The following is a 126,182-nucleotide window of genomic DNA, read 5'->3' on the forward strand; positions in this document are numbered from 1 at the left end:
GGCGGCAGCACGGGGAATCTGGGAATCTTGGCATCTAGGGGAGGAAAAAAAAGATTTTATGAAATCAATCAATGAATCAATCAATCAATCAATCGTAGTCTTCGACCACTTACTGTGTGCGAAGCACTTGGGGGAAGACAGAACGACAGAGTGGGCAGACCTGTCCCCCGGCCCGCAACGAGTTTATCAATCCATCCATCAATCCATGGTATTTACTGAGGGCTTCCTGTGTGCGGGACACTGTGCTAAGCGCTTGGGAGAGTACAGTACAACAGCGGTGGTTGACACGTTCCCTGCCCACAACGAGCTTACAGTCTACAGCACTGTGTTGGTTCAAGGAGGGAAGGGAAGTTTGCAGAAGACAGAGCTGTTGCTAGGTGACACTCCACACCCTTTGCCCACCTGCTTTGGAATATTTATCCTGTGGGCAGGGAACGTCTCTACCATCTCTGCTGTACTGTACTCTCCTTGGCTCTTAGTACAGTGCTCTGCGCACTGAAAGCGCTCAGGAAACGCCTTTGATTGATATCCTCTGCATGTTACGTGTCCTATATATTGTATGGGAGGCGCACACCGCATACTGTGCACGCCAAGTGTGCTGTAAACTCGGCATGAGACGTATCCCAGCGTACAGTGTAGACAACGCCTACTATGTATTCTTTGTGGGGGGAGGTACACTTTATTCTAAGCCATGCTTGAGATGTGATTATGTGTTGAACTGCACCGCATATGGTGATTAAAGTGTATGCTCTGTGCGTGTGCGTGTGTGTTTGGGCGCTCGCGTGTGTTTTAGGGCCCCAGGGGATTTTTTTTATTTTTTATTTTTCCAAGTCCCCAGCCCCGACCCCTGCCCCCAGACAGGACTGCGGCAGGGTTATTTGTCGGCCCTTTCTGAGCTCTCCCCAAGAAGGGTCCAGGGGTCTTCAGGGGTCCCCAAGGGCCCCTCTCCAAATTCTGCGCTTGCAGGGGTCTCCAGACGACGCCGTTCCCTGAGACCCTGATGTGGGGAAGGGGGTGGGGGGCGCACCCAAATGTGGGGAGGGGGGGAGATCCAGTTGCTTTTCCCCTGTGGTCTCCCCCCACCCCCTTTAATCTTCCAGAGACTGGTCCCAGGGGTGGGAGATCGGGTTGGGGGGGGGGGGGGGGGGGCCGGGGAAAGGAAACAAAGAAAAGTTTGGAGGAGGGGGCGCCTCAAAGAAGAGTTTGGAGGAGGAGGCACCTCAAAGAAGAGTTTGGAGGAGGGGGAGCCTCGGGGGTCCTCCCGTGACAGCCTGCGAGGACCCCCCCACCCCCAACCCCGGCCTCGCCGTCTCCCCCTGCCCAAGGCCCCTGGGGCCTGGCCGGCGGGGGGGGGGTGGGGATGGGAGGGTGTCGTCTAGCAGGTGTCCAGCATCACGGCTAGTCCAGCCGTCCCCACCCCCCGCCCCCTCCTCCCCGGGTCGCCCCCCGCCGTTTCCCACCAGACAGAAGCCCCCCACCCCCCCAGGCCCTCCCCCATCCTCAGCCCCTTTGGCAACCAGACCAAGAGGGAAAGAAAAGAATGGGGTTTAATAGAGTGGGTTTGTGTCACGGGGAGAGAGAGGGACTGAGTGGAGGGGAGGGAAGAGGGGAGGGGGAAGAGGGAGGGAGAGAGAGAGAGAGATAGAGCGAGAGAGAGAGACACACACACACACACACACACACACACACACACAGAGCGAGAGAGCGTGAGAGCGAGCGAGCCTCCTACCTGAAATTTCAGATTGCAAGATAGGTGGATTTTACCTGGGGGAAGGCCCGGGCCCGGGAAACCTCACCGGGCTGCGCCGGCTCTTTCTCAGCTGGTGAATGAGAAGGAGCCGAGGAGGACTGCTTGGGACGGGGGTCTCCCAAGGGCTGGGGGGGCCTTGGAGCCTGGCCGCCCCCTCCCCACCCATACAGACCTCCCCTCCGGGGCGCAGGGCCCTTTCCCTGCCCCCACCGCGCCTCCCCGGCGGGCATCTATTTATTTATTTATTTGCGACTTACTTATCGATTGCCTTATAGATCAATTTCGTGTGTTGATTCCCCCCTCCCCCCCCCCCGGGCCCCCGTCCCCTCTCCCCCGGGGGATCGCGGGCTCCAGGATGGTCGCAGCCGGAGCCCGGGGGCTGGACGGCTGTCGGGGGGCTCTCCTGGGGATTTAACTGGCGGAGACCCCCCCATCCCCATCCCCATCCCCATCCCCACCCCGGTTGCCTCTTTCTGGTCCCAGAGTTTATGGCTTAGCCCACTGTCTAGATCATGCACAGAAACTCTCGCGAGTGGGTTTTCTACGTGTTTCTCTGCTTTGGAGTCATCTATGTCAAACTGGGGTGAGTAACCGTGGGGACCGGGGGAGGGGCGGGGGGCAGGGGTCCGCCGATGGAGGAACCGGGAAGGGGGAAATTTGGGGGACACTCACACACACACACACACAAACACACACACACACTCTTACACTTTGGTTCATCCCCTCCCCGCCCCCCACCCCCCGAGGCTGGGACCGCGCCGGTGGCTTGAGCTTGTCAGCTGCAGCCCGCGTTATAGGGAGGTACAGGGGGAGGGTCACGGGACGATTTGGGGATGGAGGGACCGTCTGACCCTCTCAGACCTACTGTTGGGCCTCCTCCCCCCCCCCCCACCACCGCTACTCCCCCCAGCCGGGGACCCGGGGGGAGGGGGCGGACAATGGGAGAGCTGAAAGCGGCGGAGAGAGGAGGGAGGGGGAAAAAAGAGAGAGAGAAGGAAAGATAAAGAAAAGAAAAAGCTCTGGTTCCGAACTGCCCCGGGATTCGCGTGTGTGTGTGTGGGGTGTGTGTGTGTGAATGAGTGTGCGAGTGTGTGTATGTGTTTGTGAATGTGTGTGTGTGTGAATGAGTGTGTGCGTGAATGTGTGCCAGTGTGTGTTTATGCGTGTGTGAGTGCGTGTGTGTGAATGTGTGAGTGCGAGTGTGTGTGTGTGTGAATGAGTGAGCGAGTGTGTGTATGTGTTTGTGAATGTGTGTGTGTGTGCGTGTGTGAATGAGTATGTGATGTGTGTTTATGCGTGTGTGAATGAGTGCGTGTGTGTGAATGTGTGAGTGCGAGTGTGTGCGTGTGCGTGTGTGTGTGTGTGTGTGTGTGTGTGTGTGAGCGCAGGCCTGAAGTGTCCGGGTGTCCCTCCCATCCCCCAGACGTGTAGAAATCACCTTGGAGGCCGGTGGGTCTCGGATGGGGTGTGAGCCGGGGGTCCGGCAGCCCCCTCCCCGGGCCCCGGGGCTCCACGCGGGACGCAGCGGCCACCCCAGCGCCGCCCCGACGGCAGGACCGGCCTGGGCAGGAGGCAGGGGGCCGGGGGCAGGGGGGCCGGGGCTGGGGGGCATCAGAGCCGGCGGTGGCGGGGTCCCCCCGTCCGGGCCCGCGCCCCGTTCCCCGTTCGTTCCCCGTTGGTTCCCCGTTCCGCGGGCGCCCTGGCCCAGGCGAGTCGTATTTCCACATTCCTGAGCCCGGCCGAGTCCCTACCTGTCGAGCGCCGGCCTCTTCCTCGCCGGGGGACCCATCTGGGCACAAAAGATCCCCAAGGCCGGACCCCAACGCTGCCCGGGGGGACCGTGCGGCCGGGGGCGCGGGGAAGGGGGTGCCACCCGTGGGGGGGGACTGGGGAAGAAGGGGTGCCACCCGCGGGGGGACTGGGTGCCACCAGTTGGGAAGAAGGGGTGCCACCCGTGGGACGCGCTCCCCACACCCCACCGATCCCCCACGCAGGGAGGCACCCAGCCGGCCGAACCCCGGATAAATAATAATGATGGTATTTGTTAAGCGCTTACTACGTGCAGAGCCCTGTTCTCAGTGCTGGGGAGGTCACAAGGTGATCAGGTTGTCCCACGGGGGGCTCACGGTTTTAACCCCCATTTTACAGATGAGGGAACTGAGGCCCAGAGAAGTGAAGTGACTTGCCCAAAGTCACACAGCTGACGGTTGGCGGAGGCGGGATTTGAACCCACGACATCTGACTCCAAAGCCTGGGCTCTTGCCACTGAGCCACGCTGCTTCTCGGATCAGACAGTCCTGGGGGAGGGGGCGAAGGATAGAGAACGGGGGGCGGCGGCGCCCCCTCCCCAATCCCACCTCCGACCCCCGACTCAATCAATCAATCAACCAATCAATCGGATTTATTGAGCGCTTACTGTGTGCAAAGCACTGTACTAAGCGCTTGGGAAGTACAAGTTGGCAACATATAGAGACAGTCCCTACCCAACAGTGGGCTCACAGTCTAGGAGGACACCCGCGCCCCAGCTCCCCGGGGAGGGGGGAAGGTCGGGGTTGAGAATCACCAGGTCCCCCCCTCACCTCCGAGACGCTGGGTGGCCTTCGGAAAATCGCTTACCCTCTCTGGTCCTGCGTTTCTCCCGCTTTAAAGACAGGGTGGCGCATCCTTATACCCCCTCCCCAACTGGCCGGGAGGGAGGCCACGGGGGAGGAGGTGTTAGGCTATAAAAAATAAAGTAAAAATCAGGACCGGAATACCAGATCTCTAAGCGCCGTGGGGGGGCGAGGGGCGGGGTGGGAGGGGGCAGGTGACGCTCGGGACCCGGTACGGGGGTCCCCGAGGGTCCACGTACGTGTTGGGGGGGACCCCAATCAGGGCGGTTCCCCCACCGAAAAGCTACGGGCTTGTGTGTTGGGGGGAGAGGGCTGTGGCCCAGACTGTGAGCTCGTTGTGGGCTGGGAATGTGTCTCTTTATTATTCATTCAATCGTATTTATTGAGCGCTTACTGTGTGCAGAGCACTGTACTAAGCGCTTGGGAAGTACAAGTTGGCAACATACAGAGACGGTCCCTACCCAACAGCGGGCTCACGGTCTAGAAGTAATGATGGTATTTGTTAAGCACTTACTATGTGCCACGCACTGGTCTAAGCGCTGGTGCAGATACAAGGTGATCAGGTTGTCCCACGTGGGGCTCACAGTCTTCATCCCCAATTTACAGATGAGGTCACTGAGGCGCAGAGAAGTGAAGTGACCGGCCCAAAGTCACCCAGCTGATAAGTGGCGGGCCTGGGGTTAGAACCCACGACCTCTGAGTCCCAAGCCCGGGCTCTTTCCACTTAAGCCACGCTGCTTCTCTTCTGATTCACCGTTGTTATAGCATACTCTTTCAAGCGCTTAGCACAGTGCTTTGCACACAGTAAGCGCCCAATAAATACGATTGAATGAATGAATGACCTGGTCCCTGGCGTCCCTGCTTCCCAAGGAAAGGACACGTGCATTTCTTCTTCCCTTTATGCCCATCCTCTGCCCTGAGAAGACGAGGGGGTGGGGGAAGGAGGGACTTCAATTGAGGGCCGTCCCGGGGGCGAGGGGTCCCCGAGTTCGGGGGAGAAGGTAATGCCCCAATCTCCATCTCACCGTCAACTCTTTTTTGTGGTATTTGTTAAACGCTTACTATGCGCCGGAGACTGTACAGAACTCTGCCTTAGATACAAATTAATCAGGTTGTCCCTGTCCCACATGGGGCTCACAGTCTTAACCTCCACTGTACAGATGAGGTCACTGAGGCCCTGAGAAATGAAGTGATTTGCCCCAAGGTCACCCAGCAGACATGTGGCCGAGCCGGGATTAGAACTCAGGTCCTTCTGACTCCCCAGGCCCGGGCTCTAGCCACTAGGCCACGCTGCATCCCGTGGAAGCGGCTCTGGACGGTCCCACCTTTCCAGCTGGAACCTCACCCTTTCCCCCAAATCCAGCTGGGATCACCGCTGTTCCTCAACCTCGGGGGTGGTATGGGAAGCGGGGCCGTGAATGTTTCTGTGTGTGTTTGTGTGTGTTTGTGTGAATGTGTGCGTGTGTGCGTTTCTGTCTCAGTTTGTATTTTATTTTGTTAGTATGTTTGGTTTTGTTCTCTGTCTCCCCCTTTTAGACTGTGAGCCCACTATCGGGTAGGGACTGCCTCTATATGTTGCCAACTTGTACTTCCCAAGCGCTTAGTACAGTGCTCTGCACACAGGAAGCGCTCAATGAATACGATTGATGATGATGATGATGAGTTTGTGAGAATGCAGATCACGGTGAGTGGTGTGCGTGTGCGCGCGTTTATGTAGTGTGTGTGTGTGTGTGTGTGTATATGTGTGTGTGCGAGTGCGTATGCGTGTGTGTGTATATGTGTGTGTGCGAGTGCGTATGTGTGTGTGTGTGGGTGTGGGTGTGTGTGTGGGTGTGGGTGTTTGTTGCTCGGGCTTTCCCCGGCCCTGCAGGGGAGGGAGGAAAACTCCCCCATCCAGTTCGCTCTCCATCCGTGGCTCAGTGGAAAGAGCCCGGGTTTGCGAGTCGGAGGTCGTGGGTTCTAATCCCGCTCCGCCGCTTCATTCATTCATTCTTTCATTCATTCATTCGATCGTATTTATTAAGCGCTTACTGTGTGCAGAGCACTGTACCAAGCGCTGGGAAGTACAAGTCGGTAACCTATAGAGACGGTCCCCACCCAACAAAGGGCTCCCTTGTCATCTGTGTGACTTTGGACAAGTCACTTAACTTCTCTGGGCCTCAGTTCCCTCATCTGGAAAATGGGGATTAAGACTGTGAGCCCCACTTGGGACAACCTGATCACCTTGTATCCCTCCAGCGCTTAGAACAGTGTTTGGCACATAGTAAGCGCTTCACAAAAGCCATCATTGTTACTTTTATTATTACCTGCGCCTTCAAGCCGGCGCAGTGACCCTCCCGAGAAGGTGGGCGATTAGCCGCGGATCGGGCCTGGGCTGGAGGGTGGGGGCTCCCTGGATCCGGGGAGCAGCGGGCTGGGGGTGGGGTCTACTCCAGCCGCGACTGGGGAAACTGAGGCTAGTCAGGGGCCCGCAGGCCGATCCCAGTATGCCTGGGGGTGCGGATGGTGGGACGGGCCGAACCAGGGCAGGACAGTGGTCAGCTCGTCCGAGGAGGGAGGAGGGTCCGAGAAGGAGAAGCAAGGATGAGGAGGGAGGAGGGAAAAGGGAGGACCAGGCGGGAAGTTTCTATTTGTTCTGACGATTTTGACACCTGTTTGGTTTTGTTGTGTCTTCCCCTTCTAGACTGTGAGCCCGTTGTTGGGTAGGGTCCGTCTCTAATATGTTGCCGACTTGTACTTCCCAAGCGCTTAGTACAGTGCTCTGCACACAGTAAGCACTCAGTAAATACGACTGAATGAATGAATGAATGAGTGAAGAGGACGGGGGCATACGCAGACAGATGCACAGATATATATCTATATCTATATCATCTATATCTATATGTCTAGAGAGGCAGTGTGGCCTAGTGGATAGAGCCCGGGATTGAGAGTCTGAGGATTTGGGTTCTCATCCCGGCTCCGCCACTTGTCTGCTGTGTGACCTTGGTCAAACCACTTCACTTCTCTGGGCCTCAGTGACCTCCTCTGTAAAACGGGGATTAAGATTGTGAGTCCCACGTGGGACTACCTGATGACCTTGTGCCTACCCCAGCCCTTAGAACAGTGGCTGGCACATAGTCAGAGCTTAATAAATACCATCATTATTATATCTGGACATAGATAAATGTATCTGCAGGTGCACAATTACATCTGCCATGCCTGCGCATGTATGCGTAAATGCAGCGTGGCTCAGTGAGAAGAGCACGGTTTGGGAGTCAGAGGCCATGGGTTCTAATCCCGCCTCCGCCACTTGTTAACTGTGTAACTTTGGACAAGTCACTTAACTTCTCTGTGCCTCAGTTACCTCATCTGTAAAATGGGGATTAAAAGTGTGTGCCCCACGTAGGACAACCTACCTTGTACCCCCTGCCCCGCAATGCTTAGAACAGTGCTTGGCACACAGTAAGAGCTTAACAAATGCCATTATTATTATTATTATTATATTCACGTACACGTATGTGTGTCTACTCATTTCCCCACCATGGTAAAACACATATACACGCATACAAATGGTCTAACACAACCTCTAAACCACAGGAAACGTGTCCTGGGATATTTCGGGGGTGGGGGGGCCTGCTTTAATTATCCGAATAATTTATTTCACACTTCTCATCGCTTGGTGCCCCCTGCTTCCTCGTTTTTATTTCGTGGGGAGCGCCAGGAGGTGGATAAGCCTTTGAGCTAGGGAACGGGAGATGAGGAGCGCTCATTGAGTTTGATTGAGCGAGAGGGAGCATTTCCGTCTGGATCTGAAGATGCCATCCCCTGGCGCCCTCCTCTCACCCCCACTATAACACGACTCTTCCGCCCGACTACAATCCCTCCCGGCTACAAATAGGGTCAACTTCTGCAGAAGTCGATCCGGGTAAATGTTTCTCCCCCTACCCCTAACCCGAACCCAGGCCTCCAGGGGCAGAATCAATCAATCAATCAATGATATTTATTGGGTGCCTACTGGGTACAGAACACTGTATTAAGCGCTTGGGAGAGGACAACACAACTGCCGTCGAAACGATCCGGTTCCTTATTCCCATTAATAATAATAATAATGGCATTTATTAAGCGCTTACTATGTTCAAAGCACTGTTCTAAGCGCTGGGGAGGTTATCAGGTTGTCTCGCAAGGGGTTCACAGTCTTAATCCCCATTGTACAGATGAGGGAACTGAGGCACAGAGAAGTTAAATGACTTGCCCAAAGTCACATAGCTGACAGTTGGCACAGCCGGGATTTGAACCCCTGACCTCTGACTCCAAAGCCCGGGCTTTTCCCACTGAGCCACGCTGCTTCCGATTCGTCATCTGGCCTGAGCGTAGGTTTTAGTGAGCAAAATCGGTGGATAACTACATCGTTTCTCCCATCTGATATCTTTGGGCCTTGATTTATTATTATTATGGTATTTGTTAAGCGTTTCCTATGTGCCAGGCTCTGTACTAAGCGCTGAGGTGGATGCAAGCAAATCGGGTTGGACACCGTCGCTGCCCCACGTGGGGCTCGCAGTCTTAATCCCGATTTTACAGATGAGGTCACTGAGGTCCAGAGAAGTGAAGTGGCTTACCCAAGCAGACAAGTGGCAGAGCCTGGATTAGAACCCATGACCTTCTGATTCCCAGGCCTGTGCTCTAGCCACTGCCCCATGTTGCTTCAAAGGGCAGGAGAAAAGGATCCGGCTAGCCCGTTAGTTAAGGGACACCTGTGACTGGCCCCTCTCTTCCCTTTCCCCCCGGTGGCATTCAAAGGCGTTTCCCACCAGGGCTAGTCGGCATCGTCCAAAGCGTGGCTTCCCCCCTGTGTTCTTGTTGCTGTTGTGGTGGTTGTGGTTGTGGTTGCTTCTCTTCCTCCTCCTCCCCACTCCAGTAAGCATTCAGTAAATACCACGGATCAATTCTCCTCTTTCTCCTCTTCCTTTCTCCCGTTTCCTCCTCCTCCTCCTCCTCCTTCTCTCTCTCTCTCTCTCTCTCTGTCTCTCTTTCTCTCTCTCTCTCTGTCTCTCTTTCTCTCCTCTTCTTTTTCCTCTTCCTTCCCACCGCCTCCTAGTCCACCTGTACAATTGCAAATCTCCTGGTTACGGGTCGGATCTCCAGAGTTCTCTGACTCCAGGTAAAATCCTGGGGCTGGGGATGGGAGGCGGGAAGAGCCCACTCTTTTAGACTGTGAGCCCACTCTTTTAGACTGTGAGCCCACTGTTGGGTAGGGACTGTCTCTATATGTTACCAACTTGTACTTCCCAAGCGCTTAGTACAGTGCTCTGCACACAGTAAGCGCTCAATAAATACGATTGATTGATTGATTGATCATTGCAGATTAGGAGGCGATGTGGGGATGATGGGGATGACGGTGCTCTCACTCCCCTATAAGGCACCTGTCTGGTCCTGCGGGGCCTGGACCCTCGGAACGCTAGAATCTCATTTAAGTAGCGGGAGAATAATAATAACGGTATTCGTTAAGCTCTCACTAGGTGCCAAGCACCGTTCTATGCGCTGGAGTAGATACAAGGTTATCAGGTTGTGCCACGTGGGGCTCACAGTCTTAATCCTCATTTTACAGATGGAATAACTGAGGCACAGAGAAGTTAAGTGGCTTGCCCAAGATCACATAGCAGACAGGTGGTGAAGAGGGGATTAGAACCCACGTCCTCTGACCCCCAAGCCCGTGCTCTATCCAATAAAACAGGCTGTTTCTCTAACGCTTCTCATATTCAGGGCCCCGCTGGTGAGGGGTGGGGGGTGCCTGAGGACCCCATTATCCTCATCCTTCCTGCATCCCCGTGGTATTGATGTGTCTCTCCCCTCCTCTAGACCGTGAGCCCGTTGTGGGCAGGAATTGTCTCTGTTGCTGGATTGTACTTTCCAAGCGCTTAGTACAGTGCTCTGCTCTGCTCAGCCAGTAAGCGCTCAATAAATACGATTGATTGATTAGGCGGGGAGGGGATCTGCTCCGGTCTGTTCACCCCAACTCTCGCCGCCTTGGGGGTCCCGAGTACAGAGAAAAAGGGCCGAGGGTCGGTGTCGGGACTTGGGCTGGGAAAACGAAGGAAGGAAGGAAAAGCCCCCCTTTTCCTCATCTCCCACTCCCTTCTGCATCAACCCGACTTGCTCCCTTTGCTCTTCCCCTCCTCCCCGCCCCACAACACTTATGCACAGATCAGTCATTTTATTTATTTATATCGATGTCTGTTCCCCCCCTCCCCCGCCCAACGTCTAGACTATAAGCTTGTTGTGGCCAGGGATTGTCTCTATTGCTGTATTGTACTTCCCCAAGCGCTTAGCACAGTGCTCTGCACACAGTAAGCGCTCAATAAATACGATCGAATTGAATGGATTGAATGAATGAGATCAGGAAAGGAAATGGGATAACTGTCAGCCGGGTGGGGGGGGGGCGGGGGGGAGGGGTGTAGAGGTCTGCCCCCTCCCTCAAGGGCACGGAGCAGGCAAAGTGGTCCCCAGCAGCCCCAGCACCCCCACCCCTCTGCCGAAGGGGGAGGGGGCGGGCCCGGAGGCCGGGGGGCTGCCCACTGAGCGGGCGGGCCGGATGGTCCCTTGTGGCCCTTTAAAAAGCCCCCCGAGGGGGAGGAGGGGGCAGGGGCCGTGCGGTGCGCTGCGCTGCGCTGCGGTCCCTGAGTCAGGGAGAGGGAAGGGGAGGGAAGGGGAGGGGAAGGGAGGGGGCGGGAGGGGAGACTCGCACACCCATCCTGGCCCGCCTGACCACCCGCCTGTCCTCCTGTCTGCCCTCCTGTCTATCCTCCCGTCTGCCTGTCCCTCTGTCTGTCCTACCGTCTGTCCTCCTGCCTGTCCTCCTGTCTGTCCTCCCGCCTGATCTCCTGTCTATCCTCCCGTCTGTCTGTCCTCCTGCCTGCCCGTCCCCCTGTCTGTCCTACCGTCTGTCCCCCTGCCTGTCCTCCTGCCTGTCCTCCTGTCTGCCCTCCCGCCTGTCTGTCCTCCTGTCTATCCTCCCGTCTGTCTGTCCTCCTGTCTGCCTGTGCCCCTGACTGTCCTCCCGTCTGTCCTCCTGTCTATCCTCCCGCCTGTCCTCCTGTCTGTCCTCCCGTCTGTCTATCATCCTGCCTGTGTGTTCCCCTGTCTGCCTGTCCTCCCGCCTGTCCTCCTGTCTATCCTCCTGTCTTTCCTCCCGTCTGTCCTCTCGCCTGTCGGTCCCCCTGTCCCCCTGTCCGTCTGTCCTCCCGTCTGTCCTCCTGCCTGTGTGTTCCCCCGTCCGCCCGTCCTCCCTCCTGGCCTCCTGCCCGTGTGTTCCCCTGTCTGTCTGTCTGTCTGTCTGTCTGTCTGTCCTCCGGCCGGCCTGTCCCCCCCGCCTGTCCGCCCCCCTGTGCTCCCGTCCGCCCGTCCGCCCCGCCCGCCCCCGGGCAGGGCAGTGAGCGGCCCCGTCCTGGGGGCTCCAGGCGGGTCCCGGGGGAGCCCCCCGCCCCCACCCCCCGCCGGCTCCCCCGGGGAGACGCCCCCTGCGCTCCCCGTGCGGCCGGCGCTCAGCCATGCCCTCCCTGCCCTCCCGCCCGGCCCGGCTCCCCTCCCTCCTCCTCCTCCTGCTCCTGCTCCTCCCGCTCCTCCTGCCCAGAGGCAGCTACCTGTAAGTGACCTCCGGTGACCCGTGGGTGCCCCCCTGCCCGCCGTCCTGCCCAGCCCGGGGCGGCCGCGGGGGTGCCAGGCGGGGAGCGGGCAGGTGGGAGGCGGGCCGCCCCGTCCCGGGAGGGCCAAGCCCTTCTTTCACCCCGGACCGGCCTGGGACCGGCTCGGGGGGCGCGCGGGGGCGTCCAGGACGCTCCCACCCCCGGCATCACCCGTAGCCGCGGGGGTGGGCGTGGATGCCCGGGTGGGCGGGCTGTGGCCATGGAGGTGTCGGAGCCCTACTATGTGCCAAGCCCTGTTCTAAGCGCTGGGGAGGTTACAAGGTGACCAGGTTGTCCCACGGGGGGCTCGCACTCTTCATCCCCATTTCACAGATGAGGGAACTGAAGCACAGAGAAGTAAAGTGACCCGCCCAAAGTCACCCAGCTGACAGTTGGCAGAGCCGGGATTTGAACCCATGACCTCGGACTCCAAAGCCCGGGCTCTGTCCACTGGGCCACGCTGCTTCTATTGAGCGCTTACTGTGTGCAGAGCACTGTACTGAGCGCTTGGGAAATACAAGCTGGCAACATATAGAGACGGTCCCTACCCAACAGCGGGTTCACGGTCTAGAAAATTGATAATATTATCAATATTATTGATGATAATAATAATAGATGACTTATTAAGCGCTTACTATGTGCAAAGCACTGTTCTAAGCGCTGGGGAGGTTACGAGGTGATCAGATTCTCCCACAGGGGGCTCACAGTCTTCACCCCCATTTTACAGATGAGGGAACTGAGGCAGAGAGAAGTAAAGGGATTTGCCCAAAGTCACACAGCTGACAGTTGGCGGAGGCGGGATTTGAACCAAAGCCCGGGCTCTTTCCACTGAGCCACACTGCTTCCTCTGTGCCTGCTGACTTGTTTTGATGTGTATATCTCAGCGCTTAGAACAGGACTCAACGCTTAGAACAGGGCTTGGCACATAGTAAGAGCTTAACACATACCATCGTCATTATTATTGTTATCTCTATCTATAATTCAATTCAATTCGATTATATTGATGCCCATTTACTTGTTTTGAGGTGCCTATCTCTATCTATAATTCTATTTATTGATATTGATGCCTGCTGACTTGTTTTGATGTCTGTCTGCCCCCCCACCGCCAGACTGTAAACCCGGTGTGGGCAGGGATTATCTCTCTTTTATTGAGGAATTACACTTGCCAAGCGCTTAGGACAGTGCTGTGCACACAGTAAGCGCTCCAGAAATGCTATGGGATGAATGAATGAATGAATGAATGTGTGTGTGTGTGTGTGTATGTGGGGTGTGTGTGTGTGTTTGTGCGTCTATATCAGTGTGGGTGAGGGAGGTGTCCGGAGGGCACGCATGCATGCGCATTCATCAGCGTGGCTCAGTGGAAAGAGCCCGGGCTTGGCAGTCAGAGGTCATGGGTTCAAATCCCACCTCCGCCAAAGGTCAGCTGTGTGACTTTGCCAAAGTTACTTCACTTCTCTGGGCCTCAGTTCCCTCATCTGTAAAATGGGGATTAAGACTGTGAGCCCCACTTGGGGACAACCTGCTCATCTTGTATCCTCGCCAGCGCTTAGACAGTGTTTGGCACATAGTAAGCGCTTAACAAATGCCATCGTTATTATTATTATGTGCTTGAGCGCTTCGAGGGTGTGTAGGCGAATGGGTGCGGGCGCGAGCAGCGTTATTCCGAGGGTCCGATGTGCCCTTAGGAGCTCGGGCGAGGGTCCCCTGGGGAGGGAGGTGTCCCACTGTTGGGTAGGGACTGTCTCTATACATTGCCAACTTGTCCTTCCCAAGCGCTTAGTACAGTGCTCTGCACACAGTAAGCGCTCAATAAATACGATTGATTGATTGATATTTATTCTATTTATTTTATTTTGTTAATATGTTTTGTTTTGTTGTCTGTCTCCCCCTTCTAGACTGTGAGCCCGCTGTTGGGTAGGGACTGTCTCTATATGTTGCCAACTTGTACTTCCCAAGCGCTTAGTATAGTGCTCTGCACATAGTAAGAGCTCAATAAATATGATTGAATGCAGAGCACCGTACTAAGCACTTGGTTGGTCCAAGTCGGCAACATATGATGATGATGGTGGTATTTGTTAAGCACTTACTATATGCCAGGCAATGTTCTAAGCTCTGGGGTAGATAAAAGGTAATCAGGTTGTCCCACTTGAGGCTCACAGTCTTAATCCCCATTTTACAGATGAGGTAACTGAGGCACAGAGAAGTTAAGTGGCTTGACCAAGGTCACACAGCAGACAAGTGGCAGAGCCAGGATTAGAACCCATGTCTTTTAGACTGTGAGCCCACTGTTGGGTAGTGACTGTCTCTATATGTTGCCAACTTGTACTTCCCAAGCGCTTAGTACAGTGCTCTGCACACAGTAAGCGCTCAATAAATACGATTGATGATGATGATGATATCGGCGACATAGCGGCGACCTAGAGTGTCGGGAGTTGGAAGCCCAGCCCGAGGAGCCTTCTCCCCCTTCTAGACTGTGAGCCCACTGTTGGGTAGGGACTGTCTCTATATGTTGCCAACTTGTACTTCCCAAGCGCTTAGTACAGTGCTCTGCACACAGTAAGCGCTCAATAAATACGATTGATTGATTGATTGATTGATTGAGCTGCAGCCGGGGTCCTCGAGGAGAGGAGAGGAGAGGGGTCTGTCTGAGCTCTCCCGATGCCAGCGTGTCTCCGGGGGCATGAGTGGCAGTGGAGACGTGTGCAGTGTGGCTCAGTGGAACGATCCCGGGCTTGGGAGTCAGAGGGTATGAGTTTTAATCCCACTCCGTGGTTTGTCAGCTGTGTGACCTTGGACAAGTCACTTAACTTCTCTGGGCCTCAGTTACCTCATCTGTAAAATGGGGATGAAGACTGTGAGTCCCACGTGGGACAACCTGATCAGTCAATCAATCGTATTTATTGAGCGCTTACTGTGTGCAGAGCACTGTACTAAGCGCTTGGGAAGTACAAGTTGGCAACATATAGAGACGGTCCCTACCCAACAGTGGGCTCACAGTCTAAAAGGGGGGAGACAGAGAACAAAACCAAACATACTAACAGAATAAAATAAATAGAATAGATATGTACAAGTAAAATAAATAAATAAATAAATAGAGTAATAAATCTGTACAAACATATATACATATATACAGGTGCTGTGGGGAAGGGAAGGAGGTAAGATGGGGGGATGGAGGGGGGATGAGGGGGAGAGGAAGGAAGGGGCTCAGTCTGGGAAGGCCTCCTGGAGGAGGTGAGCTCTCAGTAGGGCCTTGAAGGGAGGAAGAGAGCTAGCTTGGCGGATGGGCAGAGGGATCATGATCTGATCACCTTGTATCCCTCCCAGCGCTTAGAACAGTGCTTTCATTCATTCAATCGTATTTATTGAGCGCTTACTGTGTGCAGAGCACTGTACTAAGCGCTTGGGAAGTTTGGCACGTAATAAGCGCTTAACAAATAGTAACATTATTATTGAACAGTGCTTGGCATGTAGTAAGCGCTTAACAAATACTAACATTACTATTATTATTATTATTATTATTAAAGAGCCCGGGCTTGGCAGTCAGAGGTCAAGGGTCCTAATCCCGCTCCGCCAGTTGTCAGCTGTGTGGCTTTGGGCAAATCACTTCACTTCTCTGGGTCTCAGTGACCTCATCTGTAAAATGGGGATGAAGACTGCGAGCCCCACGTGGGACAACCTGCTCCCCAGCGCTTAGAACAGTGCTTGGCATGTAGTAAGCTCTTAACAAATGCCATTATTATTATTATTCATCAATCGTATTTATTGAGCGCTTACTATGTGCAGAGCACTGTACTAAGCGCTTGGGAAGTACAAATTGGCAACATATAGAGACAGTCCCTACCCAACAGTGGGCTCACAGTCTAAAAGATTATTATTATTATTATTACTGAACGTCCGTGGGTCTGCGTGGGAGTCCGCGCAGGTAGAATGGGTTTTGGCGCGTCTCAGGTGAGCGTGTCGGGGCGTGGATGGGATGGATTTGGGAAGGGTCGAGGTTGGGGGGCTCGAGGGTGGGGATGGAGCGCCCTGGCACTGCCCGCTAGGCCCGCGGTTTGTCAGCTGTGTGACCTTGGACAAGTCACTTAACTTCTCTGGGCCTCAGTTACCTCATCTGTAAAATGGGGATGTAAAATAGGTCCGCCCTCCGACCCTAATGAAACGCACGTGCCCGGGCCGGGGGGAGAAGGGGGGACCGGACGGACTTGGCTGGCTCCCCCCCGCCCCACCCCCGTCCCCTAATAGGACCCCGGCCGGCAGAGCCCGCGGAAATTGCCCTGCCACCGCTTTTTCTGTCTATAATTAGCCCGGGATCTTGAAACAAAAGTTGGAGACCACAGGCCAGATGCCGCGCGGCCTGCGGCCTCCTTGCTGTGTGACATAATTACAAGGCCCGGGCGGGAGGCTCCGCAGCTCCATAATAATCCTCCCCAGCCCACGCTGGGGAGGGGCAGTGCCAGGGAAGGGGAGGGCAGGCCGGGGGACCGGCTGCGGCGGGCCACAGCTCGGAAGGAGCCCGCTGGTGGGCAGGGACCGTCTCTATCTGTTACCGATTTCAACTTCCCAAGCGCCCTGCACACAGTCAGCGCTCAATCAATACGATTGAACTGGAGAAGCAGCATGGCTCAATGGAAAGAGCCCGGGCTTTGGAGTCAGAGGTCGTGGGTTCAAATCCCTGCCCCGCCAACTGTCTGCTGTGTGACTTTGGGCAAGTCACTTCACTTCTCTGTGCCTCAGCTACCTCGTCTGTAAAATGGGGATTAAAACTGTGAGCCCCCTGTGGGGCAATCTGATCACCTTGTAACCTCCCCAGCGCTTAGAACAGGGCTTTGCACATAGTAAGCACTTAATAAATGCCATCATTGTTATTGTTAATGAATGAATGAATGAATCCCACCCCTCCAGGGGCTCTCTGGAGGTTGCGCTCCCCTCCCTCATCTTCCCCCCTCACAAGCGGGTGAGGGGAGGCATGGGGGCTTTGGGAGAGGAGGGAAGCAGTAGCGGGAGTGATGATGATGATGATACTAGTTGTTAAGCACTTACTATGTGCCAGGCACTGTACTAAGCGCTGGGGTGGATACTTGCAAATCAGGTTGGACCCAATCCCTGTCCCACATGGGGCTCACAGTCTCAACCCCCATTTTCCAGATGAGGGAACTGAGGCCCAAGGAAGTGAAGTGATTTGCCCAAGGTCACACAGCAGTCAAGAGAAGCAGCGTGGCTCAGTGGAAAGAGCCCTGGCTTCGGAGTCAGAGGTCATGGGTTCAAACCCCAGCTCCGCAATTGTCAGCTGGGTGACTTTGGGCAAGCCACTTCACTTCTCTGGGCCTCAGTTACTTCATCTGTAAAATGGGGATTAAGACTGTGAGCCCCCCCCGCTGGACAACTTGATCACCTTGTAAACTCCCCAGCGCTTAGAACAGTGCTTTGCACATAGTAAGCACTTAATAAATGCCATCATAATAATTATTATTGTAAGTGGCAGAGCTGGGATTAGAACTCATGACCTTCTGATTCCCAGGCCCATGCTCTAGCTACTAAGCCACGAGTGGAGGTGGGGAGGGGAGGGGCAACCGCCGTGTCTGGTGGAGAAACTGGAGGGAAAGTGTGCTTGAAGTGCCAACTTCGTGTGACATCTCGGGACCTTGGGCAAAGTTTGAGGGATGGGGGAAGGGAAGCCAGTCTTCACAGGGCAAGCCAGACCCAAGTGGGGTGTTGCATGACCCCTCAAAAGTCAGAGGGAAGGACGCCCTTCAAGGGGAGGGGGCAGGTGCAAGACACACGAATCAGTAGCTATTCCCCCCATACCATAGTTGGCTTGGAGAGCAACCCCCCCCACGTCCCAACTAAAGTTTTTCAGTGTGACACCCAGGGAGCAATGAGGAATGTGGGCAGAGCTGCCAAATTTTTATTTGGGGTGAGGCTTGGTGGGGGCAAGAAGGGGTGAGGCTGGAGGGGCAAGAAGGAGTGAGGATGGAGTGACAAGAAAGTGTGAGGATGGAGTGACAAGAAGGTGTGAGGATGGGAGGACAAGAAGGGGTAAGGCTAGGGGAAGAAGGGGTGAGGCTGGAGGGGCAAGAAGGAGTGAGGCTGGGGGGAGCAAGGAGGGAAGGGGCTCTGTGAGGGCGCAGGATGGGCTTGGGGAGACGTAGATTGGCTTCAGAGAGCTAGTGGGTCCCAAAACCCCGGTATGGGAGTCACTCACCCCCGCTTTGGAAACTCCGGGGTCTCTCCAGCTCCACTAAGAAGCTCGCAGATCTGTCCAGAAACCCGGGTTCAGGGAGGCCCAGAGAGGTCCCGACAGCTGGGGTGGAGACAACAGCTCTACCCCTAAGCTGGGAAATTGGGTTGAGTGGGACTCTCATTGCTGCCCGCGAGGCCGGCCCTGATAAATTCCCCCAGCCCCGGGTAGTCCAGTTCTCTCAGAAAGCAATCTGCCGGCTTCCCCACCCACCACTCCGGCCCAGATATCGGCCAAGCCCCGGGAGCCTGCAACCCCCAGACTCATTTTCCACTGATCATCCTCAGCCTGGTAAGCAGAGCGGGTCCCAGTGGGTGAAAAATCTAATCTTGTTGGCCTCTTGTTGGTACCGGGCAGCTCAGACCCCTCACATCACCAGAGGAGCCGGGAAGCCCATGGCCCCTTCCCCCAGGAAGAAGTGATCAAGTCTGGCCTAGTGTGTTGTCTAGCTAACTCCCACCCGGGGCAACTCTTAGGTGCCATTCTGGGCCTTTGTACACTTCCTTTCTTTTCCAGACAGTTACAGTTATTTTCCTCCCCATCTCGAGTAATCTGTATTCAGGATGGATCGCCTGGGAGCCAGCAATGGGGATTAATGGCTCTCTCTGGCACTCCTCCTTTCCCAGGAGGACAGGGCACTGGGGGCCTGAATGGAGATGACCAGCCCAGCCTGAAGTCTTGGGTGTGTCAGAGGTTAGGCTGGTGGGGGATTACAGGGGCAGAGGGAGTCCAGATAGGGCAGGCAGTGTAGCCTAGCAGAAGTAGCCTGGATCTTGGAAAAAAAAAAGATGGCTTCTCATCCCAGTTCTGCAGCTGGACTCCTTGGGCAAATCACTTAACCTCTCTGGTCCTCAGTTTCCTCATAATAATTATGGCATTTGTTGAGGGTTTACTATGTGCCAGGCACCGTACTAAGTGCTGCAGTAGATACAAGGTAATCAGGTTGGATACAGTCCCTGTCCCACATGATGCCTACAGTCTTAATCCCCATTTTTACAAAAGAGAGAACTGAAGCCTGCAGAAGCTAAATGGCTTGCCCAAGGTCACAGAGCAGACAAGTGGTGGAGCGGGGATTAGAACCCAGGTCCTTCTGACTCCTAGGCCCAAACTCTATCCATGGGGCCATGCTGCATCTGTGCAGTGGGGATGGTAATCACCGGCTCTCTATTTTATGGGGATGGGAGAGCAAAAACAGATCAAATGTATTGTTTATATTAGCGTCTGTCTTCCCTTCTGGACTATAGGCTCGTTATGGGCAGGGGATGTTGAATTGTACTCTCCCAAGAGCTTAGTACGGGGCTCTGCCCATAGTAAGCGCTCATTAAGTGCCGTTGATTAGTCGACTGATTGATGGCCCTGTACGAAATTACACTTTTCTTATCATTACAGTGGATTCAGCCTTCTTTTCTTCCCACCTCAGCTTCCAGGGACAGGAGTTGATGGAGGAAAGGTTGAGTAGCTTTCCTTAGGCGTTACGGTGATTATTTAGTCTGATTTAGCTGAGGAGCTGAATGTAAGGTTCTTTAGGAGTTAATGTGAATATATTTAGTTTGATTTAAGCGAGTAGCTGTGAGCAAGGTTTCTTTAGGAGTTAGGATGGATGTGTTTACTCTGATCTAGGTTTCCTCAGGAGTTAGCATGAATGTGTTTATTCAAGGGAGGGAGAGAGAAGGAAGTGAAGCGGGATATTGGGAAGGGTGCAGTCAATCAATGGTATTTACTGACTATCTAGTGTATGCTCTACTCTCCCAAGCACTTAGAACAGTGCTCTGCACATAGTAAGCGCTCAATAAATACCATTGATTGATTGTACTGAGTTCTTACTGTGTGTAGAGCACAGTAAGTTGCCTATCTTTTGCAGACCACTGTTCTGGATGCCTACTGGGTCAAAGCATTCTGCTGAGACTCTACTATATTTAGAGCACTGACTGAGTATCTGCTCTGTGAAGAGCATTGTACTTGGTGCCGGCTGTGGACAGAGCACTGTACTGAGCTCCTACTGATTGTAGGGTGCTGAACTGGGTGCCTACTTTATGCGGAGACTGAACTGGGTACTTACAGTGTATAGAGCACTGTCCTGCATGCAGAGCAGTGTACTGTGTGTTTGAAGTGCTGTCCTGGGTACCTACTGATGGGAGAGCACTCTACTGAGCACTTGGGAGAGCACATCAGAAGCACAATATAAGTTCCCTGCCCCCAAGGAGCCTACGATAATAATAATAATACTATAATAATGATAATAATAATGATATCTGTTAAGCACTTACTATGTGCCAGGCACTGTTCTAAGCACTGGGCTAGATACAAGTTGATCAGGTTGGACGCAATCCGCGTCCCGCACGGGGCGCATAGTCTTAATCCCCATTTTACAGTTGAAGTAACTGAGGCCAAAAGTAGTCTAGGTGACTTGTCCAAGGTCCCCGAGCAGACAAGTGGCGGAGCTGGGTTTAGAACCCAGGTCCTTCTGACTACCAAGCCCATTCTCTATCCACTAGGCCACGCTACTTCTTGCTACGATGTAATGGGAGAGGCAGAGGCCAAAGGAAACTTTTTCATTCTTTCTGTGATCCTGAGAGAACCCGTTCCCACCAGCTCCCCGTGGACCCCCGTCAGGAGAGATCCGTAACCTTGGTGACGATTGTGCGGCGACAGACACCAGCTGTCTCGGGCCGAGGCGTCACTTCACAAAGACGGTTCCCTCCCCGCTCTGCCAAGCCGCGCCTGCTGACTCTGGCTAGCGGCGTCGGCGTGTCCAAACACGGTCTTCTGCTCTTCCATTAGCCTACAGATTCTACCTTCTGGAAGGTGACGGATTCAAATTCCTTCCCCGGCCGCACATGGTCTATGACCATCCCCCTCAATGGAAGGGGGACCGGAGTGGCGCTTGGAAGCGCGGGCTCGGAGAGGTTAGGTGACTTGCCCGAAGGCACACAGTGAATCAGATGATTGGATGGCCTGAGTCCCTAATTTGACCACCCTGAATGGGACTTTCCAAAGATGGGATCTTTAATGGGAAGGGGGTAGCTGGCTGTTGTTTTCTCTTCCCTCAACCCCCTTCTGCCAGCCCTGCTGTCAACCAACCTTGCTTGCTTGGTAGGTGAGACAGCTTCTGCCCTCTTCACTGAGTGCCATAACAGAATGAAAGGTCATCAGGAGGTCATTTAGTCCATCCCCTGGCAATAAGCACATGAACAGGCAGAGGTGGATGAGGGGAATGAGGATAGCTGATAAGACAATAACAAGGATAATGATAACTTTAATTCTTATAGTACATTCATATACATCACCCTATTTTATCCTTCCAAATTCCCATGAGGGAATAGTCTTCTAACTGGGTGTCTCTCCCCTCTCTCCCTCACCTTTCCTGAACCCCTTCCCCCAGCTCCTTCTTGCTTGGCAAATCTTTTTAGCTAAGGCTATGGACACACGTGTGTGTGTGTTTGTGTGTATGTAAATGAGGGGTTTCCTGCCTGATTCCGTATTAGGTTCAGTGGGAATAATGGGAGGGGTGAATGTGTGGTTATGTGGATATGTGCATGAGTGAGTGAGTGAGTGAGTGAGAGTGTGTTTGTGTATATAGAGGATTGATTAGCTGGAAAATGGTTTCATTTAGGGGGCCCTGGCCCCTCTGGTTTGCCTTCAGCCTGGTGGGTCTCAGAGCAGGTCTGGTCAGAGGATGGAGAACCCTCCCCCCCTCCCGCAACAAACCCCCCTGTCCTGGGCCCCGAGCAGGGAGTGAAAGGTGACTATTTCCCACTGATCTCCCTGACCTCTCTGTCCCCAAACTGTGTCTCTCCAGTCCTACAAACTGGGCTCCATGGGGTGAGCCATGTCTTCCTTGTTCCTCAGAGGGACACGAATGGGATCCTAGACCCCCACAAGGGTCCCTCCCCCCACTCCCCAACTCCCAATGCAACCCACCAAGGAAGAGGAAGAAGAGGAGGGGGATGAGGAAATGGAGGAGGAGGAAGAGGGAGATGAGAAAGAAGAAAAGGAGAAGAGAAGGAGGAGGAGAAAAGAGGTGGAAAAGGAGGAGGAGAAAGGGAGTGGAAAAGGAGGAGGAGAAAGAGGGTGGAATAGGAGGAGGAGGAAGAGGGATGGGAGAGGAGCAGGAGGCCGAAAGAGAGGAAGAGAAAATGGAAAAGAAAGAAGTGGAGGAAGATGAGAAGGTGGAAGAGAGAATTAGGATGGGGAAGAAGGATAAGGAGGGAGGAGGAGGGATGGGAGGAGGAAGCAAAGAAGGAGGGGGCTGGGGTGCTGATTCCAGCAATTCAGCTACCTCTGTGCCCTCAGAAATATCTTGTCCCCATCTTACCTCGCCATCCTGCCAATTCCTGCACCCCTCCTGTCCGTGCCCTCTGCCTCCTTCGCGCTGTTCTCGCGGCCCTGGGGGGCTCTGGCCAGGTGGGCGACATGGTCTCCTTTCGGGGGAAACTCAGAGAAGGAAAGCAGTGCAATCAATCAGTCAATAAGAGAGCAGCCTGGCTCACCTGAAACAGGACGGGGCCTGCTCATGGAGAAGCAGCAAGCCCGGTGCTGTCTGATCCCTGGAAGGAGAAAAAAAGTTTTCCATGTGTTTCATTGGTTTGTTTTCTTAAAGCTCTGCTGGGGGAGTGGAAGGCGGGGGGAAGAGCCACCCCTTCTCTTTAGAAGTTTTAACTCTGAGAGGGGGTGGAGGGTGGGTCCCTGGGGCCGTGAGGGGTGGGGGTTAACTCCCCAAGGGCCCAGTTTGATTGCTGGTTCTGACCCAGTTCTTGGTATGACGATCATGACCTCGGGCAAACCTCGGTCCAACTGGTCCAGTCCCCTGCCCCTGTTATCCGGCCTCCCCGCTCCTCTAGACTGTAAGCTCATCCTCTAGACTGTAAGCTCATTGTGGGCAGAGGACGTGGCTGCTAACTCTATTGTACTGCACTCTCCCAAGCTCTTAGACAGTGCTCTGCACACAGTAAGTGCTCAATAAATGCCACTGAGTGATTGATTGACTGACTCTCTCCCCAAGGCTAGGAAATGTGTGCGTGTGTGTTTGGGAAGGAAGGGTGAGGGAGACATGTAGGATGAGAGCCATCCAACACCCGAAGGAGCTTTATGATACTTCCCAGAATGCTGGAGTGGGGGGGGTGGGGGTCTAGGTTGGGGAAGCAGCATGATCTAGTAGATACAGCATGGACCTAGGTCAGAAGGACCTGGGTTCTAATCCTGACTCCGTCACTTGTCCGCTGTGTGACCTTGGGCAAATCACTTCACTTCTCTGTGCCTTAGTTACCTCATCTGGGGAGCCCCATATCGGGCAGGGGCCGTGTCCAACCTGACTGCCTTGTATCTACCCCAGCCCTTAGCACAGTGCCTGGCAAATAGTAAGCACTTTAACAAATACCATTAAAAAAAATCCGGTCTGGACAAAAATCATCTGAGCATTAATAGTGAGCAGGAGTTGTTGGCTTGGGTGTGGTGTGGGACTGGCTGACGGGATTATTTTGTATTGAAATCCAGGGTGTTGGCCTAGTTTGTCTCTCTTCTTCTTCCTGGGTGACCGTGGGAGTAGCGGGAGAGAGCGTACTGTGGAGTTCAAATCGGCCTGCATCCTGTGGAGGCCAAACTACAAATCCCAGAGTTCTGAGGGTCTGTCCAGGCATTAACAGAGAACAGGAGCCATTGGGGTCAGGTCAGAGAAGGCTTGGGTGGTCTAGCCGGGAACGGATAAATCCCGGGATATGGGTCTCTTTTTCTAAAAACACCTGGAGGCCCCATCTCAGCTGTCCCCTGGGTGATTTTTTTTCCTATGGTATTCGTTATGCACTTACCGTGCGCCTGGCACTGTTCTAAGCACTGAGGTAGAGACAAGCTAATTAAGTTGAACATAGTCCGTGTTCCACATTGGGCTCACAGTCTTCATTCCCATTTAACAGATGAGGTAACAGAGGCCCGGAGAAGTGAAGCGACTTGCCCAGGGTCCCCCAGCAGACGAGTGGCAGAGCCGGGATTAGAACCCAGGTCCTTCTGACTCGCAGGCCCGTGCTCTATCCACTAGCCCTCGCTGCTTCTAATCTCCAGGAAGGGTCCCATCGGGAGCTGGGGGCCGTGAGAGGCCGTGGTTCTCCTGTGTCAGATGAAACCCGCACCCGGCTCTCGACCTGATGAAAGAGTCATTGTGATGGAGGGCCTACCAGCCAGGGCCAGCAAGGAGACAAAAACACCATTTGTCTTCCTGGGACGGGCCCCCCCAAAGGAGGGTCTTTTTGAGCCAAAGGCTGTGGGGTGTGCTGCCCCCAGGGGGAGGGTCAGGTGGCAAGCACAAGGGGAAGACTTGGAGGAAACTTTGGGGGCAGGGAGATTCATGGCAGGCCGGGAAGGGAGGGGAGGGGAGGGGAGGGGAGAGCGCCGCTGAGCCCGATGGTGGCCTTCACTGTGACTCCGGGTTCCGGGATTCCGGGGGGCGAGGCGGGAGGGTGGCCAAGAAATGAGGCTCAGTCCGTGCCCATCGGGAAAAATCAGGTGGCGGGCCTAATAATGGAGCTGGTGGAGGGCCCAATAGGCAATAGGTCTGAAAGAAGTTGGACACACTGCTAACTTGTCCCGGTTCTAATAATTCATTTTCATTCATTCATTCAATCGTATTTATTGAGCGTTTACTGTGTGCAAAGCACTGTACTAAGCGCTTGGGAAGTACTAGTTGGCAGCATATAGAGACGGTCCCTACCCAACAATGGGCTCACCATCTAGAAGGGGGAGACAGACAACAAAACAAAACATGTGGACAGGTGTCAAGTCATCAGAATAAATAGAAATAAAACTCGATGCACATAATGATAATAGGTGCATAAAATAGATACTATAGATACGATAATAGATACTATAATGGTAATAGTAATGGAGAAGCAGCGTGGCTCAGTGGAAAGAGCCCGTGCTTTGGAGTCAGAGGTCATGGGTTCAAATCTTGGCTCCGCCACTTGTCAGCTGTGTGACTTTGGGCAAGTCACTTCACTTCTCTGGGCCTCAGTTACCTCATTTGTGAAATGGGGATTAAGGCTGTGAGCCCCACGTGGGACAACCTGATCACCTTGTAACCTCCCCAGCGCTTAGAACAGTGCTTTCCACATAGCAAGCACTTAACAAATGCCATTATTATTATTATTAGTAGTAGTAGTAGTAGTAATAGTAATAATTGTGGTATTTATTAAACACTAAGCTCCAGGCACTGTACTAAGCATTGGGCTAGATACAAGATAATCAGGTTGGACACAGTCCCTCTCCCACACGGGGCTCCCTGTCGTGATCCCCATTTTTCCAGATGAGGTAGCTGAGGCACAGAGAAGTGAAGTGACTTGCCCAAAGTAATATAGAAGACAGGTGTTGGAGTCAGGATTAGAACCCAGGTCCTTCTGACTCCCAGGCCCATACTCTTTCCACTAGACCATGCTGTTTCATCGATGGTTCTCTCCATTAATCATTCAGTGGTATTTGTTGAGCGCTTCCTGGGTGCAGAGCACTGTGCTAAGCGCTTGGGAGAGTACAACACAGCAGAGTTGGTAGACAAGTTCCCTACCCAAAATGAGATTATAGTCCAGAGTCTTCCCTCTCAGAATTTGGAGGAAGAAGGGCGAAGAGGTGGAAGGGGGAAAGAGGATGGGAGGATAGGGCCACATCCTGCTATCGGACAGTACCGTGCTCCCACACTGCTTTGTTCCCATCACTGTCCACAGCCCCCTATCCTTCATGTTTCACAGAAATCTGGGGATATCAGGGAAAGGGTGGGATAGAGTAACTTTCCCACAGGCAAAGTCTCTAGTCAGTCCATCATAATTACTGAGCACTTACTATGTGCAGAGCACTGAACTAAGCAGTCGGGAGAGTACAATATAACAGACACATTCTAGGGAAAGAGATGGGGGCAGGAGAGATTGGTGGGGAGATATTGGTGGGGAGAGATATTCTGCGGGCTCAGGAAAACCTCTGCAGCCTGTCAGAGGCTTGGAATTGTTTGTAGGGCTGAGTTATGGGCTCAGGGACAGAATCATCCCTAGTTGTTCTCTCTATTCATTTGTCTTGGTTGTACTCAGGGGCTACAGGCTACACTCCAGAGAATTGTTATCCCCAACTGAGATCCTATAAACAATGAGAAAAACAGCAAGAGTTGGGGGGAGTTGGAGAGACAGAGGAAATAGGAGGGAGAAGTTGAGGGGAGGAAATGGGAGAGAGAGAGAGTAGGATTTGGCTAAATCCATGGATGATCCATGCTGGGTCACTGGGAAGAGTCAGAGGTGGAGAAGGGAGAGTCAGAGGTGTTGGATGGTCCATGTTGGGTCACTGGGGAGAGTTAAGGGTGGAGAGGAGAAAAGCAGGAGTACTGGATGGCTCACGCTGGGTCACTGGGAGAGAGCCAGGGACAGAGAGGAGAGTTACTGAGTAGATCGTGCTGGGTCACTGGGAGAGAGTGAGGGATGCAGAGAGGTGAATCAGGGGTGTTGGATGGTTTGCACTGGGTTCCTGGGGGGAGAGTCAGGGATGGAGAGGGGAGAGTCAAGGGGGTTGGGTGGCCAGTGCTGGATCACTGGGGGACAGTCAGGGATGGAGAGTTATGGGTGTTGGTTAGTTCCGCTGTAACCAGGAGGATGGGAGTCCAGTAGGACAAATATTGTGTGCTTGCTCTGAGCAACCTGTTGCCATGGAGACAGAACACTGGGCTGGCTGGACCATTGTTCTACCCCAGGATGATGTGGTCCACGATTTGAGGCTCCTGGAGAGACCAGGAGAGAGTGAATGGGGGCAGCTCATTCATTCATTCAATTCATTCAATCGTACTGGGTCCCTTAACCCGCTATGGGGGCTTTGCTAGGGAGTGGGGGCTGCTTAGGGGCTCACCGGGAACACGGTTGGGAAATGCTTTCTAGTTCAGTATTTTGGAGCAGACAACCGATGGAGATGGAATATTTGTTGAGGGATGGGGGCGGGAGTCCCATCTTACCTCCTTCCCTTCCCCACAGCACCTGTATATAGGTATATATGTTTGTACACATTTATTACTCTATTTATTTATTTATTTATTTTACCTGTACATATCTATTCTATTTATTTTATTTTGTTAGTATGTTTGGTTTTGTTCTCTGTCTCCCCCTTTTAGACTGTGAGCCCACTGTTGGGTAGGGACTGTCTCTATATGTTGCCAACTTGTACTTCCCAAGCGCTTAGTACAGTGCTCTGCACACAGTAAGTGCTCAATAAATATGATTGATTGATTGACTGATTGAGTCCCCATTAGAGCTGATTCTATTCTTGAACCTCACTCAGTGTCCTGTGGGGCCGGGAAATTCTCTCCACTCTCAGATGGCTAGGGTGTTTAGTAAGAGCACATCACTGACTATTGTTTCAGCCTCCTCGCTGACCTCCTTGAATCCTGTCTCTCCCCTCTCCTAGTCCATACTTCACTCTGCCGCCTGGATCATTTTCCTAAAAAAACTGTTCTGTCCACATCTTCTTGCTCCTCAAAAATCTCCAGTCGTTGCCCATCCACTTCTGCGTCAAACAGAAGCTCCTTACCATTGACTTTAAGGGAGTCAATCAGCTCACTTCCTCCTATCTTACCTCCCTGATTTACTGCCACCCAACCTGCACGCTCCACTCCTCTAACACCAAGCTACTCACTGTGCCTCGATCTCATCTATCTTGCCACTGACTCATTTGCTAACGTCCTTCCCCTGACGTGGAACTCCCTCCTCCTTCATATTGGACAGACCAACACTCTCCCCACCTTAAAAACTCTCCTAAAATCACATCTTCTCCAAGAGGCCTCCCCAGACTGAGCCCTTATTTCCCCATCTACCCTTCCTCCTGCATGGACTATGAATTTGGCCCTGCACCCCTTAAGCACTTCCATACTCACCTCAGCACCACAATACTCATGTAAATATTCTACTTCCCCTACCTCTCTTGTATTTTAATGTCTCTCTGCCCTGCGGACTGTAAACTTCTTGTGAGAAGGGTTTGTGTCTACCAACTTTGGTGTGTTACATTTCCTGGGCACCTAGTACAGTGCTCTGCCCACAGTAAGTGCTCAATAAATACCATTGATTGATCGATTGATTGGTGGGTACACTGTTTACCAAGTCCTGTGCTAAGCACCAGGATGGATACCGGCTGATCAGACTGGACACAGTTTCTGCCCCACATGGGGCTCATGGTTTAAGAGGGAAAGAGAACAGGGATTCTATCCCCATTTTGCAGACGAGGAAACTGAGGCTCAGAGAATGCTGTACCCCCAGCAGGCATTCAGTACAATCTAATCCTGGTTCTGCTACTTGTCTGCTGTGTGACCTTGGGCTTGTCACTTCACTTCTCTGTGCCTTAGTTACCTCATCTGTAAAATGGGGATTGAGGCTGTGAGCCCCACATGGGCAAGTTGGCACAGCTCTTGGGGCCGGGCAGCTTCCCTGTGTGGCACTCTACTGGATGGCCCCCTTGCCCTGCTCAGCCCTACACCCTCTGTTGCCAGCCCCCCACCATTCTCCCTGACCCAGCCCGGAGACCCTAGTCAGGGAAGAGGAGGGGGCCGAAAGGCTGATCATGCTGGAGGAGGAGGAAACAGAGGAGGAGGAGGGAGAGAAGGAGGAGGAGGAAAAGAAAGAGGAGGAGGAAAAGAAAGAGGAGGAGGAAAAGAAAGAAGAGGAAAGGTTGGAAGGGGGATGAGGAGATGGAGAAGTTGGAAGGAGAAGAGGAGGAGGAGGAGGAGTAGAAGAAAGAAGAGGAGGAATGGGATCAAGAGGAGGAGTTAGAAGAAGGGAAGAGGAGGAGCTGGAGGAGGAGGAAAAGGAGAATGAAGAGGAGGAAAAAGTGGAAGAGAAAAGGTGAAAGGGTAAGAAGAGGAGGTGGAGAGGTGGAGGGAGAAGAGGAGGAGGAGGCGGAAAAGGAGAAGGAACAGGAGGAAGAGGAGGAGTTAGAAGATGGGAGGAGGAGCTGGAAGAGGAGTAGGGAAAGGAGGGGGAGGAGGAAGAGGATGAAGAGGCAGAGGACTTTTCTCTGGGAGTGAAAATGCTCTGAATGCTTTTGTGGTGGCGAGTGTTTCTGGTTTTCTGAGGATTTGATGTGGGATGGGCATAACAGAACCAACAAACACAAAGTCAGACTCTAATCCCATATGGGTTTCAACTGCTCCTGGCAGATTGATCAACTGATGGAATATGTTGAGTGTCTATTGCACTTAGAATAGTGCTTTGCATATAGTAAGTGATTAACAAATGCCATCATCATTACTAATATTATTACTGCATGCAGGGTCCTGAACTCCGCACTTTGGGGAATTTGGCAGGAACAGGATGCATGATTCCTGCCCTCAGGGAACTTGCCTTTTAAGGTGGAGGAAGATGCAGATTCAGATTTATTTGCAGACAGTGGGAGCAAGGAACTGAGCAATACAGGCAGTAGAGTGGCCTGACTCATCAGGATGAAATAGCTGAATAAATAATTGAAGGATCAATACATATACCCACCTATGTAAGTGCTGAGGGCGGCTGTTGGGTTGATGTGACTGGAGTCTCAGAAATGAATCCAGAATGGTCTCCTGGAGGAGTTGGGATTTTTTGAGATCGATCGATTGAGGCTTTGGAGATGGGAAGAGGTGTAGTCTGGCAGGTTAGGTGGACGGCCTCCAGAATTTTTTCATGGCTGGAAAAAGCAGCAAGGCCCAGGCCTTGCGTATCACCCGCCCCCCTACCCTGGCACCCTGGAGTGCTTTTGAGATTCTTTCCCCTTCTCCCCAAATGCCAAATTCTCTCCGCTTAAAGCATTAAGGCCTTTTCCTCTAGTGGACACTCTCAGAGTCTGGGGGTGCTGGAAGGAAGGGATGGGGGCATGTATTTGTGTATATGCGTGTGTGTGTGTGTGTGTGTGTGTGTGTGTGCATGTGTGTGTGACACTATATGGTCTCAGACAACTTTAATAAAGGAGCGAACCGAGCGTGTTCAATTTCTGCTCCACACGAAGCCTGGCTTCTCATTCATTCTACGGCCCGATTTCTCCAGAGCACCCCCCACCCTGCTTCCTGCCACCCAAGCGATGCCCAGGGGCAGCCAGAGGTGGTGGGAGCCGCTTGTGACCCATCTGGCAGTGCCTCAGCCCGGAGCTGACGCACACGACCGCAGAGGCTGGAGGAACGGATGGATGGATGGATGGATGGACAGATGGGGGCGGGAGAAGCGGGAGGAGCGGGGGGACGGGACTGAATGTGGTGACCGACAAGGCCCCCATTTGTGGCAGTGGTTTTTTTGTGATGTGGATGCCCAGCCCCCAGAGGGACTGGACGGGTGACTCGAAAGCCACAGGACAGCTGGTCTAGAGGATCTCCAATTGTGCTGGATTTCCCCTGACCTGGTTCTGCCAACTTCTCCCCTTCCCTCTGGGATCGGACTTTCCCTCCGGAAGTCTGGGAAAAAGGCCATTGGGCCGTTGAAGCAGTATGGTCTAGTGGAAAGAGCACGGGCCTGGGAGTGAGATGACCTGGGTTCTAATTCTGGCTCCGCCACGTACCTGCTGTTTGACCTTGGTCAAGTCACTTTACTTCTGTGGGCCTCAATTTCCTAATCCGTAAAATGGGGTTTAAGATTGTGAGCCCCATCCTGGACAAGGATTATGTCCAACCTGATTACCTTGTATCCACCCCAGCACTTAGTACAGTGCTTGGCCCATAGTACATGCTTAACAGATATCATAATTATTATTATTACTGGCAACCTCCTGGGGTCTGGGTCTCTATTGTAGGTCAATTGGAGGGCCTGAGTAGCTGGAGGTCTGAGGGTGAGAAGAGGCAGTGTTGCCTAGAGGAATGAGCCCAGGAGAGGAAGTCAGGAGGCTCAGATTTGAGTCCCAGCTCTGTCTCTGGACACCTTTCTAGGTCTCAGTTTCCTCCTCTGATAAATGGGTATCTCTCTTCCTCTTAGACTGGGAACCCAGGTGCCACCTGGATGTGTCCGTTCTGATGATCTTGTATGGAGCCCAGACTTCAGCACAGTGCAGGGTGTGTAGTAAATTCTTTGTAAAATCTGTAACTAAAATAAACTGAGGACTGGAGACTGAACGAGTCAAGTGGTGTTTGGCCTAATAATAATAGCAATAATAATGATGGTTCTTGTTAAGCACTTACTATTTTCCAAGCACCGTTTTAAGCTCTGGGCTAGATATGAGTTAATCAGGTTGGATACAGTCCCTATCCCCCATGGGACTCACAGTCTTAATCCCCATTTTATGGATGAGGTAACTGAGGCCCAGAAAAGTGAAATGACTTGCCCAAGGTCACACAACAGACAAGTGGTGGAGGCAGAATTAGAACCCAGGTCCTTCTGACTACTAGGCCAGTGGTCTATCCATTAAGCCACGCTGCTTCTATCTGGGGTACTTTCTCTGGGTTTTTATGCCCGGCTGCCCCCCACTCCTTCCCGCCCCGGCCCTTCCTGGTGATAAAGGCTGCCGTTGACCCATTCGCTCCTCCCGGCCCCCGAGTTGGGGGCGGTGCCCTCCTGAACAGTGGCCAGTAGTCCAACAGAAGGGGTGTAACGATTGCACCTGTTCTAGCAGTCTCAGTGGTGATTCTGGGGGAACCGGGCAGTGGTCAGCAGGTGGGTCCTGAGAGGACCACAGGGCACAGCTCAGTGATCTGTAGGCGGGGTTCCCGCCGAGCATCCCATTGCCACGGAGACAGGATCCCGACCGGAAGGGCCGGAGGACCAATCCAGGAGTGTCCCAGCAGAGGGGTGGGGCGGACCAGGATTTCGGTCTCCCAGTCGGTTGCACTAACTGGGTCAGGGAGGAGAGACGAGTGGGAGGAGAGCTGGGAGGGATCTTGAGAGAATATCCACATCCTTCAACGTAGATCGCCTGCCTCGCCTTCCCCATTCCCGGGGCTGGGTGGGGCTGGCTATAGGCTCAGAGTCACTGTCCCTGTCTTTCACCCACACACCTTGCCTTGATTGCTGGGATGTTCCCTCTAGTGATCCCATCTTTGTCCTCGCCATGTCCCAGGGAGGTAGGAGAGGGAGGCGTTATTCTCCCCATTTTACAGCTAAGGAAACTGAGGCCAGAGAAGTTAAGAGACTCATCCAAGATCACACAGCCGGCCAGGCAAGGGGCCGAAGCTGCGATTCAAACCCAGGTGTCCTGACTCCCACTCCCAGGCTCTCTCTACTAGGGGAGCGTTGCTTATTCTCTTCATTTAGCGGGTGAGGAAAATGGGGCCCAGAGAGGTAAAGAGACTGGTCCAAGGTCACACAGCAGACTGGGTTTTCTGTCTCTGAATCCTGGGCTTTTTCCCCAGGCCACGCCATCTCTCCTAATGCAATCTCTGGATGTCTGACTCTAGAAACAGAGGGAAAGCCCCCTTCTCCCTCTCCCCCTTCCCCTCCCCCTGCCAGCCCCGGAAATGCCCTCGGAAACACTGGCAGCGGGCCCAGGGTGGGTTCTCTTCGTGACCACGACGTGCTGCGTGCTGCCAGACAACGCTTGCAGGAGAGTAACTTGACCCTTAAATATCCTCAGTGGCGAAAACACCCCTCTCGGGAGCAGAGCTCTCTAAATGGGGTGAGCGTCTCTGGAACCCTCTCTCTCTGCATCTCGGCCTCCAACTTTAATTCTTCCCAGGCTGGTCTGGCTCCTGTTCAAGTTCGGGCCTGGATGCCGGTTCAGCTGGGCCTCCCTGGGGTTTGGCGTCGGCCCTTTGATGTGTCTCTCAGCCCGAGCCTTGCTGGCACAGAGGCGGGAGGGCTCCCGGCAGATGTAAGTCGCTCCCGTGGGCGTTCCGGGGTCGACCGTGGGCATCTGGGGAGAAGTGGGCTGGTTCGCTTCTGGTCCCCACGCTGGGCAACGGATGGCGGTCTTCACTGCGGTCTCCTCTCCGGGGCTGCCCTCTCCTGAGACATTCCCTGAGTAGGGAGCTGGGTGCTTTGGGAATCTGGGAAGGCTGGGGAAGAGTCTGTCAGGGAGTTCCGGGGTGGGAGGGAGGTCACCGGGTCCAGCCCCCCGCCTCGGGGCAGGGCCCTACCCAGCCCATTCAGGAGAGACGAGACTCTCCTGTTCCTACAGGTCTTCTAGAGGAGGGTCTGCAGCCTCGGGTGGGCCCTCATTCCAGTGTGTGACATCAATAAATACGATTGATGATGACATGTCTCCATCCCTCAGGGAATCCCTGGATCTGACTTAAATCCTTCTAGCTGCCACCTAGGCTGAGAGGTTGTAAGTTCAGCCGCCCACATCAGGGGTTGGGCCGCAGTTATTGCTAAACCTGCATCACCACCAGCAGCGATCGGGCCCTTCCTAAGTGCAGGGTGCTATATTGGGCACTCCTGGGCACGGGGTGCTGTTACCGCCCCCTTCCCCCTCCAGGGCACCGGGCGCTGTACTGGGCGCCAAATGGGTGCCTGGGGAACCTAAAACAGTCCCTCCCACTAAGCCTAATGGAGGAGGGAAGCAGGGCCAAGTGGTCAAATCCTCAACAGGTAAATGAGTCACAGTCTAGATACCGGCGATAAAAAGTGTGAGCGTATAGGGAAATTTTGAACGATCAGGTGAACATGGGAGTGCTGAGGTGGCTGAGGGGAGGGTGCAACAAGGAAGGTATGGGAGACGGTGCAGAGGAGGCCTCCGTGGGGAAGGAGGCTTTGAGGACAGGAGGATGACACGTTTGGCAAAGAGGAGGCAGGTGGGGCTGGAGTCTTATCCCCGTGAGTCAGCATGGGCCTGGTGACTATCCCCTAAAGGTGGCCACCGGGCCCTGTGGTGGCTCTAGGAGGGTCCAGAAACTCCTGGGTCTCCCTTGCTGGGAGGAGCAAAGGGTCATTCATTCATTCATTCAATCGGGTTTCTTGAGCACTTACTGTGTGCACAGTGCCGTATTAAGCACTTGGGAGAGAACAGTATAACAATAATAGGAAGCAGCATAGCGTAGTGGATAGAGCCCGAGGCTGGGAGTCAGAAGGTCGTGGGTACTAGTCCCAGCTCCATAACTTGTCTGCTGTGTGACCTTGGGCAAGTCTCTTCACTTCTCTGGGCCTCAGTTAACTCATCTGCAAAATGGGGATTGAGACTGCGAGCCCCACATGGGACAGGAACTGTATCCAACCCAATTAGCTTGCATCCACCCCAGTGCTTAGTACAGTGCCTGGCACACAGGAAGCCCTTAACAAACGCAACAATTATTATTATATGATGATTAATAAATGGACACATTCAATCATTTGATCGTACTTATTGAGTGCTTACTGGGTGCAGAGCACTGTACTAAGTGCTTGGGAGAGTACAATACAATAGACACATTCCCTGCCCACAGTGAGCTAACAGTCTAGAGGACTGTAAGGTCCCTCTGGGCCTTCTGCAGGGAGGTGGGGGCGGGAGGGGAAGGGGCCGACGGATGAGTGCTCATTCCCGCCTCCGTTTGCTAGTGACCCGCCACGGGCCCGAGCCGGCACCTGGCAGAGAGCGAGGAACATTTTCCTGTTGGCAGCGGGCGAGGTTCCGTACGGAGCAGCCGGGAGCCAAACAGCAGTTCTGGCTCCCTTCCTGCCACCCGGCTGGATCGCTCTCAACAACCTTCCTCCCAAGTCTGTGGACAAGGGGGCTCTTCCAGGGAGGTCCAAGAGGCTCCTCCGGGCTTTGGAGGGACAGGGCCCTGGCAAGCAGCTTCCCGCCCAGGGCAGGGATGGCTGGGGCCAGGCAGGCTGGTGAAGTGGGGGACTTATCTGCAAGGTTGCTTGCAGGCCCGGGGAACGCTCCCCGATGGGTGGCCGTCCCCCTCCTCCCCACCCAGGGGCAGGCAGGATCAGGATGGTTAGGGTGGCAGGGGCCCGGGGAGGGGTGGGAGCAGCAGGTCAACGAGTCTACTCCCCTGCCTCCAGGTGGGACCCCGCCCAGCCCACCTGGGCGGTTGGGAAGCTCTCCTGTTTTCGGGACCTCCGGCGGAGGGGGATTTCACAACCTCCCTTGGCAACCTTTAGTTTCCTCACAGCCGACCTCAGCGCTGCAGGCAGGGCTTCGTCCTTCGACAGACGGCACAGCGAGTGCCCATGGGTGACCACAAGGGCTGAAGCAGTGTGGCTCAGTGGAAAGAGCACGGGCTTTGGAGTCAGAGGTGGTGGGTTCAAATCCCACCTCTGCCAATTGTAGTCATGTGACTTTGGGCAAGTCACTTAACTTCTCTGGGCCTCGGTTACCTCATCTGTAAAATGGGGATTAAGACTTTGAGCCCCCAGTGGGACAACCTGATCACCTTGTAAGCTCCCCAGCTCTTAGACTGTGAGCCCACTGTTGGGTAGGGACTGTCTCTATATGTTGCCAACTTGTACTTCCCAAGCGCTTAGTACAGTGCCCTGCACACAGTAAGTGCTCAATAAATATGATTGATTGATTGATTAGAACAGTGCTTTGCACATAGTAAGCGCTTAATAAATGCCATAAAAAAAGCAGCATGGCCTAGTGGAAAGAGCACAGGCCTGGAAGTCAGAGGACCTGGGTTCTAGTCCCAGCTCCTCCACTTTTCTGCTGTATGACCTTGGGCAAGTCACTTTACTTCTCTGGGCCTCAGTGCATCCGAAAAATGGGGATAAAGACTGTGGGACGGGGACTGTGTCCAACCCAATTAGCATGTATCTACCCCAGGGCTTAGTACAGTACCTGGAACATTGTAAATGCTTAACAAATACTACAATTATTATAATTATTATTACCCTAGGGCGCTGCAGGGGAACGGGCAGAGGCGGAGGGTGCAGAGCAAGGAGAAGGATGGAGAGGGAAGTTTTGGGGGGGAGCGGGCATCCCTCAGGCCCCCCCCAACAACTCTCTCTAGGACTGATTCCTACACAAATCTGCACTCTGACTCATTCTAACCATCGATCGAAGGATCGATTGACCGATTGAATACGTGCTTGGTCCCTGCAGCAAAGTAGGGGACGGGGGTGGAACTGGAAAGGACTCCCCATAGAGTGCCCCAGAACTCACCCCTCTCCCAAGCACGGGTGTTGGGGGAATCACTACCCCGTCATCACTCTCTTGGGGGTCGCGGCGGCCTGGGGGGTGGCGGGTGTGAGGGAGGGGTGGGTCCCAGCTGGGGCCTGAGGTGGGGGCAAGCCGGAACAGAGAGCGGGCTTGGGGTTAGGGGGGCATGGTGGGCTGGCAGCTGGAGCATTTAATTGGACAGATGTGGTTTGCGGCGGGGAGGAGCGGGTTGGGGGGTGGGCCAACCGGTTGGTGTTAATTGGGAAGCGGCTCCAGGTGTTCAGGAACACGGGGTGCCGCCCTGAGCGCTGTGTGGGGCCCCTGAGGGTGGCACGGGTAGGGGGGTTCGGATGGAGGGGCCGGGCCCCGGAGAAGGGGATGGCCTGATGGGCGGGGTTTAGGTGGGTGTACAAAGAGGCAGCATCATTTCATGCTTCGGGAGGTGGTTCTGTCCCCAGGACCACCCCTCACCTATCCCCTGCTGAGAAGCAGCGTGGCCTAGTGGATAGAAAAACGGGCCTGACAGTCAGACAGATCTGGGTTCCAATCCCGGCTCCGCCACTTGGCTGTTGCGTGACCTTGGGCAAGTCACTTCCTTTCCCTTCAGTTCCCTCATCTATAAAATGGAGATTAAGACCTTGAAGCCAACGAGGGACAGGAACTGTGTTCAACCCGATTAGCTTGTATCTACCCCAGTGCTGAGAACAGTGCCTGGCACATAGTAAGTGCTTAACAAATACCATGATCATCATCACCTGTGTCTCCACCAGCTGGGAAAAGGGGAGCCCAGTGGGCCCACCATCAGTCCCCGAGCACTGATGCTCTGCTCGCCCAGAGCAGCCTCACTGGGGGCGGGGGGGGAGGGGGGTAGCGTGTGCGGAGGATGGATGACAGCAGGAGACCCGAACAGTTGTTGGGTGCCCAACTGAGATGGCATGTCCCAAAAGCCAGGCAGACAGAGGAGACAGAGCAGCAGCGTGGTCTAGGAGAAAGTGCTCCCGTCTGGGAGTCAGAGGACGTGGGTTCTACTCCCAGCTCCACCATCTGCCTGCTGGGTGACCTTGGGCAAGTTACTTCACTTCTCTGTGTTTCAGTCTCCTCATCTGTACAATGGGGATTCAATACCTTTCCAGCCTGATTATTTGTATACAATCCATACTTAGTAACAATAATTGTGGCATTTATTAAGTGAGTACTATGTGCCAGGCATGATACTAAGTGCTGGGGTCGATACAAGATAATTGAGTTGGACACAGTCCCTGTCCCACAAAGGGCTCACCATCTAAGTCCCCATTTCACAGATGAGGTAACTGAGACACAGAGAAGTGAAGGTACTTGACCAAGGTCACAAGGAGGACAAGTAGCGGAGCTGGTATTAGAACTTGGGTCCTTCTAACTCCCAGGCTTGTTCTCTAGCCACTGGTTATCCCGCATGTAGTAACATCTTAACAAATACCACAATTATTGAGAATGCAGAGAGGATGGGGAGATGAAGAAGCAAAACTGAAAACAACTCCGGGTGTTGCAAACAGCAAACATGACAGCATAGTAAGGATGTGAGTGTGTGTTTGTGTGCGTGTGTGTGTGCACGAGAGTGTGTGCATAGTGAGGTCAGCACTGTGGTCTGCATGTTGGCCTTTCCAGGCAGCCACACACCTATCTTGTCTCTTGGTGCACAATGTTGCTTTTGACTTTGAAGATAAGATTGCTGATTTTGATATGATTTCAGTAAGTTCGAGGACAAGTTGATCAGTGGGAGCAGCAGTCAGGGACCAGAGAGCTTGCCCCACTTCTCATCTGTTACCCACAGGCCCCGGCTCCACTTTCCAAAGCTTCCATTCTCAGATCATCACCCCATTTCTGACAGCCGCACACCAGGCTGGTCTGGTACCACTGTGGGCTCCCAGCTGCCCGGAGCCTTGTCGTCTGGGTTTGGCTTTGTCGGGTCTCAACAGCGAGTCATTCACTCAGTTAATTCTATTTATTGAGCACTTACTGTGTGCAGACCACTGTACTAAGCACTTGGGAGAGCACAACAGAACAATAAACAGACACATTCCCTGCCCACAGTAAGCTTACAGTCTAGAGGAGGAGACAGACATGAATAGAAATAAATAAATGGCAGATACGGACATCAGTGCTGTGGGGCTGGGAGTGGGGGTGAACAAAGGGAGCAAGTCAGGGTGATGCAGAAGGGAGTGGGAGAAGAGGAAAGGAGGGCCTAGTTAGGGAAGGCCTCTTGGGGGAATTCATTCATTCATTCAATTGTATTTATTGAGCGCTTACTGTTTGCAGAGCACTGTACTAAACGCTTGGGAAGTACAAGTTGGCAACATATAGAGATGGTCCCTACCCGATAGCGGGCTCACAGTCTAGAGGATGTGCCTTCAAGAAGGCTTTGAAGATGGGGAGAATAATTGTCTTTCTGGTATGAGGAGGGAGGGTGTTTCAGGCCAGAAGCAGGACGTGGGTGAGAGGTGGGCGGTGAGGTAGATGAGATGGAGGTCCAGTGAGAAGGTTAGCATTAGAGGAGAGAAGTATGTGGGCTGGGCTGTAGTAGGAGAATAGCCAGGTGAGGTAGCCATCCTCCCTGCTGACGGTTTTCCCACTAACTCAACAGAGAGCAGCTGGTTGGGTGTTTTGCTGCTTTCTATTCTCCACACTGATGGTTTGGGGAGACCCCCATTGAAGGGGAGACGGGGTGAGCAGAGCTTTAGTGCGGGCGGGCTGAGCACTTCTTGTGGCCTCTGGCTGTGTTTAATGGGCCACTGTGCCTAGAGTGGGGCTCTGGTTGCTATGGCATTTTGGTCACCTTGGGGTTCTGGTCACCGTGGGACTCTAGTTGCCATAGGACTCTGGTTGTCATGGGGATCTGGTAGCCATGGGACTCTGGTCACCTTATGGTCACCATGGGGTGTTGGTTGTCATGGGACTCCAGTTACCATGGGGCTCTGGTGGTCATGTGGCTCTGGTCACCAATGGGCACACTCACTGCCATGAGGCTCTAGTTATCATGGGGCACTGGTTGTCCTGGGGCTCTAGCTGCCATGGAACTCCAGTCACCAAGGGGTTCAGGGCATGGGGGGCCTTGGTCAGTGAGGCGCTCTGGTCATAATGGGACTCTGGTGATCATGAGGTTCTGGCCATCATGAGGCTTTAGTCATCATGGGGCTATGGTCATCATGGCACTCTGGCCACCATGGGGCTCTGGTCATCATGCGGCTCTGGCCGCCATGGGATTCTGGTCATCCTGTGGTTCTGATCATCTTGGGGCTGGGTCACCATGAGGCTTTGGTCATCTTGGCTTTTGTTGACATGGGGCTCTGGTTGCCAAGGGACTCCAGTCACCATGGGACTCCAGTCACCATGGGGCTCTGGACAGAGCGGGACTCAGTGGGTATTCCTGGCCAAATTAAGCGCTTAGTACAGTGCTTTGCACACAGTAAGAACTCAATAAATACAATTAAAGGAATGAATTAATTAACTGACCCTTAACCCTGGGAGCCCCCAGCCCCTTCAGGCCGAGTTTTAACCAAGCCTTGGGTCGTGAAAGGGACTCGGTATCTGTCCCCAGCCTGGGGGACCCAGACTCTGAGAGTGACTCATGCCTTTATCACTCCCCGCCGGGACGCTTCCTCGGCCCTAGAAGGAGCGATTCTCAGCTGGGCAGAGGAGAGTGACTAACCCTCGTGGGCGGTTTGCTCCGAGCACCCCCGGACATGGACTTGAACCTTTATTCTAGATCATCTGGGACTTTGGGACTCCCGATCGGATCTGGGAGAGGAGGCAGGATCCCCTAGGAACTTGCTTCTCTCTCTATCTCTCTCTTTCTCTGTCTCTCTCCTTCTCTGGCAGCACAAGAGTTATCCGCCTGGTTGCCCTAAATTGCAGGAGTGGAAGCCATGAGACCATGGCTTTGCTCCTCACCTGCATTGAACCACTCTGTCTCTCAGTTTCATCATCTGTAAAATGGAAATGATACCTGTTCTCCCTCTCAAACTGCCTGCTCTGTGGGGGACAGGGACTGTTTCTGTTCTGATGATCTTGTACTTACCCCATGCTTAGCTCTGTGCTTGGCACTTACTAGGCATGAATAAACACTGTCATGGTTGTTAAGGATGGACAATCATATCTCTCTTCTCTCTCTCTCTCTATATATATATGTATATACATATATGAGTGAACGTGTGTATACATAAATAAATTAGTGCATAGTTCCCTCATCTAGTTTAATTTCTGTCTCTGCAGACTCTTAGCTCCTTGTGAGCAGGGATCACGTCTATCCCCTCTGTTGTACAGTACTTTCCCAAGTGCTTAGTAGAGTGCTCTGCACAGAGTAAGTCCGCAATAAATATCATTGATCGATTGAATGATTGATTAGGGGCTCTTGGCTGAGGATGGACTTTCTCCTTCCTTTCAATCAATCCATTCATGCATTCATTCAATCATATTTATTGAGCGCTTACTGTGTGCAGAGGACTGTACTAAGCGCTTGGGAAGTACAAGTCGGCAACATATAGAGACGGCCCCTACCCAACAACGGGCTCGCAGTCTAGAAGGGGGAGACAGACAACAAAACAAAACATGTAGACAGGTGTCAAAATCACCAGAATAAATAGAATTATAGCTAGATGCACACCATTAACAAAATAAATAGAATAGTAAATATGTACAAGTAAAATAAATAGAGTAATAAATCTGTACAAATATATATACAAGTGCTGTGGGGAAGGGCCAGGGGGATGGGGAGAAGGTGAGGAGAAAGGATTGATCAATCAATCAATCTACAGGGCACAGCATGAAATGCCAACTAAAGGCTCAGCAACCCACCCCTGAGGGCTAGGAGAGGTGTTGGGGACAAGGAGAGGAAGCCTCTCCAGGCACGGGCTTCCCCCCCTCCACAATCCAGTCAGTGTTTGAGAAGCAGAGTGGCCTAGTGGATAGAGCCCAGGCCTGGGAGGGCTTCAATCCTGGCTCTACCACTTGTCTGCTCTGTGACCTTGGGCAAGTTGCTTCACTTCTCTGGGCCCTAGTTTCCTCATCTGTAAAATGGGGATTAAGATTGTGAGCCCCATGTGGGACAGGGACTGTGTCCAACCAGATGAGTTAGTAATAATAATAATAATAATGATGATGATGATAATCGTGGTACTTTAAGTACTTACTCTGTGCCAAGCACTGTGGGACAACCTGATCACCTTGTAACCTCCATAGCGCGTAGAACAGTGCTTTGCACATAGTAAGTGCTTCATAAATGCAATTATTATTATTATTATTACCAAGTGCTGGGGTGATACAAGCAAATTCATTCAGTCGTATTCATTGAGCGCTTACTGTGTGCAGAGCACTGCACTAAGCTCTTGGGAAGTACAAGTTGGCAACATATAGAGACGGTCCTTACCCAGCAATGGACTCACAGTCTAGCCCACGTGGGGCTCACAGTCTCAATCCCCATTTTACAGATGAGGTAACTGAGGCCCAGAGAAGTGAAGTGATTTGCCCAAGGTCACGCAGCAGACAAACGGCGGAGCCGGGATTAGAACTTGTGTATCTACACCAGCGCTTAGTATGGTGCCTGGCACATAGTAAGTGCTTAACAAATACCATGGCAAAAAAAAAGTCAAGGAAGCTGAAGGACCAGCTCCTCTGGCTTGGGAAGCCTGCAGACTTGCCCACCAATCCATCCATCGATCAATCAATCAATCGTATTTATTGAGCGCTTACTGTGTGCAGAGCACCATAGTTAGTGCCATTGATCCACAAAGGAGGCCACAGATGGGTTCAGAGGGGCTGGGGCAACCGGAGTCCCAAGTGAGACCTTGGCAGCCAGCTGGTAGACCTGGAAGGACTTCCTGGAGGAGGAGGTTTTCCCGCTGGGACTGGACAGAGGGGAGGATGGAGACTTGTTGAAGAAGAGCCATCCTCTAGACTGGGAGCTCACTGAGGGCCGGGGAAGGTGTCTACCAACTCTCCTAAGTGCTTAGTACAGTGCTCTGCACACTGTAAGCATTCACTAAATACCATCGGTTGATTGATTGAAAAGAGCAAGCTCCCCCTCTAGACTGTGCTCGTCTTGGGCAGGGAACGTGTTTACCAACTCTGTTGTGGTGTACTCTCCCAAGGACTTAGCACAGTGCTCTGCACACTGTAAGCGCTCAATAAGTACAGTGGATTGAAGAGCAGGGAAGGCAATCCAGGTGGTGGGAGAAGGGGGTCAATCCCAGAGACCCCGGGAGCCCTGAAGCTGTTCTCTCTCTGTCCCTCTGTCCTTGTCTCTGTCTCCTGCTCTCTCTCTCACAAGAGTTCATGAGAAGTCAAGTTTGGCTACCTTCAGGGCATGGGGACAAGCGTCCATGTCTATTAAGGGTTTTCATTTGTTTCACAAGAAGCAGATTTTTATCTCGGCTTTATTTGCCGAAAGCATTTGATCTCCAGTCCAGCGACCCATCACTATTTTTATGGGTTTGGAATAATTTCTTGTTGCCTTTGCTCTGGGAAGGGTGGACTGTGGGGAGAAAGGAGTGGGGCAGAGGTGGGGGAAAGGGAAATGTCTACGCACGTGTATGTTTGTGTGTATATGTGTATATGTACAGGTGTGCATGCATCCGGGGGCCCCCTTCCCCCACGTCTCCACCCCCTAGGAGCTGGGCTCTTCCCCACAGTTGCCCCATCAGGGAACAGTACTTTCGTAATAATTATAGTAAGGGCATTCATTAAGCGCGTATTATATGCCAAGTGTTGGTCTTTTTTTTATGGTATTTGTTAAGTGCTTACTACATGCCTGGCACTGTTCTAAGTGCTGAGGTAGATACTAGTAGGAAGCAGCATGGCCTAGTGACAAAAGCACAGGCTTGGGAGTCCGAGGATGTGGGTTCTAATCCCAACTCCACCACTTGTCTGCTGGGTGACCTTGGGTAAGTCACTTGACTTCTCCGTGCCTCAGCTACCTCATCTGTAAAATGGAGATCAAGACTGTGAGCCCTGTGTGGGACAGGGGTTGTGTCCAACCTGATTGCCTTGCAATCTATCCTAGTGTTTAGAGCAGTGCTTGGCACATAGTAAACGCTTAACTGATACAATGATGATGATTATTATTGTTACTTGTACATATTCTATTTATTTTATTTTGTTAATATGTTTTGTTTTGTTCTCTGTCTCCCCCTTCTAGATTGTGAGCCCACTGTTGGGTAGGGACCGTCTCTATATGTTGCCAACTTGTACTTGCCAAGCGCTTAGTACAGTGCTCTGCACACAGTAAGTGCTCAATAAATACGATTGAATGAATGAATGAATGAATTATTATACCAGCTAATCAGTAAGCTCCTGCCAATTGGCTGGTTTTTAGGGATGCCCGAATTAATCGATGGTATTGTTGGAGCATCTGCTGAGTATTAGGCACTGTATTAAGTGCTTGAGAGGCTACAGCCAGAGAGGCAACATGGTTTAGTGGGAAGAGCTCAGATTTGGCGAGCCAACCACCTAGGTTCTATTCCCAGCATTCATTCATTCATTCAATCGTATTTATTGAGCGCTTACTGTGTGCAGAGCACTGTACTAAGCGCTTGGGAAGTACAAGTTGGCAATATACACTTTGCCTCTAGTGTACTGTGTGACCTGGGGCAAATTAGGTAGCCTGTCTGTGCCTTGGTTTCTTCATTCTGTAAAATGGGTTTGAGATTCCTGCTCTCTCCCCAGTGACTTGACAGGAACTTACGCTGATTATCTAGTATATAACACAGAAGCAGTGTGGTCTACTGGATAGAGCATGGGACTAGGAGTCAGAAGGACCCAGGTTCTAATTCCACCTCTGCCACCTGTCTGCTGTGTGACCTTGGGCAAGTCACTTAGCCTCTCTGAACCTCAGTGACCTCGTCTGTAAAATGGGGATTAAGACTGTGAGCTCCACAGGGGACATGGACTTTGTTCAGTCTATTTAGCTTGCATCTACCCCAGAGATTAGTACAGTGCCTAGCACATAGTAAGCGCTTAACAAATACCATTTTAAAAAGTGTCTAATTCCCACCTGTACTCTCCTCCTAGCATTTAGTACAGTACTAAGTACGACATTTAGAGGAATGACATAATAATGCACCGGAAAAGGCTTGTTGGAGGAGGTGAAATTTTAGGGGGGCTTTAGAGATGATATAATAATAATAATAATAATAATGGCATTTATTAAGCGCTTACTATGTACAAAGCACTGTTCTAAGTGCTGGGGAGGTTACAAGGTGATCAGGTTGTCCCACATGGGGCTCATAGTCTTCACCCCCATTTTACAGATGAGGGAACTGAGGCCCAGAGAAGTGAAGTGACTTGCCCAAAGTCACACAGCTGACAAATGGCAGAGGTGGGGTTTGAACCCATGACCTCTGACTCCAAAGCCCAGGCTCTTTCCACTGAGCCATGCTGCTTCTCTGCTGTCTGGGGTCTCTCGGATTTGAGGAGAGGGGAGTTCTGGGCTGGAGAAATGGCTTAACCAGAGGCCAGAGTTGGGGGCCAGAGGAGAGTGAGGTGCAGTCAGGAGGATGTAAGAGCGTGCATTATGGGGGAGTGAGAGAAGGGAGCTCAAGATGAGGGAAACTTAAACCCACTGATCAGGGGATTTTTTTTAATTGAATGATTGATTCATTCAATCATATTTATTGAGTGCTTCCTGTGTGCAAAGTGCAGTACTAAGCACTTGGGAGAGGACACTAGAACAATAAACACACACATTCCCTGCCCACAATGAGCTCATGGGGAGGAAACTGGTGAGTCGTCCATTGGAGGGCTGCGAGATGTGAGTTGAACACTCTTACTCTCGGCAGTAGCATGGCGTATCCCCGGGGAAGAGGCTGGAGGTGGGGACACCCGCGAGGAGGCTGGTATTGGAGTCGGACTGTAGAAGATCAATGCTTGGATCGGTGTTGGGGCTGTCTGAGGGGAGAGGAAGCAGCCTGTCTGAGATGATTTGGAGGAGAAGTATGGCCTAGTGGATAGAGCCTGGGCCTGAGAGCCCAACGCACCGGAGTTCTAATCCCAGCTCCGCCACTTGTCTGCTGTGTGAACTTGGGCAAATCACTTAATTTCTCTGTGCCTCAGTTACTTCACCTGTAAAAAATATGGATGAAGAGTGTGAGCCCAGTGTGGGACAGGGGCTGCGTCCCACCTGATCAACTTACATCTACTCTAGTGCTTGGAACAGTGCTTGGCACATAGTAAGTGGTTAACAAGTACCATTATTGTTATTATTGGGAGAGTTGGCAGGATTCAAGGGTGAGAGCCCAGTACATTCATTCATTCAATCGTATTTATTGAGTACAGTGTCCGAAAAAGAATCGGAGCCCAGTATGGTGAAGATGGGAGGGAGAGCTGGGCTGGGGCAGGGCGAGAGCAGAGGGGTTGTCAGCAATTTGGGAAATGCAGCTTCAGTGTCCCCAACCTGTGATTCTCTCCCCGATACGGGAGGAAAACGGGAGGATATTTTGAATGTGGACAGGTCAGTGCTGGTGGGTGGAACTTTGCAATCGCAGCTCTGCCACTTGTCTGCTGCGAAACCATTTAACTTCTCTGTGCTTCAGTTCCCTCATCTGTAAAATGGGGATTAAGACTGTGTGTTCATTCATTCATTCAATCCTATTTATCGAGCACTCACTGCATGCAAAGCATTGTACTAAGTGCTTGGGACAGTACAATAGAACAATAAACAGTTACAGTCCCTGCCCACAACGAGCTTACAGTGTAGAAGGGGAAACAGACATGAATATAAATAAATAAATGACAGATTTGGACAAAAGTGCCGTGGGGCTGGGAGGGGGTGATGAATGAAGGAAGCAAGTCAGGGCGACGCAGAAGCTAGTGGAAGAAGAGGAAAGGAGGGCTTAGTCAGGGGAGGCCTCTTGGAGGCCTATGTGGGATAGGGACTGTGTCCAACCTGATTAGCTTGTATTTACCCTAGTGCACAGTAAAGTGCCTGGCATAGTAAGCGCTTAAAAAAATAAGAACAGTGATGATGACTAGGGCACTTTTTCAGCGCTATTTACGAAAGCACTGTACTGAGAGTTTAGGAGCTAGCAGCAGTAGGAAGAAATGTTCCCTGTCCTCAAGGAATTTCCACTCTAATGAGGGAGGCAGAAGAAAACTATTTATAGAGAGTGGAAGCCAGAGGAAGGACAGGGAAAAGGCAGGAAGCCATACAGAAACATCAAGATGAAATAGCTGAACACATAATCGACTGGTGAAGCAAAGTGCCGAGAGATTAAGGCTCTAGCTTGCTGCAGTAGGAGGAAATTAGGTGTTTCATAGAGTTCCAGAAGTTTCCCCAGCCTCTAATTAATTTTCAAGCGGGTATTGTGCTTTCCCGAGGTGATTTGTCGTGCCTTATTGCATAAATACCCTAATTAGCCAAATTGCCACAGCGATAGCGCAGGCTGTAATTGTATCCAGCTATTAAGGCTGGCCCGGGAAAGGGTGGCGAATCTGTGGGCTTCTCTACCAGAGGGCTGGAAACAGCATAGTCGATCGGGAAAATGTCACAGAATCACGGTAGGCCGGGCCGGGAGACGGGAGCCGCGAGCCGTGGCCAGGGATGGACCGGCCCCGCGCGCTATGATCCGGCGAGGAGCCGGTCTGCAGCCAGAGGAGCAGGGACTGTAAGCCCACTGTTGGGTAGGGACTGTCTCTATATGTTGCCAATTTGTACTTCCCAAGAGCTTAGTACAGTGCTCTGCACATAGTAAGCGCTCAATAAATACGATTGATGATGATGATGATGACCAGGAGGCGGCCTAGAAGACGGCAGCCTTGGACGTGAGACAGCGGAAGCAGCCGCTGGTCTTGGAGAATGCTCTTCGCCTCCCAGCCTGGGTTCAGCGTGGCCTAGTATAGAGAGCCCGGCCCTGGGAGTCAGAAGGACCTGGACTCTAATTCCGGCTCTGCCGTTTGTCTGCCCTGTGACAGACACTTTACTTCTCTGGGCCTCAGTTATCTCATCTGCAAAATGGGGATTAAGGCTGCAGAGAAGCAGCATGGCTCAGTAAGGAGCATGGTCTTTGGAGTCAGAGGTCACAGCGCTTAGAACAGTGCTTTGCACATAGTAAGCGCTTAATAAATGCCATTAAAAAAAAAATCCCGGCTCCGCCAAGTGTCAGCTGTGTGACTTTGGGCAAAGTCACTTAACTTCTCTGTGCCTCAGTTACCTCATCTGTAAAATGGGGATTAAGACTGTGAGCCCCCCGTGGGACAACCTGATCACCTTGTGCTTAGAACAGTGCTTTGCACATTGTAAGTGCTGAATAAATGCCATCATCATTATTATTATTATTATACGGATTATGTCCAACCAGATTTGCTAGTATCCACCCCAGTGCTAAGTATAGTCCCTGGGACATAGTAAGCGCTTAACAATTACTATTATTATTATTATTACTTAGGCGCGCACACCCACTAAGCAGCCAGTTTGCTTCTCATCCTCCTCTCCTTCCATCTCTGCTTCCTCGGGGCTTCCCCTCCGTGCTCACCCCTCTCCCACCCCTGGTCCCAGGAACGTGGGCACCCAGTGCCCGCTCCACGGTCCGGGTTCACCGTCTGCCCACGGCAAACCCCATTCCGAGCTCCGATGCCAAAGCCGGGGCCCCTGCTTAACTTAACACGACGACACACCACCACCAAAACATAATATAATAACGGCACCCCCTCAACAAAACGACAACAGAAAGAGGGAGAGGCGATGCGCCTCAGATTTCCTTCAGGCTCGTTGTCCTATTTCTTGTAGCGCCAGAGGGGCATGGCATCAGGTTGAAGCTGCGGGGTTCTGAGAGAAAAATGTCAACTATGTGAGGCAGATAATGACCGGCCGATGGACACTGTGCTCTCTACCTGAGAACACTGAAGACCGTAAAACGGCGAGGCCAGGGAACACTGGCCTGGAAAATCAAATAAGATTTATGAGATGCCAATCAGTCAGAGCCCTGGAGCCCAGTAGGTCTTAGATGGGGGTGGGGATAATAATAATAATAATAATGATAGCATTCATTAGGTGCTTCCTATGTGCAAAGCACTGTTTTAAGCGCTGGGGAGGTTCAGGTTGTCCCACGGGGGGCTCACAATCTTAATCCCCATTTTACAGATGAGGGAACTGAGGCCCTGGGTCTCCTCTCTCTGAAGGAGGGAGGGAGTGGCCCACACCCTGCTCTCTCCAATGGCAGCCAAGCCCCCAGCCCCACGGATAGATTTCCCCATCCCTGGGAGACCTCCGGGCAGAAATTTCAGGCGGGCCTGATTTAGGGTGGACCATGATCTTTTGCCCTTTGTCCGGAGGGCCTTCCCGTGGCCTGAGACGGTCGCTCTCCTGCCCTATCCCCATTTGATACTGGGACCCGAACAGGGGCTGAGCCCTGTGTGGCCTTGCCCTGTCTTTTTCCTCAATCCATCGACCCGCTGATAGGTCTTCTGGGAAGAGCGGAGAGTGCGAGCAGGGGTGTGCTGGGAGAAGAGAGTGGAGAGATTTTTGGGAAAGCCTGTATGCCAGTGGTCTCAATGCAGAGGGGACCATGCGACCGTCGAAGGTTTTTGAGGAGCGGAGAGTTGTGTGCAGATGACATCTTAGCAGAGATTATCTGGGCATTTGAGTGAAGTATGGATTGGAGAGGGAGAGGCTGAAGGCAGGTTGATGGGCAGAGAAGCTGATGCAATCGTCAAGCCCAGATCCCACAGGAGCCTGGACCACTGTGGTGGCCCTGTAGGATGAAGATGAAGGGGCTGATGCTGGAGATGTTCTGATCTTGGAGATGTTGTGGAGGAGGAAAGAGGGGTAGGATTTGTTGGTGGGCTGAATGTGGGGTGGAGAGGGAACCGTGGTAATGCCAAGGTTGCAGGTTTCAAAGATGGAGAGGCTGGTGGAGTGGATTGAAAAGTGGCCCCTGTTTTTTCCTTCGTGTCACCTGGAGGTACCAGAAACAGGGAAACTGGAGGAACTGGGAGGACTGGAATACCCTCTCTGCCCTTGGCTGGGCCAAACCGTGCTCCTCTCTCCTTCCCCATCTCCATCTCCATCAGCCTTATCCTGTCCTCATCAATACCATAACCATCCTCAGCCCCTCAACATCGCCGCCATCATGGCTGCTAGCTTCACTACCCCAACACACCCTCACCGCCATCAACTCCAACTCCTCCCCATCTCCATGAGCCCCATCTCCACCTCATCCCCATTAACTGTGTCCCCATCCTCATCAGTAATAATGATAATAATGATGGTATTTGTTAAGCGCTTACTATGTGCCATGCACTGTTCTAAGCGCTGGGGCAGATACAAGGCAATCAGGTTGTCCCACGTGGGGCTCACGGTCTTAATCCCCATTTTACAGATGAGGTAACTGAGGCACAGAGAAGTGAAGTGACTTGCCCAAAGTCATACAGCTGACAAGCGGTGTGGCCAAGATTAGAACCCACGACCAGTTCAGCAGCGTGGCTCAGTGGAAAGAGCATGGGCTTTGGAGTCAGATGTCAGGGGTTCAAATCCCAGCTCCACCAGTTGTCAGCTGTGTGACTTTGGGCAAGTCACTTCACTTCTCTGTGCCTCAGGTACCTCATCTGTAAAATGGAGATTAAGACTGTGAGCCCCCCGTGGGACAACCTGATCACCGTGTAACCTCCCCAGCGCTTAGAACAGTGCTTTGCACATAGTAAGTGCCTAATAAATGCCATTATTATTATTATTATTCTTACCATAACCGTCATTGTCACTAACATCACTCCTCCCTCCAACAACTCTCCCTCCACCTCCACCACTTCCACCACCACAGTCACCACCCTAGGCCACTTCGTACTGAATTGGAGGCCCTGAACTCAACACCCAGAGGCCAAAGGAGCCCCAGCCCTTGCCCTTAAGAATCTTCCAATCCGGAGGTCTGCGGCAGGTTGACGGCGAGACCAAGGCACGTCACCCTGGGGTGTGTGCCCTTGCTTATGTGTCAGATACATTTTTCTGCTTAGAAAAACCTCAGGAACAACGGGCCAGCCCAAAGTGGTGTTCTGCTCTTCCCCCGAATGCCAAGGGGCTTCCCTCTGGTTCCTCGGCTTGGGGGGCCGCAGGGCCGAAAGGAGTGACGAGAGGGAGCTGGGAGAGGAAACAGAAGCCGAACTGGCAGATGGAAGGCGGATGGCGTGTGTGTGGGGGACTGGGCAGATGTTGGCAGACTTCTCTGGAGACTATTTGTGGTGGGAAAGGGGTGGAGCAGGGGCAGAGGGGGAGTGGGTGTCAGATTAGAGAGGGAGAGAGCGTTGCTTTGGGGCTGGAAAAAACCAGTCAGCCATTCGAACCGCTCCATTTGGGGTGACATCGGGGCCTGCTTCTGTCTTTCATTCAATTCGTTTACTCAGTTGCATTTATTGAGTGCTTACTGTGTGCAGAGCACTGTACTGAGCACTTGGGAGAATACAATAGAATAATAAACAGACGCGTTCCCTGCCCACAATGAGCTGACAGTGTAGAGCGGGAGGACAGACATTAATAGAAATAAATAAATGATTGATATGGACTTTAGTGGTGTGGGGCTGGGAGGGGGGATGAAAAAGGGAGCAAGTCAGGGTGATGCAGAAGGGAAGGGGAGAAGAGGTAAGTGGTGCTTAGTCAGGGAAGGCCTCTTGGAGGAGATGGGCCTTTGATAAAGCTTTGAAGGCTGGGAGAGTAATTGTCTGTCACATTTGAGGAGGGGGGGGCGTTCCAGGCCAGAGGCAAGATGTGGGTGAGAAGTTGGCAATGAGATAGATGAGATCGAGGTCTTCAATTAGCACAATTGTTGCCCGACACGTCCCTGTAGTCGGGTGGAGGTTATCGGCAGAAAAACCTTTCCAGCCTTGGGGAAGCAGAGTTCAGGACCGGCAGTAGGGAGACCTGGGTTCTAATCCCAGCTCTGCCCCCGGCCTGCTCTGTGGCCCTGGGTGATGTTACTCAACCTCTCTGGTCCTCGGTTTCCTCATCTGTAAAGTGGGGATAAGATACCCGCTCTCCCTTCCTCTTGCACTGGGAGCCCTGTGTGGGACAGGGAACTTGTTCAATCCATCAATCAATGGTATTTATTGAGTGCTTACTATGAGCAGAGCATTGTACTAAGCACTCAGGAGAGTGCAATACGATGAGTTAGCAGACACAATCCCCACCCACAATGAGATTACTATTAATCCATTAATCAATCAATGATATTTATTAATAATTGTATTTGTTAAGCTCTTACTTTGTGTCAGGCACTGTACTACGCACTGGGGTGGAGATACTGTCCCTGTCCCACCTGGAGCTCACAGTCTCAATCCCCATTTTACCTATGAGGTAACTGAGGCTCTGAGAAGGTAAGTGACTTGCCCAAGGTCACCCAGCACACGTATGGCAGAGCCAGAATTAGAATCCATGACCCTCTGGTTCCCAGGCCCAAACTCTATCCACTATACTATGCTGCTTCTCTATTTATTGAGCACTTGCTGTGTGCAGAGCACTGTTAACTGGCCAACCATTTAGCTCGTCCTCTAGACGGTGAGATCACTGTGGCCAGGAAATGTCACTGTTTATTGTTGTATTGTACTTTTCCAAGTGCTTAGTACAGTGCTCTGCACACAGTAAGCACTCAATAAATATGATTGAATGAACGAATGAATTTGGGGAAGGGGATGTCTGGTGAGGGGAGCCCTTAGGACTAGTCTGAACTTTCCCAGGAGCTCCCAATTCACACTATAGCCACCATCTAGACTGTAAGCTCAGTAAGGTAAACTCAGTTATCTCATCTGTAAAATGGGGATTAAGAGGGGGAACACCCTGTGGGACAGGGACTTGGTCCAACCTGATTAACTCATATCTACCCCAGCTCTTAGAACAGTGCTTGGCACAAAGTAAGTGCTTAACAAGTACCATAAGTATTCATTCATTCATTCAATCGTATTTTTTGAGCGCTTACTGTGTGCAGAGCACTGTACTGAGTGCTTGGGAAAGTCCAAGTCGGCAACATAGAGAGACGGCCCCTACTCAACAGTGGGCTCACAGTCTAGAAGGGGGAGACAGACAACAAAACAAAACGTATTAACAAAATAAAATAAATAGAATAAGTGTGTACAAGTAAAATAAATAAATAAATAGAGTAATAAATATGTACAAACATATATACAGGTGCTGTGGGAGGTCGGGTGGACTAGCAATAATAATAATATTCATTCATTCATTCAATTCATTCAATCATATTTATTGAGCGCTTACTGTGTGCAGAGCACTGGACTAAGCACTTGGGAAGTCCGAGTCGGCAACATAGAGAGACGGTCCCTACCCAACAGCGGACTCACAGTCTAGAAGGGGAAGACAGACAACAAAACAAAACATATTAACAAAATAAAATAAATAGAATAAATATGTACAAGTAAAATAAATAGAGTAATAAATATGTACAAACACATATACATATATACAGGTGCTGTGGGAGGTCGGGTGGAATAGTAATAATAATAATAATGATAATGATAATTACTACTACTACTACTACTAATATACTACATAATAATAATAATAATAATAATAACAATAATAATAAGTAAGCTTGCTGTGGGCAGGGAATATATCTGTTTATTGTTATACTGAGTACTGTTTATTCAGTATATTGTACTCTCTCAAGCTATTAGTTCAGTGCTTTGCACAAAGTATGTGCTCAATAAATATGACTGAATGAGTCCATGGGGAAAAGATTTTTCTCTGTTGAATGGAAAATCTCCCTGTTGCGACTATTTCTGTGTGTGCCTCCCCTACGAGTCTGGAAGCTCCCTGTGGGGAGGGAAACATGTCCTGTACTTCTCTGGTATTTCCCAAGGGCCTAGAACAGTGCAGTGCATCTAAGGGGTGCTCCAGAAAGGACACCTCCATCCTCATCCTCATCACCGCCTCCAACATCCCGGCCCCCTCCCACCATCATCATCACCACCATTCATTCATTCAACCGTATTTATTGAGCACTTACTGTGTGCAGAGCACTGCACTAAGCACTTGGGAAGTCCAAATTGGCAACATATAGACGGTCCCTACCCGACAACAGTCACAGTCTAGAAGAGGGAGACAGACAACAAAACAAAACTAGTAGACAGGTGTCAATACTGTCACCATCACCTCTACATAAAGAGCAGCTACTGGTAAATGAAACAAAAAATGAAAACAGGAGGACTTAGCAGCCTCTGTCACTGAAGCCTGCATCCTAGGTGAGCCCTCTCTGTCTGTCTTTCTCAATCAATCAATCAATCAATCAATCGTATTTATTGAGCACTTACTGTGTGCAGAGCACTGTACTAAGCGCTTGGGAAGTACAAGTTGGCAACATATAGAGACAGTCCCTACCCAACAGTGGGCTCACAGTCTAGAAGTCTTTCATCTTTCACAGTCTTTCCCAGCAAGGAGCTGGCCTGGCTTTTCAAGCATCGGCCAATGAGTTGACTTTTTCTAATGGTATTTCCAAGAAGGCACCTTTCCAAGAAGGGTGGTGTCCAATTAAACACTTAATACATGCCAAGCACTGCGCTGAGCACCACGGTAGATTATCAGCCCTGAAACATTCCCTGGGCCTGTGGGTGTGGGAGGGGGAGCGCACCAAGAGACGGAGGGCAAACAGGGATCTTATCCTCAATTCTAGAGTGCAGGAGACTGAGGTGCCCCCTGACTTCACCTCGCTACTCTCCTACTCCAACCCAGCCCACACATTTCACTCCTCTAGTGCTAACCTTCTCACTGTGCCTCCATCTCGTCTATCTCGCCGCTCACCCCGCTCCCACAGCCTGCCTCTGGCCTGGAATGCCTTCTCTCCTCAAATCTGTCAGACAATGACTGCCCCCGTCTTCAAAGCCTTATTGAAGGCACATCTCCTCCAAGAGACCTGCCCTGACTAAGCCCTCCTTCCCTCTTCTCCCACTCCCTTCTTTATCGCCCTGACTTGCTCCCTTTATTTATCCCCCCTCCCAGCCCTGCAGCACTTAGTCCCATATCTGTCATTTATTTGTTTCTATTAATGTCTGTCTCCCCCTCTCACTGTGGGCAGGGAATGTGTCTGCTTAGTGTTACAATGTACTCTCCCAAGCGCTTAGTACAGTGCTCTGAACACAGTAAGCGCTCAATAAATACGATGGAATGAATGAATGAAAGTGACTGTCCTGGGGTCACCCAGCAGGATGGTGGCCCAAGCTGGGCCAGGACCCAGGTCCTGGGCTCCGTCCCGAGGCTGTGCGGCCACAGCAGGTTGGGAAGCCGGGCCCGGCCGGCAGCGCCTTAGCTCCTGACAGACGAGACGGCGGGAATAACTGAGGATATTGATCCCCCTGGGAAAAGATCTTACAGCGCCCTGGGCTTGTCACCGTGGGGAAACCGGAGGCTTCTCTCTGTTGGTCAAATTCTCAGCCCCCAGAGGGGTCCAGGAGTGGGGCGGGGGGTTCGGGAACATTGTTTCCTAGTGGCTAGAGCCCGGGTCTGGAAGCCAGAGGGGCCTGGATTTTAATCCTGGCTCCTCCACTTGTCTGCTGGGTGAGCTTGGGCAAGTCACTTCACTTCTCTGTACCTTAGTTCCCTCATCTGTAAAATGGGAATTAAGATTGGGAGCCCTATGTTGGGACAGGGACCGTGTCCAACCCAATTACTTTGTATCTACCCCAGTGCTTAGCACAAGCCTGGCACAAAGTAAGCACTTAATAAATACCACAATTATTACTTTCATTATTATTATTAGGCCTCCTGAGGGTTCTGGCTCCATCAATCATTCAATCAATCAATCAATCAAACTGTGCTGCTTTCATTTGACATTTCATTTGACAATACCCATACAAGCGGAGAAGTAGCGTGGCTCAGTGGAAAGAGCACGGGCTTTGGAGCCAGAGGTCATGGGTTTGAACCCCAGCTCCACCCCGTGTCTGCTGTGTGACCTTGGGCAAGTCACTTAACTTCTCGGAGCCTCAGTTACCTCATCTGTAAAATGGGGATGATAACTGCGAGCCCCATGCGGGACCACCTGATCACCTTGTATCCCCCCCCAGCGCTTAGAACAGTGCTTTGCACATAGTAAGCGCTTAACAAATGCCATCATTATTATTATTATTAAATACATACTTGCCCCCTTGCCCAGACCAGGAAACCATTGCTGCTGGGGGGAGTGGAAGTCTGCCGATTTTATGAGAAAGCACAGACCTGGGAATCAGGGCACCTGGGTTCTAATCCCAGTTCCACCACTTACCTGCTGTGTGACCTTGGGCAAGTCTTCCCTCTCTAACCCTAACTCTTCCCCAGTGCCAAAGCCCAGACCATCCAACACCCCTGACTCAGTCCTCTCCATCCCTGACTCTCCTCCAGTGATCCAGCATGGATCACCCATAACCCCTGACTCTCCTCCAGACACCCGACACAGACCATCCAACACCCCTGACTCACTCCTCTCCATCCCTGACTCTCCCTCAGTGACCCACCGTGGACCATCCAACACCCCTGACTCACACTTCTCCATTCCTCACTCTCCCCTAGTGACCCAACAGGGACCATCCCACACCCCTGACTCTCCCTTCCTGACTCTCCCCCAGCAACCCAGCATGGACCATCCAACACCTTTGACTCTCCCCTTTCAGTCCCTGTCTCTCTCCCAGTGACCCAGCATGGATCATCCAACACCCTGACTCACTCCTCTCCATCTTCCTCCTCTTGGCCAGGGACTCATCCAAGCTCCCACCTCTGACTAGAAAGCTACCCAGCTTTCTGACACGACACAGCAGATAATGGGTTGGGAGGCAGGGGGAGAAGGGAGGGATTGGATCCTCTGTTGCCTCAGGCTGTTCCAGGAGACATCAGGGTCTTTGTTCCTTGTAGACAGGGAATGCATCGATCTACTCCGTATTATTGTTCTCTTCCGAGCGCTTAGTACAGTGCTCTGCACACAGTAAGCACTCAATAAGTATGATTGATTGATGGATTTCCAGACTAGTTCATTAACACCATCCCTGGGCCTCACCTGATCAGTTCAGCAGAGTGAGTGCGATCAATATATATTTGCATATTTGAATTCACAAATCAATCTCGAATAAATGTATAACTACCAGCAATGATGAAGCCCTTTTAGGTAAGGTAGCTATATAATTACTGTATTTACCAACTTCCTAGTACACTGCTGAGTGTAGGTGCTCAATAAACACCACTGATAATAATAATAATAATGACGGCATTTATTAAGCACTTACTACGTGCAAAGCACTGTTCTAAGCACTGGGGAGGTTACAAAGTGATCTGGTTGTCCCACGTGGGGCTCACAGTTTTAATCTCCATTTTACAGAGGAGGTAACTGAGGCCCAGAGAGGTTAAGTGACTTGCCCAAAGTCACACAGATGACAAGTGGTGGAGCCGGGATTTGAACCCATGACCTCTGACTCCAAAGCCCGTGCTCTTTCCACCGAGCCACGCTGCTTGATGATAATGATGATAATGTTGGGCAGGGATTGTCTCTGTTGCCAAATTGTACTTTCCAAGCGCTTAGTACAGTGCTCTGCACACAGTAAGTGCTCAATAAATACGATGGAATGAATGAATGGTGTGTGGACGGGACTTCCCATTAGATCTTGAACATCTTGGGGCAAGGACAGTGCCTTATATATCTTCTATATAGCTGTCTAGCACCCAGTACAGTGCTCTGCTCATAGTGAGCACCTAATACAGTACCCGGTACACAGTAGACACCTAGTAAAGTGCTCTGTTCACAGCAGGCTCTCAGTCAATTCTGCTGATGATGATGATTCCCCTCTAGACTGTAAACTCACTGTGGACAGGGAACGTGTCTACCAACTTTGTTGTATTATACTCTCCCAACCAGTTAGTACAGTGCTCTGCTTACAGTAAGCACTTAGTAAATACCATCGGTGGACTGACTGATGATGATGACAGTAGGAAACCCCATCCTTTTGATCCTTGAGCCAGTGTGTTTTCAGTGACTCAACTCCATTTCTCTTGATTGGCTGAGGCCTCTGGAGAGCTGAGCATTTTCCCGTTTGGCCTGAGACAGATTTTCCAAAGAGCCATGATGTCCTCGCGCAAAACTCCCATAATCCCAAGGCTTTGATCTGTCACCTGCAGTGATGCTTTCCAAATGGCAGCAGGATGGTCCAGCGCTTAGAACAGTGCTTTGCACATAGTAAGCGCTTAACAAATACCAAAATTATTATTGTGGACCACCATCAGCAGGCTTCTGAGGGGCTTAGGGATGGCCCATCCTCTGAAGGCTGGGGTTTTAGTGGGACGGTCACCATCTACAGGTTGGGGGGTTTCAGTGGGATGGCCCATCTTCTGCAGGCTGGGGGTTTCAGTGGGACAGTCCACTGTCCAAGGGTTGAGGGGGTTTCAGTAGGACGACCCACCATCTACAGCCTTGGGGATTTCAGTAGGGCAGGCGGTGGGGGGTGGATTTCAGCAGGGCATTCCATTGTCCACGGTAAGGGGCTGAGGGGGGGGCACCCTCAAATCAGGTTGTGGGCAGGGTGTGGCAACAACCGACGGATTGTGGGTGGAGCGTCACCCCGGACGGCACGTTTGGCGGCTTGGCAAGGCGACGCCGTAAGCTGAAGCTGGCTTAAGGATCGGGTTCTGGCTGTGGGGCGGATTAATTCGCCGAGGTATTTTCCCAAATTCCTTGATTTTTCCACTCAGTGTGGAAAAACACCAAAAGCTTATGCTGCGTTGCTCAGAACTGGCCCACGTTGGCTATGGGTCATCATCATCATCATCAATCGTATTTATTGAGTGCTTACTGTGTGCAGAGCACTGTACTAAGCGCTTGGGGTCGGGCTAGCCTGGTGCCCCCCACTGCCCTCTCACTCCACAGTCCTGTTGTGAGCTAGGACATTGGGACAAGGCACTGGTTTCGTGCTTCTCTGGCATTCCCACCTCCTCCCTGGAGACTGGGGGAGAGGGGAGTGGAGGAATGTGTGAATGGACCCTCGGCCGTCCATTGCAACAGGATGGATTCAAGTTGGACACTGACTGGGAAGAGCTTCTCCCCAGGCTCGGAGCCATGGGATTGTATTTCCTGGGGAGACTGATGCAGGGGACTCCTTCATCAATCAATCAACAGTATTTACTGAGCGCATGTTGTGTACAGAGCACTGTACTGTCTGGGAAAATACAGTACAAACACCATTGGTAGATAAGTTCCTTGTCCTCAGTAAGCTTCCAATCTAATTGAGGGGAGGTGCCTTCCAGGACGGTTTGGATGCAGGGGGATGGACTCGATGTGGGCCTTGTGGCCTGGTGGAAAGAGAACAGGGTTGAGAGTCAGGAAACTGGGGTTCTAATCCTGGTCCTGCCCCTGGCCCACCATGTGACCTTGTGTACGTCTCCGAATCTCTCTGGGCCTCGGTTTCCTTGTCTGTGCAATGGGGATAAGATCCTCGCCCTCCCTCCCTCTCAGACTGTGAGCCCTGGTTGGGGACAGGACCATGTACAATCTGACCCACCCAGATCTGCCTCGGTGGCACAGTGCTTGGCACGTGGAGAGCACTCGGAAAATATCAAGACCACTGCACCTCCCTTCTCCCGCTCCTCTCCCCACGGGGTGAGATTTATGAGTGTCTTCCCTGGCCCAGTGTCTTGAAAGTTGGGTTTGTTGGCACATCTATGGGGTCAGAGCAGCTGAAAGGATGGCAGGGTAGCTCCTCAAACGTGAGGATGGTCCCCTCAAAATCAGGACCCGTCGTCACCAGGCTCTCTGGTCTCCCTCTGCCGTGGGTCCGAAGGGCCCCTCCTCCCCCCGCTGGTCTGGGGGTTCAGTTAGGCCTCAGTCTTGAGGGTCCTCAAGAACCTCCTGGGCTGCTCATCCACCTCTGCATCACCAAAGGCTTTAAAGCCTTCCATCACAATACCCCCTCTACCTCACCTCACTACCCTCCTACTCATTCATTCAATCGTATTTATTGAGCGCTTACTGTGTACAGAGCACACTTCGCTCCTCCAATGCCAACCTTCTCACTGTGCCTCAGTCTCATCTATCTCATCTCTGACCCCTCACCCACATTCCACCCCTCCCTCTTCATATCTGACAGACCACGATTCTCCCCTGCTTCGAAGCCTTACTGAAGGCCCATCTCCTCCAAGAGACCTTCCCCGATTAAGCCCTCCTTTCCTCTCATCCCACTCCCTTCTGCATCGCCCTGACTTCCTCCCTTTATTTATGCCCCCTCAGCCCCACAGCACTCATGTCCGTATCCGTAATAAATTCCTTTATATTAATGTCAGTCTTCCCCTCTAGAGTGTAAGCTTGCCACGCACAGGGAACGTGTTTGTCACTTGTTGTATTGGACTCACCCAAGTGCTTAGTACAGTTCCGTGCGCACAATAAGTGTTCAATAAATCCGACTGATAGCACCCTCGGGGGGGCCCGCCATGCCCTCTGAGCCGCATCCCCAACCCTCCCCCTCAGCCCTCAGGTGCCAGACTCACTTCTGCCCATCTCTGTGTCGTCCCCTCCCCCAGAGCTCTGTCGTCTGTGGTGGCTCTAGGCGCCAACATCATCTGCAACAAGATCCCGGGCCTGGCGCCGCGGCAGAGAGCCATCTGCCAGAGTCGGCCGGATGCCATCATCGTGATCGGGGAAGGGGCGCAGATGGGCGTCGACGAGTGCCAGCACCAGTTCCGCTACGGACGCTGGAACTGCTCCGCCCTGGGAGAGAAGACCGTCTTCGGACAGGAGCTGCGCGTTGGTAAGAGGACCGCCTCCTCTCCCCCCTCCCTGCCATCCCCATCCCGGCCACCCTCCTCCCTCTTCTTCCCCTCCTACTCCTCCTCCTCTTCCTCAATCCATCGGTCTGCACACCTATCGTGTGCAGAGCACTGTACTAAGCACTTGGGAGGGTATAGGACAACTCCTCTGTCCTCCTCCTCAATCCATCAATCAGTCCTTTTTATTGAGCACTTTCTGTGTGCAGGGCACTGTACTAAGTAAGCACTTGGGAGAGAACAATAGAACTCAGATTTATCCTTCGTCCACTCTTCTCTTTCTCAATCCATCAATCACTGCTTTTCACTGAGCACTTTCTGTAGGCAGTGCACTGTACTAAGCACTTGGGAGAGCACAATACAACTCCTCCTCTTCCTCAATCAGTCAATCAATTAATGGTATTCATTGAGTGCTTATTAATGTGCAGAGCACTGTTCTAAGCACTTGGGGGAATACAATACAAGATAATTAGCTCTCCTCTTTCTCTTCCTTCTCCCTCTTCTCCTTCTCCTCCTCTTCCTCCTCCTTTTCATTCATTCATTCATTCATTCAATCGTATTCATTGAGCGCTTACTGTGTGCAGAGCACTGTACTAAGCGCTTGGGAAGTACAAGTTGGCAACATATAGAGACGGTCCCTACCCAACAGTGGGCTCACAGTCTAGAATACAATACAAGATAATTAGCTCTCTCGCCTCTTTCTCTTCCTTCTCCTTCTTCTCCTCCTCTTCCTTCTCCTCCATCAATCAATTGATGCTTCTTTATTGAACACATACCATGTGCAGAGCATTGTACAAAGTGCTTGGGAGAGTACAATACAATTCCTTCTCCTCTTTCTCCTCCTTTTCTTCCTTCTCCTCCTGCTTTTCCTCCTTCTCCTCTTCCTCTTTCTCCTCCTTTTCTTCTTTCTCCTCCTGCTTTTCCTCCTCCTCATCCTCTTCCTCCCCTCCTCCCTTTACCCATTTCTTCCTGCCCCTGTGAGCTCCCACCATCTTGGTCTAACTGTAGCCTGACCCCCTGCTGTGTCCTTTGGGATTGGACACTTGCCACAATCAGTTGATCAATGAGGTTATTTATTGGGCACCTAATTCATGCAAAAGGATGTACTTGTTGCTTATTGTGAACAGAGAATCTGTTCTAATTTCCTGTTGGGTACAGACCACCGTTCTGGGTGCCTGCTTTGTGCAGAGCACTGTATTGGATGTCTGCTGTGTCCAGAGGACTGTACTAGGCACCTACTCTGGGCAGAGCAGTCTATTGGTTGTCTGCTGTGTACAGAGGGCTGTACTGGACACTTGGTGTGTGCAAAGTATGGTGCCAAGTGCCTTCTGTGTGTAGAGCACTGTACTGGTTGCTTATTGTATGCCGAATGCTGTATTAGGTACCTACTATGGGGCGAATTCTGTACTATGTACCACACACTGGACTAGGAATAATTATAGTGATATTTGTTAAACACTTACTATGTTAAACACTTACTATGTGCCAAGCACTGTGTTCAGCGCTGGGGTAGGTAGTCATTCAATCGTATTTATTGAGTGCTTACTGTGTGCAGAGCACTGTACGAAGTGCTTGGGAAGTCCAAGTCGGCAACATATAGAGGTGGTACCGGGTTCAAATCCCGGCTCTGCCAATTGTCAGCTGTGTGACTGGGCAAGTCACTTAACTTCTCTGGGCCTCAGTTCCCCCATCTGTAAAATGGGGATTGACTGTGAGCCCCCCGTGGGACAACCTGATCACCTTGTAACCTCTCCAGCGCTTAGAACAGTGCTTTGCACCTAGTCAGTGATTAATAAATGCCATTATCATTACTATTATTATTATTACCCAACAAGATAGTCAGGTCAGACCTAGTCCCTATCCCATATTGGCCTCATAGGTGAGGGGGCAGCAAGAACAAACATCTTATCCCCATTTTACAGATGAGGAAACTGAGGCCCAGAGAAGTTAAGTGACTTTCCCAAGGTCACATAACAGGCCAGGGGAGGGGATTTCGACAAAATGGAGATTAAATCCTAGTCCCTCCTACTTAGACTGTGAGCCCCACTTGGGACAGGGAGGTTGTCCGACCTGATTGACTTGTACTTACCCCAGCACTTAGAACAGTGCTTGACACATAGTAAGTGCTTAATAAATATAATAGCAATAATAATCAATCAATCAATTGCATTTATTGAGCATTTACTATGTGCAGAGCACTGTACTAACTGCTTAGGAGAGTATAATACCCTAAAATTAGCAGGCATATTTCCTGCCCATAACTAGTTTACAGTTTAGAGGGGGAGACAGACATTAATATGAATAAATAAGTCATTTATAATATATAATTGAAAGATATGTACCGTAAGTGCTGTGGGGTTGGGGGTGGGGTGAATATCTTGTGCCTGAAGGTCATGGATAAATAATAATAATAATAATAATGATGATGATAATAATCATTCCAAGTTTGGGGTGACCTCGAGAAGAATGGGCAGGGGGCTTCTTCCTAGTCTGTGACATTTGAAGAACCCCCAGCGATGAGGCCTCGGCAAGGGTGGGGGACAGATGGAACTAGGTGCTTTCCTCCAGGGGCAGCCTGGGCAAGTGAACTTGTCTGCTAATTCTGCTGTATTGGACTCCCCCAAGAGCTTAGTCTAGTACTCTTCGCACAGTAAGTCCTCAGTAAATTTACCATTGATTGGTTGATTGTGCTGGGCAGTTGAGATGGTTTTGGCAGTGACCAGGCGTCCCCAGGCCTGAGCTGTCAGGGCCATCCATCCCAGCCCCAGAACCCCAAATCAGGAAATGGGGGTCCAGATCTTGGACAGTTTCACGCTTCAGAGAAGCAGCATGGCTCAATGGAAAGAGCACGGACTTTGGAGTCAGAGGTCATGGGTTCAAATCCCGGCTCCGCCGGTTGTCAGCTGTGTGACTTTGGGCAAGTCACTTAACTTCTCTGTGCCTCAGTGACCTCATCTGTAAAATGGGGATTAAGACTGTGGGACAACCTGATCACCTAGTAACCTCCCCAGTGCTTAGAACGGTGCTTTGCACATAGTAAGCGCTTAATAAATGCTGCTATTATTATTATTATTATTATGGCCAGCAGGCCCACAGTCCCTCAGCCCAGCATCCGCTGGGAGTTCAGGGTTCAGTCAGTCCCACCGTCAGTGGCCACTAAGGGCTTAGGGCCCACGGCCCAGCGTCCTCTGAGCTCAGGGCCAGAATGGCCCCTCAGTCCAGTTTCCCCTGGGTGTTCAGGCCTCAGATGGACCCACGGCCAGAGCCACCATGAGCTGAGAGTCTAGAACTGTTCCGTGGCCTCTGCTCACTGCGAGCCCAGGGCCAGTACGGGTCTCACGGCCAGAGGCCTCTGTGAGCCGAGGGAAGCATGAAAGGGGCAGCCCCCCAGGGATGGGGGACCGGCTCCGGGCCGGGCAGTGGCCGAGCTGTTCTTGGATGCCTCCGGCCTGGATTGTTCTCACTCCCGGGGCTCTGTGCCCAGGAGCTCGAAGCTTGACAGCACAATGGGCTGGCGGAGCCCCGGAGGCCCGAGCTGAATACCAAGTCAGTCAGCCGCAGCCAGGGAGGCTCAGAGACAGCTCCCAGCATGGCCCTGGGTCTGGACCCCCCACCTCCTGCCCCCCAACCTGGCCCTGCCAGGCCCCAGCTGCACCCAGCCCCCAGCCGACCGACCGGCCGGCCCCCACACTGGCCTCCCAAGGCTAAGGGAATGGTGTTCATTCATTCACTTATTCATTTATTCAATTGTATTTGAGTGCTTACTGTGTGCAGAGCACTGTACTAAGCATTGGGAGAGTACAGTACAACAATAAAAGGCAGATTCCCATCCACAATGAGCTTACAGTCTAGAGGGGAGACAGCCATTCATTTAAATAAATGACAGATATGGACCCTAGTGCTATGGGGCTGGGAGGCGGGTGGGGAGAGAAAACAGAGCAAGTCAGGGGGATGCAGAAGGGAGTGGGAGATGAGGAAAAGGGGGGCTTCATCTGGGAAGGCCTCTTGGAGGAGATGGGACTTAAATAATATTTACTGAGCACTTACTGTGTGCAGAGCACTGTACTAAGTGCTTAGGAAGTACAAATCGGCAACGTATAGAGATGTTCCCTGCCCAACAACGGGCTCACAGCCTAGAAGGGGGAGACAGACAACATGTGGACAGGTGTCAAGTCATCAGAACAAATAGAATTAAAGCTAAATGCACATCATTAACAAAATAAATAGAATAGTAAATATGTACAAGTAAAATAAATAGAGTAATAAGTCGGTACAAACATATATACAGGTGCTGTGGGGAGGGGAAGGAGGTAGGGCGGGGGGATGGGGAGGAAGGGAGGAAAAAGGGGGCTCAGTCTGGGAAGGCCTCCTGGAGGAGGTGAGCTCTCAGTAGGGCTTTGAAGGGAGGAATCAATCAATCAATCAATCATATTTATTGAGCGCTTACTGTGTGCAGAGCACTGTACTAAGCGCTTGGGAAGTACAAGGTGGCAACATATAGAGACAGTCCCTACCCAACAGTGCGCTCACAGTCTAGAAGGGGGAGACAGAGAACAAAACCAAACATATTAACAAAATAAAATAAATAGAATAGATATGTACAAGTAAAATAAATAAATAAATAAAGAGTAATAAATATGTACAAACATATATACATATATACAGGTGCTGTGGGGAAGGGAAGGAGGTAAGACGGGGGATGGAGAGGGGGATAAGGGGGAGAGGAAGGAAGGGGCTCAGTCTGGGAAGGCCTCCTGGAGGAATTGAGCTCTCAGTAGGGCCTTGAAGGGGGGAAGAGAGCTAGCTTGGTGGATGGGCAGAGGGAGGGCATTCCAGGCCAGGGGGAGGACGTGGGCTGGGGTTTGACTCCGGGACAGGTGAGAAGGAGGTACAGTGAGGAGGTTAGCAGCAGAGGAGCGGAGGGTGTGGGCTGGGCTGGAGAAGGAGAAAAGGGAGGTGAGGTAGGAGGGGGCAAGGTGATGAAATGCCTTGAAACCAAGAGTGAGAAGTTTTTACTTGATGCGTAGGTTGACAGGCAGCCACTGGAGATTTTTGAGGAGGGGAGTAACATGCCCAGAGCATATCTGCACAAAGATGATCCAGGCAGCATCGTGAAGTATAGACTGAAGTGGGGTCTGTGCTTCTGACCCCATTCCTGTGCTTCTGACCCCATTCCCTCTCATCTTATGAAATCTCTCGCTCCATCCCTTCTCCCCTCCTTAACTTCCATCTTCAACCGCTCACTCTCCACTGGTTCCTTCCCCTCTGCCTTCAAACATGCCCATGTCTCTCCCATCCTAAAAAAACCCTCTCTTGACCCCACCTCACCTTCTAGTTATCGTCCCATATCCCTCCTACCATTCCTTTCCAAACTCCTTGAACGAGTTGTCTACACGCGCTGCCTAGAATTCCTCAACAACAACTCTCTCCTCGACCCCCTCCAGTCTGGCTTCCGTCCCCTTCATTCCACGGAAACTGCGCTCTCAAAGGTCACCAATGACCTCCTGCTTGCCAAATCCAACGGCTCATACTCTGTCCTAATCCTCCTCGACCTCTCAGCTGCCTTTGACACTGTGGACCACCCCCTTCTCCTCAACACGTTATCTGACCTTGGCTTCACAGACTCCGTCCTCTCCTGGTTCTCCTCTTATCTCTCCGGTCGTTCTTTCTCAGTCTCTTTTGCAGGCTCCTCCTCCCCCTCCCATCCTCTTACTGTGGGGGTTCCCCAAGGTTCAGTGCTTGGTCCCCTTCTGTTCTCAATCTACACTCACTCCCTTGGTGACCTCATTCGCTCCCACGGCTTCAACTATCATCTCTACGCTGATGACACCCAGATCTACATCTCTGCCCCTGCTCTCTCCCCCTCCCTCCAGGCTCGCATCTCCTCCTGCCTTCAGGACATCTCCATCTGGATGTCCGCCCGCCACCTAAAGCTCAACATGTCGAAGACTGAGCTCCTTGTCTTCCCTCCCAAACCTTGTCCTCTCCCTAACTTTCCCATCTCTGTTGACGGCACTACCATCCTTTCCGTCTCACAAGCCCGCAACCTCGGTGTCATCCTCGACTCCGCTCTCTCATTCACCCCTCACATCCAAGCCGTCACCAAAACCTGCCGGTCTCAGCTCCGCAACATTGCCAAGATCCGCCCTTTCCTCTCCATCCAAACTGCTACCCTGCTCATTCAAGCTCTCATCCTATCCCGTCTGGACTACTGCACTAGCCTTCTCTCTGATCTCCCATCCTCGTGTCTCTCTCCACTTCAATCCATACTTCATGCTGCTGCCCGGATTATCTTTGTCCAGAAACGCTCTGGACATATTACTCCCCTCCTCAAAAACCTCCAATGGCTACCGATCAATCTGCGCATCAAGCAGAAACTCCTCACCCTGGGCTTCAAGGCTGTCCATCACCTCGCCCCCTCCTACCTCACCTCCCTTCTCTCCTTCTACTGCCCAACCCGCACCCTCCACTCCTCCACCACTAATCTCCTCACTGTACCTCGCTCTCGCCTGTCCCGCCATCGACCCCCGGCCCACGTCATCCCCCGGGCCTGGAATGCCCTCCCTCTGCCCATCCGCCAATCTAGCTCTCTTCCTCCCTTCAAGGCCCTGCTGAGAGCTCACCTCCTCCAGGAGGCCTTCCCAGACTGAGCCCCTTCTTTCCTCTCCCCTCGTCCCCCTCTCCATCCCCCCGTCTTACCTCCTTCCCTTCCCCACAGCACCTGTATATATGTATATATGGTTGTACATATTTATTACTCTATTTATTTATTTATTTATTTATTTTACTTGTACATTTCTATCCTACTTATTTTATTTTGTTGGTATGTTTGGTTCTGTTCTCTGTCTCCCCCTTTTAGACTGTGAGCCCACTGTTGGGTAGGGACTGTCTCTATGTGATGCCAATTTGTACTTCCCAAGCGCTTAGTACAGTGCTCTGCACATAGTAAGCGCTCAATAAATACGATTGATTGATTGATTGATTGAGAGACAGAAAGATGGGAGATCAGAGAGGAGGCTGATGCATACACAGTAAGCACTCAATAAATATGATTGAATGAATGAATGAATGAATGAATAAGGCTTTGAAGGGGGAGGGGGAGAGTCATTGTCTGGCAGAGTTGAGGAGGGAGGGTGCTGGAGGCCAGAGGCAGGACGGGGGCCCAGGGTTGGCAGTGAGATGGGCGAGATGGAGGCCCCGTGAGAAGGTTAGCGGCACTAGAGGAGTGGAGTGTGTGGGCTGGGTTGTTGAAGGAGAGAAGCGAGGTAAGGTAGGAGGGGGCAAAGTGATGGAGTGCGTTAAAGCCAATGGTGAAGAGTTTTTGTCTGTTATGGAGGTGGGTAGGCAACCACTTGTCTGCCGTGTAACACTGGACAAGTCACTTAGCTTCTCTGTGCTTCAGTTACTTCATCTGTCAAATGGGGATTAAGACTGTCCAACCCAATTTGCTTGTATCCCCCCAGAGCTTAGTACATTGCCTGGAACATAATCAGCACTTAAATACCACAGTTGTTACTAACTCCATGTACTCTCCCAAGCGCTCAGTACAGCACCCCCCAGCCAGTGAGCACTCAGTCCATACCTCGGCTCCGAAAGGGGAAGCACTACCTCGGAGGCCCAAATCTCGAGCCTTGGTTCACGAGCCTGACCCCCCGAGCAGTGAGGGTGATCAATGGGCAGAACTATCCAAACAACCGTGCCCTCCGAGCGCAGCCCAATCAATGTTTAATCGGCTCTGGCTGCCCCCGGGAAGCTCTGGTGGCCAGCGTGGTCTGAGGGGGCAGTGGTGACGGGACAGAGGGAGGCCGTCTCGGGCGCCGCTGAGGCTTTCCTGCCCTTCCCGTGGGGGCGGCTGGCCTGGAACACACAGCTCATCTGTTCTAATCCCAGCCCCACCACTTGTCTGCCGTATGGCCTTGGGTGAGTCATTTCACTTCTCCAGGCCTCAGTTGCCTCATCTGGAAAATGGGGATTGAGACGGTGAGCTCCATGTGGGACAGGGACTGTGTCCAACCCGATTGGCTTCTCTCCGCTCCAGCACTTAGTACAGTGCCTAACATTTAGGAAGTGCTTAACAAATATTATCATTATTATCTGTGCCATGGGGAGGAATTCCCGAAAAAGCCAAACCCCTTCCACCTGGACTATGGCTACAGGTCTTCCTGTGATCTCTCTGCAGCAGAAGCTGTTAGCTGTCTGGCCTGCTGAGAAGCAGCACGGCCTAGTGGATGGAGCCCAGGCCTGGGAGGACCTGGGTTCTAATCCCGGGTCCGCCACTTGTCAGCTGTGTGACCTTGGACAAGTCACTTCACTTCTCTGGGCCTCAGGTACCTCATCTGTAAAATGGGAATGAAGACTGTGAGCCCCGTGTGGGACAGGGACTGTGTCCAACCTAATTAGGTTGTATCCACCCAGCGCTTAGAACAGTCCTTGACACAAGGTAAGCACTTAAAAACTACCGCCATTATTATTATTGACTCCACTGCCCGGGACAGTGTTAATGAGGCTGGAGGAGAGAGTTAGGGTGTTGTCACCTCAGCTACAACCTCACAGATTGACCATCATTGTCGGAGGGTGAGGACAATCAAAACAATCAGCACTAGCATATTTATTAAATGCTTATTTTGTACCAGTCACTGTATTAATAATAATAATAATGAATAATTATGGTATTTGTTAAGCGCTTACTATGTGCCAAGCACTGTTCTAAGCACTGGGGTAGACACAAGGTAATCAGATTGTCCCACGTGGGGCTCTCAAGTCTTAATCCCCATTTTACAGATGAGGTAACTGAGGCACAGAGAAGTTTAGTGACTTGCCCAAAGTCACACAGCTGACAAGCGGCGGAGCCAGGATTAGAACCATGATCTCTGATTCCCAGGCCCGTGCTCTTTCCGGTAGGCCACCTGCTTCTCTATTAAATGCTGAGGTAAGCTCCCCTATATACTGTAAGCTTATTATGGGCAGGAGACGTGCCTGCTAATTCTATGTGCTTGGCACATAGTAAGCGCTTAACAAATACCATAATTTTTCATTATTATTATTATTACTACAGTGACTGGTACATAATAAGCATTTAATAAATATGCTAGTGCTGATTGTTTTGATTGTCTTCACCCTCCGACAATGATGGTCAATCTGTGAGGTTGTAGCTGAGGTGACAACACCCCAACTCTCTCCTCCAGTCCCATTAACACTGTCCCGGGCAGTGGAGTACTTTCCCAAGCACTTAGTACAGTGCTCTGCACAGAGTAGGTGCTCAATAAATGCCAGTGATAGATTGACTGATTAGTACAGAGTGAATCATTCATTCATTCATTCAATCATATATATTGAGCGCTTACTGTGTGCAGAGCACTATACTAAGCGCTTGGGAAATACAAGTCGGCAACATATAGAGACGGTCCCTACCCAACAATGAGCTCACAGTCTAGAAGGGGGAGACAGACAGCAAAACATTTATTACACACTTACTGTGTGCAGAGCACTGTACTAACCGCTTGGAAAGTACCATTAGGCAACAAATAGAGACAATCCCTACCCAACAATGGGCTCAGAGTCTAGAAGGAGTCCCACATGAGCTCACAGTCCTAATCCTCATTTTACAGACGAGGGAATCGAGGCCCAGAGAAGTGAAGTGACTGGCTCAAGGTCACACAGGAGACCTGTAAAAGAGCTGGGAGTAGAACCCAGGTCCTCTGACTCCCAGGCTCTTGCTCTATCCACTAGGTCGTATTGCTTTCCATCAATAACACAACTCCTTTCCTCTTGAAGCTCTTCCAGGCCACATCTCTCCTTACGTCAGCCAAAGGACAACTGGTGTAGATTTTACATCTCAAGCTGGCATCGATAGGAGCAGGGTGGCACACGGATGCCAGTGGACGCAATGAGTTCCACCAGGACAGACTCGTGTAAAGGGAGAATGTTGTCTCTTTAATCATGTTCTGTCCAAATGTGCAATGGAAACAGGAGCACAGGGCAGATTGGACTTTTAAAAAATGTGAAAGAGGCCCACCAGCAGCTAGAAACCGCAACAGTGACAACAGAAGGACCGTTAGCAAGGTTATGGATTATGGCAGAAGAGAGGACTTTCTGGAGAAAATATGTCCATAAAGTCGCTATGAATCGAAAAGCACCTGATGGCATTTGGTCATTACCGATCTTCCGGCCCTGATGCTCAGTGTGCTATATGATTTGGGGATTGTTTTGGTTTTTTTTCAGTGGGTTCTCAGCAAGTAGTTTCCCATCAGGGAGAAAGGCTTCAGACCCCAGATGACAGGAACACGAATCCTCTGGACTGTAAGCTTTTTGTGGGCAGAGAACATGTCTACAGAGCACAGGCCTGGGAGCCAGAGGAACTGGGTTCTATTGTATGAGCCCCATGTGGGACAGGGATTGTGTTCAACCCAATTACCTTCTATCTACCCCAGTGCTTAGTACAGTGCCTGGCACATAGTAAGATCTTAACCAAAGCCACAATTATTATTATTATTATCATCAATCCTATTTATTGAGCGCTTACTGTGTGCAGAGCACTGTACTAAGTGCTTGGGAAGTACAAGTTGGCAACATATAGAGACAGTCCCTACCCAACAGTGGGCTTATTATTATTATTATTATTATTATTATTATTATTATTATTACAGGGATTAAGACTGTGAGACCCATGTGGGACAGTGACTGTGTCCAACCCAAGTACCTTCTCTCTACCCCAGTGCTTAGGCCAGAGCCTGGCACACAGTAAGCACTTAACAAATACCACAATCATTATTATTATTGTTATTGTTATTAAAATGGGACTAGGACTCTGAGCCCCATGTAGGACATGGACTGTGTTCAACCTGAATAGCTTCTATCGACCCCAGAACTTAAAACAGTCTCTGGCACACAGTAAGTGCTTAACAAATGCCATTAAAAAGCCTGTTATATTGTCCTCTCCCTAGCACTTAGTACAGTGCTCTGCATGCAGTAAGTGCTCAATAAATACTACTAATTGACTGATCAAACCCATGCAGAGGAGTGGATGGTAGTGCTAGTGGCTTGTGCCATTCATTCAATCAATCAGTCAATTAATCAATGGAATTGATTGAGTATTTACTGTGTACAGAGCACTGTATTAGGGAAATACAATACAATACAATAGAGTTGGTAGAGAAGCTTACAAACCTTAAAGTGAATTTTAGGTAGGGGAAATGGTAGAATATAAGGATATGAGCATAGGTGCTTTGGGGCTGGGACAGATCTTCAAGTGCTTAAGGGGCACACAGCCAATTGAATAGTGCAGGGGGGATAGGGGAAATGAGGGCTTAATCAATCAATCAATCAATCAATCAATCGTATTTATTGAGTGCTTACTGTGTGCAGAGCACACTAAGCACTTGGGAAGTACAAGTTGGCAACATAAGTGCAAGTTGGCAACATAAAGGCTTCTTGGAAGAGATGTGATTAAAAAGATTTAGAGAAGCAGTGTGGCTCAGTGGAAAGAGCCTCGGCTTGGAAGCCAGAGGATGTGAGTTCTAAGCCCGGCACTGCCACATATCTGCTGTGTGACCTTGAGCAAGTCACTTAACTTTTCTGTGCCTCAGTTTCCTCATCTGTAAATTGGGGATAAGAGCGTGAGCCCCATGTGGGACAGGGGCTGTGTCCAACCTGATTACCTTATATCAGGTTCTTGGCACACAATAAGCATTTAAGTCCCATAATTATTATTAATTGTTATTATTATCATCTCTCCCAAGCACTCCATTCGGTGTTCTGCACCCAGTAAATGTCCCGTGAACACCACAGATTTACTGACTGACTGATTGATTTATTGGCGACAGAAGCTCAGCAGGACAGAGCTCTGGGTTCAAGTCCTCCGGACACCTGAGGGCACATAGAAAGTGATTTCTACCGTGTGCTCTGCACCCAGTGAGCGCTAAATAAATACGTCTGATGGATTGTCTGACCTCCTGGAGACTGCGGGAGACCCTCCACGCGCCTCCCCCGGCCCCCTGCCAGGGGTTTGGGGGGGGGGCAGGGGGGAGAGGCCGTACAAGGGGTGCTCAAAGTTAACTGTGGGGCGGGAGCATGTGCGGATCATCACGCTATGGAACACTGAGTTGCATCACATCATGTGGCCAAATCGAACCTGACTGGGCATAGCACAAAGCTCATCCAGCCCTTCACGTGGGGGAATGGTTTTTGGGGGGAGGGACGGGAGGAAGGACATTTGCATTTCAAATGGGAGGCAACATGGTCTAGTGGACAGAGCCACGCCTGGGAGTCAGCAGACCGGCAGCATGGCGGAGTGGGTAGAGCACGGGAGTCAGAAGGTCATGGGTTCTAATCCCGGTTCCGCCACTTGTCTGCTTGTGACCTTGGGCAAATCGCTTCACTTCCCTAGGCCTCAGTTACCTCATCTGTAAAGTGGGGATTGAGACTGTGAGCCCATATATGTTTGTACATATTTATTACTCTATTTATTTATTTTACTTGTACATATCTATTCTATTTTATTTTATTAGTATGTTTGGTTTTGTTCTCTGTCTCCCCCTTTTAGACTGTGATCCCACTGTTGGGTAGGGACTGTCTCTATATGTTGCCAACTTGTACTTCCTAAGCACTTAGTACAGTGCTCTGCACACAGTAAGCGCTCAATAAATACAATTGATTGATTGACAGGGACTGTGTCCAACCCCATTGTATCCACCCCAGTGCTTAGTTCAGTGCCTGGCATGCAGTTTAGCAAATACCACAGTTATTGTTATTATTACTAGGGAGAGGAGGAGCCAGTCAGAGGCTCTGCCTCATGGTCACACTCCCGAACGTTGGGCTTTGGAGGCTCCGGGGCTTCCGGAGGACGCGGTCGATGATTTTCTGCGCTGGTCCCCCCCTCAGGAGGATGCCCCCACCCCCCGGGTCAGAGAGCCCTTGGTTGCTCTGAATCAGAATGGAGGATTAGAACACAAGTCCTTATGACTTCCAGGCTCGTGCCCTATCCATTGGGCCACATTGCTTTCCTGACTCCTCTGAAATCAAAATTCTTTGGGACATTTTTATGTCTGTCTCTTCCTGTTGAAGTAGAAGCTCCTTGTAGGCAGGGACTTTATCACATTGTTACTCTGTACTTCCCAAGCACCTAGTACAGAAAAACACACCCAGGAGGCGCTCAGTAAATGCTACTACTACTACTAACCACATGCTTTGCACATAGTAAGCACTTAATAAATGCCATTAATAATAATAATAATAATAATTGAACGATGGGATCCCCCAGGGCTGAATGAGACTGGCCAGAAGCGGGGGAGTCCTCAGGTCTAGAGTTAAGACTTTCCGCTCCTTCGGGGAAGGTACCCTGTCTACCAACTGGACCATATTCTTTAAGCACTCAGTAGAGTGCTTTGCACACAGTAGACTGTAAGCTCCTTGAAGGCAGGGACTGTGTTTACTAACTGAAGCATATTCTCCCAAGCGCTCAGTACAGTGCCCTGCACACAGTAGACTATCACTCGTAGGGAGCAAGGACTCTGCCTGGTAACTTGTCCCTGTTCTACCAAACACTTAGTACAGTACTCTGCAGACAGTAAGCTCCTTGAGAGCAGGGGTCATCCCCACTGACTCTACCATACTCTTCCAAGAGCTTAGAACAGTGCTCTGCACACAGTAGAGGCTCAGCAAATACGATTCATAATTATGATGAAGGTTCTAGAAGTCACCTGTGTGGACACAGGTGCTTAGTATGTCACCGAGCGCTTAGCACAATGCTCTGCACATAGTAAGCACTCAATAAAAAATGCAATTGATTGACACAACCTCTATCTTTTGAAGTCTTAGGTCACTTTCTCAACCTTCCCCTCCTGGCTGGATCATTCATTAGAGAGATCGGTCACCTTGACATCACAGTGCTAGTAGTAGTAGTAGCACTTATTGAGCGCCTACTTGGTGTGTTTTTCTGTACTGGGTGCTTGGGAAGTACAGAGTAACACCGTGATAAGTTTGCTGCCTACAAGGAACTTCCACTCCAACGGGTGGAGACAGACGTAAAAATGTCCCAAAGGATTTTGATTTCAGAGGAGTCAGGAAAGCAGCATGGCCTAGTGAATAGAGCACGACCATGGGAGTCGGAAGGACCTGGGTTCTAATCCCCGCTCTGCCACGTGTCTGCTGTGTCCTTGGACAAGTCACTTCACTTCTCTGGGCCTCAGTGACCTCATCCGTAAAATGGGAGCCCCATGAGGGACAGGGACTGTGTCCAACCTGATTAACTCATACCTATCCCAGTGCTTAGTGTTTGGCACATAGTAAGTGCTTAACAAGTACCATCATTATTAAGGTACTGTGGTGCCTCAGTCTTTGGTCAGAGAAACCCATTGTCCAGAGACACCCATTGGTTGGGGTGACCATTGTCCAGAGAGGCCCACTGACCAGAAAGGCCCATGGCCAGAGACATCCATTGGCCAGAGAAGCTCACTGACCAGAGACAGCTGTTGGCTGGAGACATCAGAGTTGGTAGACATTATACCTGCCTTAAAGGAACTTACAATTTTCCGTGTGAAGAGCACTGTACTGAGCGCTTGGGAGAGGACAATAGAGTCAGTAGCCACAGTTTCTGACCTCTTGAAGTGTCCCAAAGTCCCTTCGCTTGTGCTCTAGCCACTCCGTATTTCTGGGAGGAGAACGCGGGATGTCCGCTGGATCCCGGCAACCCTGCCTCGCCAGCCCGTGACCCTCTGGACACGGGAATCGAGCTCTCTGCCGGGAGTTCTCCCTCGCCCACATCACCAAATGACAGTGAATTAGCAGAACACAATCTGCAGAGAAATGCTAAATATTTTCAGATGAAAGGCCAGTAATGTGTGGTCTGCACTTTGAGTCAATATTTTAGCAGACTGACTTCATTCCAATGTTCAGAAATCTGATATATCAATTGGCGCACAAACAGCGAAATAGAAATAGAAAATTCCACACATCCTCGTTTGGGGAGAGAGTTAGAAGAAGTAAGTCGTTTCCCCTTAGGAGGGGATTTATTGACACGCACGAGCATAATGTGGCCCTGAAAAGTGAGACTTTCCAAAGAGAAGGGAGCCCAGTTGAGTCGTTCTCCCTTATGCAATCCACTGTTGCATGAAATGATACTGGTTTATTTACTTTTCATGCCTTACCCAACGGGTGGGTGTTTGGGTGTTTGATTTTTCTAGCCCAGAAAGTTATCTGTGGATATATTCAATCAGTTCAATTTGGTACCGTTCCCGTGGGCATACCACGGTATCGGGCACCATGTGCAGAGCGCTGTGCTGAGCGCCTAATGTGTACAGAACACTATGTAACAGTAATGATAATAATAATAAAAACTGTGGTATTTGTTAAGAAGCAGCATGGCCTAGTGGATAGAGCATGGGCTTGAGAATCAGAAGGACCTGGGTTCTAATCCTGCCTCCTCCACTCATCTGCTGTGTGACCTTGGGCAAGTCACTTCACTTTTCTGGGCCACAGTTACCTCACCTGTAAAATGGGATGAAGACTGTGAGCCCCATGTAGGACAGGGACTGCCCTGATTAGATATGACCTGATTAGCGGATGGTCAGATATGACCTGATTAGCTCATATCTACTGCAGCACTTAGAACAGTGCTTGACACATAGTAAGCACTTAGCAAAGACCATCATCATTACTTACTATGTGCCAAGCACTGTTCTAAACCCTGGGTCGATACAAGGTAATCAGGTTGGATACTGCATTGAGAGCCTGTGGTGTGCAGAGAACTGAAACAAATGCCTACTGTGTGCAAAGCACTGTACCGAGTTGCCTGCTTTGTGCAGAGAACTGTACTGAGTGCCTGCTGTGTGCAGAGTGTTGCCCTGAGGATCTGCTGTGTACAGAGTGCTGTACTGAGCATTGTTTTATGCAGAGCACTGTACTGAGTGTCTGTTACATGGAGGATGCTGTATTGGCTACTCTGTGTGCAGAGTGTTTTACTAGGCAGTTGGTTGGGGGGGGTCATTCTGAAGGAATATCGGACGTGACCCCTGCCCTTGAAGAATCGGCGAGCTGATTGGAAAGCAAGCTGACGCAAGCCGATGAGTGCAGGTTCCAGCTAGACATGTCAGATCAGCCACAAATGATAAATATGAGTGGATGAGGACATCGATAGCAACTGAAGAAGCTTAAGGGTCTCAGGGGGATTAGGCAGAAATCCGGCCGCGGAGGTGGGGGGAATCAATCAGAGAAGACATCCTGGAGGAGGCAGCTCTGCTAAAGAAGGGCAGGCAATGATGGGCAGAATCGAAGGGGGACGAGGGGTTTCCAGGAGGGGGAAGGTTAGAAACTCTGGGTTAGAGAAAGGAGTGTTGACAGATGGGGAGAGGATTCGTGTGGGAGTGAGGAGGCCAGAGGCCTCTGGCTCGTGTTTTCATGTGGGTGTTGAGAGCTCCCTTCAGAGCGTGGCAGGTATTGGAGGAGAGTCCGGCCTGGGTTGGGTCTAATGTAAGGCAGGGTCAGAGGGAAGGCCGGATCTGAGGGAAGGCTGGATTTGAGGAAAAAGCCTAGATCTGAGGGAAGGCTGGGTCGGAGAGAAGGCTGGGTCGGAGGGAAGCCCAGATCTAAGTGAAGGCTGGATTGGAGGGAAGCCCAGGTCTGAGGGAAATTCGGATCTGAGGGAAGGCTGGATCTGAGGGTTGCCCAGGCCTGAGCTGGGTCTGAGGGAAGGCCAGGTCCAAGGGAAGGCCGGGTCTGAGGGAAGGCTGGGTCTGAGGGAAGGCCGGGTCTGAGGGAAGGCCAAGTCTGAGGGAAGGCCGGGTCTGAGGGTAAGCCAGATCTGAAGGGAGCCCCGTCCTCAGCTGGGTCCGAAGGAAGTCTGGGTCCAAGGGAAGGCTGGGTCTGAGGGGAGGCCGGTCCTGAGCTGGGTCTGAGGGAAAGCCGGATAAAGTTGCTTCACTTCTCCGTGCCTCAGTTCCCTCATCAATCAATCAATCGTATTTACTGAGTGCTTACTGCGTGCAGGGCACTGTACTAAGTGCTTATCTGTAAAATGAGGATTAGGACTGTGTGCTCCAAGTGGGGCATGGACTGTGTCCTACAGAATTAGCTCGTATCTACTCCAGTGCTCAGTATATAATAAGGGCTTAACAACATTTTAAAAAAATCATTGAAAAAACATCTGCTATGCTCTCAAGGCAGCTGCACTAAGGAGGATATTCAGCACTCTTTATTGGTGATGATGAAGATGATGCTGGTATGTGCTAAGCACTGTTCTAAGTGCTAGGAGAGATACAAACTAATCATGTTGGACACGGTCCCTGTCCCACATGGGACTCACAGTCTTAATCCCCCGTTTACAGGTTAGGTAATTGAGGCCCGGAGAAGTGACGTGACTTGCCCATGATCACACAGCAGACAAGTGGTGGAGCTGGGATTAGAACCCAGGTCCTTTGAGTCCCCAGACCTGTGCTCTATCCATTAGGCCACGCTGCTTCATTCTGCTGTAAACCTAGAAAGACGACTTTCTGTAGGGGTGCCAGTGGATTTGTGGGGAAATGGAAGATCTGCTCTTAGTAATAATAGTAGGCATAATAATAATAACAACATGTTATTCAGACTTAATGATGGGTTCCAGTAATGTTCTAAGTATAGGAGAAAGCATGGACATTTAGGGAAAGCATGGGCATTTTGGGCCTGATTTTTCAAGCGGGAAGATTACTATTTCCTGGTATTGTTTGGCGAAAGAAATAGGAATCTTTCTGCTTGTCTGACTGCCCGACGGACTGATCAACTATTCGATCGGTGGACCGAATGACCGACCAACTAATCAATGGACCGATAGCCCGAACGACCGATGGGTCGATCGACCAGCCTGCCGGACTGTTTGACTGGTTGAACCCCCCGGGCCGATGGACCGTCGGGACTGCCCGACCGCCTTCTGTTTGTTGGCTGTGTGACCTTGGGCAAGTCACTTCACTTCACTTCACTTCCAAACCTGGCTCTGACTCATGTCTGCTGTGTGGCCTTGGACAAGTCACTTTACTTCTCGGTGCCTCAGTTACCTCATCTGGAAAATGGGGATTAAGACTGTGAGCCTTACAGGATTAAGACTGTAAGACTGTGATGGGACAGGGGCTGCATCCAACCTGGTAGACTTGTATTTACCCCAGAGCTTAAAACGGTGCTTAGCACATAGTAAGTGCTTAACAAATACCATCATCATCATCATTGTTATTATTATCAGTCTCTGGGCCTCAGTTCCCTCATCTGTCAAATGGGGATGGAGACTGTGAGCCTCACCTGGGACAGGGACCGTGTCCAACCCAATTTGCTTGTATTCATTCATTCATTCATTCGATCGTATTTATTGAGTGCTGACTGTGTGCAGAGCACTGTACTAAGCGCTTGGGAAGTACAAGTTGGCAACATACAGAGACGGTCCCTACCCAATAACGGGCTCACAGTCTAGAAGGGGGAGACAGACGACAAAACAAAACATGTAGACAGGTGTCAAAATCATCAGAACACCCCAGCGCTTAGTACAGTGCCTGGCACATAGTAAGAACTTAACAGATACCATAATTATTATTATTATTATTATTATTATTACCAGGGAGCAGGGAGGCCGCGTTCACCTACGCCATCACGGCAGCTGGGGTGGCCCACGCCATCACGGCCGCCTGCAGCCAGGGGAACCTCAGCAACTGCGGCTGTGACCGGGAGAAGCAGGGCTACTACAACCAGGAGGAAGGATGGAAGTGGGGAGGATGCTCGGCCGACGTCCGCTACGGCATCGACTTCTCCCGGAGATTCGTGGACGCCCGCGAGATCAAGAAGAACGCCCGGAGGTTGATGAACCTGCACAACAATGAGGCCGGGAGAAAGGTAACCCGCCAGGCCCCGGAGGCCCGGGAGGACTGGGGATGACTGCTGGGAGGCCGAGGGGCTGGGAGAGAGTCAGAATTGGTTCTCTGTCCTCATCCACTGCCCTGCCCTCCTGAGTATTTATTCAGGAACCAGCGGCCTTGTTTGTTCAATTCATTCAGTTATATTTATTGAGAGCTTACTGTGTGCACTGCACTGTACTAAGTGCTTAGGAGAGTACAATGTAACAATAAACATATGTTCCCTGCCCACAACGAGCTCACTGTCTAGAAGGAGAGACAGATATTAATATAAAGTAATAAATTTGAGATACGGACATAAGTGCCTTGGGGCTGGGAGGGGGCCTCTAGCTGAGCAGATCCAAGGCCCACCTGGCTCACGATTCTGTCTCCGTGGTAACAGGATGCTCTCAGGACCATCCATTAATCAATCAGTGATATTTATTGAGGGCTTACCGTGTGCAAAGCATGGCTTTAAGCGCTTGGGAGAGTCCAATGGAACAGAACTGGCAGATGTGTTCCCTGCACATCAAGAACTGTGGGTCTAGAGGGGGAGATGGACATTAACATGAATAAATGTTATTTCTAACATATAATTTAAAGATCTGTACACATGTGCTGTGGGGTTGGGGGTGAGGCGAATATCAATTGTCCAAAGGTCACAGATCTAAGTGTATAATAATAATAATAATTATGCTATTTGTTATGCACTTACTATGTGCCGAGCACCGTTCTGAGCACTGGGGTGGATACAGGCAAATCGGGTTGAACACAGTCCCTGTCCCACGTGGAGCTCACAGTCTCAATCCCCATTTTATAGATGAGGTAACTGAAGCATAGAGAAGTGAAGTGACTTGCATAAGGTCACACAGCAGACAAAAGTCGAGGAGCTGGGATTAAACCCCCTGACCATGTGATGGGAAATTCCAATTTGGAGAGTGGATGGTGTTTTGAGGAAGGAAGGAAGGAAGGAAAGAAGGAAGGACGGACGGACGGACGGAAGGAAGGAAGGAAGGAAGGAAGGAAGGAAGGAAGGAAGGAAGGAAGGAAGGAAGGAAGGAAGGAAGGAAGGAATTGAGAAATGCTGGCTGGTTTCATGCCAACCTGAGAGCCAATTAGTAGGACCCTCGGAAAACTCTCAGCAAGGCTGGCATAGTGGCAGCTACGGTAGCTACCAAGTGCCCTCTGGGAGCACTGCACTGTGCTAAACGTGTGAGCTCCAGGCTACTGGATAACATCCGATGGAGAAGAGTAAGGAGCTCTCCAAGAAAAGGCAGATTCCATCAATGGGAAGTAGATTGGCCTAGTGGATAGAGCCGGGGCCTGGGAGTCTGAAGGACATGGGTTCTAATCCCGACTCTGCTACTTGTCTGCTGCTGACCTTGGACAAGTCACTTCACTTCTCTGGGCCACAGTTCCCTCATCTGTAAAATGGGATTAAGATTGTGCGCCCCATGCGGGACATGGACTTTGTCCAAACCTGATTAGCATATCCAATTATCTTGTATCTATCCCGGCACTTACTACCTGGCACCTAATAAGAGTTTAACAAATACCCCAACTATTATTATTATTTTTAGCTTGTATCTACCCCAGAGCTTACTACAGTGCTTAGAACAGTGCTTTGCACATAGTAAGCGCTTAACAAATGCCATCATTATTAGTACTACAGTGCCTGGCACATAGTAAATGTTTAACAAATACTGGAAAAAAAAGAAGGCCTCTTCCATGGCAGTCCCCACCCTGGCATGGGATTCGTTCCCACTGCTCTCTATATCATCTTGACTTCCATGAAGGGGCATTTATTGATCGACCTATCGATCCAGAGGCATTCACGCTCCCAGTGACTGAAGCGCTCTCTCCTTCTCCTGGGCCCACAGTTTGTGGCTTCTCCTCTGCTAGACTGGAAGCTCCTTGAGGGCAGGGACCCTGTTTCTCATTCCACCATCCTCTGCAAAGCGCTCAGTCCAGTTTTCTGCACCCATGGAGACTCGAAGCTCCGTGAGAGCGGGGATCGTGTCTATTAACTCTGTTGTCCTCTCTCAGGTGCTCAGTTCAGTGCTCTACACACCGTAAGCCCCTTGAAGGCAGGGATTGTTTACTAAGTCTACTGTCCACTCTCAAGCACTCAGTACAGTGCTCTGCACCCAGTAGACTGGAAGTTCTTTGAGGGCAGGGATCATGTCTATGGTCAAGTGCTCCACTCCCAGTTCAGACACTCAGACCACACCAGTGGTGACTAGCTGATTGTTGGGGAAAGAGTGTCGGCCGCCAGCCCTCGTGGGAAAAGGAGAAGAGAAGAGGGGGCGGGGGCAGGGGGGGGTTCATGGGAATTTGTCCCCAGTGGCCGGATTCTGGGTTTAGAAATCTGTGACATTCCATGGTGAGTCAGTCATCCAGGGATCCAGGGGCCACAGAGGCAGGGGGACTTAGTCACTCCAATTCCGAACAAAGGCCTCGGATGCCCGTGGTCCCAGCCCGGCCCCTGTCCCGGCCCGCAGCCCCCAGCCCCAGCCCCAGCCCTGATCGGATCCCGGCCTGCAGCTGGGAATGCTGCCGCTTCCGTCAGGGGTGCACATCCAAACACACACAGGCACATACATACAAACACACATTAAGATGCACAATTCACACTCAGCCACATGCACACACGCACGCACACACACACACACAAAGATGCACCATTCATACCCCCCCACATCCACTTGCACAAAAAAGATGCGCGATTCACACTCACCCACATCCAAATACGCACACACACACACACACACTAAAGTGCGCCATTCAGATTCCCCATCCATATGCACACACACTCTCACATGCACACTAAGATGTGTGATTCACACTCACCCACACCCTCATGTACGCAACACACATGCAGATTCACATACATTCAAACATGAACACCCACTCTCCTTCACACACCCACACACTCACATGTGCAGACTCAGGCTCATCCCCCCCACCCCCCACACACAAACACACACACACACACACCTGCCTAGAGTGAGACTAGCCAAGGAGCACTTTAGGAATTCTCCCTAAATCTCGGGGGGTGGCACTCTCCAGGGACTCCTTGGACCTTACAGCTCCTCTTCCCGTGTGGGCAGGGAATGTGTCTGTTTCTTGCTCTATTTTACTCTCCCAAGCACTTAGTACAGTGCTTTGCACGCAGTAAGCACTCAATCAGTGAGATTTAATGAATGAATAATAAACAGAGATGCTGCGCAAGCTCACTTACTAGGTACAGCTCAGGCACACAGGAGGCGCTCAGCAAATAGCCTTCCTAATGCTGCTATGTAGAGGCTTCTGGAGACTTGAAGCGTGTCCTTAGCCGGAGGCTGTGGACTTGTTCACCCTCTTCGATATGGGCTCCAGATCCTCACCCTTCTGGCGACTGATTGTCCCCGATCGCCGTCAGTTTCTCTAGGACGGGACAGTGGCTAGCCACTCAGACGTTTCTCCTTGCTGAGGCCCAGAAAGTTATAGCGGCTTGCCCAAGGACACACAGTAAACCAGAAGTGGAGCGGAGTATCCGAGGGTGCGTACCGGGAAGGGAGTGAGCTTTGGTTATCGATTAAGCTTAGTACAGTGCTCTGCACAACAGTAAGCACTCTATGAATGCGATTGAATGAAGTGTCCCTTCAGGACTGGGGTAATGGATCGGAGTTTTCCTGTAGACTGTAAGCTCGTTGTGGATGGGGAATGTGTCTGATACTTCTGTTGTAGCGTGCTCTCCCAAGTGTTTGGTCCAGCGTTTAGTACACACAGTAAACACTCAATAAATACCATTGATGATGATAACAGATAACTCTGTTACGTTGTAATAATACTAATAATAATGTTGGTATTTTTAAGCACTTACTATGTGCAAAGCACTGTTCTAAGCGCCGGGGGGAATAGAAGGAGATGAGGTTGTCCCTTGTGGGGCTCACAGTCTTAATCCCCAATTTACAGATGAGGGACCTGTACAGCCCTAAGCCCTTAATAAAGTACTCTGCACACAGTAAGCACCCAATAAGTATGACTGTTTGATTGTAGAGCACACCCTGTGGGTGCAGAGCACTATACTGAGAGCAGAACACTGTTCTGGACACCTATTGTGTGCAGGGCCCTTTACTGAGCACTAGGTATAAATATTTTTACATTCATCTCCTCCGTTAGAGTGGAAGCTCCTTTTGGGCAGGGAATACGACACTGAATCATTCTGTGCTTCTCAAGAACCTAGTATCGTGCACCACACTAAGTGGGCACTCAATAAATGCTACTACTACTACAAGGGAAAGCACAACAGAAGCAAAACACACTTTCCCTGCCTGCCGGGAGGTTACAGTCTAATGGGTGCAGATCAGCAGATCAATCAATCAATCAATCAATCGTATTTATTGAGCGCTTACTGTGTGCAATGCGTGCCATATAATAATTGTGGTACATGGGAAGATCTTAGTAGGTATCAAACACTGTTCTAAGAGACAAGCTAATCAGGTTGGACGCAGTCCCTGTCTCCATGGGACTCACAGTCTTCATCCCCAGTTGACAGATAAGGTAACTGAGGCAGGGAGAAGTGAAGTGACTTGCTCAAGGTCACACAGCAGACAAGGGGTGGAGCCGGGATTAGAATCCAGGTCTTTCTGACTTCCAGTCTCAGGCTCTATCTTCTAGGCCATGCTGCTTCCTTATAATAAATACGATTGAATGAATACACACAGTGGGAACAGGAGAGAGGACAAAGACATGACAGAGAGTAGTGTGAACATGTTGAGGCGAAGTAGGGGAAATCGGGGTTTGATTACACATATCCGCATCTGTGAGGAGGATGGGTGTGGGCAACCAAGGTCTAAGCCTTGGTTGCTTTGACTTGGGGGGCTGGGAATTTATCACTGAGGGCTTCCTGGAGGAGGTGGAATTCCAGGGGCTTTGAGGAAGGGAGGAGCTGCGGCCTTTGAGATTGGGCCATGGAGAGCTGGAGAAAAGCAGCGAGTCTCAGTGGATACGGCACGGGGCCTCGGAGTCAGAAGGACCTGAGTTCTAATCCCAGCTCTGCCACTGGTTGGCCGGGTGACCTTGGGCAAGTCACTTCACGTTTGTGTGCCTTAGTGACCTCATCTGGAAAATGGGGGTTAGGACTGTGAGCCCCACGGAGGACGGGGCTGGGTCCAACCTGAATAGCTTGGATCAAGGGTCAAGGTTCATATCCCGGCTCCGCCACTTGTCTGCTGTGTGACCTTAGGCAAGCCGCTTAACTTCTCTGTGCCTCAGTTACCTCATCTGTAAAATGGGAATGAAGACTGTGAGCCCCACGTGGGACAACCTGATCACCTTGTATTCCCCCAGGGCTTAGAACAGTGCTTTGCACATGGTAAGCGCTTAACAAATGCCATCATTATTATTATCATTATTATTATCTACCCCAGAGCTTAGTACAGTGCCGGACACATAGTAAGTGCTTAACAAACACCACTAAAAAAACAAAAGAGGGAGCTCCCAGCCGGAGGCTCTGTGGGACCAAGGAATCATCGCCTTCCTGGCCTCCCTTCTTCCCCCACAGGAAGTCACATTTCCTATGATTATTATTATAATAATTATTATTATGTAACAATAGTATTTGCTGAGTGCCTGCTATGTGCCAGGCACGGTACTAAGTGCTGGGATAAAATACAAGATAGGTCAGATACAGTCCCTGCTCCACATGGGGCTCACAGTCTAATCAATCAATCAATCATATTTATTGAGCGCTTACTGTGTGCAGAGCACTGTACTAAGCACTTGGGAAGTACAAGTTGGCAACACATAGAGACAGTCCCTACACAACAGTGGGCTCACAGTCTGAAAGGGGGAGACGGAGAACAAAACCAAACATACTAACAAAATAAAATAAATAGAATAGATCGGTCAATGAATCTATCGATCAATCCTATTTATTGAGCACTTCCTGTGTGCAGAGCACTGCACTCTGTGCTTGGGAAAGTACTATATAGCAGAGTTGGTAAACCTGTGCCCTGCCCACAGCGAGTTTACAATTTGAAAAGGAAAGGAGGGCAGTACTGAATCCCCAGTTCAACTGAGAGAAATTCATTCAATCGTATTTATTGAGCGCTTACTGTGTGCAGACCAGAAGTACAAGTTGGCAACATATAGAGACGGTACCTACCCAACAGTGGGCTCACAGTCTAGAAATGAAGGGACTTGCCCAAGGTCACACAGCAGACAATGGGGAGAGTCAGGTTTAGAATCCAGATCTCCTGTGTCAAAGGCCCGGGCTCTTACCATCAGGCTGTATTGCTTCTCTGGGGATCCAGACAGCTCTGATGAGGCATCCTTTGGTTTTATGGCATCTGTTAAGGGCTTACTATGTGCCAGACACTGTTCGAAGCACTGGGTGGATGCGACCTAATCAGGCTGGACACACTCTAGGACCCCCATGGGGCTCACAGTTTTAATCCCCACTGTATAGATGGGATAAGCAGCGTGGCTCAGTGGAAAGAGCCCGGGCTTTGGAGTCAGAGGTCATGGGTTCGAATCCCAACTCCGCCACATGTCTGCTGTGTGACCTTGGGCAAGTCACTTAACTTCTCTGAGCCTCAGTTACCTCATCTGTAAAATGGGGATTAAGACTGTGAGTCCCACATGGGACAACCTCATCACCTTGTATCCCCCCCCAGCGCTTAGAACAGTGCTTTGCACATAGTAAGCGCTTAACAAATACCATCATTAATATTATTAGTATTATAACTGAGGCCTAGAGAGGTCATACAGGAGAAAAGTGGCAGAGGCAGAATTAGAACACAGTCCTTCTAAACTGCGAGCCCGTTGTTGGGTAGGGGCCGTCTCTATATGTTGGTAACTTGTACTTCCCAAGCGCTTAGTACAGGGCTCTGCACATAGTAAGTGCTCAATAAATACGACTGAATGAATGATCTCCCAGGCCTAGGCTCCAACTACTTGGCCACGCCGCTTCCCTCCTCTAGTGTCCATCTACACCAGGGCCCCGGGGACTGGGCACCGGGTGCTGGGCATGGCCCGTGGAAGCAGCCCGCCAACCCCACCCCCATGGGCTCCGGGAGCTCCTGGCATAGTCCCGCTTCAGACCGGCAGCCCTGAGTCACGGCCGGCCGGCCGGGAGAGGCCGGGAGGGGCCGGGTTCTGTTTACGTTGGCATCGCCCGGTCGCTCCATCATCGTCAGCCCACGGCCCGGACCCGGCCAAACCCCCGAGCTTCTGGTCAGGTTCCCGTCCGCCGACGGACGGGGCGACTCCGTGAGGTGGGAGCCGAGGCAGAGAGCCGCTCCTGGGGGCAACCCAAGTGTGTGTGCGCTGACTCAGCGGGCCCAGGGTCCGCCAACGGGAATGACACATTTCCGTGGGGACCGTTTCCTTCCCAGAACTGTCTCCGCAGGTGTGCTTTCCAGGCCGCGCTCTTAGCCGAGACCCACTGAGCGCTTGTTAAGTGCCTACTATGTGCCAGGCACTGGACTAAGTGCTGGGGGGCGGATATAAGCAAATCTGGCTGGACACAGTTCCTGCCCCACATGGGGCTCCCAGTCTTATTCTCCATTTTGCATATGAGGGAACTGAGGCCCAGAGAAATAAAATGACTTGCCCAAGGTCACACAGCAGACAAGTGGCGGAGCCGGGATTTGAACCCATGACCATCCAACTCCCAGGCCCGGCCTCTATCCACTATGCTATGCTGCTTCTCATGCTGCCTGGACCCCTGAACCCGAAGCTGGTAGCTAAGAAGGGAGTCCATCCATACTCTTTTTTGTGTGTGGTATTTGTTAAGCTCTTACGATGTGCCAGCCACAGTATTACTACTACTACTACTACTACTACTACTACTACTACTACTACTACTACTACTACTACTACTACTAATTAGTAATGATTATGGTATTGTTAGTTGTTAGTTGTTGTTACTATGTGCTCGACACATAGTAAGCGCTTAACAAATACCATTATTATTATTATTTAATAATGGTAGTATTTGTTAAGCGCTATGTGCCAAGCACTGTTCTAAGCGCTGGGGTAGATACAGGGTAATCAGGTTGTCCCACATGGGGCTCACAGTCTTAATCCCCATTTTACAGATGAGGTCACTGAGGCCCAGAGAAGTGAAGTGACTTGCCCAAAGTCACACAGCTGACAACTGCCAGAGCCAGGATTTGAACCCATAACCTCTGACTCCAAAGCCCGGGCTCTTTCCACTGAGCCACGCTGCTTCTCTATTATTTGTTAAGCACTTACTATGTGCCAAGCACTGTTTTAAGTGCCTAGATACAAGGTAATCAGGATGGACACAGTCCCTGAAGCACTTTACACATACCGTTAAAAATAACTAAAGAGGGATGGAGAGAGAGGAGGACTCTGTGAACAACATCAAAATGCATGATAATAACAATTATAATATTAATAATTGTGATGTTTATGAAGTGCTTACTATGTGCCAAGAACTGTACTAAGCGCTTTGGTGGTTACAGGGTAATCAGGTACCGCGTGGGGCTCACAGTCTCAGTAGGAGGGAGAACGGGTTATTGAATCCCCATTTTGCAGATGAGGGAACTGAGGCTCAGAGAAATGAAGTGTCTTACCCATAGTCACACAGCGGGCAAGTGGTGGAGCTGGGTTTAGAAGCCAGGTCTTCTGACTCCCAGCCCTGGGCTCTATCCACAAGGCCACACTGCTTTCCTTGGGTGGCAACTCCCTGAAGGCAGGGCGTATGTCGCTTCTGCGCTCTGTATTTTCTCCACAGCCAGTGGGGCTCCGGCAGAGTCTCCCAGGCGGCTGCCCGGTAACCGCTGGGATGCTGGCCAATGGGCGGAGCCCTCAAGTCAGTCAATCATATTTACTGAGTGCTTACTACGTACAGAGCACTGTACTAAGCGCTAGGGAGAGTACAATATGACAGATGCATTCCCCGCCCACAACGAGCTTACAGTCTAGAAGGGAGCTTATGGTCTAGAGAGGGGTGTAAGGGCCGGTGAGAATCCTCTCAGACCCGAGGGAGGCATAGCTCTATCTGCAAGCATTTATCACCATCTCCCTTGAGAGTTGGCACCCCCTCTGAGCATCCTCTCACTCAGCATTTCCTCATTGCCGGTCTGGAGAAATGGCTTCCGTGAGATAAACGTAGCAAAATATTGGGGGTAGGAAAGTGAACAGAGAGCTAGAGAATTTAGATCGTTTGAAGATAGAGAGTGACTGATAGTGCATGAGACACTGACTTCCTTTGTTTTGGGAACTAGATGACAGTTTTCCCAGACAGACCCGTTTAATCTGTCTTTCCTTTGTCTCCTCCTTCCTCCTCTCTCTTTTCTTCTCTCTCTCTCTCTCTCTCTCTCCTTTCCCCCTTTTCTTCTCCCCTCACTTATCTCTGTGCTTCTTTCACTCTCTGTCTTCTCTCTTTCTGTCTTCTCTATCACTCCTTCCCCCTTTCTGTCTTCTCTCTCCTTTCTCTACCCCTTTATCTCTCTTCTCTCTTCCTCTTTCTCTCTCTCTGTCCCTCTTTCTCTGTCTTCCTTATCTCTCTTCTCTCTCTCTGTCTTCTCTGAGTCCCTCTCTCTCTGTCTTCTCTCTCTCCTCTCCCACTTTCTGTCTTCTCTCTCTTTTCTCTCCCCCTCTATCTCACTCCTCTCTCCCTCTTTCTCTCTCTCTTCTTTCTCTTCTCTGTCCCTCTGTCTTCTTTATCTCTCTTCTCTCTCTCCCTCTTTCTCTCCTCTCTCTACCCCCCTCCTATCTCTCTTCCTTTCTGTCCTCTCTATCTCTCTCCCCTCCCTCTTTCTCTTTTCCCTCTCTATTGCCTCTTGCCCCCTTTTCTCCCTGTCTTCTCTACCTCTCTCTCCTTTGTCTTCCCTATCTCCTCTCTCCCCCCTTTCTCTCTCTCTGTCTTCTCTACCTCTCTCACTTCTGTCTTCCCTCTCTGTCTCCTCTCTCCCCCCCACCTCTCCCACCTCTCTCTCTCCCCACTCTCTGTCTCTGTCACCTCTTTCTCCCCTTCTCTCCTCTCTCATCCCTAAATGCAGTCAGATAGACCAGGCCCTGAGGGGAAGGTTTTGACAGGGTAGGTGCTGGGCTGGATTCTCTGACCCGACCTGAGCTCTTCCGATCAGGGCTGAAAAGATCCCAAATGGCAGCTCTCTGAAGCTTGCCCCACCTCTCAGTTCTGCCAACTGCCCCCCAAGCCCCGGCCTGCTCCTGCTCCAATCCATAATAAAAAGTTGGCTCTTGTAATTTCAGTGCTTTCTGGGGGCTCCCTCACCCATTCATCCCCACAAAATTCCCTAGACCAGCCCCTCGAACCTCTACAACTACCCCCATCTCAGGCCTAGAGCTGATCCCCAGTTTGTAAACCCTCTCTCTGTGATTTCCTTCTTAAGAAAGATGGCACTAAGAGTTTACTATGTGCTCAGGACCGGAGTAGTTAGAAATATGAGATCGGACATGGTCCCTGGTCACACACGGGATTCACAGTCCATCTTACTCCCATTTTACAGATGAAAAAATGAGACCCAGCGAGGGTAAGCAGACTTGCCTAAGATCCTATATGAGGGCAGCGGCAGAGCCGGGTCTCAAACCCGGGTCTCCTGACTTCCAGTCCTGTCTTTCCAGAAGACTAGGCTGAAGGCTTACTCCGCGCTAAACACTGTAATGAGCACAAGGGTAGATGTGAGACAATCAAATCTGACGATCCCTGTCTCACATGGGGCTCACAGTCTAAAAGGGAGGGAGAGCAGAGAACTGAGGTCTTGAGAGGGGAAGTGACTTGTCCAAGGTCACACGTCCAGCAGGCCAGGGACAGAGCTGGGGCTCGACCTGGGTGTCCTGATTCCTGGCTCCTGCTCTTTCCACCAGGCCATGCCACCTCTCAATTCTCCATTCAGCCAGACTGTCCCGTCTTGATCTGCAGGCTTCCAGAGAGAAACCCTCAAACATATGGAAAATCTGTCCTCTCTGGGAACCCTGGGGGAGGTGGCTCTCCTCTCTAGGTCCTGGCCAGGGCTCAGACAGTAGCATCCCTCAGAACCCTGGCAAGGTCGTCCTTCCCTTGGAATCCCGGTCAGTTCTCAGAGAGCAGAGCCCCCGGGAACTCTGGAGAGTTGGGCCTCCCCCTGGGGACGAGTCAGTGCTCAGAGAGCAGCGTCCCCGGGACCCCAAGCCAAGTTGCTCTGAGTCGAACAAATCAATGACAGAGTCTGTGGAGCAGACGGGTAGCGAATGAATCAGGGCGGAAGACACCGTCCGGGTTGACATCACCGTGGTTAACCGTTGGGGGAACCATTTCCTGAGGCCGGGGACTCCGAAGGTGCTGCTACTGTTGGCGGGGAGAGGCCTGGGTGCAGCTGGCTGAGCTCAGACCCTCCGCCTGCCGCCCGCCGCCCAGAAAAACACCGCACGGCCCGGCCGGCCGACCCACCGCTGACCACCCCAGCTGAGGAAAATGGCGCGAGTCCAACCACAATTTGGGGCTGTCTATTGTCAGGTCTATTTTCCTCCCCGAGAAATTATATTTAGACAGTGACACCAGAATCGCTCTGTGAATGCTGGGGCGACGTTGAGAAACTCTGAGTTTGAGTGGGGCTGTGGAGAGAGTACATCAAGATGAAAATAAGCCCCCCCAACCCCCACTCCCACTCCCCTTCAAACCGCTAGCTGCTTGGAGACCCATAGAACCATTTACCAAAGCTTCTTTTTTAAAAAAAAAAATCATATAGTCGTATTTATTGAGTGCTTACTTTGTGCAGTGCACTGTACTAAGCACTAGGAAGAGTACAATAGAACAATAAACAGACACATTCCCTGCCCACAATGAGCTTACAGTCTAGAGGGGAAGATGGACATTAATATGAAAAATAAATAAATAAATAAATCACAAATATGTACATAAGTGCTTTGGAGCTGGGAGTGGGAAATGAATAAGGGGAGCAAGTGATACTTGTTAAGAGGTTACTATGTGCTAGGCACTGTACTAAGCCCTGGGGTAGATACATGCTACAGAGGTTAGGCAATCAAGTGCTTCGAAGCCCTGGGGTAGATACATGCTACAGAGGTTAGGCAATCAAGTGCTTCGTACAGTGCTGCTCAATACATACAATTGACTGACTGAATGAACAGTCCCTGTTTCATGTGGGGCTCACAGTCTTAATCCCCGTTTTACAGAGGAGATAACTGAAGCACAGAGAAGTTGAGTGACTGGCCCAAGATCACACTGCAGACAAGTGGGTAGTCAGGATTAGAACCCAGGTCATTCTGATTCCCAGGCCCTGTGTCTTTCACTTGGCCATGCTACTTCTCTGTAGGGGTAGCGAATGAATTAGCTATTTGTAGCCTTGCAAAGAAAACCCCTCCAGCCCAAATCCCACCAGTCTGCCAAACCCTTCAAATAATAGTATTTAATAATAATAGTATAATAATAATAATAATAATAGTATCCTTGTAGTATTTGTTAAATGCTTACTATGTGCCAAGCACTGTGCTGTCAGGGTAGATAGCCCACATGGAGTTCACAGTCTAAGGAAGGGCATAGAGCAGATATTTAACATCCATTTTGCAAAAGAGGAAACTGAGGCACAGAGACGTTAAATGGTTTGCCCAAGGTCCCACAGCAAGCAAGTGGCAGAGCTGGGATTAGAACCCAAGGTCTACTGATTCCCTATCCTGTGCTCTTTCCATGAAGACTCCCGGGCAGGAAAATAAATGGAACTAATATTCTTTCCACTGCTTCTTCCTCCCTAAGAAATAACCTCACTAGATTGCACACTCTTTGAAGGCAGGGATCATGTCTACTACCTCTGTGGTCTTTTCCCAAACGTTCAGTACAGTGCCCTGCACACAGTAGACTAGAAGCTCCTTGAGGAGGGGTCGTGATTATCTACTGACTGTACTGTACTAGTCCAAGCATTCAGTACAGTGCTCTGACCCAGTAAGTGCTCCATATATACTTTTGATTGACTGCAATGGTCATAGGCCCATGGCAAGAGGATGGCTGATTTGCTGCCAATTGTGGGAGGCAGAATCCACTTGGGAATGCCACAGCCCTGTCCACCCCTGCTAGCTTGAAGGTGGAGGATGAAAGAGTAGGGTCTAAACAAGTGGGGCTTTGCCTTTCCAAGGGCTTTGCCCCCGGGTCTGAATAAGACAGTGAATCCCCTTAGACGGCCAACTCCTCGAAGACAGAACCGTGCCTCTTACTCAAGGGCTTAATAATAAGCAATGGTACATACTGAGCGCCCCTTGAACGTGGTGCACTGTCAGAAGGAGCATGGCCTTAGTGGAAAGAGCACGGGCTGGAGAGTCAGAGGTCCTGGGTTCTAATGCCGGCTCCGCCACATGCCTGCTGCATGACTGAGCAAGTCACTTCACTTCTCAATGCTTCGGTTACCTCATCTGTAAAATGGAGATTAAATCCTACTCCTTTCTACTATAAGCCCCATGTGGGACAGGGACTGTGTCCAATCTGATTAATGTTTGTCTACCCCAGTTTTTAGAACAGTGCTTGGCACATAGTAAGCATTTAACAAGTATGATAACCATTATTATTAATCAATCAATCAACCAATCAAATTTTTGAGTGCTTACTGTGTGCAGAGCACTGTACTAAGCACTTGGGAAGTACAAGTTGGCAACATATAGAGACAGTCCCTACCCAACAGTGGGCTCACAGTCTAAAAGGGGGAGAGTCAAGCGCTTAGTACAGTGCTCTGCACATAGTAAGCGCTCAATAAATACGATTGATTGATTAAAAGGGGGAGACAGAGAACAAAACCAAACATACTAACAAAATAAAATAAATAGAATAGATATGTACAAGTAAAATAAATAAAAAAATAGAGTAATAAATGTGTACAAACATATATGCATATATACAGGTGCTGTGGGGAAGGGAAGGAGGTAAGATGGGAGGGATGGAGAGGGGGACAAGGGGGAGAGGAAGGAAGGGGCTCAGTCTGGGAAGGCCTCCTGGAGGAGGTGAGCTCTCAGTAGGAGCTTGAAGGGAGGAAGAGAGCTAGCTTGGTGGATGGGCAGAGGGAGGGCATTCCAGGCCCGTGGGATGACGTGGGCCGGGGGTCGATTATTATTACAAAATGCTTGGGAAGTACAAAATAGGCAAGGGACACATTCGCTGCCCACAAGGAGCTTACCTTCTTGCTTAGCACACAGAAGCAGCATGACATAGTGGCTAGAGCACGGGCCTGAGAGTCAGAAGGTCATGGGTTCTAATCCCAGCTCTGCCACTCGTCTACTGTATGACCTCAAGCAAGTCACTTCACTTCTCTGGGCCTCAGTGACCTCATCTGCAAAATGGGGATTGAGACTGTAAGGCCCACTTGGGACAGGGACTGTGTCCAACCCAATTTGCTTGTATCCACCCCAGCGCTTAGTTCAGTGTCTGGCCCACGGTAAGCGCTTAACAAATACCACAATTGTTAGCTCTGATTCGGGCGGCTGAGCCGACTAGTTGGGATCTGGGTTCCCACTGCCCCAGAAGGGAGAGGTGTTGAAGCGGTGACCCCTGGGACAAGGCCGGGTGTCCCTGTGTGGGGGCAAAGTCACAGCAAACATTGGACCGTGCCAGTCTCGATGGACTCCCTTGGTAAGACAGTCTTGCAGATAAGCACAAGTACTTTATCAGCCCGCTAATGGAACAGTGCTACTGGGCTGGTCTCCCCGAGAAGATGTCCAGGATGTTTAGCGGGGGCAATGTTCTCTGTCCTGTGACGGCCCACCTGCTGTCAGTCAGTCAGTCAGTCAATTAGACATTTTTATTGAGCGCTTACTTTGTGCATACCACTGGACTAAGCGCTTGGGAGAGTACAACAGAACAATAAACAGACACATTCCCTGTCCACAATGAGCTTACAGTCTAGAGGGGGATGCAGACGTTAAGAGAAATAAATGACAGATATGGACATAAGTGTTGTGGGGTGGGAGGGGGGGTGAATAAGGGGAGCAGGTCAGGGTGATGCAGGAGAGGATGTAAGGAAGACTTCTTGGAGGAGATCTGCCTTCAGTAAGGCTTCGAAGAAGGGGACTGTTGGATATGAGGAGAGAGGGCATCCAGGACAGAGGCAGGACGTGGGTGAGGGGTTGGCGGCGAGATAGATGAGACTGAAGCACAGTAAGAAGGTTGGATTAGAGGAGCAAAGTGGCTGGTTTGGGTTGGAGTAGAAGAGCAGCGAGGTGAGGTAGGAGGGGGCAAGGGGACTGACTGCTTTCAAGCCACTGATGAGGAATTTCTGTTTGATGGTGAGCCAATCGCTTCTCCAGATGTGAGCTCTCATCTGGTCTGTCCTGGGATAGGACTCCATCCAGTCTGTTTCCGGCCTAGTCTCCGTCCAGCCTGTCCCCGGTCCGGGCTCCAGCCATCCTATACCCAGGCCGTTCTTCAGCCAATCCGTTCCTGGTCGGTCCAGATCCCTCAGCGGATGCTTCAATCAATCAGTAGTATTTATGGAGCGCTGTCCGTGAGCGCAGTCCTGTACTAAGCTTGGGAAAGTCCAGTAAAACAGAGTTGGCCAACACATTCCCTGCCCACAAGGAGCTTACAGTCTATGGGGGAGACAGACATTAAAATGAATTACAGCTAGGGGAAATGGTACAGTACTAGGATAAGGCATCCTTGGGGTTGTGGTGAATATCAAAATCCTTAAGGGTTTCACTGACAAGTGCAGAGTTTGATGCTGAGGGGAGGGTGGTCAAGGGAACTGAGGGCTTACTCGGGGAAGGCCTCTTGGGGGTGATGTGATTTAACGTTATTACTATTTTCATAATTATTATTATTAGTAGTAGTAGTATGTTCCCATCTATTCCCATGGTGATGGTTGCCACGGCAGGTCAGGACTCTCCACAGACACCGGGAGCCCCAGTAGAATGTCTGTCACTCAGCCACTGGCCGGCTAATGAACCTCCCCTGTAGCCAGGCTGTGTCTGAAACCCTTTTTTTAAAATGGCATTTGTTTTGCACTTACTATGTTCCAGGCACTGTACTAAATGCTGGGGTAGATACAAGTTAATCAGGTTGTACCCAGTCCCCACCCCACGTAGGGCTCACAGTCCTAATCCCCATTTACAGTTGAGGTAACTGAGTCACAGAGAAGTGAGGTGACTTGTCCAAGGTCACAGGGCAGACAAGTGGCAGAGCCGGGACTAGACTGCCAGGCCCCTGCTCTATTCACTAGGAAATGCCACTTCTCAATCAGGTATCAATCCCTTTTTACAGATGAGGTACCCGAGGCACAGTGAAGTGAAGTGACTTGACCAAGTACAAACATCAGCCAAGTATCAGAGCCAGGATTAGAACCCAGGGCCTTTGGACTCCCAGGCCTGTGTTCTATCCACTAGGTCATGTTGCTTCTCCACCTGCTCTTTCTACCTCTTAGAATAGAAGCCCATGTGTTCCACCTGATTGTGTTGTATAACTCGGAGTTTGGTACCAAGTACCGAATAAGTATTACTTTGTATATTCCCCAAAGCTTAGTAAAGTGCTTGGAATATAGTAAGAGCTTAACAAATACTGCAACTATTATAACCCTGAGAATGATCATCAATTATTATGGATAGGAGAGTGGCTGGTGGGTGGATGGATTGTTGGATGGATGGATGGGTGGTTGGTTGGGTGGGTGGACGGATAGATGGATGGGTCGTTGGGGGAATAGGCGGATGATGGAAGAAAGGAAGGAAGGAAGGGGGGATGGAGGGAGGAAGAAATAAAGAACAGACAGATGGATAGATGAGTGGATGGACGGAAGGCAGGGAAGAAGGACGGATGGATGAGTGGCAGATGGATAGGTGAGCAGACAGAAGAGTGGATGCATGGATGGATGGCAGATGGATGGGTGGGTGGAAAGAAGTAAAGATGAATGGGCAGACAGGTGAACGGACAGATGGACAGATGAGCAGATGGATGAGTGGAAGTGTGGTTGGAGGGGCGGGTGGAAAGAAGGAGGGGCGGACGGACAGCAGGAAGAATGGACCGACGAGGTCAGCACTTGTGACCTCTGTCGATCGATCGACAGACCAACCTCCGGCCCCGCGCGGTTGCTGTCGCCCTCCCAGGTCCTGGAAGAGCGGATGAAACTGGAGTGCAAATGCCACGGCGTGTCGGGGTCCTGCACCACCAAGACGTGCTGGACGACCCTCCCCAAGTTCCGCGAGATCGGCTACGCGCTGAAGGAGAAGTACAACTCGGCCGTCCAGGTGGAGGTGGTGCGGGCCAGCCGGCTGAGGCAACCCACATTCCTCAAGATCAAGCAGATCCGCAGCTACCAGAAGCCCATGGAGACCGACCTGGTCTACATCGAGAAGTCGCCCAACTACTGCGAGGAGGACGCCGCCACGGGGAGCGTGGGCACCCAGGGCCGCCTCTGCAACCGTACGTCCCCCCACGCCGAGGGCTGCGACATGATGTGCTGTGGGCGCGGCTACAACACGCACCAGTACACCAAGGTATGGCAGTGCAACTGCAAGTTCCACTGGTGCTGCTTCGTCAAATGCAACACGTGCAGCGAGAGGACAGAGGTGTTCACCTGCAAATAGGGACGGGCGCCCGCGTGGGTGGATTTGAATGGACGGGGTGCGGCCCGCCGCCGGCCAAGGTGGCGGGAGGCCCGCTCGGCGCCAAGAGCATCATTTTGCACAAGGAGTTTTCTAGGGGGAAGTCGAGGAATGGTCCCCTCCCTCTCTCTCTCTCTCCACCCGCCACGGCCTCCTGACGCTCCCGGGAAGACGTCCTTTCCAGTGGGCCCTCGGGACCCTCAACCATTCAGGAAAATAAGGGCGATGGGGGGTTTCTGGCCCCGAGATTCTCCCCCTCCCCACTGACCGCCAGCCGCTTGTCTTTTCTCAGTGTATTCTGGATATCACCCCTCATCTTCTGACCCGAGGTCAAAGTTCTACATATCAGAGAGCGAGTCCCATCCGGAACTTGGTTTGGAAAGCCAAACGGTCCTCTCTGCTTCCCTCCCTTCCCCCACCGCCTTTTTGGAGAGGAAAGGAAACTGAGACTCCGTCATTTTTTTTTTCCCAAGCGAGGCGGAAGAAGTTTAGAAAAACGACACGGGGGTTTTTGACCACTGCTTGGGAGCAGATCGGTTGGCACGGGGATGTGGCGGGGGACGGAGAGAGGGGCGAAACCTTGGAAAAACACCACTATCGGCTGAGCGAGCCTCGTGAAGGAGGCCAGCGGTCACTGCCGGTGACACTGGAGCTGCGTGAATGGACACTGAAGAGAATTATTTATGTTTAATACCATCCAAAAGAATTCTAAGCACTAACGGGTAGCCGCGTCTTCATTCTGTACTAAATGTAAACTTATCGGGACTGACTTTTACTATCTTTCTCTCTGATTACCCCCGAGTTTTTCGGTGCTACTGATCTGTCTGTTTTCATAGAGTACTGATAGGCCTTAACAGGTGATATGAACTGAGCGAGATCGGAGGCTGCACCTCCCCCCCACCCCCCAGCCCCCACTCCTCAGCCCTGACGTGTCCAGGCTTCCGATCACAGCTAGTTTTTATTCTGGGTCCGGGATCCCTCCCTCCAATCATGGCACATAATTATTTTTTTTTCCTGGGCCCCCGATCCCATCCCCTAATCACAGCCCATTTTTTTTTTTTCCCTCTTGGAAACTGCCAACTTCCAAACCACATTCCTGGATCCAGCGGGACCATTTTGGCATTCAGACAGGAGGCCATATGGTCTCTGACTCCGGAACCCCCACTGGGCGCTGTGGGACTCTAGACTGTAAGCTCGTTGTGGGCAAGGGATGTGGCTACCAACTCTGTTATACCGTACTCTCTTAGTACAGTGCTCCCCATGCAGTATGCACTCAATAAATATGATGGATCGGTTGATTGAACGCGCATGTGATTCCCCAGGCCCAGCCCCCACCCAGCTCTTCCCGGGATCCCAGTCCCGACCGACTTCCTGTAGGCCCAGGAGTTAGGAGAGGCATCGCTCTTTCCTCCCCATCTGTTCGAGAGCCTCACGCTCAGTCCCAGATAGCCTAGCCCAACCACGTGAGCTTTCCTGCCTTGCCCCTCCGCCCTGAGTCCGTACAAAACGGTCAGGAAAACCCGGGAATGGTTTTTCCCTGTTCGCACCTGTCCTCCCCTCCGCCCCCATCAGAATTCCCACCACTGAGGACGATGCCAAATCACTACCATGTTCTCCAATTCCTTCCCCTTCCCCCTGCCACTTCTGGCCTTTCTCTTGAGGGAGGAAAACCGATAACATTCAGCCGGGAACCATGTGTCCTGATGCAGCCTGGCTTGGAAAAGCGGCGTGGCTTAGTGGGTAGAATAGAGGCCCGGGAGTCAGAAGGACCTGGGTTCTAATCCTGACTCAGCCACTTGTCCGCTGTGTGACCTTGGACAAGTCACTTCACTTCTCTGGCCCTCAGTTACCTCATCTGTAAAATGGGGATTAAGAGTGTGAGCCCCATGGGAGACAGGGACTGCGTCCAACCTGATTAACTTGTATTTATCCCAGCGCTTAGAACAGTGCTTGGCACATAGTAAGTGCTTAACAAGTACCATAATTATTATTATTTTTATTATTATTATTATTATTATTATGCAGCATTTCACAAGGAAGAGCCAATGGCGTTTGAGGGCTAGTCAGTCCATCAGGGACAAGTATTTATTGAGCGCCTACTGTGTAAACTGTACACAGCTCTTGGGAGGATATAATGGAGTTAGTTGACGTGCTCCCTGCCTTCTAGAAGCTTAGAGTCTACGCTGTGCAGAGCACTGTACTGAGCGCTTGGGAGGGGATGGTAGAGTTAATAGACACGATCCCTGCCTTCAAGGAGCTTACAGTCTACAGTGTGCAGAGCACTGTGCTGAGCGCTTGAGAAAGTACAATAGAGTTAGTAGACATGATCCCTGCCCTTGAGAGGTGTATAGTCTACCGTTGGCAGAGCACTGTATTGAGCGCCTACTGCGTGCGGAGCACTGTACTGAGCACACACTGTGTGTAGAGCACTCTGCTGAGCGCCTACTGTGTGCAGAGCACTTTACTGACACTTGGGAGAATACAACCGAGTTAGTAGACACAATCTCTGCCCTTGAGGAGTTTACAATCCAGCGGGGGAGGCGAGGCACAGAATAGAAAGACCAGCCTTCCATCCCCCCCGATGCTGACCTTCGGGAAGGAGGGGGGTGAGGCGGGCATGACCGGAAATGGCGTCTAGTACGTCTTCGTCCTGCAAAGTCACTGCCCAGAAAGCTAGTGGAGCACCCCCATCCTGCTCCGATGAACCGATACACTGAATTTCCTGCTCAGTTTCTGGGCAACCAGCACCCGATGTCCAATCCTAAGGCACCAGACTCTGTAAATACCTAGGTTAGTGTTTGTTAAGGAATCCCATTAAGTTATATTATTGTATATCATTTAAATGTCTAGAGACTATTTTAAATTATTGTGAAGAACACTGAGTGGGAAGGACCTAGAAGACGCCGACGCCGTCTCCTTGGGACAAGGGGGACGGCAACCCTCCACGTTTTGTCCTTCCTCGCGAATGAGAATGTCGAACGGGTGTCCGGAAAGGGTGATTTTGGGTTTCGGAGCGTGGTGGCGGCGGGGAGAGGATTTGGTGGGGCTGGAGCCAGCACCCTTGTCACCCACATGAAATGACATGTGACTAGCCCCCCGCCCCCAGCTCCCCATCCCCCTGGGCCCCCCGACCTGCAGGGTCACCCCAAATGCTGTATGTTATTAAAGAACTTCGAACCAACGGAACATGTGTCGCCTCTGTTTGTGCACCCTGGTTGTGCCCAGAAAGAGCCCCGAGACCCCTGAGAATGACCCCACCATGCTCAGGCCGGAGAACCACGTCAACACAACCACCCCGAGGCCACCCCTGCCACCCCGAACTGGGGGTTGCGGAGACTGGAGTGGGGGTCTCCACCTTGTGCAGAGGGGGAGGGGGCCCTGGGGGGGCCGGTGGGCTGGAGGGGGACAATCACCTCGGTCCTGGAGGGAAGGGGAGGGTCAGAGGAGTCCAGGGAGGAAAAGAAATGGTTGTATTTGTTAAGCGCTTACTGTGTGCCAGGCACCTTACTAAGCACTGGGGAGGATCCAAGCAAAACAGGTTGGACACAGTCCCTGTCCCACGTGGGGCTCCCGGTCTCGAGCCCCATTTTACAGATGTGGGAAGTGAGGCCCAGAGAAGTGAAGTGTCTTGCCTAAGGTCACGCAGCAGACAGGTGGTGGGGCCGGGTTTAGAACCCACCACCTTCTAACTCCCAGGCCCAGGCTCTGTCCAACGCACCATGCCGATGCGGGGCTGCGGGGACCGTCTTGCGGAGGGGTTGGGGTGGGGGTGGTATTTGTTAAGCGCTTACTATGTGCAAAGCACCCTTCTAAGCTCTGGGGGGATACAAGGGGATCAGGTTGTCCCACTTGGGGCTCACGGTCTTAATCCCCATTTTCCAGATGAGGGAACTGAGGCCCAGAGAAGTTAAGTGGCTTGCCCAAGGTCACACAGCTGCCAAGTGGCAGAGCCGGGATTCGAACCCATGACCTCTGACTCCCAAGCCCGGGCTCTTTCCACTGAGCCACGCTGCTTCCCTGAGCCCGCGGGATCCCCGCGGGGCAGCTGAGTCGGGGCCCCCCGGCCCGTGGAGGATTAGTGGCTGGTTGGGTGACTAGGGGTCAGGCAGCGGCTCGGCTGCCTCCTCCTCTGACGGTCACCCCCTGCGCCTGGGGAGGAAGAACCTGCCAAGCCCAGTGACCCCGGCCCCAGCCAGTCCGGCAAGGACAGGATGACCATCATCAATCGTATTTATTGAGCGCTCACTATGTGCAGAGCACTGTACTAAGCGCTTGGGAAGTACAAATTGGCAACATATAGAGACGGTCCCTCCCCAACAGTGGGCTCACAGTCTAAAAGCCCACTGGAGGCCAGCCCACCCTCCCGCCCATCGCCATCCACAAGGCAGACTGGATGACTTCTGGGCACAGGGAGCTGTACTGGGCGCCTCCTGGGTGCAGTGCCCTCTACCAGTAACCTTCCCAATACGGAACACCATACTGGGCACCTACTCAGTTCAGAGTGCTGTAATGAGAAGAAGCACAGCTTAATTGAAAGAGCCCAGGCCTGGGGGTCAGAAGGTCCTGGGTTCTAATCCCAACTCCACCACATCAGCGGTGCCAGTCCCTTCACTTCTCTGGGCCTCAGTTCCCTCATCTGTCAAATGGGGATGGAGACTGTGAGCCCCACGTGGGACAGGGACTGTGTCCAACCTGATTCATTCCTTCCTTCATTCATTCAATCGTATTTACTGAGCACTCACAGTGTGCAGAGCACTGTACTAAGCGCTTGGGAAGTACAAATTGGCAACATATAGAGACGGTCCCTACCCAACAACGGGCTCACAGTTTAGAAGGGGGAGACAGACAACAAAACAAAACAAGTGGACCGGTGTCAATATCATCAGAATAAATAGAATGATTAGCTGATATCTACCCCAGCACTTAGAACAGTGCTTGACATATAGTAAGCGCTTAACAAATACCATAATTATTATTACTATTATTATTATTACTGGTCACCCACTGTGTTCAGAGCGTGAACTGGGTACCTTCTTAATGTAGAGCAACGGGCTAGGCAAATAGGGAGGACAGATAGCAACCATCTCCTCATTTTACTGAAGAGGAAATGGAAGCTCAGAGAGGTTGAGAGACCTGTCCAAGGTCACACAGCAGGCCAGAGCCAGAGACGGGACTAGAATCCAGATCACCTGATCACAGCCCTGGACTCTCTCCACTGTGGCAGGAAATTTCAATTCCCGGCCCCGGCCCCATGTGCCGTTCAGCGGAGGGAGGATGGATCCGGACGTGAGGAGATCCAGGTTCTCCTCCCAGCTGTGCCGCTGGACTGCTGTGTGGCGTTAGGTAAATCGCTTAACCTCTCTGAGCTTCGGTTTCCTTGTCTGTAAAATGGAGAGAATAAAACCAGCCTCTCCCCAACTCACCAAGCTGGAGTGAGGAAGAGAGGCACTGCATGTGTCTTTAAACTATTTATTATAAAATTATTTATTCCTCAGTGGAAAGAGCACGGACTTTGGAGTCAGAGGTCATGGGTTCGAATCCCAGCTCCGCCACATGTCTGCTGTGTGACCTTGGGCAAGCCACTTAACTTCTCTGAGCCTCTGTTACCTTCATCTGCAAAATGGGGATTAAGACTGTGAGCCCCACGTGGGACAACCTGATCGCCTTGTATCCCCCCCAGCACTCAGAACAGTGCTTTGCACATAGTAAGCGCTTAACAAATGTCATTATTATTATTATTATTATTATTATTATTATTATGTTAGTGCTTGTCTCCCCCTCTAGACTATAAGCTCATTATGGGCAGGGAAACTGTCTGCTAGTTCTGTTGTATTGCAGCGTGGCTCAATGGAAAGAGCATGGGCTTTGGAGTCAGAGGCCATGGGTTCAAATCCCGGCTCTGCCAATTGTCAGCTGTGTGACTTTGGGCAAGTCACTTGACTTCTCTGGGCCTCAGTTACCTCATCTGTAAAATGGGGATGAAGACTGTGACCCCCCAGTGGGACAACCTGATCACCTTGTAACCTCCCCAGCACTTAGAACAGTGCTTTGCACGTAGTAAACTCTTAATAAATGCCATTATTATAATTATTATTATTACTCTCCCAAACAGTACAGTGCTTTGTACAGAGCAAGCACTCAATAAATACCATTGATTAATTGACTGTACAAATCCAAGGTAGCATCGTTGCAATCTTCGGAGCCCTGCTGTGCGTCCCGTGGGGTGAGCTCGGCCCTGGGAGCCCAGAAACCTGGGTTCTAGTCCCGGCTCGGCCTGAAACTGGCTATCGTGGTGGGCAGGAAACCTATCAACTCTGTTAACGTTGTACTCTCCCAAGTGCTCAGTACAGTACTCTGCACACAGCGAGTGCTCAATAAATACGATTGATGTCGTCCACGAGTGGCATCGCACCAGTCACGGGTGGGAGGATCGACTTCTCCGGGCTGGGGCGTCTGCTCCGCTGCCTCAGACCAATGGAAAGCTCTGTCCTTACTAACGTCTCGCTTTTCCCAGTTGAACGAATAAATGAAGCAGGTAGAGCTCCTTGAAGATTAAAAAAAAAATGAATACATTAGAACTCTTTTTAAGAGCGCATTCCAAGCCCGCATTCCTGTGTCCCTGGTGCAAATCCTTTGAAATGGGTGATTTTTAGGGTATGTTCTCAGTGGGGGATGGCCAGATCCTGGTGCCTAGGCATATTCAGTGGGGGAGGGCCCATGTGGTACATGGGCTACACTGTACTAAGCCCAAGCGCTTAGTACAGTGCTCTGCACATAGTAAGCGCTCAATAAATACAATTGACGATGTGGTAAGAACCATGCAACAGGGCCCAAATGCAGAAGGATCCAAACAACGGGACCCATGCATTGGAGCTCCTGCAGTGGAGCCTGTGTGGTAAGGATCGTGCATTGGGGTCCATGCAGGGCAGGGAGCATCCGTGTGATAGGATTCGTGTGGGAAGCAGCGTGGGCTAGTGGTAGGAGTCAGAGGATGTGGGTTCCAATCCCGGCTCCTCCACCTGTCTGCTGGGTGACCTTGGGCTAGTCACTTCACTTCCTCTGTGCCTCAGTTCCCTCATCTGTGAAATGGGGATTAAGACTGTAAGCCCCATGTGGGACAGGGACTGTGTCCAAACTGATTACCTTGCATCTACTCCAGTGCATAGAACGGTGCTTGGCACATAGTAAGCGCTTGACAAGTACCATCATTATCATTCTGATTATGTGTTGGCCCATGTATTGGGGGGCCTGCAGTGGGGTCATAATGGTGGGGGGCTACGTGCCAGGGCTTTTGCACTGGGGTCCATACACTGGGGCTCCTGCCGTGGGGCGCGCACACCTGTCGGAGAGTGCACGGCATTCTTCCGCAGGGCCCGAAACAATGCTGCCAGACAGGTTTGCCCACCGAGGCTCGTCCCGGGCCATCCCGTCCCAGCTCCTTGCGCTTCCTCTTACCCCGCCGGCTTGCTGGGGCACTCACCAGACCTTCGAGACTTGCCGATCGCCCCAGAAATGGACTGCACGGTCCGTCGGGATGGCTGCTGAGAAGGGGGCGACGCTCACTTTGTGCCAAGCACTGCACTGAGCCCTCGGGTAGACATGATCTATACAGACGGGAGCCTGTCCCGATCCTTAAGAATTCCCAGACTAACAGGGAGGGAGAGAGCAGGGATCTTATCCCCATTAGACAGAGAAGGAAACTGAAGCCCAGAGAAGATAAGAGACTTGCCTGAAGTCACACAGCGGGCCAAGTGTTAGACCTGTGATTAGAACCCAGGCCTCCTGACTTTCAGTGGCCTTTCCATTAGGCCACGCTGCCTCATTAGAAAATGCTTGTGGGAAGGCCTGGCCTGGAGTGAGTTGGGGAAGCAGTTCTGTTTCTCGGGGTCTAGTACAGTGCTCCATTCACAGTGAGCACTCAATAAATACCATTGATTGATGGGTGGATTGACAGTGCCCCTCAGGCTTGTCATGTGGCAGGGGGGTGGGGAGGAGGGGTACATCTGTGCTCCCTTTGGAGCTGAGCTCCCCACACCATCATGCCCCTTGGTCCTTGGGCGAGCGCCCGGCGTTGGCTGAAGTGTCGGCTCCGGGCGGGCCGGGCGTCGTGCCGTCGTCCCCTGCCGGGCTCTGAGAAAATACCGGTTTGGGAGTTTCTCCCGGACATCGGAGCTCCGCGACTCCTCCAGACCTGGAGAATGAGGAAGTGGCGGCAGGTGACCGGAGCGGCGGCCCCAGCCCATCCGAGCCTGGGAGGCCTCACCCTCTGGACCCTGCTTGGGGAAAAGACGGGGACCGCCTTCCAGTCTGCTGGCTCCTTCGCGCCCTGACAGGGTCCCTGCTCCAGGGATAGACGAGCGGCAGGGGGGTGGGCCTGCTGCTGTCTCCCCAAACCCCACTGGAGTCCCTTTCGTCCCCCTCTCTCCTCGCCAGGGTTCCTTCTTGGGGAATGGGAGAGCAGTGGGGGAATGGAGGTGTTGTCCCCCTCTATCCCTCCCAGGGTCCCCGTTCAGGGGATGGGTGAGGGGGTAGGGTCACTTCAGGCACATGGAGGACTGGGAAAAAATAGACGCGCGCGCGGAGAATGTAAAAGCCACAGCCCCAGGGCCTCCGACCGAAGAATGTGGAGGGGAAGAGGGGCTTGGCCGCAGACACGAGGAAAGAGGAAACACAAACACAGAACGAGCAGAAAAGACAATAAGATGGATAGAGAGCAGGGATCCCATCCCCACTCTGCTGGGGAGGACACTGAGGTCCAGAGAGGTGAAGTGCCTCGCCCGAGGTCACACAGCAGAGCCAACCCCATGCTCCTTCCTCTAGGCCACGCTGCTTTGTGTATACTCACCCTGTTTCAAGGGCTCAGGCCTCCGCTGCCAGCCCTGATCCAAAAGTCTGCCCCAAGCCCAAATCCTGCCTTTCCCTGGGCTGTTGGAGCCGGGTGGGTGGTGGGTCCGAGCTCCTCCCCAGACCCCAACCTTCGGACCTGCTGACAGAGAGAGAGGCGGGAGGATGGGCGGGAGACGGGAGGTCACCCAGGCGGGGCAGACCACCGGCCCATTCGAAGCTCAGCTCCCTGAGGGCAGGGGTGGCCTTGACTGGATCTCTCCTTCTCCAGCCCAGCCTGCACCCTCCACTCCTCTGCCGCTAATCTCCTCACCGTACCTCATTCTCGCCTGTCCCGCCATCGACCCCCGGCCCACGTCATCCCCTGGGCCTGGAATGCCCTCCCTGTGCCCATCTGCCAAGCTAGCTCTCTTCCTCCCTTCAAGGCCCTACTGAGAGCTCACCTCCTCCAGGAGGCCTTCCCAGACTGAGCCCCTTCCTTCCTCTCCCCCTCGTCCCCCTCTCCATCCCACCCATCTTACCTCCTTCGCTTCCCCACAGCACCTGTATATATGGTTGTACATATTTATTGCTCTATTTCTTTCTTTATTTATTTTACTTGTACATATCTATTCTATTTATTTTATTTTGTTAGTATGTTTGGTTTTGTTCTCTGTCTCCCCCTTTTAGACTGTGAACCCACTGTTGGGTAGGGACTGTCTCTATATGTTGCCAACTTGTACTTCCCAAGCGCTTAGTACAGTGCTCTGCACACAGTAAGCGCTCAATAAATACGATTGATTGATTGATTTATTGGATCCTTCTGGGCTTCTCCCTCTTGATGTTCCTCAACCACCTGGTCCAGAGTCATTCATTCATTCATTCGATGGCATTTATTGAGCGCTTCCTCGGAAAGGGTCAGCAGGAGTGGGCCAGGGGGTTTGAAGTCCTTATGATACAGGGAACGGGCCTCTACCCACTCCCTAGGCTGGGTGGGCAGGGTTTGAAACTGCAGCGGACTGGATTTAGGTTAGACACTGGGGCATGTTTCCTGACTGTTGGGGCACTTACCTGCAATTTATTTATTTATTCTAATGTCTGTCTCCCCGTTTAGACCGTGAGCTCCTTATGAGCAGGGAATGAGTCTACTGACTCTATTGTATTGTATCCTCTCTGCACAGAGTAAGTGCCTGATAAATATGATCGATGGATTGATTGGGTGGAAGTTTCAAATTTAATAATTGTAATAATAATAATAATGGTATTTGTTAAGAGCTTAATAGGCGTCTAGCACTGTACTAAACAGCTGGGGTACATACAAGATTGTTACTACAGTGCTTCGCACACAGTAAACACCCAATAAATAAGACTGAATGAATGAATTACCAGATCAGACCCAGTCTCTGTCCCACTTGGGGTTCACAGTCTAATAGTTTTTTATCCTCATTTTATAGATGTGGAAATCAATCACCCATCAGTGACATTTATTGAGTGCTTATCGTGTCCAGAGCACCATACTCAGTACAGAGAAGCATTGTGGCTCAGTGGAAAGCGCCTGGGCTTGGGAGTCAGAGGTCATGGGTTCTAATCCTGGCTCTACCACTTGTCAGCTGTGTGACTTTGGGCAAGTCACCTCACTTCTCTGGGCCTCAGTTTCCACATCTGTAAAATAGGGATGAAGGCTGTGAGCCCCACGGGGGACAACCTTGACGACCTTGTATCCTCCCCAGCGCTTAGAACAGTGCTTGGCACAGAGTAAGTGCTTAACAAATACCAACATTATTATTATTATTATTATTACAATACGGTTGAGTCGGCAGACACAGTCCTGGCCCACATGAAACTTCCAGTCTAGAGACACAAAGAAATCAAGTGACTTGCCCAAGGTCACACAGTTGGCAAGTAGTAGAGCCAGTGAAGGCGGCAGCAGCTTCCCAGAGTAAATGGGTCTCCCGACACTGTTGTATCGGACTCTCCTGGGGGCTTAGTAGAGTGCTTTGCACACAGAAAACGCTCAATAGATATCACTGATTATAGAGATTTTCTACAAGGAGGTAGTAGCCCACTCTATTGGAGTGAGTGGGCCCGGGGGCTAGTGGCTGGACTAGTTTTCCACTGGCTCAGGGGGTGTGGGGACTGCTGCCACGAGGTTCTCAATGGTTGGGGGAGGGAGGGGGTGTAGACCCATGGGAGCAGAGAAGGTGCGGCCAGTCCCCTGCCTCCGTTCCCGCAGCCCTGACGTCAAAGCAGAGGCCCTTGACGCAGGCCGTGGACTCCCCTGGGGAGAGGATCGGGGGTGGAAGGTGTTCCCTTTCATCGGAGACGTCCACTGCCCTCCCCTCCCACCCTGCAACCAGCCCCCAGCCCCACCCCACCCCACCGACAGCTTCACCTTAAGGAGCGGGGCCTGTGCGTCCTCCAGACGTCCAACAGCGGAACAGGAGACCGGGCTTTGTCCCGCCCGCGTCCGTGGAGGAACCAGACCGGCCTGGGAAGGGGGGGCTGCCCGGGATCACAGAGCACCTGCCTCCCCCGGCCCCGCTCCGGCCCGCCCCAGGGAAACCACACCCAGGGCACCCAGATCCCTCCCTCCCACTGCCCAGCGTGGACCTTGTTCCTCCGGAATGTGGCTCAGCCCGGGATCCAGGCCCACCGCCTGCCTGAAAGGGGTCCGGGGCGGGGGGACCGACCGCCTGCCCATCCCCACCGCCCCTGTGGCCCGCTGACTGCAGTCCCCCTCACGTGCACACTCACACACACACGCTCACATGCGGGGGACTCAATCTAGCCCGGTGACAGAGGAATAATCCGGCCTTCTCCAGCTCCTTCATTGTCCCCGGATGCTTTCACACAGTGTGGATTGTCTTCTTTTATCCTCAGTCCTGGCCCTGGAGGGAGAACAGGAAGGTCTTAGGGAGGGAGGGGCAGGAACTGTCATCCTCTTTTAGACCATGAGCCCACTATTGGGTAGGGACTGTCTCTATATGTTGCCAACTTGTACTTCCCAAGCACTTAGTACAGTGCTCTACACACAGTAAGCGCTCAATAAATACGATTGATGATGATGATGATGATGATCCCCTGTTCAATGGAAGAGGAAACCACGGACCAGAGAGTTTACATGACTCGCCCGAGGTCACACAGCAGACCGAGGGCTGAGCTGGGACTTGGACACGGGGCAAATCATCGAACCTCTCCGGGCCTCAGTGTCTCCATCTCTGAAAAGGGATCCTCCTCTCCCTCCCTCCCTCTCTCCTAGACTGCGACCCCTTGGAGCGGGGATTGTGTCTGATTATCTTGCATGCATTCCAGCATGGAGCCCACAGAAAGTGCTCCATAAATGCCACAGCATGGCCTAATGGTTAGAGCCTAATGGTTAGAGCATGGGCCTCGGAGTCGGAAGGACCTGGGTTCTAGTCCAGCCCCACCACTTGTCTGCTGGGTGACCCTGGGCAAGTCGCTTCACTTCCCTGTGTCTCAGTTACCTCATCTGTAAAATGGGGATTGACACTGTGAGCCCAATGTTGGACATGGAATGTGTCCAACCTGATTGGCTTGTTTCTACTATGGTGCTTAGAATAGTGCCTGGTACATAGTAAGCTCTTAACAACTACCATAAAAAAATCAGTAGCATCCACTGAGCAACTACAGTTATCCGGTGCACGTACCAAGCACTTAGACGATCTGGGAAGTAAGAGACAAAATTCCTGCCCTCAAGTGGCTTCTAATTCATGGGGGGCAGACATCTTATTTTCAGTTTTAAGGAAAAGTAGAAAATACAATTGGTTATCACCAGAGAAATGTGGCTCAGTAATAACAGAACAGTACTTGGCACATAGTAAGCACTTAACAAATACCATTATTATTATTATTATTATTACTAATAGTAGGACTAGAAGCAGTGTGGTTTAGTGGATGGAGCCCAGGCCTGGAAGTCGGAAGATCTGGGTTCTATTGACAGCTCCACCACTTGTCTGCTGTGTGACCTTGGGCAAGTCGCTTCACTTCTCTGAGCCTCAGTTCCCTCATCTGTAAAATGAGGACTGAGACTGTTAGCCCCAGGTGAGACAGGGACTGTGTCCCACATTTTTCATTTAATAGCCACCCCAGAGCTTAGTAGCGTGCCTGGCACATAGTAAGTGCTTAACAGATCTCATAAAGAGGGTATTTGTTAAGCACTTACTTGGTTCAGGGTGCCAGACCAAGGGCTGGGAAAGAATGTCCAGGTGGGAATTGGATCAGGGCTCAGTCCCTCAGAGGTTCCCAGTCTTTGGAAGTGAGTTGACAAGGGCTTATGGGTTAGAGTGCCAAACAGCGAGATCTGTACAAAGCGCTCTGATCAGTCCAGACAGCCCAAGGTTCACCCTAAGTGTTGGGAAGAATTGACCAGGGGAGAAGAAAGGTAATCAGGGAAGGGTTTCTGGTGAATCAATCAATCAATCAATCATATTTATTGAGCTCTTACTGTGTGCAGAGCACTGTACTAAGTGCTTGGGAAATACAAGTTGGCAACATATAGGGACAGTCCCTACCCAACAGTGGGCTCACAGTCTAAAAGGGGGAGACGGAGAACAAAACCAAACATACTAACAAAATAAATAGAATAGATATGTACAAGTAAAATAAAGGTGGCGAAGGTGGACACTCAGGAGTTTTCGAGGAGGGCAGGGGCTGCGGTCCGGCAGGTGGGGGGAAGTGGGTGGCTAGTGGGTCAGAGAAGGGAGACGTGAGAGCAAGGGAGAGGATGGGCGTTCCCATGGGAACCGTGAGCTGAAGAGCAGGGGGTGAGGAGAGCAATCAATCAATCAATCAATCAATCGTATTTATTGAGCGCTTACTATGTGCAGAGCACTGTACTAAGCGCTTGGGAAGTACAAATTGGCAACACATAGAGACAGTCCCTACCCAACAGTGGGCTCACAGTCTAAAAGGGGGAGACAGAGAATAGAACCAAACATACCAACAAAATAAAATAAATAGGATAGAAATGTACAAGTAAAATAAATAAATAAATAAATAAATAAATAGAGTAATAAATATGTACAACCATATATACATATATAAAGGTGCTGTGGGGAAGGGAAGGAGGTAAGATGGGGGGATGGAGAGGGGGACGAGGGGGAGAGGAGGGAAGGGGCTCAGTCTGGGAAGGCCTCCTGGAGGAGGTGAGCTCTCAGTAGGGCCTTAAAGGGAGGAAGAGAGCTAGCTCGGCGGAGGGGCAGAGGGAGGGCATTCCAGGCCCGGGGGATGACGTGGGCCGGGGGTCGACGGCGGGACAGGCGAGAACGAGGTACAGTGAGGAGATTAGCGGTGGAGGAGCGGAGGTTGCGGGCTGGGCAGTAGAAGGAGAGAAGGGAGGGGAGGTAGGAGGGGGCGAGGTGATGGACAGCCTTGAAGCCCAGGGTGAGGAGTTTCTGCCTGATGCGCAGATTGATTGGTAGCCACTGGAGAGCAGGCATGATGCGAGGCAAACTCTCCCAATGGCTCAGTACAGAGCTCTGTGCTCAGTATACCAGAAGCACCTTCAGGGCAGGGATCTGTTGTACTCTCCCACACACTCAGTATAGTGCTCTGCACTCAGTACAGCAGAAGTTATTCAAGAGCAAGGATCATGTCTACCAACTCTATTAGTCTCTCCCAAGTGTTCAGTACAATGATCTGCACTCAGTACGTGGGAAGCTCCTTGAGGGCAGGGCTTATGTCTGCTAACTGTATTGTCCTCTCCCAAGCACTCAGTACAATACTCTGCACACCATAGACTGGAAGTTCCTTGAGAGCTGGGACTGTGTCTAGTAACTGTTGCAGTTTCCCACATGCTCAGTACAGTGCTCTGTCCACAGTAGGGGCTCAATAAATACCATCAGTTGACTGAGAGCCAGAAGCCAAGGATCTGCGCGTCCCGCCCTGGCTGCTTCTCTGCGTCCTCAGCGGGTTGAGGAGGGGCAGGAAGCCCCCGAGAAGCAGTGTGGCCTAGTGGATAGAGCCTGGGCCTGGAAGACAAAAGGACCTGGATTCTAATTCCGGCTCCGCCATTTGTCTAATAATAATAATAATGATGGTATTTGTTATGCGCTTACTATATGCCAAGCACTGTTTTAAGTACTTGTATAATAATAATAATAATAATAATAATAATAATAATAATAATGGCATTTGTTATGCGCTTACACTATGCCAAGCACTGTTCTAAGCACTGATGCATTCATTCATTCAATCGCATTTATTGAGCGCTTACTGTGTGCAGAGCACTGTACTAAGTGCTTGGGAAGTACAAGTCGGCAAGACATAGAGACGGTCCCTACCCAATAACGGGCTCACAGTCTAAAAGGGGGAGGGTAGTCAAGTGCTTGGCACATGAGAAGCAGCGTGGCTCAGGGGAAAGAGCCCGGGCTTTGGAGTCAGAGGTCAGGGGTTCAAATCCCGGCTCCACCAATTGTCAGCTGTGTGACTTTGGGCAAGTCACTTCACTTCTCTGTGCCTCAGTCACCGCATCTGTAAAATGGGGATTAAGACTGTGAGCCCCCCGTGGGACAACCTGATCACCTTGTAAACTCCCCAGCGCTTAGAACAGTGCTTTGCACATAGTAAGTGCTTAATAAATGCCATCATTATTATTATTATGAGGGAACAGAGGCACAGAGAGGTGAAGTGACTGACCCAAGGTGACACAGAAGACAAGTGGCAGAGGTGGGATTAGAACCCAAGTCCTTCTGACTCCCATGCCTGGGCTTTATAGGCCACACAGCTTTTTGCCTGCCGTGTTTCTCCACTCCCCAACCTCAGTGGTTGTCCATCCACCTCCACATCAAACAGAAACTCCTCACCGTCTCCTGTAAAGCCCTCAATCCCCTTGCCCCCTCCTGCCTCTATCAATCAATCAATCAATCGTATTTATTGAGCACTTACTATGTGCAGAGCACTGTACTAAGCGCTTGGGAAGTACAAATTGGCAACATATAGACATCTACTAGCTACTCTCCTACTACATCCCAGCCTGCACACTTCTCTTCTCCAATGCTAACCTATTCGTGATACCTCGATCTCGTTAGTGCCTGACACATAGTAAGCACTTCAAAAGTACCGTTATTATTACTATTATTACCTCGCCGTCGATGTCTTGCCCATGTCCCGCCTCTGGCTTGGAACACCCTCCCTCCTCATATCCGACAGACAATGACTCTCTCCCTCTTCAAAGCCTTATTGAAGGCCCATCTCCTCCAGGAGGCCTTCCCTGATTAAGCCCTCCTGTTCTTTTCTCCCATTCCCTTCTACATTGCCCTGACTTATTCCCTTTATTCATTCTCCCCCCCACCCCCCCAGCACTTATGTCTATATCTGTCATTTGTTGGTTTATATTAATATCTGTCTCCCCATCTAGGCTGTAAATTTGTTGTGGATGGGGAATGTTTCTGTTACACTGTTCTACTGTACTCTCCCAAGTGCTTAGTACAGTGGTCTGTCCACAGTAGGAGCTCAATAAATACGATTGACTGACTGACTGAGGATGTGGAACTGGGCCATCCTCGCCTGCGAAGGTCCTCGTTGGCTAAGCAACGTCTTCCCAACTGATGAGATTGAGCCGCTCCCGGAACTTCGTCTGGATCAGGAACTTCGGGGAACATCCAGCAGCCTTGAGCAGTTCATGATGGAAGCTGGTAAGGAAAACCAGGAAAACTCTCTGAAGGGAGTCTGTGTCTTGTCTCTATTCAACTCAACCGGAGGGGGGATTTTCAATCAATGGTATTTAGGGAAGCAGCGTGGCTCAGTGGAAAGAGCATGGGCTTTGGAGTCAGAGGTCATGTGTTCAAATTCCAGCTCTGCCATTTGTCAGCTGTGTGATTTTGGGCAAGTCACTTTACTTCTCTGTGCCTCAGTTACCTCATCTGTAAAATGGGGGTTGAGACTGTGAGCCCCACAAGGGATAACCTGATGACCTTGTATCTACCTCAGCGCTTAGAACAGTGCTTTGCACATAGTAAGCGCTTAATAAATGCCATTATTATTATTTATTGAGGGCTTGCTTTCTTCCTAATGGTATTTGTTAAGTGTTTACTGTGTGCCAGGCACTGTACTAAGCACTGGGATAGATACAAGCTAATCAGGTTGATCGCAGTCCATGTCCCACAAGGGGCTCGCAGTCTTCATCCCTGTCGTAAAGATGAGGTAACTGAGGTACAGAGAAGTGAACTGATTTGCCCAAGGTCACACGGGAGATAGGTGACGAAGCCGGGATTAGAACCCAGGTCCCCTGACTCCCAGGGCCGGGCTTTAACGCTAAACCAGGCTGCTTCTCCGTCTGTGTCCTGTTAGACTACAAGATCCTTGAGGGTAGAGATTCTGTCCATTAATTGCTGTGCCCTACACTTTCTTCGCTTCTGCCTCCTCATCTCCTCATCCTTCCCAAGTTTCTCCTCCAGCCGCAAGGAGGGAAGAACTTGTAAATCCCTGGAAAATGTCAATCGCTTCCTGGAAAATGTCCACCCCTCCCTCTCGAATTTGGCCTCGCCCTCCGTCCGGTGCTAACCCCCACGGGGACTCTGGCTGGATGGGCCCGGAATCCCTCGGTCCAGCAAACGGATCAAACGAGCGAAGGCGTTCCTCCCCAGACTCAGCCGCATTGAAAGGGAGGGTGGGGTCCGGGCCTCCACCTGGCCTGGCGCGCGGAGGACACCGTTCCCACGGTCGAGACGCAGCTGGGCCCGCCCCAGCCCTGCTATCTGGGGGGAATCTGGGAAATGGCAAACGGGGCCCGCCCAAGGCTGGCAGGCTCGTGGGCCACCTGGCCGACGCGGGAGCAAGTCCCGACACTCCACCGACATTCCCACGGGCCCGGTTGACCCGTCTGCCCCTACGTCCCAGGCCCTGATGCACCCTGTGCCCATACTGCCCACCCCCAAGCCCTCCTGTGCTCCCTGAGAGCCCGGTAAGCGCTCGCTCAGTGTCCTCTGCCGGTCGACCAGTGGTGTCTGTGGGTCCGCCCGGAGTCAGAGGACCTGGGTTCTAATTCTGGCTCCGCCGCCTGCCCATTGTGTGATCTTGGCCAACTCACGTCACTTCTCTGGGACTCAGCTTCCTCACCTGTGAAATGGGGATTCAGTACCCATTCTCGCACCGCCTTAGACAGTGAACCCCATGAGGGACAGGGACTGTGTCTGACTTGATCATCCCGTTTCTACACCAGCATTTAGTATAGCGCTTGAGAGCTCAACAAATATGACAATGATTATGAACCAATACCTGTGTACCTACTCTGGCGCCCAGTCCAGCGCTCGGCGTCCCGTCAGAGCTGAGGGAGCGTGGTGATGTTCTGGGTGGCGGCTTTGTACGCTCCAAGGATGCTCGGCTGGAGAGGCGCCCGGCACAGGAGTGCCGCCTCCTCAGAGGACTCTCAGCCTCAGTAATGTTTAACAGGCACGATCGTTCTCGGATGGAGACCGAGTCTCAAAGCCATCCGGGGCCGGTCTTCTCCACAGAGGGTTCTTTCACGCCCTCCCCACGAAGCCCCGGGAGCCGCCGGGGGTGAGGGAAGGGCCTGGGGTCAGGGGTCACCTCTGGAGCCCAGCGGGCAATGGCGCTGTTGGTTTAATGAATAACGTCGGTGGGTCCGGCAGGAGAATGGGACTGAGGCCGGGGGGAAGATTTGGGGGGCATCATAGAGGGCGGGGGAGGGGTCACCTGCCGGAACTGCTTCACCTTCCAAGCCCAGGGACTGCTCAGAGGCTGATGGAGGAGGCGCCTACCCTAGCCCGGAGCCCCAGGAGCCCCAGTAATAATAATAATGGTGGCATTTATTAACCGCTTACTATGTGCAAAGCACTGTTCTAAGTGCTGGGGAGGTTACAAGGTGATCAGGTTGAATCCCCATTCTACAGATGAGGGAACTGAGGCCCAGACAAGTTACGTGACTTGCCCAAAGTCACACAGCTGACAAGTGGCACAGCTGGGATTTGAACCCATGACCTCTGACTCCAAAGCCCGCGCTCTTTCCCCTGAGCCACGCTGCTTCTCCAAGACACTCTCACACACACCCCGTCCTGCGAAGGCACGAGGTTTCCACTCCACGTCATGGCTAGAGGGTAGGTTTCTGCTCCGCATCATGGCTAGAGACTGTGTCTCTGCTCTGCACATTGACTTGCGTTTGTCATCCTACTCTGCGTCACAGCAAGAGCATGTGCTTCCACTCCGCATCACGGCTAAAGCATGATTCTTCACTCCATGCCATAGCTAGATCATGTGTTTCCACTCCACATCATGGCTCTAACCTCTATTGTACTTTCCCAGGTGGTCCATAAAATGGTCTGAAGAAAGTAGATTGGAAGCTCCTTGAGAGCAGGGACCATGTCTAGTAACTCTATTGGACTCTCTCAAGTGCTCAGAACAGTGCTCTGCGTACCACCGGAACTCAGTGAATACCACTGATTGACTGACATTGTTTATTTCGGCCATCAGATTCTTTCCCAGTTCTTGGGCTGGGAGTTAAGCCTCCTTATCAATCAATCAATCATTGATATTTACTGAGCACTAACTGCCTTCTCTAGTCTTCTAGCCTTCTCTAGTTGAGAAGCAGCGTGGCTTAGTGGAAAGAGCGTGGGTTTTGGAGTCAGAGGTCATGGGTTCAAATCCCGGCTCTGCCAATTGTCAGCTGTGTGACTTTGGGCAAGTCACGTAACTTCTCTGGGCCTCAGTTCCCTCATCTGTAAAATGGGGATTAAGACTGTGAGCCCTCCGTGGGACAACCGGATCACTTTGTAACCTCCCCAGCGCTTAGAACAGTACTTTGCACATAGTAGGTGCTTAATAAATGTCATTATTATTATTATTATTAGTCTCACTCTGCCACCCTGTTGGAAGCAAAATTATTTTGCTGATATCCCTTAGTCACATTTGTGCACTCAGTGATTCATCACGACCGCTCAAATTGTAAATATTTTTATATTGGTCCTCTCCCGTTAGAGTAGAAGTTCCCTGTGGTTAGAGAACAGGTCACTTCATTATTCAGTATTTCCCAAACACTTGGTACAGTGCATAATACCAAGTGAGTGCTCAATAAATACTACTAGTACTACTATTGCTGCTGTCTACTGCTACTACTATTACTGCCAATACTGTATTACTACTACTGCGGCTACTACTACTGCTAGTACAGTGCCCAGAGCTTAGTACAGTGCCTGGCACATAGTAAGTGCTTAATAAATACCATCATTATTAGTAGTATTACTGCTGCTACTGCGACTACTGCTGTCCCCAGCTTCAAAGCTTTATCAAAGACACGTCTCCTCCAAGAAGCCTTCCCTCACTAAGCCCTCCTCTCCTCTCCTCCCACTCCCTTCTGTGTCACCCTGAATGGCTCCCTTCATTTAGTACAGTGCTCTGCACACAGTAAGCGCTCAATAAATACGATTGAATGAATGAATTTATTCTCCCTCCCAGCTCCGCAGCACATATGTACAGATCTGTAATTTTTATTTCTATTAATGTCCATCTCCCCCTCTAGACTGTGAGCTTGTTGTGGGCTGGGAATATGTCTGTCTATGGTTATATTGTCCTCTCCCAAGCGCTTAGTACAGTTCTTTGCACAGAGAAAGCGCTCAATAAATACAACTGAAAGAATGAATGCAGTTACTATTATTGCTGTTACTAGTACTACTACTAATAATAATGATGGCGTTTGTTAAGCACTTACTATGTGCAGAGCACTGTTCTAAGCGCTGGGGGGGATACAAGGTGATTAAGTTGCCCCACGTGGGGCTCACAATCAATCCCCATTTTACAGATGAGGTAACTGAGGCTCAGAGAAGTTAAGTGACTTGCCCCAGGTCACACAGCCGTCATGTGGTGGAGTCAGGATTCGAACCCATGACCTCTGACTCCAAAGCCCGTGCTCTTTTCACTGAGCCACGCTGCTTATAGAAAAGCAACATGGCTTAGTGGAAAGAGCCCGGGCTTGGGAGTCAGAGGTTCTGGGTTCTAATCCCAGCTCCGCGATTTATCAGCTGTGTGACTTTGGGCAAGTCACTTCATTTCTCTGTGCCTCAGTTCCCTCATCTGTAAAATGGGGATTAAGTCTGTGAGCCCCATGTGGGACAATCTGATTACCTTGTATCTACCCCACCACCTATAACAGTGCTTGGCACATAGTAAGCGCTTAACAAAGACCATCATTATTACTATTACTACTTCTGTTGCTACTACTACTGCTGCTATCACAACTACAACTATTACAGAAGCAGCGTGGCTCAGTGGAACGAGCCCGGGCTTTGGAGTCAGAGATCACGGGTTCAAATCCCGGCTCCGCCAATTGTCGGCTGTGTGACTTTGGGCAAGTCACTTCACTTCTCTGTGCCTCTGTTACCTCATCTGTAAAACGGGGATTAAGATTGTGAGCCCCCCGTGGGACAACCTGATCACCTTGTAAACTCCCCGGCACTTAGAACAGTGCTTGGCACATAGTAAGCGCTTAATAAACGCCATAAAAAAACTACAGTACTGCTACTGCTACTAAAAGTAATGATGGTATTTGTTAAGCGTTTACTATGTGCCATGAACTGTTCTAAGCACTGGGGTAGATACGAGGCAATCAGGTTGGACACAGTCTCTCTGGCTCATGGAGCTCACAGTCTCTATCCTCATTTTATAGATGAGGTCACTGAGGCCCAGAGAAGTGAAGCGACTTGCCCATGGTCACACAGCAGACAAGTGACAGAGCTGGGATTAAAACCCACGACCTTTGACTCTGAAGCCCGTGCTCTTGACACTAGGCCATTCTCTACTAGTACTGCTACTACTACTACTACTATAATGCTACCGCTACTAGTCGTACTTAGTACTTCAAGCGCTTAGTACAGTGCTCTGCATACAGTAAGCGCTCAATAAAAACGATTGAGTGAAAACTGCTTCTACTTCTACTGCTGCTACTCCTATACTGCTGCTACTTCTACTAGTATTACCTAGTAGGCACTTAACAAATACCATAATTATTGTTATTATATTATCACCGCTCATAATGATGGTATTTGTTAAGTGCTTATTGTTAAGTGCTTACAGATTTATTACTCTGTTTATTTTACTTGTACATATTTACTATTCTATTTATTTTGTTAATGATGTGCATCTAGCTTTATTTCTATTTATTCTGATGACTTGACACCTGTCCACATGTTTTGTTTTGTTGTCTCTCTCCCCCTTCTAGACTGTGAGCCCGTTGTTGGTTAGGGACTGTCTCTATATGTTCCCAACTTGTACTTCCCAAGCGCTTAGTACAGTGCTCTGCACACAGTAAGCGCTCAATAAATACGATTGAATGAATGAATACTTACTACGTGCCAGGCACTGTACTAAAGTGCTGGGGTGGATACAAGTAAATTGGGTTGGACACAGTCCCTGTCCCATATGGGCCTCCCAGCCTCAATCCCCATTTTACAGAGGAGGTAACCGAGGCACAGAGAAGTGAAATGACTTGCCCAAGGTCACACAGCAGACAAGTGGCGGAGCCGGGATTAGAACCCATGACCTTCTGAATCCCAGGCCTGTGCTCTATCCATTAAGCAGCATGGCTCAGTGGAAAGAGCCCGGGCTTTGGAGTCGGAGGTCGTGAGTTCAAGCCCCGGCTCCGCCAATTGTCAGCTGTGTGACTTTGGGCAACTCACTTCACTTCTCTGGGCCTCAGTTACCTCATCTGTAAAATGGGGATTAAGACTTTGAGCCCCACGTGGGACAACCTGATCACCTTGTAACCTCCCCAAGCGCTTAGAACAGTGCTTTGCACATAGTAAGCGCTTAATAAATGCCATTATTATTATTATTATTATTAAGCTGCTGCTACTACTTCTACGACTACTTTGAGTGGGCAACATTTATTCATTCGCTCGTATTGAGTGCTTACTGTGTGCGGAGCACCATAGTAAGTGCTTGAGAAAGTACAATACAACAATAAACAGTGACATTCCCTGCCCACAACGAGCTCACAGTCTAGAGTTTAGAGTACGTCCAATATAGGTCGGATGTACTGAAAGGGAAACAAATCCGTGCTCTCTGTGGAATACAGAATGGACGGGTGCGCAGCGAGTGGTGTGGTGTGAAGGAGCATCCCTTGGTCCCCCGGACCCCCGCACCCCACCACAGCCCCTATCGTGGAAAGCTTCCGATGTCCGGCTCATTGCGGGGGAGGAACAGGCCTCCTCTATTCAGTCTGCTGACGCTTTTACGCTTTCTTCCTGCGTGTGAAAAGCATAACAGTGAGCTACCAGAGCAGAAGTAAGAGGGGTTTTGTTAGGTGTCTGTAGCCCTCGGGTCCGGAACTCAATCAGTCCCTGATATTATCCCTGGGAGAGCCAAATGGAATTCATTTGGTTTCCTGCAAACATTTAACATTAAAAAAAGAAATACCAGATAGAAAAACAGACTCTGCTGTCTGCATACCTTCTCGCAAAGCTGGCATTGTCCGAGTGTCAAAATCATTAGCGCGCGGGCAGATGTTGTGCAAACTCAAGCTTCTTCTTTCATTCTCCCCGCGAGGGACCCGGGTCGGCCTTAACGGCCGGAGGACGGGGATGGGCGTACTGGGCCTGGCCGCGTTCGCGTTCCAAAATGAGCCAAATTTCAGCTGGGGCGTTGGTCCTGCCTGTGATGGGGCAGGAGATAGGATGGCCTGGGTTTGCTTTCCCCACCCTGTTGCCTCAGGATCTGGAAAACAGCCATTTGAAATCCAGTGGGACATCTGGGCTCTAACTTTCTACCAATGGCAGCACCTTTAATGCCTTTTACTCATCGTCATCACTGAAGCAATGTGGTCTAGTGGATAGAGCCCGGGCCCGGGAGTCCGAAGGACTTGGGTTCATTCATTCATTCATTCATTCATTCAATCGTATTTATTGAGCGCTTACTGTGTGCACAGCACTGTACTAAGCGCTTGGGAAGTCCAAGTTGGCAACATATACAGACGGTCCCTACCCAACAGCAGGCTCACAGTCTAGAAGGGGGAGACTGACAACAAAACAAAACATATTAACAACTCCCAGGCCCGAGGTCTCTCCATTAGGCCATGTTGCTCCACACTTAAATGCCCCCGGAGTCTTCTGGGGGGCTTAGGGCCCACCCCACTTCCCTTACAAAATTAAGCACTAAAGGCCTGACTGGAGCAAAGGTTTGCCTAGAACAGACCGAATCGTTTCTGGCCTTTGGGGTTAATGATAATGGCATTTATTAAGCGCTTACTATGTGCAAAGCACTGCTTTAATGATGGCATTTATTAAGTGCTTACTATGTGCATAGCACTGTTCTAAGCACTGGGGAATTTACAAGGTGATCAGGTTGTCCCATGTGGGGCTTACAGTCTTAATTCCCATTTTACAGATGAGGTAACTGAGGCCCAGAGAAGTTAAGTGACTTGCCCAAAGTCACACAGCTGACGAGTGGCAGTAGCTGGGATTTGAACCCATGACCTCTGACTCCAAAGCCCGTGCTCTTTCCACTGAGCCACGCTGCTTCTCTGAGTACTTTAAGCACTGCAGGGGGATACAAGGTGATCAGGTTGTCCCACGTGGGGCTCCCAGTCTTAATCCCCGGGTTCTAGTCCTGGATCCGCCACTTACATGCTGTGTGACCATGGGCAAGTCACTTCTCTGGGTCTCAGTTCCCTCATCTGTAAAATGGGGATTAAGACTGTGAGCCCCATGCGGGACAGGGATCGCGCCCGGTTTGATTCGCTTGGATCTACCCCAGCACTTAGTACAGTGCAGGGAACACATTCTTCTTCAAGTGCCGGCGAGTCATTTCCAAGCCACAGTGACCCCACCCTCTCCAGAACCCCCCACCTTCTTCCATAAAGCCATTCTGGTACGTGTATCTACAGACTTTTCTCACTGGAGAAAACTCTTTTAGACTGTGAGCCCACTGCTGGGTAGGGACTGTCTCTATATGTTACCAACTTGTACTTCCCAAGCGCTCAGTACAGTGCTCTGCACACAGTAAGCGCTCAATAAATACGATTGATGATGGAGATGCGGATGTGGTTTCCCATTGCCGTCTTCTGCGCGGTAAAACCTTGAGTCTCCGCCGTTTTCTCTGAGCAGCGTTTGGATCACTCAGTCATCATCATCATCATCAATCATATTTATTGAGCGCTTACTGCGTGCAGAGCACTGTACTAAGCGTTTGGGAAGTCCAAGTTGGCAACATATAGAGACAGTCCCTACCCAACAGTGGGCTCACAGTCTAAAAGGGGCAGTCATTTGCCGTTGACTCTTTCCCATGCCAGTGCTACCCAGCACGGGGGAGTCGACTGTCCGACGCTTCGGCTTAGACCTTTCCGTTACGGGTAACTCTACATGGAAAAGCTCTAAGCTTCATCAGCGTGGGCAAACTACTGCCGCGATAGGGTGTTGAGCGGCAGTGTGGCTCAGTGGAAAGAGCCCAGGCTTGGTAGTCAGAGGCAGCGTGGCTCAGTGGAAAGAGCCCGGGCTTTGGAGTCAGAGGTCATGGGTTCAAATCCCGGCTCCGCCACTTGTCAGCTGTGTGACTTTGGGCAAGTCACTTCACTTCTTTGGGCCTCAGTTCCCTCATCTGTAAAATGGGGATTAAGACTGTGAGCCCCCCGTGGGACAACCGGATCACCTTGTAACTTCTCCAGTGCTTAGAACAGTGCTTTGCACATAGTGAGCACCTCCAGGAGGCCTTCCCAGACTGAGCCCCTTCCTTCCTCTCCCCCTCGTCCCCCTCTCCATCCCCCCCATCTTACCTCCTTCCCTTCCCCACAGCACCTGTATATATGGATATATGCTTGTACATATTTATTACTCTTTATTTATTTATTTATTTATTTATTTATTTATTTATTTATTTATTTATTTATTTATTTTACTTGTGCATATCTATTCTATTTATTTTATTTTGTTAGTATGTTTGGTTTTGTTCTCTGTTTCCCCCTTTTAGACTGTGAGCCCACTGTTGGGTAGGGACCGTCTCTATATGTTGCCAACTTGTACTTCCCAAGCGCTTAGTACGGTGCTCTGCACACAGTAAACGCTCAATAAATACGATTGATGATAGTAAGCGCTTAATAAATGCCATTATTATTATTATTATTATTATTGTTATTATTATGGGTTCTAATCCAGTCTCCCCCACCTGTCAGCTGTGTGACTTTGGGCAAGTCCCTGAACTTCTCTGTGCCTCAGTTACCTCATCTGCAAAATGGGGATGAAGACTGTGAGCCCCCTGTGGGACAACCTGATCACCTTGTATCCCCCCCGCAGTGCTTCGAACAGTGCTTTGCACATAGGAAGTGCTTAACAAATGCCATCATCATCATTATTATTATTCATAGGAGAATGGTACAAAGTATTATTATATGGCATCTAATAAACACTTAACAACTACTACAATTATTAATGTGATGATTATCACTGTCCTCCTGCACTGCCAATGCCAACAGCTGGATCGACAGGAATGGAAACCAAGCCCAGCTGGAGGGCAGGAGTCTACTGGGGGCAGCCTCGGCGGAGAGGTGGACCCCACGGCCCACAGTGCTCTGCACACAGTAAGCGCTCAATAAATACGATTGATTGATAGATGGGAAGGTACCCAGGACCGATGATGTCCACTCTCGGCCCGAGCTGTTCCTGGCCGAGTAGGGGCCTCTCGGCGACTGGAAACCTGAGGATCTGCCCGTAATAATGATAATAATAATAAAAATGATGATATTTGTTAAGTGCTGACTCTGCTCCAGGCACCGTACTAAGTGGCGGGGGAGATACAAGCAAATTTGAGTTGGACACAGTCCTTTTCCCATGTGGGGCTCAGAATCCCAATCCCCATTTTACGGATGAGGTAACTGAGGCCCAGAGAAATGAAGTGACTTGCCCAAGGTCACACAGGAGACACCATCTGACTCTCAGGCCTTCTGGGGCTTCTTGGGATTCTCCCCGGGGATTGGAGGGTTTACTCCCTTTCCCCTGTACTTCTGGCATTTGTTGAGAGCTTCTATATGCCAAGCACTGTAATAATAATAATGACGGCATTTGTTAAGCGCTTACTATGTGCAAAGCACTGTTCTAAGCGCTGGGGGAGATACAAGGTAATCAGGTTGTCCCACGTGGGGCTCACAGACTTCATCCTCATTTTACAGATAAGGTAACTGAGGCACAGAGAAGTTCAGTGACTTGCCCAAGGGCACACAGCTGACAGTTAGCGGAGCCGGGATTTGAACCCACGACCTCTGACTCCCAAGCCCGGGCTCTTTCCACTGGGCCACGCTGCTTCTCTTGAAGCACCAAGAGGCCCTGGAAACTTCTCTGTGCCTCAGTTTCCTCATCTGTTAAACACCCATTCTCCCTTTTACTTAGATTGAAAGCCCTCTGTGGGACAGGGAATAATAATAATAATAATAATCATAATAGTGGTACTTGTTAAGTGCTTACTATGTACCAAGCACTGTTCTAAGCACTGGGGGGATACAAGGTGATCAGGTTGTCTCACGTGGGGCTCACAATCTTCATCCCCATTTTCCAGATGTAAGCACTGGTGAAGATTCAAGATAATCATCATCATCACCATCAATCGTATTTATTGAGCGCTTACTGTGTGCAGAGCACTGTACTAAGCGCTTGGGAAGTACAAATTGGCAACATATAGAGACAGTCCCTACCCAACAGTGGGCTCACAGTCTAAAAGGGGGAGACAATCGAGTTGGACACGTTCTCTGTCCCGCCTGGGGCTCGCTGCCTTAATCCCCATTTTCCACATGAGGTCACCGAGGCCCAGAGAAGTGAAGTGACTTGCCCAAGGTCACACAGCAGACAAGTGTTGGGGTCGGGATTAGAACCCAGGTTCTTCTGACTGACTCCCAGGTAGGCCACACTGCTTCTCACTCAGGTCCCCACCCCTCGTTTCCAACAGCGGTTTGGGAGGCGTCTGCTGGGCGGATGGCCTCGGATCGTGTCTACCAACTCTACTGGACGCTCACAAGTGCTCCATACAGTGATCTGCACGCAGAAGACTGGAAGCACCTTGAAGGCAGGGATTGCACCTACTATACTGCACTCTCCCAAGGACTCGGTACAGTGCTCCGCACATAGTAGACTGGAAGCTCCTCGAGATGGGCAGGGCTGGGGGAAGGGAGGAGGAGGAGGAGGGGAAGGGACAGAAGGGGAGGAGGAAGAGAAGAGGAAGTGGTGAGCAGCTCCAGAGTGGCAGGGCGGAGTCCGTTCTGTTCTGCTGCTCCACCTCGAAAATCCTCGTCTTTGTGGAAAGGTTTCCTCGTCAGGCCTGACCGAGGCCCGACCCCAGAGCCTGACCCTGAACCCGGACCCCGAGTCCCAACCCGGAGCCCCATCCCTGAGCTCCAACATCGACCTCTGACCCGGACCTCCAACCCCGAACCGGGACCATGAACCCCAGCCTGAGCTTTAAACCTGAGCTCCAATTCTAAACCCCAACCCTGAACCCCGACCCTGAGCGAACACGGGTCCCGCCGGCCACAGACGCCTCCTCCTCCCCCTGCATGACCCCAAGGCATTGGTCACTCCCCAGGCCACCGCTCCGCTCCACTCTTTTTTCTTTTTTAATGGTACTTGTTAAGCACTTACTGTGTGCCAGGCTCCGCACTAAGCACTGGGGTAGATCCAAGCTAATCAGGTTGGACACAGTCCCGGTCCCACGTGGAGCTCACGGTCTTCATCCCCATTTTACAGATGAGGCCACTGAGGCCCAGAGAAGTGAAGCGACTTACTCCAGGTCACACAGCAGACTCTGCCCAAGCCCACAGATTTGGGGCTCGAAGTCCATTGGCCTCTCTCTTGTGGTGGGAGGTTGGTGGCCCGGTAAGCTCGTTGTGGGGGGGGGAACGTGTCTGTTTATTATTCTATCTCCCAAGGGCTCGGTTCAGTGCTCTGCACGCAATAAGTGCTCAATAAATAGGATTTAATGAACCGACCTGCTCCATCCAGGCTGCAGCCTTTGGGACCCCGGTGGAGCTGCACATGTTGCCCTTTTCCTAGGGGCTGCAGCCCCTCTCATCTGCCCCCCGACCTCACCCCAGTGATGTCATCCAGGGCACCCCTTTATTCATTCCCCCCTCCCAGCCCCACGGCACTTACATTCATATATTTATTTCTAGTAATTTCTATATCTATCTCAATTAATTTATTTCTATCAATATCTGTCTCCCCCTCTAGACTGCAAGCTCACTGTGGACAGGGAAGGTGTCTGTTTACAAGCTCTTGGGGCCTGGGCCGAGGACCCTCTCGAGACCCCACACTTCCTCTCCAGTGATAATCAGAATGGGTCCGGATTGCCCAGTTCTGTGCCGAGTGTCCGTATGGAGACTGTAAACTCGTTGTGGGCAGGGAATGTGTCTGTCTATCAATCAATCAATCGTATTTATTGAGCGCTTACTGTGTGCAGAGCACTGTACTAAGCACTTGGGAAGTACAAGTTGGCAACATATAGAGACAGTCCCTACCCAACAGTGGGCTCACAGTCTAAAAGGGGGAGACAGAGAACAAAACCAAACATACTAACAAAATAAAATAAATAGAATAAATAGAATAGATATATACAAATAAAATAAATAGAATAGATATGTATTGTTGTATTGTCCTCTCCCAAGCGCTTAGTACAGTGCTCCGCACACAGTAAGCGCTCAATCAGTACGATTGACCGAATGAGACAGGATAACCAGGCTGCACCCCATCCCTGGCCCACACAGGACTCCCGGTCTCAGAGGGAGGAGGAGAGAGAGCTGAGAGATGATCCCCATTTCACAGGTGAGGAAGCTGAGGTCCGGAGAGGTTACCAACTGGGTCCAGGTCACACGGCAGGCCAGGGGAGGGGCAAAATTAAAAGCTGGGGCGCCACCCAGCCACGCTGCCTGCCCAGCCTCTGCTCAACAGTTCCGAGTGACGCGTCGTTTCACAAGGGCCGCCACCCGAGAAGCAGCGTGGCTCAGTGGAAAGAGCCTGGGCTTAGGAGTCGGAGGTCATGAGTTCAAATCCCGGCTTTACCACTTGTCAGCTGTGTGACTT

The 126,182-nt window shown here is 51.2% G+C and overlaps 1 protein-coding gene across 1 annotated transcript; it reads left to right on the forward strand.

Moving 5' to 3' along the window:
- The first annotated feature begins 2,262 nt into the window (after nucleotides 1–2,262).
- On the forward strand, nucleotides 2,263–98,087 carry WNT7B (Wnt family member 7B). Its single transcript, XM_038756589.1, has 4 exons — nucleotides 2,263–2,333; nucleotides 59,708–59,934; nucleotides 78,522–78,793; nucleotides 95,842–98,087. Exons 1-4 carry the CDS (start codon nucleotides 2,263–2,265, stop codon nucleotides 96,319–96,321), a joined length of 1,050 nt encoding a protein of 349 aa, XP_038612517.1. The 3' UTR covers nucleotides 96,322–98,087.
- Nucleotides 98,088–126,182: the final 28,095 nt, after the last annotated feature.

Source organism: Tachyglossus aculeatus, chromosome 14, assembly GCF_015852505.1.
Source record: "Tachyglossus aculeatus isolate mTacAcu1 chromosome 14, mTacAcu1.pri, whole genome shotgun sequence".
Lineage (NCBI taxonomy): Eukaryota > Metazoa > Chordata > Mammalia > Monotremata > Tachyglossidae > Tachyglossus > Tachyglossus aculeatus.

Bases quoted from the DNA above. Each gene is read 5' to 3' on its own strand.
- WNT7B (XM_038756589.1), top strand. From the start codon at position 2,263: ATGCACAGAAACTCTCGCGAGTGGGTTTTCTACGTGTTTCTCTGCTTT. The intron at 2,334-59,707 runs GTGAGTAACCGT...CCCCTCCCCCAG, and splicing joins GTCATCTATGTCAAACTGGG to AGCTCTGTCGTCTGTGGTGG. The intron at 59,935-78,521 runs GTAAGAGGACCG...TATTATTACCAG, and splicing joins CGGACAGGAGCTGCGCGTTG to GGAGCAGGGAGGCCGCGTTC.